The 144,179-nt window shown below is 36.9% G+C and overlaps 1 protein-coding gene across 1 annotated transcript; it reads right to left on the reverse strand.

Annotated features, from left to right (window-relative positions):
- Positions 1–7,111: 7,111 nt before the first annotated feature.
- LRPPRC (leucine rich pentatricopeptide repeat containing) lies at positions 7,112–100,409 on the reverse strand. The gene is made up of 38 exons (XM_050894409.1): positions 100,350–100,409; positions 88,389–88,591; positions 85,333–85,455; positions 84,496–84,617; positions 84,347–84,405; positions 83,522–83,608; positions 82,863–82,989; positions 81,648–81,792; positions 80,743–80,885; positions 80,352–80,457; positions 80,163–80,270; positions 74,678–74,796; positions 73,951–74,044; positions 70,678–70,747; positions 67,470–67,497; positions 65,088–65,145; positions 63,857–63,963; positions 63,567–63,644; positions 63,173–63,226; positions 62,348–62,461; positions 61,012–61,142; positions 59,483–59,568; positions 57,653–57,857; positions 49,369–49,493; positions 48,623–48,729; positions 35,926–35,994; positions 35,568–35,658; positions 32,331–32,473; positions 32,132–32,219; positions 27,363–27,486; positions 23,587–23,675; positions 20,000–20,204; positions 17,675–17,814; positions 17,397–17,512; positions 14,340–14,414; positions 12,737–12,821; positions 8,939–9,081; positions 7,112–7,623 (listed from the first exon to the last, which is right to left on the reverse strand). Exons 2-38 carry the CDS (start codon positions 88,582–88,584, stop codon positions 7,567–7,569), a joined length of 4,017 nt encoding a protein of 1,338 aa, XP_050750366.1. The 5' UTR covers positions 88,585–88,591; positions 100,350–100,409; the 3' UTR covers positions 7,112–7,566.
- Between the last annotated feature and the right edge of the window lie 43,770 nt (positions 100,410–144,179).

The following is a 144,179-nucleotide window of genomic DNA, read 5'->3' on the forward strand; positions in this document are numbered from 1 at the left end:
AAAGCATTTTGGCCAAGTGTTATTGTTAGCTAGAAAAGCACGCTGTCTGATTACAGCAGAGCTCAGCACTGCCAAATGCTTTGGACACACTTGCTTCAGGTTTGTCCCTTCTAAAAGCAAGACAAAAGAAAGGTGAATTAATATTTTTAGCTTTATATACTTCATAGGGAATTTCTCAGTGCTTTTGTATTAGAAAAATGCCTTGCAGTTTTGTAGTATGTTCAGTGCCAGGCACGTGACAAATTTCCACTGGAAAAAACTATTGAATATGACTGACAATAGTAAAGCCACAAATTACCGTAATTTTATGCCCCCTGCAGCTAGTGGTATAAAACATAGTTTTCAACCTTGTTTTTACTTGCTGAATTTAGACAAATTTATAATGTTATTGATGACAGTGAGAAAGACACTCAAATGCAGAAATTGTATTCCTGGGCATAAAAACAATTGGAGCACAACATTTTATATGTACTATAGATGATGAAAAATATGGCTGTCATTAAAACTATAAAAAAAGATGGAAAACTAAAGGGCTTTTTAAAAAAAAATAATTTAACATTATATACACACATTTATTCATTGTCAGGTATCGCACTTGATCAGGGTTTTTTCCTCCTCCTTAGAACGCTGAACAGTTAACCAGGTGCAACACATGGTATTACTAGCTCTCTCACTCTGAACATTGTTTGAAACACAGGCCGAGTCAACAAAATCATGAAGGAAAGCAAAAACCTTGTTTAAGCAAAGTCTATGGATATATGGCTCCTCAGGGATTTTCCAATAAGCATACACTTTCTATTATATTTCCAATTTTTAGAGCGTTATTTTATTTACAAAGGGTTTCAAGGGCACTAAAAAGGGAGAATTGCTAGAGACAATCTAGATTTACAGTTGAGCTAACCTCCACACATGAACTGCTCAAGCCACTAGCTAAACTAATCAGAGGGAAATCCCAGGGAGCTCTGCAAGGAACAAGAGCAATTGCTTGATTTATTTTTGGTTTAGGCAGAAAGTTTTTCAGAGTACGGCTAGGTAGTGGGCTCAGCAACCTAACACAGTTGCTTTGGTTACAGCCTCACCTCCAGCTGCAACTTCAGTATCAGAACACGCAAAGAAATCGTAACAGCCCTAATGCTAAACACTGTCCCATATTCAGACTCATCTTTAGAACCACCCTGAATTACACTAATAATGCGTATATTCCTCCAGCTGCTTTCGTATTTGAGAAGTGTGAGGTTTAAGAGGCTGCTACAGGAACAAACTTCCTTTGGGATTTTTGGCACATGATGCTGCTCCTGTTTCTTCAGTTACCCAGCTGTAGTTACAGGAGTAGTACCATCATGACTCCCCATGGTGGAAAGGCATGAGACAACCAGGCTTGGCTCAGCAGCTCTGGCAAGTCCTTCACAGCCTCTTCCCTCATTGACTTGGGCTTAGCAGCCAACTCATCCTTAGTAGCCCTTGCTGCTGCCACTGCTTTCTTCTCCAGTGAACCTCAAGAAGTGGTTGAGGAGGAGACAGTGGGAGCCATGAGAAAGGCAAAGATCCACGGTGGTGCATCATCAACCACAACTGCCAGCGAGTCAAGGGCTGCTCCTTCCCCTCCTGGTCATTCACTCCCAATCCAACCAGGTCTAAGGCATCACACTGAAGCTGCCAGCTTTGTCTTCTTATTGCCACCCACAATACCAACCCTCATCCTTCCCACCTGTTATGGTTTAAGCCCAGCCGGCAAAGCACCACACAGCTGCTTGCTCACTCCTCCCCCCTGATGGGATGGGGAGGAGAAAATACAGCAAAAAAACCTTGTGGGTCAAGACAAGGACAGGGAGGGATCACTTACCACTTGTGGTCACAGGCAAAACAGACTTGATTTTGGGGAAAAAATAAACCAACTTAATTTGTTAAAAACCAAATCAGAGTAGAATGATGAGAAATAGAACTGTATCTTAGAAACACACCTTCCCCCCCGCCCCTCCTTTCTTCCCAGGCTCAGCTTTACTCCCAATACCTCTACCTCCTCCCAACCAGCGGAGCAGGGGGATGGGGAATGGGGGTTGCGGTCAGTTCATCCCACATTGTCTCTGCCTCTCCTTCCTCCTCAGGGGGAGGGCTCCTCACACTCTTCCCCTGCTCCAGCGTGGGGTCCCTCTCATGGGGGTCAGCCCCCCATGATCTTCTCCAACTCAAGTCCTTTCCACGCACTGCAGTTCTCCACAGACTGCTCCAGCGTGGGCTTTACTACAGAGTCGCGGCCTTTTCTGGGCCCAGCCACCTGCTCCACCATGGGGTCCTCCACGGGCTGCAGGGGAATCTCTGCTCCAGACCACCTCCTCCCTCTCCTCCATCTTCACTGACCTCGATGTGTGCATGGTTGTTTCTCTCACATCCCACTCCTCTCCTCACTGGAGCTCCTCTTCTTCTGCCATCTTCTTATTCCTCCATCTTACTCTCACACCACCTCCGGAGTTTTTTCCCCTTCTTAAATACGCTATCACACAGGCGCAACCACCATCGCTGATTGGCTCGGCCTTGGCGAGAGGCGGGTCCAGGTTGGAGGCAGGGAAGCTTCTAGCAGCTTCTCACAGGAGCCACCCCTGTAGCCCCTCCCTCGCTACACAAACCCCACACACCACCTAGGTATTTTCCCACTACTTCCAATCCCTTCAGAGTTCCTCTGCAGTGATCCTGTATTTTAACAACGACTCTTCATAGCCCCACTCCCATAAATAAAAACACAGCACCCAGCAAAACAGCCTTTCAGAGCCTTCTTCGACAACATCAAAGGAGGCTGGCCAGGCCGACCTCGCCCTGTCCACACCCCCCTGCTTTCCCTCCGGCCCAAACTGTTTTCTATCTAAAAGTCCACCCTCCTCTCCGCTATCTACAACTCTTCCCATAACTCCACTTCTCAGATTTGCCCTGGTCTCACGGACTATGTGAAGAACAGCAGATGCAAACTACTTGCAAAACCAAGAATTAAATTTGCTGCTGGTTTTCAAGACTCATCACTTTCACTGTGAGACACTGAGGTTCGTTGCTTTGTGAACCTTGAGTTCATTGGCACTTACAGCAGAGTGAAATAACTATGAGAAACACAGAACTACAAAGAGGTTTGGAGCTATCGCTGCAGACAATAGCAATTCTATAGATACCACTGCTTTATCACGGTGTTATAAGGGTAATCACATGAGAAACTGTGAAGCATTAGCCAATTGTAATATAGAGGTTTAAGAGCATCAGAGAGAAACCTTGCATTAATAGTTTTATCTAAAAGTAGATCAATGTGGAACCCCCGTCTATAGCAGGCACTGCATAAGACAGTTTCTATTATCTCATTTTCTTAATTACAGGAAACAGTGGAGAAAACTCAAACCTCAAACTTCCACATCTGCTCTTATTTCCATATCTAATGGGAAACGCAGAACTTTGCTCCTGTAGCTGAGGATCTGCACACTCATACTCAGAAAGATGCCCTTACATTACAGTCTCAGCTGGAGCCACTAACTTAAAGGGATATTGGGTTTCCTCTGATTATTGATTCACAGAAGTACTGGCAAACCACCAGAGGCTGCAGCCATTCTGGAAAGGAAGTATCTTTTTGCAGTTGACTTTACACAGAAATTATGAGAATAATTTTAAGAAACGCACAGTAATCTTTGCTAAAAAAGGCTAAATTCAATGACAGTCTCAGCTTTTTTCTTACATGCTTACTTTTTTCACCTTTACAGCAACAATATACTGGTGCAGGAAACTGGGCATTCCTTCTAGATGCTGACAGATTTCTCACACTGAACAGCAAAACCTCCTGGTCACATCCATCACTTCTGTCACTTCCTCCTCTGCTGTGTTCCTGGAGAGCCTGGAAGCACCACACCTTTGAGAAAAGCAATAAATATGGTAGTACTCTGGTGACCATGTTTCCAGTCTATTTCTGTTTCAATATGGACACTCGTGATCCTACCTTCACTGGCAGGATCCTCCCTTGTTACTGTGAACTGCAGCTGGAATCCTGCTGACTCAGGTACTCAACCTATAAAAACCTTCTGAGCTGTCACTGCCAAAGACACAATCTATTCAAGCCACTCCGTTTTAAAAAACGTATTAAGAAAGTCTAAAGGCAGCTACTAACCTACCAAGCTACATTTCTTGCTATAGAAAAGGGCCTCAGGAGACAATGAGCTGAACGAACTGTTTTAGTAGATAAGGATAGCACTACAGCATGTAATTATCATGCTGCAAAATGACTATATTGGTAGTTAACAAGGAAACTTTTCCCATGTTGAGCTCAAAAACCAAAAAGCACCCTCCTCCTGCCCCTACCTCAAGGGGAGTGGGGTAAGGAGGTGAGTCCATAACGTGGCACAGGGCACAGAAGTGAGATTAAGTCATCTCAATTCAAGCAGCAAGCTTTTTCCAGTTCTCTCAACCCCAATCAAGACACACTATTATGCAAACACACACACGCTCCCATAATTTGCTTTTTATAGTAACATGTCAGGTCATTTCATGTCAGCACACTCTCTGCTTCCCACGGAAGCCTCTGGAAAAGCATGCTCCTATCTCACAGACACCGCACCTGGTCTGGATCTTGTGCAATCCCAGTTATCCACTAGCCGGTGGCAAATAATTCTTTTCTGCTTTAAAGGGGTGCGTGCTATGGTCAGTATGACAGAGTACGTTTGGTATCTGGACTAATAAATCACCGTGACAAGTTTGCAAGACTGCCATTCTGCATTTTGTCATCTTACAAGTTTCTTTCTTTGAATATGAAGAAAGAAATAATGAAACTGCCTACTTATTTGGTGAAGAAACACTAACCACCTAAACTGCATTTTTCTTCATGCTTGAAATGGCTGAGTCTCAGCACACCAATGCACAAGAAATATCATTTCAAGCGTATTCTAGAAGAGTCAGCACAAATGCCGATTCTGCAAAACCTTCCTGGTACAACCTTGTTTCAGACAGAGATGATTGTGTCCCAGAGTGGCACAAATCCCTCATTGTCCCACATCTTAAAGACAGGAGAGACTGCACTTCTCTGTGTAATCATTCCTTAACTGTACACAAAACATTTATTGGAACAGAAAATCAGAAATATTATCACACAATGGCAGTCTTTGCCTATCCTTTGAATAATCTCTGCCTTCCCACCTCTGCCACAAGGCTCCATGGGCCTGGGCTATTGCAACATGATCCCAAATAATAAGCATGCACCTTTACCCATTACCCTGTCATTGCTGCCACGAAACCCTGGTACTGTTTGGTCTCAAGCTCCTGCAGTGCCTTACTGATGTTTAATCGGCTCAGTAGCCGACTCATTCAGCCCATAACTTTCCATGAGGTCACTCAAAATGCAATTTCAGAGCTGAAAACACTTTAATTTCTATTCTTCAGTGACAGGCTATGAAATTTACTTTCCATTTCCACAATTGCAACTATTAAATTATAGGGCATTATTCTGTTACGAGTTCAAGTCAAACCAGTTAGAAGAAAAACGTGTAGATGCTAACTAGTACTAGTTCTGCATGGTGAGACGTCATGCATGGGCACTAGCAACATGCAGCCATGCATCTGGTTGTGGTGTTGTATGCTTCTTTTCTGCCTCGGAAGGCAGCAGCCAGTGAACACAACCCAGCAGTATCACAGCACAGACTGATGACAGATGCAGCACCTGCCAATCAATTGCACCAGGTCCACAACCACATGAGATTCCACCTCCTTGTCAAAGAGGTAGTTAAGATCTAGAGATCTGCTGTTAACTTCCTCTGTGATGACCTGGTGTTTGCTTCAAGTAATATTCTCTTCCTTATCCTATGTGCTAGCTTAGCTCAAAAAGCATACAGGCCCATTGCCTCCAGTTATGCTCAGACGTGACTCCACTTACAGGAATACGGCTACCGCTGTGAAACTGAGAGATTCACGAGATGACCTCTAAAAACAAGAGCTGTGGCACTAGAGAAAGGGTTGCCAACTAGTTGACACAGTCTTCAATTATGCTGCTATTACACTGAAACACATGTAATGTAGCTGGAGCTTTAGAAAAAAGAAACATCTCCATTTGTGAAAGGAAATAAACTGAGTACTGCCTAGGCTTGCTTTCAGATAGGGCACACAACCATTAGGCTATGAATGAAATTTCAAATGTTAATGCCTTATCTTGACAACCCAGGAACAAAGGGTGTCAGACGGTTAGAGCCACGTCGGTGCAGTACGTTGCCGAGTCTACGCTTCTGAAGTAATGAAGGTCATCGTAAAACCACACCACCAATGGAGCAGACACAGCTAGGATTCATCCAGTTTGTTTGGAAAACGAAACTTTACCACTCTCCTCAGCCTCTGACTGGTTACACCTCATTTTTTAAGTATAGCAGGAATTTTCTGTGTATTTGTAAATATACTAGTTAATGAATTGGAAATTTTACTCTAAAAATTAGGTCCCAATTTTTTTCTAACTTTGACACATTCAGATTACTGTACAAGTCTTTCAAAATTTCACCAAAACCTTGCGTGCACGCATGAATTTTTAATTACCACAGTGTTGCCTATGTGGGAGAAGCTAAGAAAGATACGGTTAACTGAAAATGTAAAGATTAATAAATGAAGTTATTAAACGCACAGAAATAAGCTATCATTTCATTAAAACCTGCTTGAAGTACTGCATAGGCACCGTATTCCATTTGTTATTCCAATGTGTACATTAGTCAGTTTCCATCATTATTCACAGAGATAACAGATGTATTTCCTATGTATTCTTTCATCTTCGTAATTTATAAGTGTCTTATTTTCATGATCCCACAACTCTGGACTGTAAAACGTCACATCAGAGTAGGTTTACGCCCACATTTATACAAATAAAGCACGCCCACCAGTCTCCCAGCAAGTAAAAACTGCTACCCCTGCAAATAATGGGCACTGCTTTGTTTAAAAGGAATGTTTTCATGGATATGCAGTTCTTGTATCCATAAAATTAACTGGACTAAGTTACGAGAATGAATTAAAGATGCTATAAAACTACAACACACAAGCTAGTGTAAAAGGTCGAAGTATTTTGTCTTTACCTATAATATCGAATGCCCTAACAAGATACTTAACACAAGTACATTTAGGAGAAATCTAAAAAAGATGTGTTTATTTTCTGCGTAGATACAGATGAATCCTGAAGATGATCTTCTTTACCCTTCTACTTTCACCCCGAAGTACATTGACCAGACAAAGAACAACAAAGGATAAGACAGTTTGCTTAAGTTACAGTTACATACACCTCTAGCAACTTTCTTGATATACATATATTTGGTGAATCAACAGCAGCCAAAACACAGTTCAGGTTACAGCAGATCATACATCAAAACAGAAAGAGTCTAGAAAGCTGCATCTTGATATTTCATTAGCAATTTTAACAGCATTTCTATTAATGAATGTTTCTATCAATTACAGCTATGGAAAGTGCTGTTTAAACACAGATTTATGGTAAAAATTACACAGAACAACATGCTTTTTAAAATTTTTATTGAATGTAATATTTAAACTATTTCATAAACAACTAAAGCATAAGAGACTGACTGCTCATGAGGCTTCCAATCTTCTTTTCCTCCATTTTTCCACATAAAACTTGAATGTCTCCTATAAATAGAGTGGAATAAACAAGTTCAACATTGTTTCAACTGAAAAGTTACTAATTCTGAACAAAGTCTTATGTCCTGACAAAAGTGAAATCTATTATTCTCTGTCATGCAAAACTAGATCTGTATTGAAGTCTGTATAATTAAGAGAAATACCAGAGAGAGAATAAAAGGAAAACCTTGCCAAAAATGCATAATGAAGCTTCTATTACAAAATGCAATAGTATAATCAATTTCATTTTAAAAATGAAAATACTTTTAAACTGCAATCTGCAATTGTGTCAAAAAAATTATGAGACACTTTTAAAGACCAAGCTGCATTAGAGAAAAATTGAACAGGGAAATCAGACAATGAATCATTTCAGTGACTTTGACAAAACACTCGTATTTTCACTAGCTACATGTAAGAAACAGGCATTCTAGGTTTTAAATTTACACAGTCCAAATAAAAATTCAGATTATAAATTATGTCAAGGTTGCAGAAAAAACTCCACAGCTGTTAAAAGGCTAAATCAAATATTTTATGCCAAATTTTTCTCTAATTCTTTGCAAAATGAGAAAAGAAAATCACATTTATCACGAAGCAATATGGAGAAACAGCATATAATCAGGTCTTTACAGAACTATAGAAAAACACTTATTTTAGAATATAAAAAGCGGCTAGAAAATGGCAATAAAAAGTTTGCTTAGACAGGGAAAATACAGTAAGTCTTTAAAGTCTGCTTTGCTAAAATGGTACTAGTAGACTATTAGTCAAAGGAATGATGCGAAAGAAGTATTTACAGTCTTGACAGATTTAGTGTCGTGCCACTTGTCACCCTCAAATAAGATGTATTTGCACAGTTGCATATATCTATTGGCAAGGCAGCTAGAAGCAAAGCTGCAATAGAAAAATAATTCCTACAGTTCTAAAATCCCATCCTACTAAAGCAGCAACTTGGACTAGATACAAAACGGGTAATTAATGAAAACTAAAACCCATTAATTGTTAATGAAATACACATTCTATAAGCCTTTTAAAGTTCAATTGCTTAGATAAATGCTCCAAGGACATTTGATAAAGGTACACCTGTAGATGAGTGCCTGATAAGGATCAGGTAGTTTAAATATCATAAGCCCCAAGAGGTTTTATTTCCTCAAGTCAAATCCAATGCAAGATTACTATAGCTCCTACAACAGTCAGTACTTCATACATTACCTCCTTTGAGGAGTCTCTGCAGAAATCTAATCCCTATGTAATTATTCATGCAATTTGTTTTATTAACACTGAACATACACAATTCTGCAGATCTATTTCTTAATTAGGAAATACTCACAGGGGGTTCAGTGAAAGGGACAGGCTCTCCTACTTTCTTCAGAAAAGCTGCTGAAGATTTCAGAGATAGCTCGTGCAGCTGTATATTCTTCGCTTTTGTTTTCTCATATATAGCCTTTACAGAAGCAACATCTCCATCCAATTCTGAAGAAAAAAAAATAAAAACCAAAAAACCCCCCAGTGGTTCAGTGTTCCCCTTTTCACCTGTTTCCATGATGTCACACATTCCTACTACTTGCCAAAACATATTCTAAATATTTTAATATACAATATTCCAAATATTCTGGATATTCTTCATATACTACTGACAATTCACATAAGAGAACAGAACATACAGCCATTCTAGCTTTCCTTTTTATTTGAGGCTGGATGATCAATTCCTTCAAGCATGTGCTGGAACCAGAAAGGAGTAGGAGCTGCACAGTGAGAACACACCACTCTAGGATGTCAGATACAGAGCCATATGCCTCTTTCTGAAGCAAATGATAAAAAACCAAAAACAAAAGCTAAAACAAAAGCCACTCAAGTTCAGCATGTGAGAACTCTAGAACAGAATTTTATTCCCTTAAGTAAGGGCAGCATATTGTTACAGTTACAGGTGCTGGCTACATCAAAACTATAACCTAAAGGTCCAAAGAAAACAAAGGTCACGTGCTCATTTTGGAACAGAAACCTATTTTATCCTATTGAGCAGAAGAAAATTTTTGCTGACCCACTAACACTATGACAAACCTTAACTGTTTAGGCAACCACTAACATTTTTCTGGATATTCCATAAAAGGCATCATCCCCTGCAACAGGTTCTAACTAATCCATTCTTCATTTATTTAAAGCACTATTCACTTCTAGCTGTAGAAGAGTGGAGTATATTTCTCCTTCCTCTGAAGTGGGAGAGGGGAGAAACTCCTCCTTCTACATTGACTCATGCTTAATCATAGACTTTTCTGCTGCTCAGACATTTGCTTGAGAAGCATCAGGATGAAATTGAAGTGACCTCTGACAGTTTCACTGTTATCCTCAGGGTCCTAGAAGCAGTACAACAGTTCCTAGTGCCTTGTGAACAACAAGGAAGCCATCACGTCCAGTTAAATGCATTCTCCCAAGCAACAAAATGAAAACATCTGCAGTATGGGAGCTGTCTCAGGTTCTTACTTGTTCACATTTGGAAACACCATCTTCACAACCATAGGGGCTACAAAAACAATGGTTCTTAAAGAACAAAAAGCTTTAATTACGCAGAAGTGGATAGCTTGTGTCCCTTTCTCATGAGGAAAAGCCTCCCACTCACATCTGGCAAGTGGCTGAGCTCCTTTTTGAATGTGGGAGGCTACTGCAGAAACTGCACAAAGTGACTGTTTAATGAAAGCCTAATACAAATCATTAACTTTCTATTTCTTTAAAATAGATGTATTTATTGTATGGAAAACAAAAAAGAAGAGCCAATCCTTAGACTGCGTTTAATGGATCATGCAAATGTGATTTTACATATTTCCTTTTCCTAGAAGGTATACAGCAAAGGATTATGCATCTCACCAGATGAAGAAAATCTAGTCTTGGCAGTGGACCATATCTCAGGACAAGGAAAGGAGTACATGTCCCCTTATTTGTTCAGTCGTGGATGTCTGATATATGATCAGACTTCTTTCAGCTGTGATCTATAGTCTACTATATCTTCGCTAAACACATAAACAATTACCATTTTATTTGTCCATTTATTTTGATAACTAGCAACAGTAACCAATTGTAGTAATGGTACTCTTATCTTTCATTCCCCTTTCTAATTAACAATGGACCTGACAAGAGAATCATTTGTTCTCTAGAAAATGATGATACTACAAGGTTGGACTTGGCCCAAAATGAGAAATCTTGTTTTAAAGCTTAGTAACTGCAAAATGAAAAAAACAAAAATAAAATCTTTTATTTAAAAGATCTTATTTCTAGCCGTCTTGGCTAGAACACAACCTAAGCACAGCCTTCTAAATTTCAGATGTGCTAAGTATTTTGCTGATGATCGTTTTAACAGCCAAATGAAACTAACACACTCACCACTGCAGAAAGTAGCAAAAATGGAAGAGAAGGGATGAGGGGAAGAGGTAGCTGAATTGCTGTTCATGTGTACAGGTCTGTACATATTATACACGGTGGGGACAGAATACAGTCAATGCCCCTGAATATCCTAAGAGTAGGACAACACCTTATTTCCTTAAAACAGAAAGACGCAATAGAAAATGCAAAGATACCCTAGTACAACTCACCCAGCCCAGCCCTGGTAAAGTGGATCAAGTAACTGATGTGCACTCTTCTACCCGATAGAGGAGTGGAATCAATGTCTCATACAGGTGAGATGCTTGTACAGAATAACCTGCGAACAGCTTTTAAAACTCTTCATGCTGGTACTGACTGTCTCCTCTAGAACTTGCTACGAGCCAGCTACGTCTCTGCCTAAAGAAACTACAGCAACCATCTGTTCACATACAGTGTAGCTTCACATGTTGAATACACTCTAACCACTGTTTTAGGTATAATAGAGCGATTGAGTCTCTGCAATCTCTTTATGAAATTGTTGTACTATGATGTAGTTGGAAAGGATATTAAAAAAACTAATTAGTTCACTTAAGGAATTTTTACTGAGGTAAAAGCAGTAAAGGGCTAATGATAGTGTAAGGAAGCAAGTACAGTGCTGGTGACAAAAGGGGTTTTTTTGTTTTATAAAAACATATTGGAAAACTTACCCTGCTGTGAATGAAACTATGGGGCTAAACAATTTTGGTAGTGATTGCCGTTTTGAACGTTACTAAGCAAGTGAATTTTCTAAGTTAGATACTACATCATGAGAACTTCTACAACTTGATTCAAATACAGTGAAGTTCGTATTCTTTTAACACCATACCGTGGATTTGGGTTTGAAGTGTTTTACTTAATTATTCCTATTTATCTCCTCTGTGATAGATAGGAGCACAAGGGCTTCTGTCATTATATCTTTTTGCTTGTAATACAGGTGTGAAGAGTATTTACTCCCTCTAATAAAACTGGAGGACCATATCAGAGTACACAAGACAAAGGACACGACAGCACAGAAATGCAAGCTTCCAACTCGGTATTGCCATAGGGGCTATATGTCCTGGTTTTTCAAGAGTGAGTGTTGCAAAATAAACATATTTAAATAAGCAACTTGATTTTTTAGAGCTGTTCCTCTCTGACTTCAACTATAAAAAGAACTGATTAGCACTTCAAATCAACTATTTAGGTAAATCCAAATGAAGGCATCTGGAATATTAACTTTGGCTAAATTAAAAAAGGTATAAAGAATCTACACTAATAACAATAAGGTCCTTGCACATTACTGATAGAACTAATCACTTATGATTTTGAAACACACACATAAAAGGAACCAATATACTTACTACATGTTTTGGGGGAAAAAAGCTAGATTCATTTTAAAAGCCATTCATTTCTACAGTATTTCTCTCCATGGGCTAGGATGGATTCTTTTTTATTCTGTGAAGCCCCTACTTAGCCTCTATTGTAGCAGTATCCTTTAATTTAATACAGCTCCTTTTGTAAAGGATTCAAGGCTTGGGTCAGTTGGTTGCTTTTCCAGCCTAATAGCTAGGATAGTATACAGACCCAACAGACTTAAACAACAAAAACCCCAGCCAAAGCCCCCACCTCTTTGTGGCTCAAACTGTAAAACAAGTTACACAATGTAGATCCTACTCCCCTTTCTAAGGGTTTCCATGACCTTTCTGAATGTCTCAAGAGTTCTTACTGAAAAACTATTCCAAGGAGAGTAAATTACCATAACATCTCATGAGGTAATGGTATGCAATTTCCGTATCTAGATGCTCAGGAATCAGTTCTAGAAGTGTCTCGATCTTCTTTGCCTATGAAATTTAATGCACAGACAAAAAGAGCATTAACTTCAAATCTTAAAGAACAAAATAAAATCGCCAAAGTTAGAATAATTATTTCAGATCTTTTAAGTGAAATGAACTGTACTGATAACAAGGAATGGACTGTGCAACTGAAAGGAGACATAGTAACTTCCTTCCCAAAATTTCATATGCAGATATGAAATAGTCAAAGAAATCAGGCACAAAATAAACCAAACAAAATATGGGACTAAAATCCATACTCAAGAAGTCTAAACATTAGTTTCTCAATTTTTTTTTTTGAAGGAAGCAAGTCATATATTAGTGAGATTATGTCAGGATTTCAACCAATTTAAAAAAAAATGCAAACCACTCAGCAGCCTTCACTGACCTAGAGGTCAATGGTAGCTATGGTCAGTGTTTAGAAGAAGTCAGATCACTAACTACTGTGCTTAAATTTGGAGCCTCCCTCCCTCAACCTCTGATTCCAGTTTCAAAAACTCTCAGGTCTTGAATTAAAGCAAGTTTATAGAAATTATTAACATCTTTATCGCATACTACTAACTTCTATGTGTTACTGAATTTTCAGCTTGAAAAGTGAGAAAATTTCAAGCTTTTTAATTTCTTCTACAGACACCAAAAGATGGTGTTTACCATCATATTCATCACTTCAACAGAAGAACTTTTAATCTGTGAGTATTTAATGGCAATTTCCACAAAACATAAATGTGCATTTTCCCTCATTTGAAAAGTATTTATTCTAGTCTGTGTATTAACTGTCTCCTGATGCTGCTCCTCTATGACAGAGATATCAAAGTGGTTTTGCATGCGTGTGTGTGTCTTGGGGTTTTTTTGCTGTTGTTCAGTGTTGGGGTTTGGGGGGGGGGGGGGGGGGGGGGTTGGTTGGGGTTTTTTTTGCTGTGTGGTTTTTTTGTTTTTTGTTTTTGTTTTTTTTACTTTGAGGGGGGTATATGAGGAGGGAGGGACAGGAGTAGAGCACGCACATAAACGAGGGCATTTCGAATTACACGGAATGAGCACAAAGTCAGGTATCTAAACAGATGCTCAAACTAGATACATGCCCAAACCACCATAACAAGTAATATGAAATGTGTCTTTTAATGTAAACATAGAGGCATTTTATCATTAGAGAGAGGCTGAGGTTTTAACTTGCATTTATATTCATACAATGTAGCCAACAAAATAAGTACTTTCAGCTTGCGATACGGAACTGGATAATGCAGTAATACATTTAAAGTACAATGTTCGTAGGATATAAAGCATAACATCAAAAATGCAGGAAATTACTGAAACGATAGAAAAATATTAACTACACCCTCCTTTCCATCATGCTCCATAAAGTAAACTGTTCCTTTAAATATAACCAGCTCTGCAAATTAACCTCCTCCCTCGCCGAGAAACCTGGTAAAGCTGTCAACTGCGGAGTTCAAGATCCAAAACACTTCAACAAAGGTTGATGAAACAGTATTTTGCTACATATACAATGATATACATGAAAAAATATTATACCTGTCCAGGTTTAGATGCTGATCGAGCCATAAAGCTCACTAAAGTTCTCTTCTCCTCAACTAATGCACCACACCTCTAAAGAAAAAGAAATAAATAATGTAGCAGTCATGAGTAGGTTAGTGAAAAACAAAATGATTAAGGTGAAAATTTCCAATTACGGATGTTTAAAATAATATAGTAATATATTACCTATTTACAAGGTAAATAATCAAACATGAGTTTGGAAAAAAACCCCCAACACCACTGAACACAGGAAACAAGTTCATTTCATGCACCATTTGGTAAACATTGTTTTTAAAATGGTAGGTATAAAGTTTGTTTAAAACAAAAGGGGAAAGAATTAAACTAATACTTCAACATACCACAAAAATGAGGTTTAGGACTGCAAAAGAATGAAAAAGAGAAACACTATTCCTCTCCAATTATACTGCCAAGCATTCACAAGTGAGCTAGGGATCATAAGGTTAATTATACATTTAATAAGGTGTCAGGGAGATAACTGCTCGTTTCTTTATAAAAATTAAAATGTACAAAGCAAGTTCTCTTTAAAGTATAATTACCTACACTTATGCATACAAAGGACTGATTTCAATCTCTCTATTTTATAAAAGGCTTTCACTGCAATAGACAGTGCTTGAGAGAGAGAAGTTGAACTTAAAAAAGTTTGAGACAGACCAGATAAATCAAAAAAATCTATCTTTAGAAACAAGGGCAAAATAAAATATACAAGACAATATTTTAGCGTATGTTCCTCAAAGGTGTTGGTCTTAAAATTCTTACAAAGCACAGTGCCTTTTACCAGCTCTAAGACATTTTATCAGTACCAAAATGCACAGGAAGAGGAGAATATTGTGCATATAAAAATAGACATACCATGAATTTACTACATTCAATTAGTATTTTAGACATATGCAAAGAAGAAATTTTCATTTATGCCATTATGAATGTACTGTATGTGTAATATGGTTTGACAAACTCTTTAAGGTCCAGGTGAAAAGGTGTGAAGCCTCATTTCATCAGGCAAACTAAGACAAAAATGTACCCATAGTGTTCTGACAAAAAATTGCTTTATGGTGATAAACAGAGGTGCAATATTCATGGGAGAAACTTGAAACATTTTATTACTGATTCTAGCCATTCTCACCTACTGTCAGTAGGTGCTCTGAGAGGAAAGAGACAGTCTAGTTGGAGAAATGTTTTCCACAGCCCCCTTTCATGCTGAAATATCAAACCACTTTTGACTTTTGTCAGTAAAAGCATTCTCCCTCCAGATAGTACAAAAGACACTGTTGCTGTTTCTTGAACTTTCTATATAGACGCTTACATAAATTTTTGAAAGCAAGGATTCTCTGTGTGTCTACTAGTATTTCAGATTATTACAAGCAAAATAATTCATTTAGATTGTAGTTTACTTTTGAAGAAAATAACAATGGACAGTGATTACTACTATCTTCTAGTTACCTATTAGTAGAATATTTGATCCACAATAGCTGTCAAGAACATTTAACACAACTGAAAGTTTTTCCTGCACCATATAAAAACCAAATTTTCTCATACACAGAAGTTTCAACTCAAGCTTATCTGTGAATGTCCACTTAACATGAAATATTTTAAAATTATCCCCCAAGATATAGCGTATACAATGTTATTTCAAGTATGCTATAGAGCTATGAATTTAATTCCAACAGTTTGATGCTGTTGTAATAAGAAGTTTTAGGAACATATGAATGGAAATTATTCCATGTCTTGAAAAATTTTAAGAACATGTAGATTTTACTTAAAAACGCAAACCCCCCTATCTTCACAAAAGCAAGAAATTGTAATCGATTTTTCATTCCCTCATTCAATTTTATTCATTTCAATCAAAGAGCAACCAAAAAATCAGGAAGAGTAAAATAACTTGAGATTTTTTTGCATTTTGATGTTTCATGCTATATAGCAAGAGGATTTTATATCAAAATTGTAGTCTCCTTTTAATTTAATACTCAGATGACCAGTTAGGCAAAGCAATAAAAGTAATATTCCAGAGCAGGGAACACACAAATAATACACCTTGCACTGTAGCAGAAGTAACTGAACACATTTGTTGGTATGCATTCTTCTCAAAAAATGGTCTTGGCATATCATAAAATATCTGATGGATGAAGCAGAGCTTTTTCTTTAACAGCTTAAAATACTTAGGAACTGGTAAATGAGTAGCATGCACTACCAGGAGATGGTAAGAGGCCTCAATTTGAGGCCAGAGCCTATGCACACAGAACAATCTGCAGAATCGGCGTGACTGCTGGACTGCCACCTGCTGGGATGAGCCTCCCTGACGGAGCCTGTTTGTGCACGCTGCCAGCGGCAGCTCCCATCACCCACAGTTCATCCCACCTCTGGCTCGGCTCTGTCTTTAGCTCTGTACAAATGGCATGAATGCAGCTGTCTCGTTCCTTGAAGATCGCTAACTCAGCTGAGACTGTGGCCCAGACACCACCATTTGTCTTTTAATGCATCTGTGACACTCAAGTTAATAGAAAGCAAATTCAGCTCTTAATAAACCTTCAATACAGCATACACAATATTATAGCAACCAAGTGAAATAAGGTTCATGGAAAGCAAACATTGCCTGCTTCTGGTTTGCAAACTGCACGGCTGTAAGATATTATTATGTTTACAGTACTTACGAAACTATGTGAGAAATTGCGAGGAAATGGTTTGCAAGAAGCAACTGCTGTCTAGCAGAAAACTTATAAAAGAATATCTGCTTTGGAATAAAGCAAATTGGAATGGAATTTCAGTCATGGAAAAGAAATGGAATTCCAAGCAATATACAAGTCTTCCTTTATTTCCTTCAGGTTGTTAGAAGACAAAAAACCTGACTCTGGCACCCACTACTACTTTTAGTACTAGCTCACAGTTTGGAGTAGTCTAAACTGTGCTACTGCTACTCACACTGTAATTCAAAAGCATACGAGTGCTAGCCTATGCTATACAACACCTCTTTTTGACAATTTCTCAGTTAACCTTTGAAGAGCTCTAAGCATTTCTGTACCTCTCTTGTTATGTCATTACCTGTATCAGCGATCTGGCATCATCCACTCTGTCTGCACTGACATATTGAAGGAAGAGATCTGTGACAGGTCTGTAAATTCCAAACTGACTGGCCAGTCGTTCTGCCATCACACCAACTGCAAAATGATAGGTACATAAGGAAAATCTTTGATTGAAAAGCCACTTTTGTAAACTTCACAGGCATGATTTATGCTGACTGAGCAGGTTTTACATGTAATAGCTCTTTCATACCACCTCTGTCTAGTCAGAATATTTAAATATCATTGCAATTAACTTACATTTTTCCAAAGCTGGTTCTAATCCTTCCTCAGAAACCTTTCTTAACAAATAGGAAATATTTTTGACAGCTTGATCAGGATTCTGTGCACCAGAGATAAGCAGAGGCTCAAGGTATTCCACGGCAGTATCAAGGTCATTGCTAGGAAAAGAGATTGAACTGGCTTAGTTTCTGAAATCAAGATTTCTAAACCTAAAGAAACAATTATATTAAAGTTTTTGTTTTCTACATTAAACTTATATTTCCCAGGAATGGTTGAGTACCTACAACTTCATTCAGATATTGTAAAAGTGAAACCATTTATGACTGAATGAATAAACCAACCCATAAATAAAATTTTAATGACCTTTGACCTGTACAAAGCCTAAGTAATTTTGACACACTTTTTTCCTCATTAAGAAAGAAGAGTTCAGCTAGCTGCTTTAGGAAAATCTGTTCTGCAAATCCAGAAGGCAAAATCAAAACATTAACGGAAGGTATCTGAATAATTAATGCATGCAACTCAAGTATTTTTTTAAATGCTACTCAATTAATTATTTACCCAATTTTTCCCATGCTTGCCTTTTTGGATGCAAAAGACAATGTCGTTTGGTCAGTACCTTTGTCTAAACACTTTTAATCTTATGGCTTAAGTATAGCAAATGCTAATAAAATAATGCAGGAAGTATTCATCAAAACGTAAACTCTACTTCTAGCATTCTAAAAAAGTTCAAATGACAACATCTCTTATCAGTCCACTCTAAAACCTAATTTAATTGAAAAAGAAATCGGAGCATGATGACTGCTTTTAGGTGAAGCAGAAATACAGCACATTTGAAAGCTATGAAAAATGCTTTGAAAACTGTATCAGAAACATGCATCTACCAATAAATGAACAGGTATTAAAAATATGTGTAAGGATCTGTTTTTCATAGTTCTCAAGGTACAGCTTGCAAGATATTTAAGAATATATAAGGTGCATATCATTTATGCTGCTGCTAAGTCTTTTCATACATCCAAGCTAGTTTTGGAATGGGAAAAGAAAAGTTGATGCTGCTTAAATAACCTGTGCCTGCATACAACAATTTATTTATTCTTGTCACCAATCTACATCTTAAGAACGTAGCATGACTTTGCAACACTTTTATGACATGGAAATACAGGAAAATACGCAGCTTATGAGACAAATCCTGAAGTACTTCTCCTATTTGAAGTGTTTATCTTAGGCAAAAGTCAATGCACTAGAACTGTGTGCCAAGGACCACTCGGATCTAAGTATTTACAGGATCAGTCCTTTAAAGACAGATTGTTTTCCAGTGGCAGAAAATATAGTGAGCTCACTACTGGAACTGGCCTGCATGGCTCTCCTTCAATTCAAGTCCTCTTGCTGTTCCAAACACTTCAGTGACTATTCTCTCTGGTCTGGCATGCCTGAGGTGATCAGGTATCTGTTACGTACTACACAGTTCTACAGCTTTCCTGCCGAGTTAGACACAGGAGCTCTACCTGATGAAACGGGTTTGAAATAAAACAACAGAATATGTAGGATTCCTGAAGACTGGTTCCTGCAAAGCATATTTGAGAAGTTCATATTATGCCCTTTCTCCCAGAAGTGCTTCCCCCATGCAGTTTTATACAAAGGATAAACTAGCACAGTACCAATGTACCAACTAAAACAAAAATGTTAGGCAGAACATGATACTGAATTGAACAGTTGAATCAAATGATACTCAAAGTGTGGGGATAATTATCATGATCAAAACTGTGGCCTAAAACAGCATAGCAGCCAATTCTTTATAATTCTGACAAAAAAAATATAAAACCACTCCACAGATATGCCGGCTTTCACATTTTGAGGGTAAACAATAATATTTTGTCATTTCAACTACTGGAGCAGGTAGCAGATTTTTGTTTCCAAACAAGTATTATATGCATAATCTGTGGGTGCTAAGTTCCAAGATTTTTTATATTGATGAAGTAATTCAATTTTACATTCAGATTTCATAGGGCTTTTGATCTAACACCAAGGAGAACACTTTACATGAAGTGTAATATGTTAGAACAAAGGTATCAAAGCTAAATTACACCACCAGAGAAGACCTTATGCTCTCCCAAATGCTTCATGTATGCATACATGCTATCCCTGTATTTCATTAAATGATTTTCAACCCCAAATGTGTTTGGGAAACGATACCAGAACAGAACTGCACAGCACACTGCTCAACTTGACCAGAATTTTAACATCTAGGACACTATAAGAATGGAAACAGAATGAAATGGATAATGCAAGGGATCTCCCACCACTCTCCATAAAAGAATTACATATACTAGTCCTAGAAATACTTACTTTTTAGTATGAGCTAACGCAATAGCATTAGCAATTAGTGAGGCAGATACACCAATTGATTTTGTGATGTCTTCCAGCATGTTTTTAAGTGCTTGCAGGTTCTTTAGATCTCCTTTTTCTGCCAGAGTCTGAGTGAGCGCAATAACTGCTGGTCTAGTAGGCAACAAGCCACTGTCAAGCATTCCTTTTAAAACAGCCATGGCATCTAACAACAGTAAAAAAATAAGGGAAAAGGAAATCAGATTTTAGTTCAGAAGGCAACTATGCTGCTGGCATCATTAACCCTACCGTTTTAAATACAGGTACAGAAAATAATTCTCTTGCTGAACTTAAGCCTCAAAATTGCTATAGTCAATTATAACTTGAATATACACACACAAAAAAACTTTCAACAGTAATTCAGGTTAAAATGCTGCAACATTTGCTCAATAAAAAGTATTAAGATACTTTTAACATTTAATTAATTTTAGTATCCAGCTCAAGGAAAGCAGCTGTGTCATAAATGTCCTCCCTTATGACCTTAAAGTCATGACCTTTCCAGCTTGCTTTTTCTCCAAACTATAATCAATTTTACTAAAACCCAAAAATGTTGCATACTTAAGAATAAATATAGTTTAAAAATGTAATTCATTATTGAAACGGCTAAAGTCTAGTATCCAGATTTGTCTTTTTAAGTGTGCACCAAAACTTTGTTTACCAACTTTTAATCTTTAAATAAAAGCATGGGACACAACTCTCCATATAAGAACAAAAATAAACTCAAAACTGGACAGTTACCTCAAGAACTCCTAACATTATAGCAATTACCTATGTTAAAAACACACAAAATCAATCTCCTGTCTGTCTGCCACAAATTCCCCAAACCCACCGCAGATGAAGTCACCCTCATTTCTCTAACCAGAATTCTTGTCAATTTACATTATACATGAGCAAACACACACAGACAGACTTGCCCCTCTGGTAAAATCTCTTACTCCTTACCAGCATAGGCAGGATTAATCACAGATAATAATTATAATACCAAGGGATAACACTTCTAACATAATGTACACCCACTTGAACTCCACAGCATTAACATTCCAATTCAATATGCAGGTACTGCAGAAACCAAATATTACTTTTTACAAGAGAGGAAGAAAAAACATCCTGTATGCCTAACCTTCCCTTCACAGCAAATGTTCTTTCTGCACATACCCCTCTTCCCCCCCCCTCCTTTCTTTTTAGGGGAAAAAAAGAAGCAATACATCAGGGGCAAGATTCCCGTAATTTAAAAAGCAAACTTAAAACACATGCTAAGTTCAAATTCTCTCCTGACTGTAAGTGTGGACCTCCCTTTAGCATGGAGCCGTGACCAGCCTTCTCAAGAACAAGGACGCAGAAAGATTTGAAAGTTGCACGTGTGCAGCACTACTGCAAGATATTAAGTACTAGTAGCACACTGGATAATTCTGCTGGTATCTCTTCTTTTTTTTCTTACGCAAAACCACTCATTACTACTACTCTGAACTCATAATTTAATCCTTTGATTTTTCAGTACTTAAAAGCAGGTAACTCCGTGCTTATGAAAACTGACCATTTATTTTTTAAAAGACTTTCCTATAAACATTGCAAATTCCCTACCGTGACACTCAAGTTCTGACTCTTAAAGTAACCTGTGTTTTACCAAGTTCTTGCTAGAAGATATTAGAGCTCTTATGAGTATATTTAGGGACCTACATAAAAACTTTTAACTATACCACATTACACAGCAAAGAATGATGGTGAACTATATGAGGAAGTGATAAAGCAAGCAAGTTTTACACAAGTGAAAGCCATCACAGGATGTAGGTCAAATGGAGCTCACCAACAAAAAGACTGTGCCCAAAAATTTTCGGTGTAATCTATGAGCCTCAGAAAATGACCAGTATGGTTGAAACATTTAGTAGCTTGCATTTTCAAGGCTTCACTTACAAAAAGAGAAGCAGTATCTTTCAAATTAAAATAGAAACAAGGATTAAGTCTGACTATTCAATTAAATTACCAAAGTAAAGCTTGTTCAATGCACAAGATAACAGAAAATATAATTTTGCCAAGCAATGTAATTCCACAGACTTCTTGAGAAACTTTGTATTGTGCAAAAAGAAACATTTTTAGAGTACAGCAAGGGACAGGGGTTGATGTGACAGAGAATTTAGTATGCTAGCTAAAAAGAAATCATGTAGTTAGCGCAAGAGATTGGCAGAATATACAAACATCAGTGATGTTCTGAAGAGGGGAAGATTCTTGGTGTGTAATACTTAGCAAGAACTGGCAAAGCTTCATGGCACAGAAAAAGCAGAAAATGTATTAGAATAAAATCAGACAGGAAAGTCAGGTGAAGGCCTTGAAAGCTGCAAAAACTTAAGACTTGCCAAGAGCAAGAGAAGCAATTGCATTCACCACAAATACTTCAGTAGATGACACCTGGCAATGACATCAGACTGGAGACTGAATGGGGAAGGAATTGGAAAGAAGACAAGTTTATCAGCTGCAGGAAAGGGTACAAGTGAGAAGATGCATCTAAATGCTCATCTTAGAGTATTTTAATGTAGCTGATGTTACATGGGTATGCGCTCCTACAGCTACACAAAATGGAATGAAATAAAATTAACTGATGGCAGAATCAAAAATGGATTTCCTGGTATGCCTTCTGGTATGAAAGTGAAACCCAATTCAGTGTAATACATTTTCTTCATATGTAGCTGCTTTAACTCTTAAAGGTACTGACAAAAATACGTATCAACACTGTACTTATGCTTGCCCAGGGATAAAAGACACAGCACTGCATGTAAAACTATGTGCTTGCAGAGTTTTCCTCTCTCACAAGAGTTCTACAGCACAACTAAATAAGTAGAATGTAACACTGGAGCTGAACTCCAGGCTGCAAAACAACCAATGCCAAGAACTAAAATAACACAACTGTAAACTTTATCCACCATCTTGTTGGGTAACCTTACATACTCTTCAGCCACCATTTTCTTTTCTATCATCATTGTTACATTAAAAAGAAAACCAAACTGAATATTTTGTTACTGTTGGTATCGAGAACTATTAAAAAGTATTTGATTAAGTTTTTAAATCAATATTATAATCATTTAGTGCACAATCATGCACATTTAACAGTCAATTTAACTCGTCTGGTATCTCACACAACCAACACAATATGCAAGAAACAACTGCTGGGAATTGTTTCAGATGCTCTAAAGTATGTTAATTTCCAAAGCAAAATGACTTGTGCTGTGAATTTTAACGCACTTGAAAGCCTGTACTTTCTCTCGTTCTGGAGCACAAATTTTGCATGTCTGAAGAGCTGTGATTCATCTTAAGAAAACCCATCTTGTGTTAAATGGAATGGAAACTGGACTAAGTGGTCAAATGACAAGTACATTCATATTCAAGCTGTATTATAAATGCATGTACAGTAATTTACGTCTCTCAGCTACCACAAAAGGCTCTTGATAAGCAGGTAATTTGCTAAATGGACTCCTTTATCCAAGTATTCGAAGGGCGTTACAAGAAAAATCTGCAGAGGCATTAATGTGACGTAAAGGTCAAGCATTGTGACATACCTTTCAAATAATCCCGCCTAACTTGCGATATGATGAGGAGGCTGCTGGCAGCACTGTTCAGTGTGAAGCCCTTGATGTGGGTCTCAGCACTAAAAGAAGCAGACATTTAGAAAGGAATTACTGACATGCTTCTGATACGATAATAAATGGTTGAGCACCAAGGTGAAATTATAAAAACTACTGTTCGTATGTTAAAAATATTGCTGCAAAATATCGACCTGGAGACAGCTTTTGTGTTATCCTGTCAATGGTTATAGAAGGATAATTTTTTTTTGCATTCTGACAGATGACAAAGTTGGAAGTGAGCAACAAAAGAAACAAAGTACAAGATTTTTTTTAAACAATCGGTTCAGATTCTTGAATGCTGACATATTAGATGACTAAAATAACTGCATGCCCTGCATTGTTCTGTTGTATCCTAAGCTGGATACTTTTTCTTCTTTTTTCAATAGTCACCATAATTATAAAATATAAAACTATTCTTTCAGCAATAAAAATGAAACATTTATTTTCAGCACTGTATATTTTAAACATAAACTAAAGCATATTATGAACTAACACCATATCATTTGGTTGATTAATTTTCAAATTTCTGTCATCTAGATGTATACAGGTTTTAAAGTGAACATACTACATTGGCTGCCTTAGCCATATTAAAATTGTATTTCGCTTATCAATTCTTTATCTCCTGTAATACCAAACTTCACGTATCTATAGCAAAGAGAATCTTTACTTTAATAACACTGCTAAAGCTTTTCTAACACTCTGGAAATTAGTCAAGAGAGACTAACCAGCAATCACATTGATCTCATACTAGAAACCGTTCCCATTCCTAAATGACATATAGCCACATTTTTAATATATAAGGATAACTTTACAAATGTTCATTTCTAGATTACAAAATCTCTACACAGAAAAGGGGGGCATTGCCATTTACCATATCAGCAATCAAGATAAACCTCACTGATCATCTTGTGGCAAACAACTGAGCAGCCTACCTACTTGAACTTAGAGGCTGAGCGGATTGGGAGGTAAGCAGGGTCATTGCTAAATTATTCTCCTCAATCCCAAGAAAATCCTTCACATCACACACAATATGACTATCCTCTCAGTCACTTTCAGCCTCCCAGGCTCACAAATGCAGTCACTGGACTCGGGATTTTCTTACTCTCCCAACCAATCCTCTTAATCCCTGCCTAAGCACCCACTGCTCAGTTCCGCCTTCCCCCCCCCCCCCCCTTTCTCCCATCTGTCAAAGCCCTTAAGTCAACAATTCATGCATGAGACTGTAAATTACATATAACAAAGGATTTACTTTCTCCAATCTTCCAATCTTTAGTGTGATTAAATAGATGTTAGCTACTATTACGGAACTAATCCATCATTCCAATACTCCTAAATTTCTATTTAAAACTTCTTGGACTAAATGCAGTAAATACTCCTCAAAACAGTGCCAGAATGCGAAAGCAACTAGACTTGGGTTGACCAACAGATCAGTAACTTTCAGGGTTGTTTTTTTTTTCCCCCCAAATGCAGAGTAGGAGTGCAATTTCCTTCTACCACATCACTTTCTCATGGAAGTTTCTCAGTTCTGATAATAGGAGGGAAGTTTTAAAATTATCTGACCTTTTCAAATAAAAAAATTACTTATTTTGTTGCCTATGCTAATGCTTACAGTAAGGCTCTCTAAATATTATTTAAATTTCAAATTTGGCTTCAAGCAGAGTAAAAAGAAAAAGATGTGACCTTATATAAATGAAGGTAGCTTTCCTGTATTTTATGAAAATATTAGGAGTTGCACAAGTTTCAGGCCACTGCACACATTTAGGCTTTGTAGGAGTAATCTCTTTGTAATATAAAGTTGGAAAAATTGTCAAGCATGCAGAAATGTGTGCGAAACACACAGATTTGCTATTCCTCAACCATAGGTACACACACAATCACTTTCTCTACTTCAGTGAATAATTTTAAACTTACAGACTTTTGAAAATGCTTAATATAAGCATCGTTTTGTTACTAGAAAAAAGATACACAGATAAACACCATGAACACTGCCAATATGAAGCATTTTCTGTCTTGATGCAACAGTGAGCTGTTACAGGCTTCTTAGAATGTCATTATTTGGCATTTCTGTGCTACAAGACGGAGTATGAGAGTTCTGAAAAGCACAGGGGTTATTATGCTTGTTCGCTTTGACCAGTGACCAAGAATAGAACCTGTTATTAAATCCTATTTTCTTTTTTCCTAAATAACTCAAGGTTCAGAGGCTTAGTCTTTTAAAACACTTCAACTTTTTTAATCGTTAAAATTTTTTGTTCATTTTTTTCCCTGCATTTTGAATTTACATACGAAAACACTTATCTAAAGTGGGAATTCTGAATCACTGAAATACCAGGAACAAGCTACCACCTTCTTTGTGCTCTTCCAATCTGCAAATTACTGCTGATAACATGCAATACTTTGTGCATCTTCCTTACAAGTGTGTTTGAGCTGCGGAGCATGTACAAACCTTCAGCAGAAAGTTTCAGACTTCTTCCCTGAAGAGTCTTTCAATACCTCTTTCAATACATTAATATTTTCTGTGAATGTTTAACAAACTACCTAAATTTTACCAACATTCTTTGTACTTCTAGAACATCTCCTTTCCATCTTCTGTTTACAAAGATTTATCAGTTACTTCCATTTCAGGGAGCTTAATTTGATAAACTGTTGTAGTTTTTCCTTGATATAAGCCATATATCCAACAAGCACAAACATTCCTTATCATAAAGCCCGGTTACTGAGACCTATTTGAAAAAACATTATTTGTTCTTCTGAATGCAGAACTCAAATACTTTTTCAATGAAAGACATTTCTTCAGTCTAAACACTTTTAAAGAAAACATGAAAATAATAAACATCATCTTACACTATACTGTTTCCGGACATCAAAAACTAAGTTGACTCTAAAAATTACTACATTTTTATAGTGCTCTATGCGTCACGTAAGTTACCTACAGGCACTTTCAAATTCACTGTATTCAGTCAGAGAACACACTTGATGACAACCACTGTTCTTGTTTTAGCTGAAGAAACTGAAAGACTTAAATTACTTAAATTTTTGTTCTTCTTGCCTCTACATTGATGAGTAGTAACACTTTTACTTTGAAGCCTATAATCTGACCAGAAGACACATTACAGGCAATAATTAAAGCAAGTGGTGTACCATACAACTCACTAATGGTTAATTCGATTCTGGTGATTCTAGTAACACATGACAGCAGGTTGGATTTATTTCAGAAGTGTAAGAGTTGGATCTAAGGTTTATGGTCATCTCCTAGCCACTGGCATCACAGTCAAATGTACCATTTTGCATTTGGCAGGCAGCCAGCTGCCAGGGAGTGTGGGTAGGGTAGGATAGCAGCAGGGATGGGCATTGAGGGGAAGGCTCACGGGCAGTTAAGTGAAGGAATCTTGTCTGTTTGGATATTGCTCTAAAGAGGAAAAGGCACACTGCCAGAAGGGTAGACTTTCAGTTCTGATGCCAAGTACATTTGTTGATACTGTTAGTTGAAATGAGTTATTAGCAATACATACTGTCACTCTAGTACCTTTTAAATATATAGCATATCGCCCTATTACGAAACACTGGTGTATTTCTTACCAGAACTCCTAATAACCAGTCATGACCTGTTTTCCCATTGAAAGATAAGGACTTACCTGAAAATGATCCAGAAATTATTTAAAAACACCCACCCCCCAAACAATTAAAATCCCCCAAACACAGAAAAACCTTACATGTGTTTCACTTCGATGGCTTCTTCAAGACAATTCTGTGTTAACAATGCTTTTATAAAGGTGTCATAAGAACGATAATGAAACTCATGCTTCCCTTGCATTTTCAGGAAAACACTGTAGGCCTCTAAAAAAGAAAATAAAAGACACAATGAAATCTCATATTGCCATGATGTTGATCATAGAAAGAAATTACCTATTCATTGAAAGGGTCCATCTTAAATCTATTTATCCTCTGGTTACATCTTTGAGCCCAAAGCTGTTGGTCACAGCTTGTTCAAAACTGCTTGTATACAACAACCAATTGACACATACCTCCACAGAACAAAAAGTTTGCTACTGCTCTTTTTCTATATGTGGCTGTTGCTTAAATACCAACACAGCTGGTTAGAAGGCGAAAACTCAGGATTTTTAAAGCAAGACCTAATTCTGGGGTATGTAGTTACAGTGTCTGGTGCACGATCACAACAGCATTTAACAAATAATACAGGAGGTGATTCCAATATGGGGAGATCAAATTATTTGGCTACGACAAGATTTATACAAAACATACAATTTACAAATATACAGATATTTAACAAGTAAACTACGCTGCATTTGTTTGACTGATTAACAGTTTTATTTCATGCATTCACAATAACTGTCAGTGTATGAAAAGATGTTACCAAAAAGGGGGAAAAAAATGATAAGCACACTTTTCAGTCATTTATTTTTCTGAAACAAGATTATGCAGCTATAAACATGCAGCTAAAACTGCCATCCAGGCTGTAGCATATGCTAGAAAGCTGTGTTAAGAACCACAAATGATCTTTCACATCTAAACTGTGATTGCATGTTTCATTTAATGAAACTAAAAAAATAATCCCTTTGCTAATTCAAATCATAGCCACAGTAATCTTTAAAACTTTTCAGAAATACTTGCAAATTTCACAGCTAAGCATTAAGTTTTTTTCTTATACTTTGAAAGTAAAGATGAAGAAAACTCATTTGAATCTTACTGTCACAAGAAGCATCACACTAATAGCACTTACTACAGTGTGCTGTGGAATTTTAAGCTGGCATTCCCCAAACCAAAACTGTTGGTGTGCCTTTTTGGTTGAAGAAGTTTAAGATTCAAACCAAAAGCATACATAAAAACCTCCTGAAATGTAGGCACAAAAATGACTATGCATAAAATTTACTATTTACAACACACAAACTCTTACACTGAGTTAATAATTAGAATTAACATTGCCCTCCATCATCTACTTTGGATGCTTGGAGCTACATTAAATATATATTTGAACAGAGATAAAGGATAAGAATACCACAGTAAAAATTAAATCCACTGCTGTGTATGCGACTTTCACGTACACATGAGAGACAGACATGAGAGAGATGGAGAGAGAATATGACTGATGTCTGACATTACAATAGTGATTGCATTGTCAACCAAAAGACCAATGAAACAACAACAGGACGACACAGGAAAGGTCTTGAAATCCACCACTACATTTACTTATAGGTCTGAGGTTAAAGCTTGGCCTGTTGTAATGTGCTGAACTCTTGCCTGCTCAGATGCTGAACATCAGCATTCATAGAGTGTTCGCACTTAAATTCAGTGGAAGAGACCTTTTTTTCTTCCACTTTTCTGAAATCTGAGGTACCAGTAGACTAGCAATCACATTCAACGATAACAAAGACCCTTTCACTGGTATAATCTATTACAAGTGTAAGTATTTACAAAAATGTAGCTGACTGGTGATAGGTTTGCTGTTTCTGCTTGTGAAAGCCTGTTTAAATTCTATTTTTTAAAGCCAAAAACTCCTTATGTTTGGAGACTCCTACAACAGCTCTGCTGTTTTCAGACTGAACTAGGATTTCACCCTGTGTTTGAATATTGCTTTCCATTGGTTGGGTACAAAAATGGACCTTGCCATCAGATGTCAAGCATATGTTACGATCAACTATCACGGTCCACAAAACATAAGATCTTTTCTACAAGGAAATATATTTAAATTTTTTTGTAATGGCTAGTTCAATGAAGAACTAAAAATCTTTGTATCAGTTTTGTTTTCCTGTTCTAGGATGTTTTGTGTATGTCAGTCCTGACCTCAGAATGACTATCTTATTCAGATGATTTTCTTAACTTTATTCTGCATCAGTGCAAGTAGCATGTTTGAAGTATACCTAGATGAGTCTCGAATTGAGACATATGCCTGATCAGGTATTATCAGCTTATTACTTCTTCAGATGGTATCTAAAATTACTAAAGTTTATTAGCATTCAAAAGAGAAAGTTCTTGGTTTCAAAATCATATTGTGTTATACTAGCTATTTCAAGAAGAAAGATTTGTTAGAAAAGTGACAACTTGCCAAGAAAGTCTCATTTCTCAAGACAGTCAAATTTGTTTCAGCAATTGCAACTGTTTCGGATGTGTGTAACATGATCGCCTAGAGTCAAGTTCTCACACTGAGGAAATCAAGATAAAAATGAAAATATGACTTTGCATAAATCAAGCACTTCAGAGAATAGATTTTCAAAACACCTCCATGTCAGAGTTGATAAGACCATGAAATTAGTTACATAACTAAAGTTAATCTTTTTCTTATCAAAAAGCTGATGTTGATAAAAAGTTATATTCTGCCCTACTACATTCACATCAAAATTACATTACACTGTTATATAAAAGAGACAACTTTGTCTTAAAAAAAACTAGAAAAACTAAGAGAACTGTTTCCCAACATTTGTCTTTTTCCCATAATTCCCCATAGCTCTAGACCACCTGCTCTCAAATACTGCACCTTTAAATAAAAAGAATATGAAGGAATAATTATGATAAATTCAATATCAAATGTCATCATAGAGTGTTAGCAGTTACATTTTATATTTTTGTTTTAAACTAGTCTCCCTGCAAGGTCCAAGGCATATTTAGTTTCCTCCTGCTCTCCACTTGATCATTTATGATATCAAAGGCACAAGACACTTTTCTAGGAATAATGTTATAAAACGCATTCCATTAATTTTGCCTGGTTTTCAGTGAAAATATTTCTGTGTTTCTCATTTTCTTCCAATTCCCAAAATTTACCAGCATGAAGAATTTCCTGCAAACATTAATTTGATGTCTGCCATAATACACAGGATTCTTAAATTCATATACATAATACAAGATTGCACTCCCTACTATACAGAATATCCAGACTCCACTTTAGACTTCTGATCAGTGCTCCTGCGACTGAATAACTCTATAGGGTCATTTCACTAACAACAGAAGTTAACTGTGTGAATGACAGATTCTTCTTTTAAAAACTCAAAGCTTAAAAATCTGTGTGTCCAACCTGTAAAATATACTGGTAACACTCAGAGAAGAAAATAACTAGGTATCTTGATCTTCCTCATTCAGCAAAATTAATTTTTTTAAACCTATTTAATTCTGCTTTCAAGTTACATACCTAGTTATTTGTCATAGTATAGGTGAAGAAAATAAGGATTTCCAGAATATTCAAATGCTCTGCACTTTGGCAAATGCTAGAAATGGACTGATTTCCTCCCCGCTTTGAAAGGTCCAGTAATGCTAGTTCTGGCTCTGTGACCCTGCTTTGGGACAAGATGGATAGGAATGGGTTTCCAATGATTTTAAACACAGACTAAGCCAAAGGAACTGCACTGAAGTACACTCTTCCTTTCTATACACAAAGGCAAATACCCATACATAAGTTAATTCTGTTTTTATCTGAGGCAGGGAAGTTTGCACAGAAAAGCTATTCATTTTTCATAGCAGAGTTGATCTGAAGTGATCTCTCAATAAGGCCATTCTATTTGTGGGGTGGCACCCACAAGCACAGGAGTCTGGAAACCATGAGCTGTGGGGACACAGATTTTGATCTTTTGTTTATAGTCTGTGTATTTCTTTGGGGGAGGAACAACAGGAGGAAAAGTTTGCAAATTCTACAGAGAAACACGGACAACTTTAATCTTAGTTGTAAAGAAGCTAAAGACACTATGCAACACATTGAATCCTCCCTTCAAATAGAAATAAATAGCCTTGCAACATCAACAAATAGAAAACAGACTAACAGATAAAAGCCAGATAGGAAGAGAGCAATGACTCTCTCCATAACATAGTCTCATCTCATTTAATCTCATCTATTTAATTTCTTTGCCAAATCTATAGCTTAAATAAGGCACCTGAAGTATACTTTGGAACCATATCTGATCTTATTATTAAGACTTCAACAGCAGGGGCAAATAAAAAATCTCTGAACAACCTCTTTTAATAGGTAATTGCCCTCCCATAAACATGTCCCAGCTATTTCACTTGATATTAGTCTCTCTTCTCACTACACTCCTCACGTCTTACATCATAAAACTTGTGACCGAACAGCTAGATTTTCTGGGAACCATAAAACCAGTATTTTTAGCACCAATCCTTTACGTAAATTTAGTTTCTGGTGTCTAATGCATACGTTTGAAAGTCTAGAACATGGCCAACAGTATAAAGTGAACTACAGACCAGCAATACTTTGGTTATTTTAAAATTGGCAACTTCACCATAGACTGGCTTTCAAACACCCATTTAGAAGTCGGCATTTCCAATGACATTTTAAATACTTTAGGATATCCTTCTCACATCAGCTTCTGAAGCATAATATTGGCAGGCAACATTATCATGTACCTTTCCTAACATACTAGCAAACCAACAAAAAGCAGCACCAAGCATCTGTGGCTCTGTAGTTAATTGAAATCTTAAAATTAATGCTGAACTGGGAAAAAACCAGTGGTTTTCAGTTTACCTTTTGCCTTGTTTTTCTTGCAAAGCATCCTTATTTTTCTTTCTTCCACATTAGAAGCACTTAAACTTCTGGTATCTTCACGTCTAACCTTTAAAACAAACTTATTTAAATATTACCGTAATGCTATCTGTTAACATTTTTCAATGGAAAGAAATACATTCAAAAGTGTTGTTAGCTAGGAAAGTCAAACTCCAATTACCTTAGGTACCTCAAATGGAACAACTTGACCATTTTTCTCAAGTATATCAGCCAGTAAGGCCAGTGTTTTCTCACGAGGAACAACATTTTCTTCTTGAATTTTAGTCCAAACAGCTTCAGCCTTTCTCCAGTCACCGTTGTTCTCTGAAACAAGACTCAAATCTTCAGATAAAAGCACATTTAGAGTATACATACGTATCTAAAGTGATTCAAAAAAGGTATCTTTGGAAAATAATTAATCAATTAATCATGTACTTCTGCTTCATATGATCATCAACTTGAAAAGTTCTAAACTACTTTTAATACACAGAGGACATCAGATGATGTAAACAGAAAAAAACCCCAAAACATTGTATGAATTTTCAAATGAATGAGAAATCGGCTCAAAAATATTGCAGAAGTGTTCCTCCTAGCTCATCAGTTCTAATATTCTTGATTGTTAGTTGTAAAAACAATTACAAAAATTTCTAACTTATTAAAAAACATTAGCACTCTAAGGTACCACTTCTAAGTTCTATTCTGAAATTCTTGAAATGAAATCCTCTGGTTATGTTGCTACTGAGTTAGAGCATCTACATCTCAGAAGTTTACCACTTTCAAGTCAAAGAAGTGTTCTAGGCCTTCAGGCTCTCATTTTGCTAAGAAAAAAATGCATATCTGAAGACTGTAAAAGGTAAGTTTTCTGGAAGAGAAAAACTTAATAAATTGCTACCAAATTCACAGAATAATTCAACTGTTTTCAACAAGAATAGCAATTTATATATGCACCATTGTACATAACTGCAAATAAATAGAAAGCTGGACTTTGTGACAGAAAACAGTTAATTACTATTTAACTACATACAGCAGGTGGTTTCCTGCATCTCCTATCTCAATGTTGCAAAGCATAGGCTGCTTTGCAAACATTATTGCAATGCAATACTGAAGCGTTACAGTGCAATGTTCTCTTCTTTCCAGGAGCAGCATGGGTTTAGGAAAACACATGGATATGTTACTGGGCTAGTTCAAGATCCAAGCCCACTTTCAACAAGGTTCCGGCATCACTTCAGCTTTTTAGAAGAGGCAGCAAACTTGGTGACTACCCTAAGTCAAATAAAATGATTGGTTTTAAGGACTAAATACTGCAGACAACATTTTAAAGCAGATTATTATAGCAGTTAGCAGAGTAGGACAAAGAATGTCTTAACACTTTTTCATGTGTTTGTCCCTAAGTTTGACACTCATGAGGCCACATCTAGAGGACTGTGTCCAGTTTGGGGCTCCATAACTATAAAAGAGATGCTAGCAACTGGAGCAAATTCAGCCATCAAAACACACATGGGGCTAGAGCAGATGAATTCAAAGAGGAAGTCGAAGAAGATGAGTTTTGGGCAGCCTGGAAAAAAGCAGGCTAACAGGGGATCTAATTACTGTCTTCAATTACCTAACTGACAGTTACAGAGAAGAGCGAGTCAGTCTCTCCTTGGAAGTGCACTGCAAAGGATGAAAGGTAATGGTTAAAGGTTGCAGCAATGGAGTCCGAGGACAATCAAATCCTGGAACATGTTGCCCAGGGAGGCTGTTTGATTTCCACCCTTGGAGGCACTCAAAACTTTACTAGACAAGGCCATGATGTGATCTAACTTTGAAGCTGTCCTAGCTCTGGGAAAGGGCTAGGCATAAAACTGAGGTTCTCTCCAGCATAAATTATTCTGTGATTCTAAAAAACCAAATGCATTGTTTTCAACATTTTTGATCACAGCTTGGACTAGATGGTAGGTTCTTATTTTATATGCTTAAAATAGATCTGAAGTTATGGCTTAGGTGTACAATGAAAAACCTCTACTGTACTTGTGCATGGGGCAGTTTTGATAGACAATCTAAAATGGCTGAAAGCAGGAATGTGCATGGTTTTTGTCTTCTATGGTGACAGAAACCCACAAATGTTTTCCACTTCTTTGAATAGATGGAATCGGTTTTGTCTTTTGAAAGAAGACTGAAGATTTTGCATGACAGAATTTGATAAATTGTAGCTTCTTAGATTCTCTTCCTAGCAGGCACACTGTCAGACTTAGTCACTGCCAGAGGTGAACAGGATGAGTGGAGAAATAGGAAGGCTCCCTCCCTGTTGAGACAAGATTGCTTTTCAGGCCTACTTGATTTTTGATGGTGAACCAGTTATGTGCAGAGCCAGAATTGGGTAACGCTACAGTCTGGTTTTGAAGCTTTCTAAGGCTGTTCAGGAAATGAAAAGCAACAAAGTTCTCAAGGGGTCTCCGGTGATTTTTTTGGTGGAAGCACTCATCTCTTCTGCTTGTGGTAAGTGCGAAGGGGAAGAAGCCTCTTTCGTTACCATATGAAAAGAAAAAGAGGGTTCGAATAGTATTTTATTTAGCATTAAAACATCGCTAGTTCTAGTCAACCAAAAATCTACATGGGGAACAGCCTAAAATTACTTCAAGCTCAAATGGAAGTCTTCCCATGACCAAATATATCAAATTGCTGTAATGGCTGATTAATATATATACACATTACCGAAGTACACAGCAATCCCTGTAATGCTTTTTTTATGTCCCAACTTACTGTTTAGTGCTCCATATCCAATCTTAACATAAAAAGTTTTTTCAAGACTTTAAAATAACTAGAACTAAAGTCTCCAAATTTTTATTATGTATAACACAGTATGATACACCGAATAACAAAACCAGCACAGATTGAAAAATACAGAAAAGAGGAAATTAAAAACACTATAGATACATCCTACGCTAAGTCTGTAGCATAGAAATGAATTTTCAATTTTAAAAACTGTTCCATTCCTATAAATGATGTAAAAATTAGGTTGTGGCTAGTGAAGAATTGGTAGATTTAAAAAAAAAAAAAAAACCCACCCCAAAAATGCACCTTTCAGAACTAGATCCAATTACAGGAGACTCCAGATCTTTATCAGTTACAAAGATAGAACAAATGAGAAGTTTTTCTTCTTTAAGCATATTAAAAACAGGAACAGAGTAAACTTTCAAGTTAGGACACAAGACAATAGCATGGATTGGAAGACTTGTACTATATAAGTTCTATATAAGCGTTCAGGTCTGCAGGTGAAAAAAACCCCTGTACTCTCCCCCCCGCAAGATGCCTCAGAAACAGTATCCAGGCTAATTGCCTATCAGGATAAAACTCCTCTCCAATTCAGAGTTATTACCTATCTCCAACCACAAAAGAAAACAGATTATAACATGAAAAAGATCACAAGCTCACTTACCACACAGTTGAAGCAGGCAGTAGTACATCTCATCTCTATCACATTCAAATAGATTTTGAGTTAATTCTATCAAGTATTCCAAAGTCTCCATCTTTAAAAAGAAAGAAGGAAGAACATGGTTATATCTCAGACAAACAATTATTCTTCTATATATGTGCACTTAAATGCTGTGTGCATTCAGCTAAAATAATATTTCTGTTTAAGTATACACCAGCATTTACACAGAGCATTAAGTTCACCTCATCAGCCTGTCACACGTCCTTTCACAAACATAAAAATCAAGCAATGAAATATTTCAAAACCATTTTTCTTGGAACATAATGACAGTTACATAGAAGACATCATACGAGCTACATACCTGATTACTTGATATACACTTTTTTGCAAACCACTGCAACCTTCCAGAGTGTGCTCTCAAGCCAGGAGTCTGTAAAATATTTCCACAAGAAGAAACACATTACTTCACATAGAACTTTCTAAGGAAAAGTAAACATAATACATATACTCATAATAAAAGTTCATAGTTTTTGTTTCTTTTTTGAAATCTGAATGAGATTATAAGCTCACAAATAATCAAGTTACATTGCATTTATAAGAGACTTAAAAACCGCAGTCATTTTATTCAAGACATTTTCCTTTTTGGTTGAATGCTGACAAAAAAGTTGATTTAAATTACACTTCAAATGAACTGAAATGTTAAATAATTTCTGTCACTACAGTAATAGAGTATTATTGCTATTACCCATAGTAATCCTTTCTATTACTCATGCTAAAGAATTATACCAAATGTTTCCAAACTGTCTTCACAATGAAACGTTCATATACAACACCACTGCAATGTCTTGGCAACTAGAAAACCATGCCTCTCAACTGCAACATCACCATTTGGTACCCCTTCTCTGCTAACATAAGCCATTTTCTTACAACTATTAACAATAGTGTTTTTAGATATTGACTTCTCTTGCTACTGCTCAGTAAGAAAAACAGAAATTTACAGAGCAGTAACTGTTACAACTGTAAGGTGCTGCCAGCGCAGATGCCAGGTATACTAACTGTAAGGCAATTCCTATCCCAGAACAGAGCAAAATCTTACTCTTCAGTGTGTGTACATGGAGAATCTGATATATAATAGTCAATATGCCATAGTTCTTTCTGTAATTAGCATTCCTCAGTTTGATGAACCTTTGCTTATTCATTCCTTTGTTGTTTCGAGCGGACTGCAGCTACAGAGTACACATTCTCAAGAAGGTTTCAATCCTTTGGATACTCCATCTGGTATAGACTACCACATTGTGCCTTCTCAGCACCACAGACCATAATCAAAATATTGGGTTCTTCCACTTATAAATTCTTAAATAAACATAGGAAAATTCAAAATTCTTAAAGAAACATGTTACAAGCATGCCAGTACCTCTATATCCGACGTATCTAAAAAAATGATCCAAAAAACCTGTGTGCAAGGTGTCCATCATTTTTACCTCTTACCCTTCCCTCCCACAGAGTACTTGGATTTACTTTATACTCTCTTGTTTTAGCACAAGGATCATTTACAGAGGGGACTCCGCTTTCATTTCAGGTGTCCAGATTCACATTAACATAGCTCAAAGTGATTCTGAGGAAATGTCTGTTCATCCCTACAGAGAAACATGTGTTTTGACTCTTGAAGGCTTTTAGCTGTTAATATTATAAGAAATCTCTACTGTTTAAACGTGAAGTGTAACTTCCAAAATTTGAACACCACTTCACATAAAAGAGGCAGTTTGAACAAAAAGCTGTGAGAAATATGAAGTCTCAGTTCCAAAACAGTGGAAACAATTACCATCAAAAAAGTCAATTTACCTTCCATGGCTTTAAAACAGATAATTTCCTTTTCCCATACTCTCCAATCACAGAATTATTACCATTACATCTTTCTGAAATAATTCAGCATACACCAGAAAACCAGCATGCAAAACTTCAGTCAAAACTCTTAAAATTTGCTAAATAGACAGGAAACAGTGTTCTGCAGAGTAAATGTTAGGCCATATAATCCTATCAATCATCCAAACCATTTTATGCAATCACTGTAAGGTTTCTAAAAAATAGGACATTAAACCCACAGTTCTTCAACATGGAGCATCTTCTCTATTTATTTAACTGTACTATAAAAATAGTCTCAACCGAAGAGGTTACAGAAAAATAGTAGCTTCTCAAGTATTCAAAAGTGGTATATATAAACACAGTTTTGCTTTCCAGGTACTTGCTTTTTTTCCAATTAGGTTTTTTTTTCCACAGTTATATGTGTTTTACAGGTACCTGTTCAGTGCTTTTTGAAGAGCTACCAAGCAGTTTCACATAAAATATGCTGAAAACTAAGTCAAGAATTAACATCTTACACAACAGGCTCTTGAAAATGAAAAAGAAAAAAGTACGTTGCCTGCATTTGTAGCTAATCCTCTTTAGGACATGGTAAAATTCAAATACTGAATTCACTTACAACTTCCAATATCATTGCTGATCCGAATGCCAATGAACTCAACAGCTCCAAAGCTACAAACTTTTTATAGCAAATCCTTTCCTGTTCAGAAATGATTGATGTGTCTGTCACTACAAGGACAGCTGAGTTATACAACAGATATCCTTGTGTTTCATTTTGAAATTGAGAAGTGTTTTCACATACTGCAGGTCTCAATCATCAAAAGAACATCTAGGTCAGATTAACTAAATCTCCAGGGCTTGCCTGATAGTCCATATTTGTAGCTTATCCCTTACCATCTTAGGGAATTTTAAACATTGCATTTAGCAGGAAGCAGACTTTCTACAATACAGCAGACTAAAATACAAAATAAAAAAATGCAAGGAATAAAAAAATTAAGTAAAAAACTGGTACTCTAATTACTCTTCCAAATTCCCATTTACAATTTTGATCTTGCTTGTTTCAATGCACTTAAAAAAAAAAATCTATTATTGAGCCTTAGTGTTTTGTTTTCTTGGTTGTTTTTAATTTAAGACATTCACTGCTTTAAAGAATGAAGGAACTATTGGAAGTCTCAAGCAATTCGTACAGCATACAAACTAAACACGGAGGTTTTCTGGCTTTTAAATTCTCTTGGAATATAAAACAGTCATACTGTACCGAACCAAAGGTTCATCTAGCTTATTATCCTCTCCCTAACAGTGCCTATATGAGAATATTAAAAGACAGAAAACCCAGCAATACTTCCCCCTTAGTGCTCTTTCACTCTCCAGCTACTTGAGGTTCAGTGGGTCACACTGATTCTAGTAAGTGATTTCTCTTCCGTGAGCTTTTCTGGTTGCCCCTGGAACCCCGTAAGATTTATCATTCACAAGATCTTTTGGCAAAGGGTTGCCTCAACTACCTTCTGCAGAAAACAACAAAAATACTACCACTTTTTGTCTGTTTTCAGCCTAGCTTTTACTAGCTTCATTTGAAGCCCCTAGATTTTGTATTGGAAGACAATGCACAATTGATTTTTGTTTATCCTCTCCATTTCATATTAATTTCATGAGCTGGTATATATAATTCCCTGTTTCACTGTTTCTTCTCCAGACTAAGAACTCACCTACTTAGTCATATCTCCTACAGAAACCATTCCATACTTTTGATCATATTTGTTACTATCTTTCTGAGGCTCAACATACAACCCTACGCTAATTTACTCACTGATTCTGTACCTTCACACACAGAAAGGAAAACTAACCAGAAGGGGAAAAAATATGCTGCATCTTTAGAAGAACTCTTGCCAAGCAGCACTCAAAAATCATGTGAATGCAACGGTCCTAACACACTGAAAGTATTTGATTTGTTCTCCTCCTTCCTAGAACCAGTCACTTCAGATAGGTGATTGAAGAGGTGCAATCACCAAAAAAATCTTTTCTGTACTAACATTTTTATTGGAGCTAATTTCTACCTATTACAGCTGAGAGAAAACAGATTGTCTGGGAAAACACTGACCTGTCAGAGAGGAATCTATTAAATGTTAGAAATATTCAAGTTTTGTTTACATGAGTGTTCTGTAACTGTTACAGCTAACAGACCAATACTTTTTACTTTTAAACAATTTTTTTTTTTTAAAGTAAGTAATTTACAGAAGACATATGGAAAATATTTATTTACTTCTCTCTACTTGCCTAAAGCAATCTTTTTCTCTTTAAACACAAAACTTACTTACAGAGAAAAACCACAAAAACCAACATACAGACCAGAAACCCTGTGGTATTGTTCAAAAAGAGGACTTTCAGAAAATTAAGAGTTGAGAATGTCCCAAAACAGTACCACTTTTGCTATAGCTGGCTTAGGATGCATAATTATTTAAAAGCCAGCAGAAGTATTTTTCATTTGGCATGTACATGACACAAGATGGATGACTCTCTTGTTTTAACCTTCCAACACTGCACTTCCACAAACTGCTACTGTGCACTGTTTGGCAAAATAATTGTTACATATCCTGGATAACTTATTCTAGCCTTTCACAGTATAACTTCACTGTGAATAACACACCAATTCTAACCATTCAAGTTTAACTCTGCCCTCCTTAAGTGTTTTATGTTTTCTTCTAAATCTTTACATTTTCTTCCCAAAGTTCAATCTTTTTTAGGGAAACAGTTCTACTATAATCACCAATCCAAACATATTGGAAAGAAACAGCCAAATTTTGTAAACACCATCCATGCTGCACTTTCTGATGGTATTTTTTGGAGAGGTAGATCCATTCATTCCTCTCTTTGCAGCTAAAAAAGCCAGTAATAATAAGAGACAGCTAATGCTGCTAAAGGAAGAAGGTTTCATGATGAGTTACATCAACAGCCATAACAGACTTATGTTACCAGTACCAGAACCAGTTACTGAGATTTAGATGCCAAAGCAATGTCTTGCAAGAAAATGCGTTACTTCTCCAAACAGACAGCCTTGAACAGACAGCTATAAGAACTGATGTATGTCGTTTCTAACAGCTCTCTCTAACATAAGCATCAGTGAAAACAGAACATTTGATGGGAAGTTCTTAATTTAAAGACAGATTTTTCCCTGATTCCACACAAATGTCTATGAAAATCTCACAAATTCCATGCAGCGTCAATGATGCCTGGGATATTTTTGCATGGCAGCTTACTTGAACAAAGTTTTTTACAACATAAACACTGTATGCTATGCTTGAATCTTACTCTATGTTAAAACTCTTGGCAGAAGTCCTTACTTCTACTAAGCAGTAGGTGTATTGCTTAATCAGAAAGTTAAAAGAATATGCAGATATAAAGTTTCTGTACCTTATGTAGCCATCTAAGTCTAGTTGATAGACAAGACTGTTAAAATAATCTTACACTTCTGTTATATTTTTGCCTCTTATTAAATACTCCACTTTCAAATAGCAATGCATTAACTTTAAAAAAATACTAAAACATTTACATTAAGATTTTTTAAAAAATAATCTTACATATATGTTCATATGTATGAAACAAGCATACTAGTTTGCTGTATTCCTTACATTATAATCTTTATAGCATAATGTAAGCGAAGTATCAGTGGGATACACAGAAAATACAGAAGACTATTTTGATTATTGGCTCTGAACGTACCAACTTTTACACAATAGTCTAGAAGTTTATAAAAGATGTAGCTTTAAAGACTGAGGAATCTAAAAATAATCAGTGCATCAAAAAGCATCTTTCCTGTTGCAATCATATCAGCTATCTAATAAAACACATTATTTCTCTCTTTTATTTAAGTCATTGTACTACCAGGATGACACTAGAGCTACATCGGTATATGGCAGGCAATGGAAGTAATACTTTTTCTACAAGTTCATTTTCCACCTTGAAAAAAGTTTAGCTCTCGTGGATTTCAAAAATGGTTTCTTTGGTGATGGCACGGAAAGATATCCTCAGTAACTTTGTTCTTTCTAAACAAAGAAAACTTTGTGAACTGCTCATAACCAAGATGGGATTTCTCTAAAAAATCAGGTATTGTTTTTGTTCTTTGTAAGCAATTTTGCCCAGAAGTAAATATGACTAAACACACCCCAACCCCCATAACACTGATTTCTTTAATGAGAAGCTCATCTGAAACATCTGGACACCTGCACAACTTTTTGGGCAAGGGGTAACTGTATGAAAGCTTGAATACAATTAAATCTGTACCTTCAATATGACTACTTTTCATGTTTGATAACAAGGGCAAGTACTCTAATGCAGCACCAGAGTTTTGAAAATTATGAGTTGCTCCACTGCAAGTTATGCCTTCAAAACCTACTCAATTACAGTATATTTGATATTTTATTTGCACTACCAGATATTTAAATGAAAGACATAACGGAACACACATCTACATATTTATCCTCCCTAACTCTCCTGTTGGGAGTGGTTAGAATTCAAGCTCATGCTCTCCTTACTGCCTATCCTACAATCACCCAAGGTAGTGACTAGCCTACTTGTACTAGGTTAATTTTTACACAAAAAGCAGCAGTAGTTCACAATAAGAAAATACAAAGCTTACAGTCTCCACTGGGAAAGTTTTTACTGTTGGTTTGGGTTTTTTTTCCTGAAGTATGTATTTGCCTCAAAGCTGTCAGTTACATAATTCACTGACTTTACCAACACAATTAGTATCTGTTGAGTAAATACACAATTTTATTTATTTCACTTGAAACAGGAATATATGCTACTTTGTTAGGCAAACATTGAGAAAAATATAAGGAAACTTGATTATTGTCCAAAAATACCAAAATAAAAATAGAAAAGAGCTTTACAACTTTAGCATTACTCATGACAACTGACACTGATGTATGTTTAGGCACTATTGGAATATTCTGCATTTACCAGCAAGATTTCCAAGATAAATTATGCAGTAAAGTATTATTATAAAAAAAATCATTAGACAATGAGAACTTCACAACAATAATCCCTCTGGAAGAAAAGGTGACATCAAAAATATGCAAGAACCCTGCTCAAAACAAAATCCTCAAGCATGTTCTAGACTCAAAACAGAGCAAAAATTTGCTCTTTGCATTGTAATGTGGTTTTATGTTGTATGATGAATGAAAAAAGCATTATAAAACTCAGTAGTATCTTCCCTCTAACACAAAGTCCCTGGAGCTAAGAAAGGATGCACAGCTCTTGCCATGATCCCACTTTCCAAACACATTACCCTCTCCCTTTCTGGAAGGAATTTGTTCAGTCATCATCTCCTTTACGAAATTTCCTTATTTGAAACATATTCCTTTGCTTTCTTTTAAGAAAGCAGTACTTAAGAACTTCTAAATAACATGCACTGAACTAGTAAGCACCCTTATTAACCCACATACACCCATGCACATATGCACGGACACAAAATCCACCTTCACTAATAGCGGTATCAGAGTTCAGTTTCATAAGAAGTACTGCTTTTATTAGACTAATAGGACTCAATAGTAAGGAAAAAAACATCTTTTCTTGTAATTACAGGGCTTGCGTGCCTAAAAGCTCTTCAGCCTTTCCCCTCCCTCTCAGCTGTATACAGTTACTCTAATAAAAGCTGTTACACCCTCTACAAACTACTCCTCAATCTCAGACCACTGTTATCTAATACAATTTGCATTCAACATTCACAAACATTTAAATTTTGTTCTAATCACCTCCACTCCTTTCTTAATGGGACCAAAAATAAGTCTTCGTAGGTAAATTCAGACACTAGATATAACCATCATTAAATTACACATAAAACACCCCTAAATCCTACTGTCACAAATCAAGAAAGCATCTTCTCCCCATAGTTTATCTTCAGCATAAAACCAGCAAGACTCAATTTTATGATGTAGACTCTTAAAAAAGCAATCTGGATGAAAGAAGGTTGTAATCTCTCAATATCAAGTAGAAATATTCTCATTGTTTTTATGGTAGATTAAATCCAATGGCAACTGGTATCTTAAGGTCTGCTGACAGTGGATGTCACAATTCTTTGCTTAAATCTATTTACCTCTTAAATTAACTTGACATCTGTTGATAGATATATTCCTGTACACTAAAATCACCCAAAACAGCTCTTTTGTCAGGTCTTGAATTTCAGCAGTAAATGCCTTTTCTTGCATTTATTCACATTGGAACACATTTCATTAAAATATTTCACAACTGTTTGTCCCTCAATTCTTCACATAAACGTCTTGAGATACGTGAGATATAGTATGATATATTTAACTATTAAATATAAACAATATATTTAGTATGAGAGCAGAAGATGAGGAAAGTATCACACTTAATTAAAATCTGGTTAAAAGAATTCTGAAGCCAATGCATTGCCATTTTCAAGGGAGGGTCCTCTAGTGGTAGCAAACTTGTTCAGGTTGGTCTTCTACTGAAAAATTTTGCCATACAGTTCTGAGATTTTTCCCTATATCCCAAATACAGTAATCCTCTCTTAGCCTTCATTTCCAGTAAAACTACAAACAGAGCAGAAACAAGAGCTTTTACTCTTTCACTGAAGGAACAACTTTAATTTAATAGATGATGAGATTTGATCTAGAAAGATTTCAAGAAGTATCTATCAAACAACAAAAGACAGTTGAATGTCTCCACCAACTCCTAGTTCCTATCAGAGGAGTCCATAAGCTCCTAACTAAAAATGCCAGTGATCTGATATCCTTTTTTAATGTGGTGCTTGTTTTGGTTTTTTTTGCAGAAGTATTTTGCTGTCCAATGAAATATAGTTTAAGGTGTAATGATTCTATCAATACAGTGCAGAAACGGATTTAACACCAGTTTAAAACCTTGTATACTTTAGCCATAGGTACAAAGTGTTCATTTCTACTTCATGAAAACATGGTTTAGACTTTTGCTAAGCAGATTTATAGAAGGGCTTGCTTGAACCTCTGCTGCAGGACTGTTACAGTACTTAACGATATACAAAGTCTTGTAACTCTACCAGAAAGAGCCGAGCGTGGACATGGGCTTAATTACACACAGATTCAGAGAGTATTTTGATAATTGCATGCAGTATGAATAAATGAAGGAAAAAGGGCAAGTCTAGAAATATTCAACCATCATGCAGGTAAAACAGCTGCAAGTATGAGATCTCAGTGCAAAATTCAGAGATGACCAAATAATTAAAATTGGACCAAAATGACAAACAACTATAGTCTAACTACTTTAGGTAGTGAAGTCTTTAAACCTCCATGCAGCATGCAAACAAAATAACAGAATAGCAGGTGAAGGGGGGAGAAAGTAGATTCCTCCACAGTGGTGTAACATTCCCTTTTTCATTCCCGCTCTCCTGGATGACCTTCACATCAGTCCAGCTCTCAACCATCAGCTCGATCAGGTTAATAAAGTGGCAGTCAACAGCTGAGTAAACATGAGGGAATTCCAATTGTCTAGCTCTGGCAACAGGTAAGCACCTGTGGATTGGAGAGATTTGGGGGACTAGGCTCTAGAAAATTCTCTTACCATTTCTATACCAGACTTAAAAGAATACTAGGCCAAGCAAGTCTTCCAGACTCTCTGATCTACTACACATACAAAGCAACACATACAAAGAATTACCTAAGACCTCTCTCCAGGAGAAAATTTGATTAGATATTTTCAAAATAAGACAACATTTTAGAAGACAGGTAAAGAAAATATTTTTCTAGAAGGTACTTTTTCCTTAATCCTACTTATGAAAAATTGATATCCCTTTCTTTTAGCCTACATTAGTTTTAGTTTAATTTAGTTAAAGTCAAAATTTATTGACTTAATTTTCTTTCTTTTTTTTTATGAAAAACAAAACTGAAGGAAAAAAGGCAATTAAACCGCTTTTCCAAGTAAGGGGGAAAATCCTAAGTAACTAGAGCTAGATTTGATGACATAGGAGTCATGCTGTGCCACTCCAAGGGAAAGCAAGGTAGTATGTGACCTTATGGTAACGGGCAAGAAGGGAGATATGCCAACTCTGTTTTGACATGACCACCTTTGAAGGACTCAAGACAAAAGCTAACTTATCAGCTGAGGTGCAATTAAGAACTGAAGACTAAATCATGCTTTGATGTACTACAGCACCCAATGGTAGAACTTGTTTCCAGTGGAAAGCAAAAGAGCATCTACCAGCACATCCATCTACCAGGTAACTTCAAGGGCTCAGCAATCTCCAGGCACAGCTAGAATAAAATACACTTTTACTTTACAGAGCAGCCAAGGCTGCCTCATTTGGAGGTATTGTCTCAGAGAGGCTTTCTTCTTTAGCTACCTGCCACAGAACAAATCAGAACAGACTTTCAAAAGCTTAACAAGGCAGTCTAGCAACATTGCAAACTGTTACCTTATCAACCAAACTCTGTGAAGCCTTAGAACTTAGCTGCATTTCCCCCCTCCCCCCGAGTCTTCTCAAACACAGCTTCTCTTCCACTTAGCATCGCTTCAAAAAGAGACTCACACCACGAAACTACTATATGCTTCAGTTTACTTATTCTAGTATCGGTCAGGTGCATTCTTTGCCTCATCTCCCTTCTATTCACCTTTCGTTGTCTTTTATACCATCATTCTCTGCTTAGTCTTGCTGTCCTTCCAGCAAGTAGATGAGCCCCGCAGCTTTCAGCTTTCTTGCTACGACTATATCCCACAACACATTTGTGACTGGATAATGTACATAAACAGCTCTGACCTAATTGTTATAATCTCACTCAAATCTTACCCCTCTTCCTTCCCCACCATCATCACCCAGTTGTATTATATCAAAGATTGAGATTTAAGAGTTATTTTCTTATTCCTGGGGCTTTGAGTTTCAAGTTTTTCAAAGCAGCAGCTGTCATTAAGTTTCACATAAGCATCTAGTGTACCTCTGATTTCTAAAAATAGCAAGAGCAAGAAGAGGCAGTGGTCTCCAATGAGTAACATCCTGTTTAAACGACCATATCCTCCATGGTCTTCACTTCCTTAGCTCCTAAGGAAATTTTTTTCCAGCTTCATTACTACCCTTTTAGATACTCTTTATTAACTCCGTAGATACTTTCAAAACAAATAGTATCACTAAAATCAATTGCCCACCATAATCAGCAATACATGGTAAAAGTACATGCTGAAAGGTAATCTGTGTCTAATATGCAACAGTGTCTAAAAAGAGAAAGCAGCACCAATTGATCACCTTCGCTGAATGTTTTTCACAAGAAAGGAAAATAGAAAAACAATCTGAGATGACCAACAAGAGAAGTAATTTAGTCGCAAAAACCACTGGACTACAGAAAAGGATACACATACACCTTGTATTCCATCTTCTACGTTATACTGATTAAGGCTTCAACTTCCCAACAAACAAAAAAAAGCAAATAGTAACTAGTTTACGGTTTAAAACAATAAAAGCTATTTTCTTCAGCAAAATACCAATTTTAAGATTCCTCCCCGCCGTTGTGGAAAAAATTTCTTTGGAAATACTTAACATTGTTACATAATAAAAACATACTTAAAATATAACACACCGTATAGTAATTGATTTTGTGCCACTTTATCCACTGGTAAAAATACATGCATACTATTCCTAGCTAAATTCCTATACTCCTCAAAATTCCAGAATTTAAAACCTCTTTTTCTCAACAGCATATACAAAGCTCTAATTCATACTTCATGGAAGTTAAGTAAAGAGCAAGAAAACGTACTTTACATAGCATAAAAAGGCAGGAAAACTTCCATTTAGTCTCCAGATATTAGGTGTTCAGATTTACGCCTAAGTGTCTGTTTGTGGTTACTAATAATTTATGATCAATCACCAAATACTGAACATTTGCAGAGATAATTTGGCACCTATTAAGAAAATGACAAAAGTTTCAAAACCCCAACAATTTGATAACTTGCTTACTATGCTACTCATGACTGCTGAACTGTAGCCACCAATACAAGTTTTGAGAAATTAAATGCCAGTATCAAAGAAACAGCTGCTAAATCACACCAAGTACCAGTTTTACTCATTTAGCTTTAATTTTACTTTCAAATCTCAGATTTCATCCTTTTACCTCCTATATGCTTTAATTACTATAAAAAGAACTCAACTCCTCAGTGTCATCTTCTGTCAGATACTGGTATTTCTATTCTTCTGTATTATAAGACTCTGAGCTCCAAAAAACCCCCTCAGAACAAAAATATCAACGCCTCAACTTTGTGCTTAGCAATTTCCACACATCCCGCAGCAGGACAGTATTGTTCCACCACAGACAAACAAGCAGATCTTCAGTTAAGATTTTTTAAATGCAAGAATTCTATTAGATAATTCAAGTATGGATAACTGGTATTTCAAATATTCCAGAGGAAATTAGGAAAAAAGCATAATTTGTCTTAGGAAGGAAAAAAACCCAAAAATTAGGTTACAGAGTTGTGTACATACATAACAAAAACGATGAGGACAAAGTATTACTTTTTCTGCAAGATGCCTCCTCCCACACATTAACTGGAAAACTTATGCAGCATTTTAAAAACATACAACTGTGTTAAGAAGAAAAATAATCACAATCTGGGCAGACTCTGCAGCTGCCCCTTTGACTTATCAATTTCAGTAAGCACAATTTCAATCAAGTCTAGATAAAATATACTAATCCTAAATAGACCAAGTTTGTCACCTACCACTTCCTATAAGCTGCTTACTATCCTGAAAAAGAGAGAGAGAGAAGAAATGCTAAATTAAATGCCAAACAGTAGCAGACAGCGCTTGTTTGGCTGATTAACTTGTAGACAAGCATTACAAATAAATCTGAGCATGGTCTGCAGCAAATTAAATTCCAGTGCTTTTAAGAACAAAGAATTCCTTTGGAAAGAGGATTAGCAACTTTACACCCAGGAATGCCAGTTTAATTTAATTGTTCCACAATCCGATATTTAATATGCAAATATCATTTTGATATATACCAGCGAATTTGAAAAAGTGAGGAAACAATTTCAATATACAACAAGACTGTCTCTTCTGAACTGTAATTATACAAAATAAATCTGGTCGAGGTTTTTTTTATTATTGGGATTGAATTCTATTAACATGAATCAGAACAAGCCTAATTAAAGGTTAAAAACCTTAAATGTTTCTAATTAAGAGTCTAAATAGCTGTACGATTAGAGTACTATAGTTAAAGTCCCACCTCAATGACCTTCCTGGCCTCTTTGTATTTTCCTGTTTGCAAGAAGGCGAAGAAGAGATCATAAAGAGCCATCATGTCACCATATTCTCTGCTTATAAAATCTGAAACTAAAGAGAGAATAAAACTCATTAATTTACTAAATACACTGAAGCATTTTAATATATATGTCAGATATTCTTAATACTAGTATTTTCCAAGCATCACAAAACTCCAAGAATAAGCTATAAGGAGATAAATTTTGAAACATACAGAATGATTACAACATATTACACAATTTCTTGTAGCTTTGCGGTTGAGCATATTTAAAATGTTTTTCTGTTTGTCTGTACTATTATTTTGAGTTGCATTCAACAAAATAGACTATATATTGGCATTCTCTGCTTGTAGAGAGTGAGGATATAGCATTTCTTAACAGCACAACTATTTGAAAAACAGATGTGGTGTTTTACTATTGCGTTGTATTACTATGAAGTTATTTGTTAATAGTAATATACATAGCTAGAAAAAGTATTAGCACTAATCTTTGAGAGCTCGATGCTGTATTATCCCAACATTAGGATTCTTCTACATTTAAAATTAATATCAATTTTCAATCTGAAGAACATAGGCATTATTAAGTGATTTAAAGTTACACATATAAACACAATTTTTTTTTTCTTTCAGTTGAAAGAAATGATATACAAATCCCAGAAGAAAAGCCTCCAGAAAACATAACACCAGACAGCATTTGACTACATGCAACTAACCCTTTTGCAGAAGATCAGCGTCTCCTTTTTCTATCAGTCTACAGTAGATGTTATGAAGCTGAAGAATTTTACCATACTTCTTATAACAGTTGATTAAAGCTTCCAGAGCTGCAGGCATGTCATCCCTTGTGGAATGAAACAAAACAAGAATAAAAACAATCAAACATTCCGAGCAGAGGCCGTGCATGCTGAACCCACTTTAGTCTTGAAAATTTCAAGGAAAATTCATTCAGCAGTCTATAATCCAAGAGTGTATTTTTTTTCCCCCAATATGCTACAGTTATTTTTAAATAACAGGTAAAGTTTTCCTACAAACAAATACCATGTAATGCTTGACAGCCACAGAAGTGAAAACAGAACTACAGATTCATGCTTAAACCTCAACTGTATAATTTTTAATTGTATGACCACAGTTCATTACAAATTAACCAAAGGTGTGAATGCTCTTCATCATTAGATGCACTTAATTTTTGAAGTAGAATTCTTAAGTTCTATGTACTATTGTGACAAAACCCCAATTCCACAGAAATTTTAGTTTGTATTTAAGAGTTCTATTTTTCTTGTTGATAAGTAATATTGTGCACATTATATCACCTCCAAATGTCTCTGTTTAGACATTTTCAATTTTTAAGCTCTTTAAAATTTTTCCACGGCATTTTTACTTCAGTATAGATCTCCAGAGTTAACTAAGATAACCACAGCTCTTTAGATTGCTTTATACTTGTTTTACACCTTAACAGACTAGCTATAAATCATCTGTTGATTTCCATTTCGTCACAGTTGAAGGGCTAGCATTTTTCCATTCTATATAAAGGTCAGAATCCAATCTATATTTTCTGCAATAAAAACGTAATTTTTGCAATTAATTCAACAATATATTAAGGTACCAAAATGTATTTTATGCTGGCCTATCCATGTGACATAGAGCCATGGCACTAGTAAATTAGTGCATAAGATACTGACTTCCTTAAATGCACTTATACAGGAGCCTTTGAGTAGTAAGTACCAGTAACAAGTACAATATTTCCATTTTTGTTATCTCAGTCCTTCGCTTAATTTTTCCCTACATATACAGTATTAACACCTTCAGAAGTATACACAGTTAAAATGCAAAACTGAAAAGCCATAAAAACAATCAGATCTGGAACTTAACAACAAATATAAATTAACATTCTATATTGTACAACTAACAAAACTAAATCATCTGCTGCAGACCCTTTTTCAAAGAATTACGACCCAATCTAAAAAAACCAGACCAAAACCAACAGAGGACAACCACTGAAACACTGGTAAAACAATATGTGAAGTTATTCTTTGAAGGGGAAGGTTTAAACTGAAATTGAAACAAACCAAGACGACACGCACAAAATGTAATAAGTAGCCAAATAGTAACACTGCATTTTAGATTTCAAAGGCTTGTCAAATAAAGAGTGGTGGAAGTAGGCAAGGGAAAAAAATAATAATTAAAAAAAAAAATCACTTAGCAGCAGCAGCTGAAGGCCATAATAAAACTGACTTGAAATAATGATTTTGCATTCCTGAAGCAACTTTATTATTGATCAACTGAACTTTAACAAATTAAGATATTACTCTTAGAACGAGCCAAATTCAGATGTCCTGTCCTCACATTGCATTTCTCGTGCAGCACAAATTTTGCTTTTTCAAAGAATGAACTATCTAGACTACTATATACTACTATCTTCATCTAGGCTAATATTTTAAAAAATTTACGAGTAAAACACAGAAGGAGAATTAATTTTGTTCAGCAATACAGGCATTCTGAAAATGAACCTAAGATGATGGATTTCTACCTTATCCCCCTTACCGAGCCCTGTTTACAGTGCATCTTCTGGCACCCCATGGAGTCATTTGAATTTTTGTCATTTGGGGTGAAGACTAAATTACAGGTTAATTTCAAAACTGCAAGTAGATGTTGCAGGCTAGATTACTGTCATAAAAGAGAAATACTATGGTAGTTACCATAGACAGATATAAAGCTTTATATAATCAGTATTTTTCTCCTGCTTTAGATGCAAGTTCAGTTAACATCTAAAAGAAAAAAAAAAAACAGTTTTACAGAAAACTACTCAATTTCTAAGGAGGCACAACAACATTTATACATTCAAATTAAAGTTTTCAGTGATAAATCTAGCTTTTCAGATTGATGCTTAAACAGCCATAGTATTGTCTTGGCTGTATTCCTAAAGGATTAAAGTGACTGTTTTTAGGTCAAAGCTATCAATAAATGAATGAATAATTGGAATGTCATTCAAACAGGAACATTAACAGTTTTCTAGTCTCTAAAGGCATACTTCTGAAGGCATTACTACTGTATACGCAGAGAAAAAAAGTCAGCGAAGAACTGAGATAACAAAAATGGAAATATTGTACTTGTTACTTACTGCTCAAAGGTGCCTGAATAAGTCTGCGTCTAAGGAGGCCAGTATCTTACACACTTATTTACTAGACATTTGTTTTGAATCCATCGAAATCCAATATATTTGTTCAGTTGCATTCGAGCAACCAACCAGTCATCCACAGTTTACTAGAGAACAGGGTTTATAAAACAGATAAAACTTGCAACAACCAACTATAAAACAATAAAAGGTATACAAGTTCATCCTCTACAAAGAAATTGTTTGTACTACTACTGCAAAGAAAAAACCATCAAGCTTATCTTTGTACTTAATATGATTTATTCAACAATCTGCAGTACTTCTTAATTGTCACAAACTGCAGTTAATTCCAAGTAAGTATCAGCAACTACTTTTGTAAGCAGTTTTTACAATCCTGTTAGAAAATGAATGAAAATGAAAATTAGGAACTTACTGTAGGCTTCAAATTTCAAGTATAGGTAACATTTTAATGTGTTTCTTGTTATGACTCACTAACTTAAAAAAAACTGCACAAAAAAGATTTTCCACATTTTAAGAAAATGCTATTTAGACACAAGGGTTTCAGGCTTGGATGTTTAACAAACAGCTGTACATTTGAAAATATTTGGCAGTCTTTCTGTACGAACTTATGAATGTCAAGCACCCTTTTATTTTCCCAAAGGATACTTACTACACTACTATATTAAAAGCCTGGTCCAAAATTACTATTTAATTAATATGGATCAAGTCAAAAAGGAAGTAAAGCCCATATACTCATAGCCATGTTGGAAAAATCTGATTTCCAGTGCCAGTCTGGACAAAATAGTATTTAAAATGTGAACACAGATGATCCATGCTTCATTTTGAATTGGCCAGATACTACAGCTTTAAGTCACTCACAAATATTATCTGTTCAGGGCTAATACCTGTTCCACTTAAAGATTAGGTGTATTTTTCCCTCTCATTGAAACTTGTTCTTTTAAAAAAGAAGATACACTACTATTTTTGAATGATGGAAGGAGCCTCAGTCATCACTGTATTATGCTTGGCCCTTATGTAATCCCGGAAGAGTCCTACTTTGGCATTATTTTTCAACTAAATTGATGCCAGGGTTAAGATATTGTAAGCTTTTGGATTCATTTGGTTTCTGTTTATGATGCCTATGAAGTCCAAGATACTATGGCCACAATCTTCCAAAATATTTGAGTGGGCAATTTTACTCACACAAAGCTATTCGAAGAGACAAAATTACTCAGATGTCTAAGTGTTTGCAGAACACATTCTGTAGAAGGACTGGCTATAACGTGCATGGATATAACATCCCCCTTCAATTTCAACAAGCCACTCCCCTCTTGCTTCAAGAATGTAGCACTAAATCTAACCCTTTTACTTGTAATAAACAACTTTCCCAACCAGAGAGTCTGCCTGATAAAAATAAGACTCCAAATATTGATTTTAATTGGAATGAAGTGCTGCAACATTATGCATAAAGCTTTAGTGAAGTGGCAATTTACCTAAGGGGTTTACTGATTGAAAAGCTCTCAAACCTGAAATCACTAGAGAGGTAGAAAGAAAAAAGGGACTCTCTGGGGTGGGGGTGGAGGGTAGACTGGTAAAACAAATCCCTCTCTACAAATCTGAAGCAGATGTTAGTGTAGAGGGAAGTCAATTCAGCAAGGTACAATCAGCTTTACAAAAATTATTCTGTTAAAAGAGAACGGGCTCTTGAAAGAGCTAAATGTTTTTCTGTTCATTTGCCATACTAAGGAATCTTCAAGGAGACTGGTGTTGCAATTACAACTAATCCTCCCCAAAAAATTAACTGTGTTGAAGGCTTTGTAATTTCCCTAGGTACAATTTAGCTGTCACTTACTTTAAAATTTACTCAAACATGCGTTCCGAACAGCACTAACTTCACATGTCAAGTGCTTTCCAGCCAATTGAGTCTAAACTGGAAGTCGGTGTTAAACAACTGAATGATTAGACAAGATAGCTCATTTCCCTGCTCTTTTGTTCAGAATAAAATGCCACATTTACATTATCAGACTCAACAGGATTTTCTGACAGAGGGAGAAAAAACCCTACTGAACACTGTCCGTACCAAGCACATGAAGCCTGTCATTTACCAATCATCCTTCAAAAAGCAATAGCCATGAATGTAACTTAATTACGACCCAATGATCCTTGACGAAAAATCATCTTATCACTGTCCTGTCCCCATAGGGCAAATGAGACACTTTTGTCCTTTGGCACTGATGATGCTAAATTCCTAATTGCAATAATGGAGTAAGAGAGCCAAACATCCCTAATTTCATTGCAACATGTAAAGAGTTTTAATACAAATATTTGAAATAAAGCCACTAAAAATAAGGAAAAAAACCTCTCCTCACTAGAGATAATTTCCCACCCCCCCTAAAAATATCACCTAATTTAAAAAGATGCCCATTTTTAAAAGTAAATTTAGAAGTCATTTAACTTGTATGTGCTACAGAATCATCTCAAACAAAATCATAGGTGAATTTAAGTCTGTGAAAACAGCAGAAGAAAAATTGTCAAGGCACTGGATTCACGCTGTATCTACTACATAAGAAACTAAACAAAATGGTTTTATACAAGCTTAATCACAAACCAGCACACAATGCTTTACTGGACAACGCTGTATTAAAATACACTGATCATTTTTAAAGAAACACAGTCTAGCTATAGCCTTCTGATCGTTTAAAATACAGATATTAACTGCTTGCATTCACTGACTTAAAACTACAAAACATTTTGTTCATACAGTCTACAACATAACATTCTCATAGTTTATCGGCAAATTTTCTTCCCTCTCTGTAAGAGCACTTCTGATATAGGGAATTAGTAAAGTTCAAACGCAAAGATGTTTTGTTTTGTTCCTTTTCTCAGAGGTGATATTACTCAAGGAGAGCAGAAAAATTTATGTTAATGAAGACAGGAACCATATCAAGTTTTTAAGATGTGTATTCCTATTTTTGATTGTACGAAAGTTGGCTTGTGCAGCTTTCTTGGAGGAAAAAAAAAAAAATCATCAGTAGTCACTGTATCCATTAATTTATCATCTTGTAAATAGGTATTATCAAACTATCGTACAGCATAGGAGCAGCTTAGCTTCACAAACCTCTTCAGTTTTATAAAATGGCTCATGTTCAAATAGGTTTTCCCTGACAGTTGGTAGAGCAGGTAAAAGCCAAAACAACAATCCTTAAAATTGTAAGAAATTTTATATGGTGTAGGTAAGACAACCTTTTCCAATTATTAGCAGTTGGAAGAACCAGTTCAAAATAAGACATGTTTTAACAAAAAGTACAAGCTCTTCACATCCTTGCAGATTTTAGAAACTAAGGTTTTTGTCATACTGTCCAAGGCAGGTTTATCACCTTGAATGACAGAGCAAGATTCCACATGTGGACTGTCTCAATTTTTAATGTGATTTCACCATCTTGAGAAACTGTTCATAGTAATAAATAAAGATCATACAATTAAAAGCAGGGGGGTGGTTCCCCTTAAATTTACTCAGGGTAAAAAAAACCTCAAGATAGTATGAGCTCTCTCTCTCTAGTTACTTCAGTTAAGTATTTCTCAAATTATTAAAGGCAAAATGTACATTCTACTAGAATATTAGATTTTGTTAGCTTTTGTCAAGTTATACTGTTCATCAACATTTTTTTTTCTTTTCCATGCTCTGCTGCAAATTGTCACTTCTAACATGCACTACGACTTAATAAGAATTTCAGAATATTCAGGACTGGGTACAGAGAAAAGGGGTAGATAAAAACATTTTACACCTACAATTGCTGAAATCTTCAAAAGCAAATCACAGATTCCTTTACAAACAATTAAAAAGTTTGAAATAAATTAAGAACACAAAACACTAGCGCAACCACTGCTGTGGAACATTAAAAAATATCCCAGATATTTTCAGAGGCGTGCTGACAACCTGCAGGTAGATGACAGCATTTAAGCACGATACTTGAGCTGTAGGATGGCAAATAGTAAGCACTACTGCTGAAAGAAATGACTAACACTTATTTCAGTCACTCATAACTTTCAAAAACTCTTAGCATCTCCAAGACCAAAAAAAAAAAAAAAAAAAAAAAAAAAGTCAGTGAAATTCAGTTATTCCTCCCAAGCAAATTATGTGGAAAAAGCTTCCCCTTTCTGTTCCATCTAACATTGGAGAGGAAGCAAATCTCTCCACCCATAAGGTGGAGAAACCACAGGAAGTGAGCTTACTTTGTATTATATTTATATATATATGAAATGTATTAAGGGTTATACAGGTGGGTATCAATGACTTGCAGCCATACAGTTCCACAGTATGGAATTACTTTCTCCTTTAAAAATCTAGTCTCATCAAAAGTCCCTTTATTAAAAAAACTTTTTATAAAGTTTTACCGAACATTTATAATCCAAAAGAATGTGGAATCAAACTAACATAACACTCTTAACTGTCCCCCTTTGCATCCACACATAAATACATCTTTATTTACATCATCATATACTACTTCTCAAGTGAAAAGAACCTAAGTAGCACCATGTACAACTTGCATGTCAACGTGCATAAAGCAACTACACAAAATGCAGCTGCTCTTACTGCACACTGCAAAGCATATCAGATATTTTTCCGACACATTAGTTACGTATGATTGCAGTTAAATTACTTTCATAAACATCTGCCTTATCTTGTGATGTAACCAAGGCAGTGTTGCTGACTGAAAAGATGTACACCATATTCTTAACTGTTGATCACTACACTAAAATACTATTTTTAGAAGAGAATGTACATGCCTCTACCAAGAGTTACATCTTCTTGACAAGAATTTTGAATACAGAAAACGTTAAAGACCTTGCATACCCCAAACACTTATAAGAACTAAAAAACTCTACATGTTAACAGAAACATTAATAAGCATCTGAGGCTGACTTACACGATACTATGAAAAATTCACTTACTTCATAGCTATTATATTTAAGCCAAGAACATTTCATATACATGAACCAAACTGCAAGAAACTGATCAATCACTCTAGCTGCAAGAGGTTAAAATCAAGCGATTACATAAATGATGTAAGAAAAAATAAAAGGATTGTGCATATAGCAAAGGAAGTGAAAAGGGACTCTTGGCACAATTTTAGTAAGAAATTGTCATATAGTTCATATGTACGTTAATTCAAATATCCTACACCTCATAATGAAAATTTATGCAAAGGAACACGACACATAGAATTACAGATACTTCCTACCAGAATGAACGTATGAACTTCCTTTTCTCTATTAAATGGTATTAAAAGTATATATGGTGTGGGAGGGGGGATCACAACAGACAAACCAGACAGTACTTTCTTTGAATTTTAAATTCAGCAACACAGCAGTCTATTGGCAATAACATCGAACTATTTGAACTATATGAATTAAAAATATTTCAGTGTTCAACAACCGCCCTTCAACTCACCTGAGATGTACTGGATGGCACAGCAAAATAACGCTGTTTTGATGGGAAAATACATACTACTTAACCACAAGAGCTGAGAATATATACCTATCATGCTCTAAATAGCTATCTTGTCAAACAGACTTTAGAACCAACTAATTCATAAGCATATTCCAATACATAGCCACTTGATCTCTGATGTGTCCATAAAACACAGCTGTTGTTCCCAGAGACCACGATGTGATGTATAACTGATGAAAACGACTTATCTAACTTGAGAAAACATATTCATTCATTACTATTCCTAGATCACTTAAGTATTATATGTGTGTGCATGTGTACGTGCATGAGCACTTTCAAACATGAATGTGCAGCTGCGTATAGCATACACAGGTCATATAACACAAATAAATATCATATCATAACTTGTTTCATCTGAAGCCCAAACATAGCTTACTTTTCAAGGTGAACTGTAATCAGAGGGGAATGAAGGACAGCAGTTTCTGCCAACCCCAGGTTCACAATGGTCTCATGTAATCGATTCACTGTTTCAACTTCACCTCGGATGGCAGCAGCATTAAGAATGCGGAAAAAAGATGCAACTGTTCTGTCTGAGATAGGAACATCTTTCTCTTTCATCTCCGTTAGAATGTTAATAGCATCTACAATGAAACAACACAAAAGACCCTTAGGTAATTTCATGTAGGGAAAACAAACTGCTATTAAAACAGCATTTCAAACCCAGCAGGAATGTAAATTCTGGCGTATAATGCCGATTTCAAGTTAATTACTACTTGCATTTCTAAACGAGACTACAATTATAAATCCACAATAGCATGGTTTTATCATTTTGCTGCAACTTTGACTACAAATTATAGATAGGAACTGTGTGCCCACTCTGCACCACATAACCCTGTATAGTCTGCCCTATAGCTGCAAGATTCTACTAAATGGATGCTTTTATCGTTCAATGCTAACATCTGCTAAATCACTCCATTGTTTCTTCAGCAGATGGCTTGTCACGAGGCCAGATAATAAAGATATGTTTACACTGTATATACAGCCAGACTAATGGTCTGATACCGATAGGGCCTGTTTGCTGTGTCGATACTAATTAACCAAGGAGAGCCAATGAAAGCTTTCTAACAGACTGCATGTTAAAACATTAGGTTCATTAAGCTTCATTAGTAAGGCAGAAACAAACATTTTGGTATATGGAATAAGTGCATTTTTATAATGTTCTTAATTATTGTATAGACAGAATGTTTTGACCGCTTTACATTTGGCTACATTTATGGATTGTTTTACTTTGAGGGACATTTATGCTCGTAAAAGCAAGCTAATCTTTTCAAACTGCTTTAATGTAGAGGTGGTCATGATCTGATTTATTATGATTTGGAAAACATCAGCTTTGTTTATTATTTTTTCTAACAGTAAGCTTAACAAGAGGCCAAGACAAATTTCAAAGAAAGATCTTACAAGAAAAAAAATTACATAAGCTTTTTTATTTTATAGTGTTTTACACAGAACCATAACATTTTGTTTCTAGGCTTGGACCACGCTTTTACGGTGTTAAGTCTTCTACAAAATCATAGAACTCGATATTCAGAATCACCTATTAAAGTTCATGGGAGTCAAGAGTTCTTTTAAAGATCAACCAAATCATGTAAATTACAGAATTGTATTAGACTAAATTACAGAAATTAAAGAGCTAAGAGCTTAATGCAAACATCTAGAAATATAAAATAGGCAGTTTGCAGAACACTCATTAAAAGCCAAAATTTCCAGGCAGTTAGACAGATACACTCTAAAATTCAATAACACACACATAAAAGAATACTAACAGAAAAATATATACTTTATAAAAAGTTAAATGATTTTTTGCAGTACTTGGCTCTTAAGAGAAGGTTATGTTTATAGGTTTTATGTTCAGCCTTCAGACCTTCTTAAGCAAAAACAAAGCCATTAGTCTAGGCACATACGCAATTTGTGCCATAAGTCATGATCTTCAAACTCAATCCAAACAGCAATGCTAATAAAAACTAGCTGCAGAAATGCAAAAAGCACTGAGCTGTGCAAATGTAAATGACAAGCTTGCCAATCCATTAAAACTAATGGCCTGCACTGTCCAAGCATCTCTGGTTGAATTCACATGCAAATTTGTATGCAAAATGTTCAAGCACTTTTCAGGACATGATATACCATTAATATCAACTCACATTTTTATTCTTGAGGCAAGATACCTTTATTATATAGCAGAAACACACAATGAAAGCAAATGGATTACCTTCTAGTCTACCATGCTTTCCTAAGACTTCTACCAGCGCTACGTACTTTCCAGTGTCAAGAGCAACAGGTGAATTCTTAGGGAAGCTAGAAATGAAAACATTAAGAATTGTATCAACAGCAGTTCACATTTTATGGATTCAGCTTAAAGAATGATTTTTAAAACTACTTAACAGCAGCATTAAGAGCTAAAAGTCATAATAAGTACTAAAGGAAAAATCCAATAGACTTTAAAAGATGCACCTTTAAAACGTGATTTAAAAATATTATCCACACACCTTCCCACCCCCAAAACCCAAAAGTTATATTTTAAAGAGCCAAATGGTTTAATTAATTATTTGGTAGTTATTGCATAAAATAGGGTATTTCCCAGAAGCCTCGGAAGAAAACTCAGTCTACATGGCTGGGGCAGGCCTATATTCTTTATCAAAAAGAATATGAAACTATTTGCCTATAGTAACAAGTTAAAAGCTACTATTTTAAAGTTTCTGCTATGTATTTGTTTTCTTTTTTCCGGAAGTTTTGAAATTAATTCCTTCTCTGTTATTTCTTTTTGTAACAATTCAAAGAATCACTTCTTAGCAATATTATGCTACACTTGAGGCAAATCAGTAAAAATGTGCTACTGCAGTGAAGCTCCACTATAAGACTCAATTTTACTTCATGCAAGCTCACCATGGGGATTGTGTGAGAGTGGCAATACAGCCCAAACCAATACACTACCGCTACTTGCAGAGTGGCAAATTTCTTGATATTCATAGCTCAATCATTTCACATAATTTCAAACACTAGCAAGGTGTAATGAGCACCTGCCTGCTAACCTACTGTAAAACCAAAGCAAATACTTTGTGAGTGCACACGAGAGAGAGAACCTGGAAGTAACACATAACTTGTTCTATATTCACTGTAGAATCAGACCGAAAGGAGGCTTTCAAGGGAAAAAGGAAAGGGGCAAATAGAAAGATGATCTGTAAGAATTTGCTCCAGGATAAGTCATGCATAGCATGTTTTAGCTGGGAGTTAATTTTCACAGCCAAGATACAAAGCTCCGAAAATAAAAAATTTAAAGTAGAATGCTTGTTGACAGTCTTAAAATAATGTCACTCAGAAACACTACTATTCTAAAGAGAATATAGGTGCAGCATATTCTAAACACATTCTAGGTGCTTTCTAACACACAATACAGGTACTTTTTTTTCCCTCGAATTAAGCCAAACTTCAATTTAGACACTATGTATGTTTAAAATAAAAACAAAAATGGACCCTACATAGCAATTTACCTTTTTAAAAAAAAAAAAAAAAAAAAAGATAATTAGTGACCATACAAAGTAGTTGCTTCTGATGTTCAATTATACAAAGCAAATTATTTGTTTCAAAAAACCACACCCGTGACTCTTTTAAATGCACATACATTGGTGGGAAAAACTAATTAAAAATGGATGAGGGGGTTAATACTCAACCTACTTAATTCAACAAGGTCTGTGTATCAGCATAAATCTCTGTGACATGTTTCAGTGCCGGTGTACTTACACTTTTTCTTTCAGGTTCATTGCCTCTTCTACATTATCATGTCGACAGCACAAATTTATTAAGGCTGCATAGCCACCGACAACCATGTCCGGTTCGTATTTGGCTTTCACTTCAAGGGCTTTTTGCATATTCTAAAAAAGGAACAAAGCAAAGATGTGAACTAGAGGAAAAGTCAATATGACATTATGATTCTTATATGTTCAGTGTGCAGTTACATGACTGCTTTAGTGCTTTTAGTAGTATAAGATCCCATTTGAAAACACAGTGCTGTAATGTTTTAGCAAACTTTAAGAGTGAAAGTTATTTTGCAGAAATTATCTTTCTAAAACACCTTTTAGATTAACTTGAGAGTAGATTTCTAAATAAATTTTCTTCCTTTATGTTTCTATTTCTAGCATGTTTTAACTTAAGACTTTTTTTTAATCCAGACAGACACTATAAACATGATTAACTCAAATTCTAAAATAGTTCTTATTTATTAGGAATTCGTAACAATTTTCACCTGGTACACTGCCAAACACATAACAAAACTACTTTCTAAAGAATAAGAAACTACTTAATGATCTCACAGAAAGCTTATTTTTTTTTATACATTCCTATTCATACATTTGACCACTTTGAACTTACAATGGTGTTTGCTTCTAGTCTTATTTCATATGCAAAACTGTAGAGACAGACAGCTGAGAATCACTTTCTAAATTGTATTCTTAGCAACAGAGAATATTGTGCTATCATCTGCACGACTGTTACTGTTCCTATATATACAGCTTTATAGGCAGGATCATACTGAACAAGAAACTGAATAAAAGTGTGGTGATACCCCACAAATTACAGACACACACTAAATGAATGTAAACTACAGCTGGACGCCTGCCGAATGAAGGCAAGAGACCCTTTATCTCAGAAGAGCGTTCCTCCTGCAGGAAAATGGAATTTCAATCCCTGCATTAACAACCTAGTAATATTTGAATTGCAAATGACTAGTGCATGTATCAGTTGCTTGACAATCTAGATATAAGAGACCGGAGCCATGGCTTGAAAGGACATTTGGCATGTATGATAAACCTATCACAGCTGTTACTATCATTCACTTTGCAGATTATTGTAAACAAACTTCAGCAACCCCAAAACATGCCATTCAAGGTGTTGCTGAAATTAGTTAACCTTTTGATTTAATTGCTTTTTGCACTTATGTTTGATTTATAAGCATCAAACCATGAAACGTCAAGCACTGCACTTGTCTTTGCTTAACTATGTCTTTCCATAATACAGTCATTTATGTCCCTTTAAAAATATAGCTATGTGTTTCCAATTATCTCTGCATTGCTTAAGATACCTCTTCTTCACAAAGAGCATGTATGAGTTGCTTCAAGACATCTGTAATAGGCTGGTTTTCAGCTTTTCGCTTTTCTAGTTTCTTCTCCAAAGCAGACACGTCAGATTTAGCACTCTAAATGGCGGTAACAGAAAGAATGTCAATTGCAAAAACACCCTTCCCTGAACAACTTGTCGGATCACTTTAATAAGAGACAGACAAAACAATCTTCTTCTTTCATAGTCTAAGAAATTTTTTAATCATTTGAGGTGCTTTTATCTGTTTAAATAGTACATACTAATTGAAGATTTCAGTCAGAATACAGTAAAAAAAGCATTAAGCAGCATATCTACAAAGGTCAACATTACTATTTCTCTCGTACTCAGTTCTTTGTGTTCAAGGAAGTAGGGAATAGAAGCCTGTTTCTTTTTCCATCTCCACTCTGCTCAGATCAGAGATGTAAAGACTTGACACTCCACCATTAGAAGCAGTATGGATTTATATGGTTCCTGCCACTCAAGTGGATCACTGTAATTTACAAGCAGGAATTAAGCCTCACACCACCACTGTTAACTAACTAGAAGTTTCAAAAAAATATTTACTAGACAGGGAAACTGAGGCATGAAACCTCAGCCAACTCCAAGGTCAAGTATCAGGTCTATGTGAAAATCTGGATAGCCTTTACTCCTGCTCTGGAAAGTAACCTCTGAACTTCAAATGGTAGATTTAAATAACATTAATATACTTCCATGATCTGAAAGCTAGTGATTACACTTCATCTAAAACCCATATCCAAACATTATTATTACAGTAAGAACAAGCATAGCTATCTGTGAATTTACTTACTTCTGGAATGTTGTCTGTAGACAGGGTCTTTTTATGAGACAGTAACCTTGCATCCTAAAATGTAGTAAGACAAAGATATCACTAATCCCCCTCCAAAAGTTCAATCTCTAAGTAAGCATATTATACTAAAAATGTTCAAGTTAATTATATAATTGCAATGCTAAAAAAAGTTGTATTCTGCAGCATTATTACATTGACTTGAAAAAGCACTTACTAAATGTATCCCTTTCACATATGAAATGAAAACAGCTTCAACAGTGAAAAGTCACGGAAAGGTTAAAAGGCTTACATATAATCACTGCATAAAGATATTTATTTTGCAAAGGAGAAGATATTCACAGACTACAGATACTCCATTTTTTAGCTTCAAAGTAATTGCTGTAGAACCACAGACCTTAATTAATTCAGGAACTTGAGAGGAGTCCAGCAGTCTGCAAATGCCGCTGTAGTGGGTTGTAGGGATAACGATATTCTGTACCAAGAGGTGGGGAAAAAATTATATGAGTTTTGAAACACAACCAAACTGAAATTTGTCTAACAGAAATTATCTCAGACGTAATTCAAGTCTCCAGCTCTTGCATGTCATTGAGAAGTGGTCTGGTTGTACTTAAAAGCAGCAATTTCAAATCTAATAGATACATGTCAGGCAGGACAGGCATTATGTAGCAAAAAATGAAATGGTACCATCTTCTTCAGCTGATGGAAGTATTGTCTCAAACGCTCCTCCTTGGCCTGTACCTCTGAGTCACTCATGCTGTCAATCAAGTGATAAAGAAAATAGCCAACAGCTTCTGTGGAAAAAAACAAGAGAAAGCATTCCACTAAAATTACCGAGACTGTCATGTTATCAAGATTAATTTATAAGAAATCATTTTGGTGTGAGATGTCACCCTGATGAGAGGCTCTGAAATGGCAACAATGATCACTGAGGCATAGAGATTATGTGGTTTGGGAGCACATATCTAACTGGTGAGTGAAAGGAATATTAATTATTTTCAGACCTAGTGACAGCTTTTCAGTACAGAATCTTACTTCAATCTATTTTTTCCACTACTGTGTGACAGAAGTGGTACTGCCCAAGGCCTTCCCCCCCTTTCCTGCCTGCTACCCCAAATAGTTGCCACAAATATTTTGTCATTGCTCAAGAGAAAAAACAGATTTCTAACACTTTGCATGTTTATTCTGTACATTTTACCCATTATATTCCATTACAAAGCTACATTAAATATCGTAATATTAATATAAAAACATAAAAATATTTTAACCATTAAATCAACTAATACTGAAGAAGTTGCCTATTAGCCAACGAAAATCAAGATTAATAGATTTTAGCAAATAGTGCTAAGCTTCTTATCTATGCAAATGTAAAAATATATGGGGTCCTGTAGCCAAGAATAGGAAGAGCATCAATTATTGTCTTCTCAAAGGTTAGCTTTCCCCATACCCCCTTGCCCCTCCAGCCCCGACAGGAGGAAAAACACCCCTGTTTTTTAAAAAACAGATTATACCAAAAAAGTATACTTATTTCAAAGTAGAAGACTTGGGATGTTAAGTGCCATTTTGCTTCACAAAATCGTAAGAGCTACTAAAGGTAAAACTAGGTTGAAAGACTGCTTTTCTTTTTGTAAGTATTTAAGCACTGATACTGTATTCATTCTAAATCTCTATTTTGGTCAATAAATTTAGAAAAATAAATCATTATCATCAAGATTTGTTTATAATTCTAAAAAAAAAAATCTCATAGATCTCACAAAATATGCTCTGATTATTCGAATCAGGATTTTACCCAACATGTTTTCAAATTTCACTTTCAAAAAGAAGCAATCAGTGTTTACTGTTGTAATCCCTCAAACCCATCATTACACAGAAGAACGGATTTGTGGATAAGTTACAATCATAGAAATTGAAACTCTACCAGTTGGTCCTGGAGGCGTCAGGCAATAACGTTCATCCTTGTACAACAGTTCTGTTATCTGGTAAGACAGAATAATCGCACATTGCAGCCAAAAGAAGCAAGCAAGGACAAATAGTATCTGAAATTGAATTCTCAAAATAATAAAGCATTTCTCTGTTAAAGTATTATTCTTTACCACATCATAGTAATTCCCTAAGAAATACAAAGAAGTTTTTTTCGTAAATAATAGGTTTTTCTTGAAAAAATATTGCAAACAGAAATGCTTTCTGAGGTATGGCTGTAAGACAGACACTCTAGTATTCTGTTTATGTATCATTCTACAGAAAGTTAGCTATCATAAGACATTGCTTAAAGCAAACATTAACCAGTGTCACTCCTGGAGATGCTACAATTATGTTCCAATTTACCGAAAGGCTGAAATTGGCCCATAAAGCTTTTTTTTCATTTTTATTTTGAAAGAAGCAAATACGTAAAGAAAATAAAGGAACATGATTTATCATGATCTGCTAGATTTAAGATAACTAGTACAGCTGTTGTAAAGAAGTGCAATTTTGAATGACAAAATACGTCTCCATAAAAATTAATTGCATTTGACTAAATTTAGCACATGTTCTCAGTCATACAAACTGAAGGAATATATAGATTTTACTTCATCAGAGGAAAAGAAGCATTTACCCAAGTCCCCACATCCTACCTACAAATACTTTAACCTAAACTAGATCGCTTTAAAAATCCATTTGACTGTTCTTAAGGCAATTACATCAACTTTAGTTAAAAACTGAGATTTTAAGTATTTCAATAATTTTGCTTTATCTGCCATGACTCTAGAATGCAATCTCAAAGAAGTTAGAGGGAGATGCATTCCCACTGTCAAAGTGCTGTGTTTTAAGTAATGACAAAAGAAAAGGAACCCCACCTTCAATTGTTAATGAAAATGGATAAACAAAGCCAGAAAATACCAAATGTGCAATGGAATACCGTATCTATCACTTCTCATTCTACCAACCCCACGGACACTGTGCACATTTAAACTACAGCTTTCTTCTGCCCTTTTGCCCTCGTCCTCCTATGACAAATCAACACACAGAAGAACCTACAACTACAATAAAATCCAAGAAAGTCATGATAACACAGTTCTCCTTCTGTATCAAATCTCAGAAAATACCAAAAAGGATGGATTACAGAAAAAAAATGAATGTGTAATTATTTCTAATGCTAAGTATCTATTTATTTCTCAAGTTAGCATTTCTTATTTTAGAAGGTTAACACATGCATTTACTCATAAATTTAGAGAAGACAACAAAATGTATCTTTCTTCCACTGTGGAGAACAGCAGAAGTAACTCTAGATACTACTTCATGTGCAGACCATCATTACTTCAGTCCTCTGACTGTCCTTTAAAATTAATTTCATAATAGGAGTAATAAGAGATCCCCTTTTTTTCTCTCCCTGTCCTCCCTTTTTATTTTTTAAATGCAAAAAAGGAAGGAGAGAGGCAGAGGACAAAAACATCCTCTCACCATAATCTTCACACAACAGAAAATGGTAGTAAAATACAAAAAAACCCTGCACCTCACAAGCTGTACCTGATTTATACAAATCATTCATCAATGACTTTCCAAATTAGAATTTCCATTTCATTCCAAGATTTCTTTGCAAAATCTAAAATATACTGCAAGCCATATACTAGTTTATTAGTCAGCAGGTACAGTATCGAAGAAAAAAAGACAAAAAGCACAGTGCATCCCTTCCCAAATTCTGTAACCACATCCCAGGCAGTATCTGACAACATCCCCTCTATGCTAGTGCTCCGCAAAATTTATTGACCAAGTTATACTGCAGTGGCTTTCTACTGTAGCCCACACCAGGGAGGGCAAGATGATCAGTCATTTCCCCTTGACTTCATCCAGGATATTTCTTTTATCTGGCTTTGCCTTCAGTGTTTTAAGTATAAGACAGAAACTTTAAAATTCTAATTGTGCCTTATTATTTTTTTATTAGTACTAGTGTGGGGATAGGAAGAAAGTTTAGGGAAGGCAAGAAAGGAAATTAAACAATGTCAGATCACACAACCATGGCAGACTTTGTTCCAGAAGCTACAACTATATACTACCTTCAGCTGTAACAACATCGATCTAGAAATTGCAGTAGCATAAGCTACACTACATGGTAACACCACACTTGATTTGTCACAATTACACTTAACTGTCCAATTTGAAAACTATTTCATACAGTTGTACAATCAGCCACTGACAAAAGTCTTGCTCAAATTAATCAAGTCTACAATTATCAGGCTCCGAATTCAGATTTACAATAACGCATCATAAACACACAGTGCCTAAAGAACTTGATTTTATTTACAGCATTATTATCTCCACTTACCTTGCTCCAAAGATGTACATCATTTGAGCTGAAGAGGGCAGCAAAGGATAACAAATTAAAAGCAACAAAATGATTTTATTCTTGTATCTTTTTTTAAAACAACACAGATCATTAACACTGAGGATCTTATTAAATTATTTAAATAAAATTAAAATATACTAATTGCTACATATTGTTTAAAGGAATTTTGTACAGAATAAGTATTGTACTTTTTACTATACTGCATATGGTCATAGTTTCTGCTACATAACTTAAAATAATGCAGCAATCCAAACAGATAACTAAGACTACGAAGAATATATTTTAGTTTTAAGTTCAATCTTTTAACATGTCCTAATTGCACTTTTTTATTTTATACTTCATTCTATTTAGCATTTCAAGACCAAAAGCTTCACTCAAACAAGTTGCACTTTATGTAGCAAATACTTGATATGTGTAATTTGCTAGAGCAAAAATCTAGACTCCTGTGCATTAAAAATTAATTTTTAGTATAGACAGATAACTACAGGCAGCTATAAACGCATTTATACCATGCAAAAAAGTAATCAAATCTCTTACTTAAGGTATAATGTTTATTGTAGTGAGATAAATAGATAATATTTAAAAAAATAGAAAACAAAACATTGAAGAACTCTAATTTCTCCCCTCATAGAACAGGAGAGAACTTGACGGAGAGCACTTCTCTGTACATCATCAGGTTACAACCAAAGACCAAATGTTAACCAGTTCACTAAAGTATAAAAACCCTGACATACTAAAATGTTAACCAGTTTACTGAAGTATAAAAAACCTGACATATTGCTACAATTTGTAGAACATCAAAATTCTTGCTAGAAGCTGTAACTTTTCAACAACTATAAAGCAGCATTAACCTACACAAGGTTAAGAGAAAAAAAAAAACTTAACACCTTATTTCATCTTCCTATAATTCTCATAAGGGGAAAATAAGATGTCAGTCTGAACAGCTGCATAGAAACTTGAAAGCATTCACAGAAGTTTAGGATTGTATTTAGGAGGTTCAAGCTTATGAAATACTTATTCTTTTTGTGCAACTGCCACTTGTATTTGAAAACGAGTCAAATGCAGGTCCACACGGGGGGTGGGGGGGAATGCTATCTGTGAGGTTAGTTAAGCTTAGCTGGGTGAACTCGCTCCACCACTGACAGCATGACAATGAACTGCAGATATCAAATGCATCAATTTCCTAAAGTACTTGACTCTGAAATAGTAATGGTACATCAGGCAGATAGAATGGGAATACTTCGAAGCAGTTACTAGAGAAGAGCAGCTCCAACAGAAATCTATAAACTAGTCTGCCACAGACATTGTTCATGTGTCCCTGGTGTCCATACCCTGTACTTTTGTACGCCAGTCCTAAACTCCGCTCATTTGAACACCTGAGACCTGCATTTAGTTAGAAAATTTTGCTGCGGTCCTTACAAAAGGTACAAATATTCTTTTCTTCTATCCTATCATATCCTCAAGCTTCATTTTCAGGCTGTTCTAGCCATTAAGTTTAAAGCAGAAAAGGAAATATGAATTGGTACACTTTCAGAAACAATATAAGGGTAAAATTTGGGCACAGGCAACCTTGCACATGGCTTCTGAAGCCAGGTAGCAATGAAGGGAAACAAGAGATATTAATATTAAGGAAATAAAAAAAACTTATGCCACACAAGTGGCAAGGAAAGGGGGGAAAACAGTAAGCTGAAGTTAAAAAAAAAACAATTAAAAAAACAAACAAAAAACCCCCCAACCTTAGCTTCCCTCAGAATTCTGAGATTTTTAGCCCAAATGTCAGATAACTATTGAAATCGTAACAGTAGTAACTGTTCCACTGCTGAGGAGAGTAACTGTTTCACTTGAGGAGAGTATGATTCTTCAGCTGCTAGTTTTCACAATACAAGTTGGTAACATTTTAAAGATAGTTTAAATCACATTCTGAACACCTGCACAACTCCAGTGGTAGGGGTGCTTCATGCTAGCATTGGTTGTGTGTGGTAAACATTGGTATGGCTTCCTTTCTAGTGCAAGTCCTACTTCAATTGAATATTTATCTATACTTAGAGAGAAAATGTGTTTCAAAAATCTGTTACTTTAATTAATACATCTGAAATGGATGATCCTGGGGCTGACTACTAGAAGGAATAGCTAAATACCCCTATTGGATCTAAAACATTATTTCACTTATCCCTTGCATGTCAGGGTCAACTAGGGCCTAGTTAACAAACCCAATTTGAACACTGGTTTGCTTTTTCTCCTCCTTTTCCCATGGTAGAACAGGATCAGCTAGATAGAACTTGCAGTTTACTAGGAAATTATTTTCGTCATATTCACCTGGTATGTTTTACTAATATCCAACTATACGTAGTTATATCTCATAGCCATTACAAAATTTTAGGAAATAACTTAGTCAACAAAATCAGCCTTCAAACTCTGGTCCTGAGTAATATTAAGTGAGCTTTCTGGTTCCCAGTGGTGCAGGTATGCTGCAAAAAAAAAAAAAAAAACCTCATTCACAGTCCTAAATGTTTGACTGGGGCAAACAGTGAATGATAGAAATGCTTGTTAATTCACATATACCTGCATAAGCTTAAAACAACCCTGCAAGTTACCAAGGAATCCTCCTTGCAAAACGGGACCATACGGCTGTGAATACAAAGTCATGGCAATGTAGCACAATACTAGGTGTGAGCATTCGGGAGTCGTATTAACCCAGAAAGCACAGAAAGCTATGAGATGTAGTAGAATATGCCTGGCTCCTACTGGTATTTCACCTTCATTAAACACCCATTTACTTTTATGGTTAACAGTACTAATCTTTAGGGAAATCTTACACTAGCATAGCAATTTATAAACAAAAAAGTGAATAAAGATAAAACCCCAAATATTTACTACCCTGAGAAGTTTATATACTGTCAAATACCACAGAATAAACAAGAACAGTGAAGTTCTTAATCTACTATATATAATACTTCAAAGGTATGCTCATATATAGCAGAGGCAAGGAAACCAGGGAGAGCAGAAAGGAACAAAGATATCCCTCAGATCTGCTACACCTGGAACCCTAGTTTTAAATTTTCAAACACGGAGTGGGGGGGAAAAGACTGCACAGACTTGCGCTCAACAAGGCAAAAAAGAGAGGGAACTTGTCTACAGAGGGGAAAAAAAAAAAAAAAAAAAAGAGGTATTCATATAGCAACCTTACCTTTTAAAACCCAAAATGAGGCTGTTTCTAAACTGACGAATATCAATACGAGGTGTGCTTGGTGAAGACACTGTAAATGAAAGAAATGTTTCTAAATAGTCACCGTAAAAAAATCCCTGAACTGCAACAAGTCAGTAGGTCATGTAAACAGGGTGTCATTAGAAGAACTATTCTGTTAGTTTAGTAAATGCTAACAAACATTTGTAAATCAAAATTTCAAATACCAGGCTATTTGAAACAGTCCTGGTTTTATCAGTTCTAAACCTGCTCCATTTCAAAAGGGATCAAATATTCTAAAAGAGAGATTTTTCCTTCTTCATTGCCTTTAATGTCAATAGTTAATACATGAGTCTTTTATATATTCTAGTAATAGGAGTAAGCATCTTATCTGTAAAAAAGTACAAGACCGAAGAAAATATTATGGTCCAAAAAGCAAAAACAAACCCCAAACAATCCTAAAAAAGAAAACCTGAGATATTAGCACTGGAACAAAAAAAGATCCACCAGAGGTAAATGGTTTGCTAACTGTTTCAGACTGAATACCTGCCTTAAAATAGGCTTTACAATTTTGCCTTCTATTTTTTTTAATTAAAAAAAAACCCAACAAAATCCAATGACACTTTCTTAGGTGTTTGCTTCTGCTGGTGTAAATTGCCTGACAAGAAAGAAAAAGTAGTTCCATATAAAGTGCTATCCACTGAATTAAGTTAAACATAAGGGGAAAAAACAGAAAGATACATAGTTCTAAATGTTGATATTTACAATATTGGTTGAACACAAAGGAAACTGTAAAATTACTTAAAATTAGGTGTCCCTGAGAGGTCATTTACAGTTACGCCCTATGTCCTCATCTTTACATCATTTCTTGGCTAAACATTCCAAATCATTTTACCTTCTTCCTCTAGAATTGCTGTCTCTCATCCCAGCACCATAGTCCAGCAAATAAAAAAATACAGCAGTAGATGCATTTAAGTCCTGTATGAAGTTATTATCATCTGACTTCACTATCACAATAGAATTAACCCTTGTAAAAACCTGAATGCACTGGGCCCTTTCAGCAAGGGCTGCAATATGGTATATGGTAGAAGAGAACTGAAATAAAAACACCAGCTCTATAGGAACCTGGGAAATAAAAGGCAGGAACAACATGCTAAAACCACTCCTTGGTATAACTCCAGGCATTTAGAAAATTAAAAGTTTTAAATGTTGGAATGTTTATTTTAGTTTGAAAATCTCAGGTAAAGTTGGTTTCAAGAAACCCTAAATACAAATCCTCCTCCAGTGGTATATTAAACTTTTTGCTCATAAAAAGACGAGCAGAAAAGCATCTTAGTATGCTCAACTGCTGGTGACAATCGGCAACCTGGTTTCCTTAGCAACAAACAAGTCTGAGAAAATCAAGGGGCTGACAATAAAGTGGAATGGAACTGCATGATAAAGGGAAAAAGCGGCTCTCATGTACGCCGCCTTATGCGCCCAGATTCCTCAGCTGATGCTTCGTAGTTTTCATCTTGTCAGTAGCAGAAATCTCTACATTATAAGGCATAAGAAGCTGAATCAATACACCTAGATAGCAACCAGCATTAATAACCAACCTTTGCCTCCCCCAACTACACGGATGAGACAATCTTGAACTATTTTCCATACTGCATCTATTTTTCCCTCTTTGTAATACAGCAAAAGGAGCCAAGTAAAGAAAAAAAAAAATCAGCTGTTTAATATCTGTGCCTTATCATTACATAGGTGCTAATTAGATTTACTAGCATTCATTTCAGCTTGGTAAACTATTTACGGGGAGTACCTTCCTTTAAAGCTCAAGTTCAAAAGAAATTTTGTATGTCTACATGAATTATTAACCCTAGTCTTTGTAAACAGAAATACCACTACAAGATTTAAATTCAACACACAGACAACAGCTAAATAATACACTATGTGAGGCTAATTTCATGACAGTAAGACAGAAGGCAGCCTACTGTATGTGCCTGTATCATACACATTTACCATATATCAGGCACACACATATTTGTGCCTTATAACTCATTAAAACCTGACTTTTTCAGTTAACCAAAATGAGTGTTGCAGGGGTGGGTCTACTTTTTCATGTAGGTAAAAGAAAAAAAAAAAAAAAACCAAACAAAACACTATTCCACTTTCCAGAAGCAATTTCATTCCTCCCAATAGTTATCTTTTCAAAAAAATTTCAAAGTTATTTTAGGTACTTCATTTTTCATGGTTAATGGTGTTGGGCTTTTTTTGTTTTGTTATAAGAACAAACAAAATAATGGCAGAATGTAAGGTGAATCTTAAAGATTCACTAACTGATAGATCTCCAACACAAAAATTAAATCACTGATTAGTAACTACTCATTTAATTTTCTCATTTTCAACACAACAGCTTCCCAGGGTCATGGTGTATAGACTACATATTTCTATATTTGTTAAATAAAACAGTTAATGACAATTGCAGCAAAAGACTGCTTAAGCTTTTTCCCTGAACCGTGGACACATAAAACTGCTGTTTAAAAAAAAAAAGAGATCTTTCTGTATCAGATTTAGTCCAAATGTAGGTGTTTTATTATTGTCTCAGTATACTAGGCAAATAAAAACTGTATTTGTTTTAAATTTTGAAGAGAAACATATATTCCTACTTAACCAAGCAAATCATCCCATCCCATACATTCAGTTCATGTCGTATATACGTCAATGACATAATACCTTTGCAAGCACTGAGCATCAGAACAGTCTTTGGAGAAAACTCTTAAAAAGGGATTAATTCATGCTGTTACAACTTCATCACCTAATTAACCCATCAAATTCATACACATAACTTCCATGACCAACAGATCAGCAGAGCACCCTCAGGTTAACATCAGTGCCTATCAGTTCTTTAAAGCTGGTTCTCAAAAACAATTCCCACACAAACAACTTAACAGTCATTCTGCAAGGCAAATTGTTTCCTTAAGCCCTCTAAGTACAAGAGGATCATAATCCTACCACAATCACAGCAAAGCTGTGATTTGTAAATATCTTATATGTAAATCTTATGGCCAGGTTCAATACTAAAAAAGAATTTAACCATGATTATGTTGTCCAGAACTGGTAGTTTCAAACAGTCTGACATCTCATCATAGAGGACCTCATATAATAAAAGCTTTGCTCAAGTTTCCCACATATCTTTAAACCTTGTATATTAATACATGTAAATCTCTTAGCCTACAACCAATCAACACTACCGCGAAGTACGTAGTGACATGCAACATGAAAAATACTTACATAGAGAAAGAACACTGTTCAGTCTTCCATGTGCTGCTTCATATCTTATTTCTGCTACACAAAGTCCAACAGTTTCAAACAGGCAGTCATTTTCCTAGAGATAAAGCAATCAATCATTGGAAGTACACACAGAGAAGACCTTCTGATACTTCCTATTTTTGAACGCTTCCTTCCCAAAGGACATTGGCATTCTTGTATTGATAGCTATTGAGAACATAGAAGGTGCTCTAAAGAAGTCTACATGGCTAGCCAGATAAATTGCTGCTGATCAAAAATTATCCAGCTTTTGTATTGAAATCAATTGCAAGAGACAAAGTTACCAAAGGCAGAAAGAGTGGGACAGTTAAACTTAGTGTGTAATTCTGAATTCTTTAGCAAGTTTAAAAAAAAAAATTCACCAGAAACAATTGTAATACTTCTAATCCCCACTAAAAAAAGGACATCATTCATTCATTTAGTTTTCCACTTCAGGAAACAGAAAGCTAGTAAGTCTTGAGCAAAATATTTTGGTTAGCTCTGAAAAAGAGAAAGAAAAGCAGCAGGAGAAAGACACAGTGAACAAACCGTCAGTGCAACAACTGTTTCAAAAGTAATCTAAATAGTCTGAGCAGGCTTCCTCATACCAAGTTCATGTTTAGAGCACTACTGGGATCTAAAGTCTTCACAGAGAATATAGAAAAACAAGCCATGCAATAGTCATTTTTATGAATTCTAAACATAAACTCACCTTCAGCTGGGCACGGGCAGTTTCACTATCAGCAAAATTTTTAAAAACATAGTCTGTGTATGTTTCTGTATCAAGTTCCACCCCCAACTCGTGCATCACTTTGAGGACCTCAAAGATACCTATCAAAGCAAAATTGGTAAGGCTAAGCATTTCAGAAAAATGAAAACTCGAGACTCAACATTTTAAAATAAATGTTGTTTTTCAAAAATAGGACTTGTGTCCTCAATTTCCCTCCTTGAAATTGCCATGCAAAATCCTGCATTTTTATTTTAGGTGTTAAAGTTCTTAATTGTGAAACTAAAAATAGATTTAATAAACTTCCTGTTCTGTGCTGTACTATCAACAACATGAAACTCTTGGCTAGTTTGGAACTGCTACTATACAAAGTTATTTCCTGACACAGTGAATATATGACAGTGACTCTTAGTCACGTTTGCAAAACATCTTTTAGAGCTATATATCAAAATATCCATATTATTGTGCATAAAAAAATAAATCTGAAATTTGGTGTAAAGTATATAATCAAATTCAAGATACAAATGCATTCTTCAATACATAATACATTCTTAGCTTTGTTCCCAGTATCCAACCCTGATCAGCAAGGCAAGCTTTCAAGATTTGTCTCTAGATTTGTTTAAAACAAACAATATTTTTGTAAGCAAACAGGTCAATTACTATATCAATGTATCAGCTTCAAACTGGAAATTCAGAGAAAGGCTGGAGTCTCCCAAGCCCCAGTGAAGCTACATTATAACTTTTACAGGGTTCAGATCAATTCACACAACTAGACTGTATATTACTCCTGTAGATATGCATTTGAAGACAACAGATACCAAATCTTAATAGTTCAGCAATTAGAATGTAGAGTTTTAGAGTATATGTCATGCTTTTTAATAGCTCACACTCCTCTGATTTGCAGAAACTTCTTACAGTAACCCTAGCTAGCAAACTCTGAACCCCTGTCAAAACCAATACAGGTATTACCATTTTTTGCTGGTCTAAAAATGATTTGTCAGTTGCTGCAGGACACCAGTACCAAACAGCATATGTTTTTTTCAACTTGCATTTCATACTTATTACTTTAAAAATGTAAAGTTTCCCAAGTCCCTGTCTTTGCCCTGGAGTGTCACCTATGGAAAAGTGACACTTCCATGAATATTTTATGCAGTGCACTATGGTGCAAATAATCAAATGTGAATTCCCTTTGAGCACTTGAAAATACATGCAGGCAAGTCACACTAGATTAAAGTCGCATCATCTGTTCGAGTTTGCCTTAAACAAAACTCTGATTTTGGCCCAGAATCTGCAAAAATATGAATAAAGAATTAATTACAGTAAGTCTTTCTTGATACCTTTCAAATTTTGACAGCTAGTTTCTATTTCATGTTTTCAACTTCCCAGAAAATACATTAAGTCCTCTTATGCTGAAACCTTTTCAAAAATAAGTGTATCTGTATCACTAGAAAGTAGTTTGAAGACCAAGAACTAGAGACCATAGTGAATAAGGTGTGGTAAACTCAGGGGATTTGAGTTCAAATTTGTATCTAGAACAGAGCAGAATACAGGCTTGTTAAGCATCCCCATTCCCTAGTAGACATTTGTCACAAACGTCTACTAGGGCACAGTTCCTGAGTAGGAAAGGGCATCTATGACGATTAGAACACCAGCACAACAGTGAGATGCAGATTAAGGAGGAATACCAGTAACAGTGCTGCACGTAGCCAAGTTAATTGCAAACTTAAAAAAAATGCTGCCACACATTTCTTCATTTCTAAGATGGCTGATGTACCATTTTGGGGGAATAGAAGATTAATGAAAACCAACACAGAATCCTACAATTTTGCATACATTTTCTACCTCAGCAACAGCGGAACTACTTTATTATCACATAAATATCTTCCACAATACAAAGCAATGAAACATTTCCACTTCAATCAAAATACTATAAAATTGTCAAATATATGCATGAAACAGGATTTGAGCATTATGTGTGTGGACTTTTAGAAATTCTTTGCTCCTCATATTGGAAAATACACTAACCTCTTCTCTCTCCCCAAATCAAAGAACAGACTAAAAAAAAAAAAAAAAAGACAAAAGTGCAGCCGCATTTATCTAGAACAGTGGTATCCCAAACTTTTTTGAGAACACACCCCCATGTATATTTATTTAGAAATTATATACATGTACTACTGTACTGATATGTTATGCACATTATAAAACATACACAAAAATAGAAAGCAAAAAAGGATGAAATAATTATTTATTAACAGCCCGCTCACACCCCAATAGATTGCCTTGCACACCCCACTTTGGAAACCACTGACCCAGAAGACTGGGTATGACTAAAACCCACGGTAAAGTCTTCTGGCCATCTCCCTGCTTGATCAAGAACAGGTTTTTGAGATCTTGGGCTGAGAGATGTAAGGACTGCAGGAGCTGAGTATGTAAAATCAAACCATAGAGTGAGTGGAAAGAGGACAGAAATAGGGAACAAAACATAGCCAAACTTCTGTTCTCCTTTTTGTCAATACTGGAAACAGCACTCGAACACCCCAAGAGAACAGATTCCAGCCTCAAATCAGTATATCCAAGAACAAATACAGAAGAGATGAATTACAAGATGGTCATAATATTTCTGTGGTAGAGCAGAGCAACTTGCTGCTTTTCAAGAAGTGAAAAGAGAGACTTGCATTTCAGTCCACCTGAAATGCAGGGTTTTAGTCAGGGTTTTAGTGTATAATCTGATACAAGATGAATCTCGGTGCCAATAACAGTTTCAGATCCACCACACATTGATCTTTTAAACCCTGCAAGCACTTTCCATTCCTAAAAGCCTAACAGCACTTACCAACTTATATAACAGATACACATAAAAGCAAGAATGCCCCATCTGAAATTATTTGCCTGTGTAAAATGACTGACAAGAGCTCTTTGCTATTTCATAGTGGTTAAGTTCTCTACGGTGTATTTAAAAATGGCCTTGCTTAGTTTCATTCCTCTTAGCCACCACTTCACTGCTACTTTTCTTTCAAACTCAATTCCATAGTACAGAAGTTAGGGAATTTCCTTTGATATCCAGTGTCAGCTTTTGTCATAATAAACATTAGATAAACATATAATTAAACGTTGCTAATAGTTATATAATTGTTTGGGTCACATTATACATACTGATTCAGACATTTGTACCCTGCAGTTCTAGACAGGTTGTTGCTTATATTCTGTGTTCTTTAATGATTTAGTCCACTGTCTACATCCTATCAGATTTTTAATAGTTTTTCCTCACAGTTCTTTTCCATTTTCAGCCTTACCTATACCGAGATGCAAAATTACACACATTAGGCTGGGCATTACTACTTTGTAGAGAAAGGAATTATTACCTCATTTCTGGTATGAGATGTGATACAGTGTCTATCTATACTTTTGTTCACACAGATCTATTATTTTTTGCTGCTAGAAAGCACCATTCTGTTCATTTACTATCTGCTGTCATCTTTAGGTTCTCACTGCAGCATTATTTTTTGCTCTATTATTTCTATGAAACAATTTCAGGGTAGGTGGGGGTTTTTCCCCCTATTTACTTTCTTTCAAGCATATTGCTTGTATTTTTAGATAGTGGATCTCATTTATTCATTTTTTTTATTATTAAATTTCAAAAAATGAATGTGTGCTCACACATGGGAAAGAACAAGACAACTTGTTTCACTGCAGCAAGAATAATTCCACTGAGTCTTCACTGCAGAAGAAATTGCTTAGATATCTTCTTATGTATTTTAAGAATTGCAAAATGACTGACTTTTGTAGGTATGCACACAGTAGTAATGTTCCCACTTGACAATTCAAACTCAGAGACTAAGTACCAGTTTACAAAAATGTGTTTGCAAATCCACAGTATTATCATACAGCCATACAGAAGTTTACGTATCCAATGCCTTTGCAGATAGAAGAAGAAAGGCTCTCTAGAAAATGGCAAAGAAAGCCAGAATTGAGGGTTCCTTCATCAGTTTTCTTCTCAATTTGCTTACATGACTCCAGCAGGAACTACTAGCCAAAGCAGTCGATTTCTACAGTACTAGTCCAAATTAAGGCAACCTCTGATCTTGCCAGAGACCAAAAGAGATATGAATACTTAAGTTTCTCTTGACAGTCAGATATTGTTTCAGTTTGGGGAGCTAAGTCTAAATCTAAAAATACTTCCAACGTCTCTTATACTTGTGCTAGTGAGGTGAAATTTTCCATGGAATAACAGAAAGCGTGTTTTTTCAGTAGGCAGCATCCACATAGAGAAGTATGACACTGATTTCAATTTACTTATTTTTGGCAACATTGTACTTCAAGTCACAAAGGACCCAACTAAAACAACATTGCCAGACTTTTAAAATATCATAGAACTTTCAAGCATTTGAAAACCTGGGAGAAGATAAACTTGGGAAGTAGTCTAGCAGGAACAGAGACTAAGGAGTTAATAAAACCTGAATATTGTTTTCACAAAGGCTTTTTGAAAAAGACTCGAGACATTTTTATAGCCAGAAACAATTAGGGAATACTTGTTTCAGCATTTCTTCCAAACTGGAATGTGACTGTATATTTAAGATAAAATTGCGATATGAAGAGTCTGCTAAAAGCACTTTTTTTTTGTTTGTGCATTTTGTTTGTCACCCAGTGTCACACTAACAACTCTGCATCTCATTCTAAAGCACATTATACTGTGAGATAAGATGAAAAAGACAGTTTTTTGTTTCCCCAAGGGGGAAGTACTTCTGTTAAAAGCATCTTTTTACAATACTATGCTTTCTGAATTACCAATAACGCAAACCAAGGAATTAGATACTGTACTCTAAAATTTAATATTTGTTCAATTCTTATTCATATCCTGTAGACATCCCCATGTGTAACAGGGGAAAGTATGCTAAATGCTTAAGCCTACTTAAGAATCCCAAAGATTGAGCATTTCTGTCCTTCAATCAGTATGCTGTCAGGTCAGGCTCACACATTCAGCAATGTAAGTTCTCCTGCAGTTTTTATTATTGTAAGAAAACTCATGTTTGGCATATCAGGTAGATAATAAGAAGTTGGCTTGAAAAAAGAATTGGGTTTGCAGTCCAAGAGAGCTATTACAACATAACCTTACTTTTCAATTCTTCTCTCAGATTTCAGTTTCTTCAAGAGTAAACTCTGTAAAAGGTAATAAGCAGCAAAAAGAACCAGTGGAAGGCAGAAAGAATGTGAAAAGTTAAAAAGATATTTAAACACTCTCTCACATCTTTCTATGCAAAGGTAGACTTTAAATTTGTAGAACTGTACCATGATTAAGTAAGAAAGGAGGCTTTAAAAAAAGTCTTTCTGAAGGAAAAATTGTTTGCAACAAAGACATGCAGCAAGGTCTTTGTTTACTTTCAAGTCTGCTGAATCTCATAGCAATGTTTTAATAAAGCTTTGTGCACTAGGTTTGCAATGAAGCTAGAGGAGCATTTATCAGATAACTAACCTTTAAGGTTCTTCTCTTTCTGGAACCCAACTAGCAGCGGCCAGGAATAGTGAGGTCTGAGTGGCAAGCCCTCCTCTTTCATCATCTTCATCACATCAATGGCCAAGGCTGAAAACATCCACAAGATAATTAAACAGTGACCAAGTACTTTAAATAAGCATATGTAAAATAACTAAATAAGCAGAGTACCTGATTTGTTGGCCTCCAAAGCGCAACGCAAAATAAATGGTAACGGTGCCGAGTGCATTTTTGCTTCTTTTAACTCACTACAAAATTGCTTCAGCTTGTTCACAGGCTGCAAAGAATTTCAAAAATTAATTTAATATATCTTTCAATTTCTCAAGTTGTTAAGAATGTCAGATTCTTCTAACGTTTAGGAAATGAATATTACACATGCCATACATGATTCCTTTGTGAATTTCAATTTACTATGCAAACTGATATGAAATATTAAAATCCTTCTTTTATTCTTTAAGAACCATGCAAAAAATCTACCATTTTCCATCTTCACAGTTGCATTAAACTAAATAAATATACTGTTATTAGTATATTAAGAAAAAAGTATTACTATTCTGCATACCATATCTCTATTTACACAATGTTGCAAGAAGAAGCTACCCTGGTCCATATTATCACGTGATAAATGATTAAGAGACTTCAAAATACGGAAACTTATATCTTCGAAGCCATGAGTTACCAGAGTCAAACACAGGTTCATTGTATCTAGCAATTGAAAAACAGAGAACAACAAAATTTAAAAAGTGCATGTAACTTTTCGCATTGAACTACTACAATTAGTGAAAGCTAGGAAAGTGAATGTTTTACAAGTATCATTAGCATACTTTTAACCATGATTAACCAATCAAACTTGAGACTACCTTATTCACAATTATTTATATTTATCAATGAAATTCACTTTTCCCATTAAAAGACTATGCCAAAAATTACAGAACCATCACCACTGCAGCATGACAGAAGGACACTAAATAAGAGAAACACATTTATAGACACATCAACAAAGAAAAAATGGATGAAGTATAATTAACAGTTATCAATCAGATTATGCATACTGGGATCCAAAAGTGACTTTAACTGTACATAAAGAAAACTATATTCAGTATTTAGTTTCCCTTTTTATGATATTCACAAAGAGCTATCACAACAAGAATTACAACAGTGTTGTTTGAAGAAAGGACTCCACACTTACTGCTTTCCTATAAAAATCTTAATGAATTTTAGAAGTCAAAAAAATTGGTAATTAATTTTTGTATGTAAATGATTAAAATTGGTTTATATTTAAATTTTATAAAATGTGATCTAAAGCAGCAACAAATGAATCCACAAGCTAATGGCAAAAATATTATTTTCCCTATGTATCCAAGAGAAAAAGTACAAAATTACCTATTTTTGGTAACATTGGGGGGGGGGGGGCTTTCCTTCTCCACCCTGAGTAACAAAACATTACTGTAGTAACCAAGGACATACCTGGAATTAATTCCCTTTCAAATCTTATGCGTTCTTTAATCTCTTCGATGTACTGAGGATATCCAGCCTTGGCAAGGCTAAAAATCACCTGCATCAAAATCCTATCCATAAGGTACCCTTCAGTCTTCTCAACCTCTTCTAGAGTCTGTAAACCAGAATAAATTTAACTTCAATAAACTCCAAAGTGACTCAAAACAGGGTACATTAAAATTAAAAAAAAAAAAAAAAAAAAAACAAAAACAAAACAACAAAAAACCAAACCAACACAAAAAGCTGGGTTTTTTTCCTTTTCGACAACCATGGGTTTAGATACATGCAATATGGTAGAAAGAATACCCAAGATCTATAGAGAGGGCCTTAAACACCTTTAGACTGTAAAAAGGGACAGATAAAAGGAATATAACAGATAATTTCTCTCTAATACCTAATAATATATGAAAACACCAGAGGTATTGCCATTGTGAGATGACTTTCAAAAGAAATTACTTAGAAAAGGGGAGAATGATTAATCAAACTTTTTGTTAGTGTTTGGAAGAAGGCTGGTCGATGAAGATTTGTTTAATTTGTAAGTCACAGAACAATATTGTTTTTCACTTCCTCTTCCTTGATTTGGTCCTCTCCATCTGATACTACTTATTAACTCAAACCAGTTTTCTTTTCTCATTCCTTTCCAAATACTTCGATTTAAAAAAAAAGAGAGAATACTTGAAAAAAATCAGCTACACAAAGCGCTGTAAGGCAGCATTATCTTATTCGCACTTTATGAATACCTAAGTTGTTGGTATGAACTCTCAAAAAAATTCAGTTTTACTGGAAAGATTCTGTGGCTTCAATGGGAGCCAAAGAATGGCTCAATGGGAGCAGGATAATCAAGGTTTACTTTTTATTTATTTTTTATAAATAAATATATAAAAATCTCACGTGCACTATTTGTCTCTTTAAAAAAACCCTGAATTATTAAATCACTCACTGGCAAACATATCTTCTCAGAGTGAAAGGCAACTATCAAAAGACAAGTATTTTTCATGAAGTATGAGACTGCTTTCAGTTAACCAGCTATTCAGATAAAAAAAAAAAAAGTGTTTAATTGCTGCGGACTAGGAGGAAACAAGTTATAAAATTCAGTATTATTCCTCCTGCATGGATAAAAAGCATTCTAAAGTTAAATTGAATAAAAGATCAAACACGCTGTATTTAAACTCAAACTTGCAATACCTTTTTGATGCTATCAGCATCACCCTTTTCAGCATACACATTCAGCAGGGATAAATAGGTGTCTGGACCTGGTTCAACACCGGCCATCCTCATCACTGAAAGAATATTTTCTGCACTCTTCATATCTCTAAAAGAATTCAAAAGAAAGACTCTCAGTAGATTTAATCATAATAATGTTTATTGTGACTTCCACATTTCCTCATTAAAATAATTAGAATTGGAAACAAAGACCGCAACAAGCATAAACTTATTTTAACTAAGCAAATCCTGAAAGGCGAAAGTGCAAATCTTTTAATTATTCTATTACTTAAAATACTCTTATTCTATTACTTAAAATACTCTTATTCTATTACTTAAAATACTCTTTCAACTTTAACAGTTGAAAAAGTTCAAAACTAAGTGCAGCAAATTTCTTTTTCAAACAATACAAAAGTACAGTAATTTATCTTGAAATTCAAGATTTTCAGACACAAGAAAAATCTACTTCCTTTGTTAAATAGCCCTGTTTTGATTCGAAAATGTATAAAAAGACAGTCTTCTATACATTATTATTCAAAACCATCACACTATTCTGCAGCATGTAATTTTTCTGCACCGTACCACTTTATATTGTAGTAAAACTAAAAAGAAAAGAAAAGAAAAAAGGTATTAAACATTACCCTGATCTTGCATGACCTTTCACAAGACTACTGAATACTGCCTCAGTGATTGGGAGATCTTTGTTCTTCATAAATCCAAGAATCTTACTGCAAAATACAAGACAATGAATTATTAAATATTTTTTCCCTTTGAAAAGATAAACTACTGAGCTATTGCTGCTCTGCTGGACTAGTACTGTATCACCAAACAAAACCAAATCCTGATGTCACCGAGTAATTACGTTTGGGGATGCTGCATAATATGCTCATAACTTGGTAATTTTCATTTTTTCAGATGAATTGTATTTGTCACTTTGAAATACGCAGACACAAGGGTGGGGCTGCATTTTTTTTTTTTATCTTCCTTTTACTTATTTCTCATGCCCAATCACACTGTTGCAACTTAACCTTGCTAAAACTAAAATGTTAGACAGATATCCAGCAAGCCCTGCGTAACAATGACAAAAACGAGAATTACTACTATTTGCTTCTTAGCCCATTTTGTTCTCAAATGCTTTCCCCGTAGCCATTTTCTTACATAGGCAGTAAGAACCTCACACTTTTTCACGCTGCCTCTAAAAATGAAAAAACAAGTTATTTTCTCAGCAACTTGAATACAATTTGATTTGAACACACTGGTCTATCACTTATTTTTATTGTGCTTGTGTAGGTTCCAGCTGTCTCTAAGAAACTGCTCTTCAGTGCTTGGTTAAAATACACTTAAACTCCCTCTTCGCTTTGCTCAATTTATAAGAATTACACTGAAATGAGTTTTAACATTAATGGCAGGGAATATGAGAAACAGATTTTGTGGAAACCCCCTTAAACATAAATGCAAAAGAATACCTTGCTCCTTCAATGTCACCCTCATTGCAATAAGCAGCAATCAACCTTTGGTATGTGACCTACAGAAAACAAAAAGGGGAAGTTAATGATTTCCATCCAATAAATGGATACTACTATTAAGAATGAAGATATCATAAAAGGGTACCTACTCGATTGGGCTGCACATTAGCTTCCTCCATTCTGGCCAAGAATTCCATTGGAGAGAATTTGTGCTCATTCTGAAGGTAGACTTTAAGTAAAGCATTATAATGGCTTGTATCATACACAGCACCTAAGAAAATATTTCAATCACAGTCAGGGAACGTAGCTTCTCTAAATTCAACATGATTTTATAGCTTTCTCAGGTAGTTAATTTCATATCATTTTTATTGTGTATGAACTGTATATATAATCAGACTGCTTCCTTTTATCCACCTTTGAAACATCAGACATCTATTTAACAGCACACATGTTTATAAAAGGCTAAAACATAACAAGAGCACAGTAACATCAATGCTCGTGTGCATGCTATTCCACAGTCTCTACAGCTGTACTTATTTTGCAGATTCAGCAATATTACTATCAAGAAGCAGTTCACCTATGCAACACCTATAGATAAATGACTAACTTAAAATAAAAAAATCATCTGATAAAATAGCTGGCAGCACTAGAAATACTCAGCCCACCAGCTATCAAGGTAACATCTAACAGAAAAGTAAAATACATTCTTACAATAATCAAAAGCAAGCAAAAGTCCAGTTTAAGCATCTTACCAAAAAAAAAATCTTTAGATTTATTATTAGCACCCCTAGATGTCAGTATAACTCCCAGAATAGGAAATAGGTCTCTCACCTGAATAATAAAACCTGCTGTTTATTCAGTAATGAGTATTTGCTGTTATAACCTGACATTTAAACGCTATTAAAATACATTCAGTCTTCTATTACAAAGAAAGTAACTAAAGCACATAGCTGTTCTTGCAAGAGGGACTAACAAAACCAACCTACCCAGTTCTTTCATCTTGTCCCACATCATATGGGCTAGTTCTGTTCTTTCAGGTAACGATACCTCTGGTAAAAGAGCACCACAACTTCGCAACAAAAGCAAGGCCTGGTTACTCCCTGGACACCCTGCAAGTGGAACACAACCACAAATTTCTTCATCAATAATTATGCATTTAATATTAGAAAAAAGATTCGCGACTGACCCACTGAAATATTTAAGCATTTTGTATAGAATAGAATCTTCTCCAAGACTGAAGCTTTTTACTGAACAGGATACCCAAATGATTAAACAATGACACTATTAGGCGCTATCATTAAAAAGATTCACGATAAAACATGCCATTTAGTACAATAATGAGCTCAGCTGAGCAGAACTTTTAAAGAGTACAACACAAAATACTAAACTGGAATGATCCAGTACTTTAAATTTCCCAATCCAAGATCCATAGATCATTTCATCCTAACAGGGACATAATTTTCCGGTAAGTTTCTGAAATGGCAAAATACTTCATACCAATTCCATACTATTCCAAAACTGGTATTCAGAGACATTCACATTTAAATTTCCATTTCCACTTCTGCCCATGCTCAACATAAAATGAGATAATTTACATGTAGGGAATAGTGAAGGAAACTGTAAGAATGTCTACCTTCTCTGACTTCTGCACTAACCCCAGAATGTCAAAAAAGTAACTCATCTGTCTTTCTTGGACTTCACTACTACTCCTGAGGCAAAGTAAGGCAGAGCTGCAGAATCTATCACAGATTATCCAATAAGCTGGAGACATAAAATTGTTTTCAATCACATCTTTATATGCAAACCCAACAATTTCTAATAAAAAGGAAAGTTTCATTAGAAAGCAGCATACTGTAAAGAAAAAAGGCAAAAAAATGTTGTCTATTCCTTTCTTATCACAGAGAAAGGTGTACTTCAGAAGTAATGTCATTTAACAAAGAGCAAGATAAATGTTCACATACAACATAAATGATGAAAAAAATCTGTAAGGTTTTCTATCTCAGAGACACACATGCAGACTTGAAATATTAAGACTTTCAAAATGACTTGAAGTCCAAAGCATTAGTGATGCTTTGAAAGTTACTTTCAAATCATCATGCCAACACTCCAAAGTTGTGTACAGCCCAGCATAGAGGCAGGAGCTGTTGCCAGTAAAGATTATCTCCAGCTGCTGCTGATCACTGTAAGTGTGATTGTTAATTATACAGAGCTGTAGAAACAGCTATACAGCTATAAAATAACAGCAAAATAAAGTAAAAAGACCTCAACAGCAGAAACCTATATACCATCTAGAATTAGATCTTTAGGTACCGAAAAGGACCAGCAAATCTAGGATACCACAAAGCTATTGTAAACTATGTTTCAAGAGTGCAATCTAAAGCGGAAAAGTTACTTATACAGAGTAAACTCATCTGGGAAGAAACACAGGCACTAGTGGGGAAAAAATAAGCAATAATGAGAAAAGAGGAGAAAAGTTAAAACACTGAGAGGGGGCAGGTACAAATTGCAAATGGGGATTTGAACTTCTGAAGACATAATGGAGTGGTGAGAGAAGTCATACTTGACTAACTTTTAAATCTCTGCATACAATTAGTTCATGCAATAAAAACACCAACACATCTCCAGTTTCACAATGCCAGTGTTATACTAGCGACTTGAGTACTTGAAAGGCAAAAGAAACAGGAAAAGGTTTGGCAGTATGAGTATGGAAAGATGCAGGACAAGAGATCTACAGCAAGCACCTTCTTTGGGCATTTTTCATGTTGTAATTAGAAATGGAAGAACAATACAAACACAGGCAAATCTCTTTAAGAAATCAACAGTAACTAACCTACCACACTTTTGCTAAATTAGTTTTCAACGTTAATAAAAAAAGGACTGAATCTTTCATATGGAAATATGTCATTTATTTTAAGAGCATCCTAGTTAAATCTCTTGTGAAGTTCTACGCTTTTTAAAAAAATATATTTATATAGCCAAAGGAAACCACTACAAGCAATCTTTTTGTTAATATGCCTTCCTAAAAACTATGTAACTAATCAAAGATCACAAAGAACTGTGATTTGCAGATAAGCTTAGAGACATAAAATCCTTGCCAACTCACACTCACAAATTATAAGTTTATACCTAAAAAACACAAAGCAGTCAGAATCAGAAAGGATATCACAAGCAAAAAGAAAAAACTAAGAAGTTCAACAGAAAGAGAGCATGAATTGAAGACTCAGCTTTTAAACAGTGAACCGCAAAACTTTTAAAAGCGCAATCCCAGGTACACAAGCCATTAACAGTCCAGAGCAATACAGAGCAAAGTTTAAAACTAAAACAAAACAATACATGCTGTCATTGATAAATACTGGCAGTAGTACTTAGTGAGTATATTGAGCAAATATCTCCATTGACTGATCCTAACTGGTACCAAACCTCATCAATTGTGGTACCTGGTTTGCTATTTTTAGCCAAAGGGGTATTGAATCTGTCAGAGTGAACAATGCCTCAGCTGTTTATTTTTGTTTTATTCCAAAAAATAAAGCTTTCTTGTCCCGAATAACCATAGCTATGTGGGAATGCGGAAACTTGGGGATGACCTCCACATTTCCCTGTATAGTTCCATTTTAAAACAAATAACCTCTTAAGGACAGCATGGTTTATTACAGACATTTTAAAAATACACTGTGTAACACAGACAGATATGATCCCTGTTCAGAGTGCACAATACAGTTATATGAGAAAGGTGTAACATTACCAGATTAAAAATCCACACTAAGCAAGGCACTATAAGACTTCTTAAAAGTACACTAAATTTTTACAAGACTTATAAATTCCCAAAGACAAAAAACCCTGGAAAAGTAAACGTATACATTCAAAGCAAAATAACATCTCTAAAGCATTTAAAGTCTGTTCATCAACATATGCACCAGATTAAACAACACTCAAAGACAAAATATAAGTCAGAACTCTTTCAATTAATTTCCTTGGTTTGATGAATCTTTATATTGCAGCTTTAAATTTAGCTTTTATTTCATTTTAATTGGAAGCAACTTACCTGTTTTGCATATTTCATGGAAGATTTTTAGTAGAAGGGCTTTAGGGATGCGGCCAGTTTTTCTGACAGAGTTATCCAGTTTATTTAACGCCCAGTCAAACTGCCAGCTCCGTCTGGTTTGAATTTCTGAAACTGGTTCTTCTTTAACACTTCCCTCCTGTTGAGGTGCAACTGTAAGGAACCTTATTTGGTACATAATGTTTCTGCTTAAAAACAAACAAACAAAAAAATAGAGATTACACTTCTGTGAGTCATTTTCCAACTACACTAGTCACACAATGTCAAAAAGATAATGCACTTCTTGCTGATGAACAGTTTCTCAAAAACATTCCATATTGATATAAACAAACAAATACAGGTGATTCATTTCAGTGTCTTTCTACTTAAGAAGATATAGTCATGTATATTTTCTCAGTGACAACTGTTTCTCTGAAATTTTCAGTTGGATTCACCTCATAAGTTAAATGGTTCAAATACTATTCCCACAAAAATAAAAATTTTTGAAGTCATCCAAGTGCTATAAAAGTCTGTTGTCCCATTACAGCTTCTCACAAAAGCTCTCACAAGCTTTTGAAAAATCACTCCAAGAACAGTCACAGACATCTCTTCCAGAACACAGCAAATCAAGGCAGCAAATCATACCTTTCTTTTCAATTAAAATACACAAGAACTAACGCAGAGGCCAGTGTTTTAGACAACAGTGGCTTAAAAAACAATGGGATCATTCCCCATTCTGCAGAATTTACATTAACAAGCACGAAGCCGCCATCCCACGATGTAAACCAAACATCAACACTGGATTTCTTTAAATATTTATTTTCTCAAAATAAAGTATGACAACAACAAGAAACATAATGAGAAAGCATTCTTATTTCTAGCAAACCACTAAAAGATTGCCTTTTTTTTAAAAAAAAGAACAAGTTGATGTAGATAAGAATAAGAAAACAGTGTTTGTGCCATAGTGGAATTGTGAACAGCCTGTGCAGGTAAAATTCTCATTACACACAAGCATTTTTGGAAGTCTGTTCTCAATTGTCCTTACAACTGCATAAAATAAACCAGACTATCCTTCTCCAGAATCCTATACAAAGGAAGTAATACATGCTGGATGGCAAAAAGAAGATTCAGCAACCTCTGAAACTGCCCTCTCTCATCTCTGGCTCTCTAGACAGCTCTTCAGCTACATTTCTGTAAGGTCTCTAGACTAGCTTAAAAAAAACCCTAGTTGTACTCCCTGCTGTTACAGATGCTCCAGGAGTCCTATGCAGTAATGGCTGCACATTTTGTTGAAATGGCAGCGTAAAAGTGAAGAGTGCTGGCATTCCCTACAAAATGATTTCCCACACCTGGAGCTTTTTCACAGGTGTATCTGCTGGTTGGTTTCTCACCAACCGGTGCTAGTGTAAGGCCCTAGGAGAGGAAGTCCAGTGGAGGAGAAGCAGCTTGCTGGCAATTCAGTGTTTCAGCAGCATTGGCAGCAAGCTGCTAAATGGCAAGAAAATCATCAGTGGCATGCATATCAGTGTGGTGGAAAAAACAGGCTGGTGGTTTACCATCTGGTTGTCTCTTGTGAGTAGGAAGTAGCCCGAAGACCACCGTTTTCCTTGCTGTTTGAAATCCTGATTTGGTAACTGAGCATGCTGTAAGTTCTAGGAGTAAAATTCTTTAAATAAAACCAGCCTGAAGCAGAATCTCTTTTCTAATGGAGCCATGAAAACAGTTTAGTAGATGATTTTTGAAGGCATTGAAAAAAAAAAATCCTTCAGTAATGAGGAACATCACTACCATTTGGCATTGTCTTTTCAACCAGGCAAATTTTACACTGCCCAATCTCCTCGAGTTTCCTCCTGAAGAATTCTCCAGAGGCCAGCAAATTATCTGCATTTTATTTGATTAGGGAAAGGACAAGGAAGAAAGAATTGGAGAAGGCAAAAAAGACTGCCAAAAAAGGAGAGATCCCGTCCTTCAGTCTCAGTTCTACCTCCTTCTAGATGCAAGTTCCCACTGATTCCTTTGGGCTAGCTCTCATTTTATTTAGATCCCTCTGTGAGCTTAACTCACTAACCTGGCACAATACCATTTCAGCCACTTCTACAAAAAAACAATTACTGTTCCATCAGGTTAGAGTGGAAACAGCTCGTGATGTCCAAAAAACACCAGAATGAACCAGAAAAAAGAAATGGAGTAGGAATAGGTGGCCAGAATCAGAGGAACCAGGAAGAAAAAGAAGAAACTGAAACACCACTTGGTGGTAAGCAGCTTATCAGATTAATGCTATCAAACTTTTTTTTGTTACTAGTAATGCCATCTCTCACGAGAAGTATTTCCAAGGGTGTCATTTTCCCTGATTCTTTCCTTCCTTCCTATTCCTCTTCTTCTACCTCATCTTATAACCAGAGACAGGATACTTTCCCTAAAACAGAAATCATTAGACTAATTAGAGTAAAATCCAGTAGTACAAGGTAAGAATAACAGTAAGATACTAAAACTTAAGTCCTCTTGGGTGTAACAACCAAATGAGATGTCTACAACTTAGATAAACTCTTTAATAACACAAACAGCAATACTCAACTATGAGCTAGCCACTGGATAACTATAAGAATGAAACTGTAATGATTGCAAGTTCTTTATCTATTTTTTCTTAAAGATATAGATAAAAAAAGAAAATGGTATCATCCGCTCTTATATACCCATTAAAAAAGCTACTTGAAAGCTTTTCAGAATACCTCAAGTCAGGTTGGAAAAAATGCTTTGGAAGCAAGCAGCAACTCAGGACTTACTGTCCTTTTAAAACAGAAATTTACACTTTGATTTCCATTAACAATCAAAGCACAAGTGGATGAAACTCCTGTGCTTCAGATTAAAATTGAAATGTCTTTTTCTATAAAAATCTGCTATTGTTTTATAGTACTTCGCAAATTATTGAATTATACCTTATGCCACATAGCTCACTTGTAACCATAAACTAATTGGTATCTACAATTCTTAAGTCCTGCACTGTTTTAAGAAAGCCATCTTTACAAGATTCTCCACATGTCAAAAGCCACAAACATTTTAAAGCACTTGAATAGCTCCATCAGATTAAGTATGAAGATAAAAACAGTATGTGCATGCTCAAAATAAGCTGGTTAACAGCATAAGAAGACTCTAAAGTTTCATTTGTCACTAAACTCTCCCTGCTTAGCATTTAGCATGATGCTGTTTATAATGTAGGTTTAGAATATTATACTATATCAATTGCTACGATTGCACACCGTAAAATATCATACTCTTACATGAAGTGTTATTTTTATACGCTAACTTAACCTTCTGAAAGATCAGCAGAATTGGGCATTTCTATTTACACACACACTCCTCCCAGATATTATCAAATACAGTACTGGTGTTTCTGTTAATTTATACTGATTAAAGACATTTTAAGGAATGGCAACATGGGAGTCTGAGTTTCAGTTTTAGACAGACAGAGGAAAACAGTATGAGCGTATAAAACAACTTGAGGAACTCTTAAACTTCCACTGGCATCCACCTAAATTACGATTATCAATCTGAAATATAATGACTAGTGTAAGACTCGGGTGTACCTCATCTGTAGGCTTTCAGCATTCGAATAAATTACACTTTTAGCATGATTTAAGGAACTGTACAATGCTAAACCAATCCCACAGTAAGAATTTGTTAAAAATAAGTGGCTTCAAAAGCCGGATGAAGCTGCAGGCATCTACTGTCTTGAATTTGGTTCTTAGCACTACAAATCAACTAAGAACACAAAACTTAGGAGAAAATGGAAAAAAAAAAAAATGCTAAGAGCTCACTATTCTAAAAGATTGAGCAGACCAGAAAGACAGCTTCCATAAAAAATGCAAACTTCAGGATCAGGTTTTATTTCAGGCAATCACGTGAAGGACAGAAGAATGCAGTAGACGACATACTTACGGAAAATTGATATAATGGCACTACCTCCCCATGAAACAGAAAAAGAAGCTAAAACAATGAAGCAGTTATCCATGCATCAGGAATCTTGAACAACCTTGTGCAATTCTTCTTTAATTTTTAGAAGTTGAGAAAGAACACACAATTAAGGGGAATAAAAAAAAAAAGCAAGGATAAAAATCAAGGCCATGTTAACCATTTCAGTCAGGAAGTCACATAAAAAGGCAGCAAGAAAGGCTTATAAGAAAGATGATTTTAGAAAATACACATATCTCTTAAAATGGAAAAAAATTACAGATCATACACTGTTTAGCTTTCAAAAAACGTTAATCATAACCATACTATGTAAATTTTAACCATTTTACCATGACTAAACTTTAACAAGGAGATGGGGGTGTAGGTTAGAAGAGGGAAGAATGAGCTAAGTAATTTCTGGAAACATTAAGACGTGTTATATTTAAGACACATTAATGGACCTTACTCAATCTCCAGTTCTTTGAATTACCTTCAAAACTTTATGAAAGTTTTGGGAAAAACAGAAGCATAATCAATAAAAAATATGGATTGATGTACAAGCTTTTGGCACCATATTACCTTACAATCTCATAAGCAAAACAAGGAGAAACAATGTACTTTTAGTTACAAAAATATAGGTGCAGTAGTTGTTTTAAAAAAAAATATACATGTAAAATTAAAGCGTGCTGATCAGGGTTTGTTGCAAAATTGGGAATATATTTTGTGGGATTCTAAATTAAGCTATCTCCTAACCCAACAGGTACGACCCATGTCCATTCAATAATTCCATTAACAATTTAGATGACAGAAGAGTTAATAAACTTATAAAATTTGTAGATGACACCATAACGGTGGCAAACTCTTAGAAGGAGAGCCTCAGAATTCAGAGTCATCTTGATTACTTTGTGTAATGGTCTGAAATCAACAAAAAGGAAATTCAGTACAGACCAAAGAAAGTTGTACGTTTTGGACAAAAAACCAAATGCAGAAACGTAAGATGGTGTACAATTGGCCAGACAACAGTACAACCAAAAAAATACTGAAAATGAGCCACCGCTAAACCTGAACCATCATGCAGCAAAAAAGAAAACTTCAGTTCTTCAACTTCTAACAAAAGCAACAGAGATAAAATAGAGAGAATTATTCTGCTTGTCATGGTGTGTTTACTCACAAAAAAACAGGTTTAAAAGACTCATCCATCCCATCCCACTCTCCAAACAGAGAAGCAACTGTACCCAATCCATCAGGCATCACACTGGTAATTATTAATTGTAATTAAATATTAGAACAGAATACTTCGACAGTCAAATTTTCTCATTTGGAAGCTTATAAAATAAGATTAGGAGGGGGGGAAAAAAAAATCTATCACGCGTGACCTTGGCATTGCTGATCCTGTCTCAGTGCTAGATGTTAGATTATATAATCTTATGACGTAACCATATTTTTTCACTTATTTTAACTAACTTTGTTCAGAATTAAATGCTATGCTACACTGCAAAATGCATGATACTGCTCCAAGGACTGCAATGGGTGCCAAGTATTTACTTTCATCAATTACCATTAAATGGTATTTTAAGAATTTCTCCACATGAAACATTATACTTGCAAGCACATGAAGCTGCACAATAACCTTCAGATCTGTTTGGATTAGCAACCTGATTCTTCCCCAACATGTGCAACTTCTATTTACTATGCTTCAGAACTGTGTTTCTTCGTACCTACCCAGAGAAGCTCAAAAGGATATGTTAAGCCCTATAAAGTGATCTCTCTCCTATTCCCACAATCACAAGATTAGAAGTAGCTTTCACATAACTGTACCTTTACACCATGTTCAGCTTTGTCTCTACAATTATGAGGATTCAAAATGTAGACCTTGCCTACACAGGAGAAATTAACCAATTACATGTTTGTAATCCCAACATAGAACCACCTGCCATTTAGTCATAACTTTTCATCTCCAATTTAGCTTACAACATCTGGAAAGCAGATGAGGCGAAACTCATAAAAAACTCATACTGAGACGAAGTGTGCATGAGGAAAATTATACTAAGTTAACTAGTAAAATATTTCTATGTTTGCAAGAGTTTATGAGAATCCCAGTACCATACTTACACGTTTTCCATATTTCTAGAGCAGACTAAAGGCAGTGCCTTTGATTTCCTAAAGGAACACATCTTGCACACCAGCCTGAGTAAAAAGTGTCCCATCTTTCCCAAAACTCAAAAAGTAGGTGGTTCCAGTGATCTCCCTGGCAGCAGCAGAAAGTTTACTTTCTGCAAAGCTTGACCAATTCCAAACATTCAAAAAAGGATTACAGAGCTAACGTATGGATATTTGCCTCCCTTTATCAGAGCCACACTAAGGTAGTTGCTATGCTTTTTCTAAGAAAAGTACTGAATATTTTGTTAAGTTCTTTCTAAACTAAACAGGTGAAAAGTGTAGGAAACAGTTTCCAAAATACAAGCTATGCTCGAATTAGAATAACAGTAAACTTAAGAGTTAAAATTCATTACTGTACATAAAAGCACTACAGACTTAACATTAGTTAAATTTACTAAATATAAGATTAAATATACCACCTGAGATCCCAGCATGATTCACAGGACTGCTAAACAGTATTTCCCCCAACTTAGCTATGGTCACGTACAAAAAAAAGGCCACAATGGTCAGGCCACTGTACCCTTGTTTCAATGAGATACAGTAGGATCCTACAAAAAGAGAGAAAATTTTACGTTTTTTCATGTAGACTGAGAATATCTATTTAGATGTTCTTGGAGAATACCTAAAAATTTTGCCTAAGTGATCTGCAAGAAGCAAAGCAGAAAAACCTTGCTTTATACTATTTCTTAGAAATTCTCTAGACATTTTATGTCCGTCGTTAAAACACATACAACTACAAGAATAGCGCAGCTTGTGAAACTTTACTATGACAGAACGTTGCTTCAGTATTACCAAAAGCAAGTCTACTGACTGCCTCGTCTGCATTTAAAGCCCATTAATTCTATCATTTTACTAATATAAAGCAATTAAGCACTTAATTCTACATTTTTGTCCACTGGTGAGGGATTGCTGAGTACAACAGTGAATAGCCAAAAGCAACTTGTTTGCAGCTAACTTAAAAAATAAAAGTACCATGCATTAAACCATGAATCATTTGGGTTTTTAACTTATGGCTTACCCAAAGCTCAAATCAAACCCCTCAGATGTGAAACAGGATTCTTAAAAGGGCATTCGCATTCCCATCTCATCATGATGCTTCAATCTTGTACAAACACACCACAACATACCAAAAGTCAACAGTCTTCACAAAGACAACTTGAAAAGCATTGCACATGGTACCCTCTCATCCACTTCCTCAGCAATCACTCCTCTGAACACAACACAGATCTTGCAAAAAGCAGGTTTCGCTACAGCACAGTTTGCTGTTTGGGGAGATGCTCTTTTCCCTGCAGTCACGAAAACTGGTATTTAAACTCACTGGAGAGAATCTCAAACCAAAGAAGTGACAGCAAGGCCAAAGATGCCTCGCGAGACTTGCATATAGAGATTTCACTCGATTTTCCTGCTCATCTGTACTTTTATGATCTATGCCTTAAAAGCCTAACTGTTCTCCTTTTCTCCAAGGACAGATAGGGTGTTGACATTAGGATCCTAGCACTCATACATCTAAAAGTGCAGTTCAGCAATACAGCTGAATTGATCTAATATCACACAGCCATCACGCAGGGTTCCCTCTTCTCCTTTTGCCCATGGTCCCACCCTTCTAGAGTTCATCAGACCCTTACCTGATCCAATAAAACCTGTCCGTCTGTCAGAAAACCTTTTCCTTGCAGTCTAGCAAATGAAATCAGCCCAGTAATAGGTCAAAGGAGCACCCACATTTAGAGCAGGACAAGCTGGCCAGCAATGGGAAGGTGGTCAGTGTGGGAAAAATGGAGCCGATATCCTTCCTCCCAACACTAGCTTTCCCACAGCAGCAAGCTGTGACATCAAACCATAACATAATCACCTAGAGTATGTAGAATAAAGTCCCAAAAAGATATTCTGATGTTAATTCAAAATCTACTCTGAACGCTCATCAATTGAGAGGTTTGTTACAGCATTCTTGACAGTCAGCTACTAGCAGCATATTTAAGCATCTCTTCCCTTAGTGAAGCTTCTATGAACAAAGTTCCACTAAATAACTTGTACCACATAAATCAGCACAGTGCTACAACGTGCTGTTGTAGATCTGAAGTTTGTTGTATTGGTCTGTCATAGCTTATTTATCTTGTTATAATTGCATAGCATGAAAGTGATGACATATAGCTCACTGTATTTCACACTTCATACTAGAGGCAGACAAGTGAAATAGTAAATTTGCCTTAGATTTGATTTGCTATGAAATGCTTCTCAACCACACAATGCAATCGGATATCCATCTACTGTCCTAACCCATTTTCAGAAGAAGTTTAAATTAAACCGACACAAAATCAAATGGGAAACACTCCCACAGTACATTCCATTGGCTCAACCATGGTGCAGCAACACGCAGCAGAGTGACAGGAACTGCTGGTCATTGCAGGGAGACCACCTTAACCTACCCAGCGTATCCGCTCTGTCCAACTGTGGTCAAAGTCATCACTCCACCATAGATGCAGATGCACTTCAAAGTACTGACACATAGTTTGAAGCCTTATTTGCATGAAGAGCTGCTTCTCTGTCCAGTGCATATCATACTGGCTCTGAGCAGAAAAGCAACACATTCTGAGAGTCTCTAAAATTACACAGGCATAACAAATAGCCCAACCATCATTTGTGTACTCTACAGTTCAGCAGTGGTGGTTAAGACTTTCCTGGAAAAATTGGAGCAAGACAATGCTTTGATAAAATCTCTGCTTGAACGTAAACGGTTGCTGTTTCAGATCTCTAAAGAAATGAACAGATTTGCAACTTTTCTGCAACCGTTACTGTAATGAAAGTCTCAAATCTGCCTCTGAACTGACTTTATTCTAAAGCAACTGTATCAAGCACATATAAACATATAGTTATTTACCCAGTTCTGCAAAATGCTGGATTATTCCTTGTTACTTATTCACTCTTAAAACTGTGGGGTTTTCGCCCCACTATTACAATTACAACTTCATCAATAGTCTCTGGAATTTACTGCAGTGGACTGCATTTCACTCTCGAAGTACCATCTCAAGACCTGAACAGCGAGTACTGCAAGTCTAAATGATGTCCATATGTCAATTCTAGTTCTTCAAAAGAGGTCACTTTCCAGAAGTTAAAGCTTATGCAGAAAACAACAACAATGAATAGTAACTTAAGGTAAAAAATGAAATGAGATTATATGCTTATATGTGCAATTTCAGTTCATAAATGTTACCTCTGCTTTACACTTTGGTCCTAAAGCATCACTTGTGCACCAGGATGCCTAAACCCATATAGTAAAGTGACAGTAAGACTAAGATTTTAGGTGAAAAATTATCTTAGGAATGAAATTACTGGACAGAAAGAATGTACATATTTAGGTGTGCTGCTCAGTCTTACTCCAATATAATTCACAGTTTAGACTGAAACCTAAAAGCTATGAAATAAATACCACTGCTGTTTCCCGTGAATGTGTTCTCTACCAAGCACCTTTCTCACAGTTAACTAAACCTAGCCTGAGAATTAAAGAGTTTTTAGCATGATCACTAAACTATTCTATATATGACCCCATTTATACTTGAAAATATAGAAGAGTATAATTTGGTGCAAGAAAAAACTATCATTTGGGGGGGGCGTGGGGGGAGGGACGGGGACGGACCCAACCAAAAATCCAAAACCCAGCTGTTGGAGCCAAATTATCATCGCATAAAGCACTTTTCAAGTTCTGTCCAGAAACACAGTTCAAGAAAAAAAAAGCACTGTTAGTCCTTCATCAAGTCATACGTGAAGTTCTGTGAACATTACGTCTTGCAATAAACTACTTTAGGAAATTAAGCTTCCAGTTGAGGAAAACAAAAATCAGCTGAATTACCACAAAGTAGAAAAGTTTATTCATGATTTGCCACTAACTGTGTGGTTCTGTTGCCAACCATACAGCAGATGTCTTCCCAGTTCCTGGTCTTTCCTGCACAGGTCTACTCCATCCTTCACATCAGCTTTAGCATTTAATGATCCGTTACACTTCAACCACTAAAACCAGCAGAAAACTATACACTTTTTTAGATAAGATTTCTGTCAGGCTCACAGTAGGTTTGATAAGCACTAATGCTGGTGTAGGTAGCAATAATCTCCTTGTTTTGATGGTGAGACTTCCCTCTAGGAGTCCTCTATTGCTGACCCTCATCTGTTCCCATCCTTTCTCCTGAACCCGCTCTGGAACCCACCAAGTCCTCTGCTGAACGTATTTATCTACCTAGAATGGCAGAAGACTGTTCCGGTTTTCTACCAGCCATTAAGTCACATTGACTTAAGAGGGACCACCAGAGCTATAACGAGACACAAGCCCCTTCTCACCTACCCACACTGGATCCTCACTAGGTTTTGCAAACACTGGAAAAAATACAGCAAACATTCATATCCTTGGAGGAAACAGATCTAAATATCTATTTAGCTAAGCATTTATATTTACAAAGTATTTATAATTAATTGTTTAATTTTATACAAATTGTTAGTTAACAACTGTAATTATAATCACAGCAAGTCATTTAACATAAATGAAAGCTAAGCATCTCAGCCCATTCCCAACTCCCTGTTTTAAGGCTTAGAAACTGGACATAGTGGAAACCAAAAATCTAACCCCATCAAGGCTCAGAAATCATAAACAAACCTTTCTCTCATTCACACGCAGTTTGAGAACTTGTTGACAATGAAGTAACCCCTAAAGTTACAAAAGTTTGCACAAATCTTTATGTAGTTGTAACAGCATACTTACTACATGGAATACAAAAAATAAACACCAAACTCTTTGACACAGCGATCATCTGCACAAGGTGCTTCCTTCTTAGGACAAGTAATCAAGAAATCATTATGGAAGCAACTAGCTTGCCTATATAACAGAATGCTAACATCACCCTCGTGATATATTAAAAAACCGGTGCAGGTAAAAAAACCTGAAATATCATGTTTCCTACAAACATAGATCCTGACATGTTTGTTCGTGTATTCAGGGCTGAGCCTTTTGCACTTCTACATCCAAGAGGTATGTGCTTAAAGACAAAAAAACATCCCAAATGTGGAGCTGCAGTGCACCACCACTGGAGAGAAAGCTCAGCTCTCCCAAAACTAACGTTTTTTTAAAAGAAAAAAAAAAAAAGTACTTGTGTTAAGGAAAGGTTGTGTTTCCATACTTCCCGCAGGGCACCAACCATGTATTAGTGTGGTCAAAACAGCGACAGGGATGCACACAGGTGGGGTGAGTTTTCCACCCTACCTGTGTGATGGAAGAGAGTGAACCACAGCAAAGGAATTAAGATATTCCTCCTGATAACAGACCCAGCCGAGTCTGACGGGCACGGGGAAGAAGCCCAGACTCCAACTGTGGGGTTACCCCCAGACAATCACCGCTTATCTCCGCCTGGTCTCTCCCCCCTCCCCGACTCCCCCCTCTGCACAGTTTGTCCCGCTATAGCAGTATCCTCCGCAGCACGGTGCCCTTTGCTCTTCACAGAGGAGAGCACTCCGCTTTCGTTCGAGCCCCACGCTGCGAAGTGGCGCTGCGGAAGGAGCGGTCCGCCCTCGCCGACCCAGCCGGATGGAAGCGGGGCTCTCCCGCGGCCTTTGACCCTGAGCTAACCCTGCCGCGCACACGCGGCGAGAGGCCGCCGGGCCGGGCCGGGCCGCAGGGCTCCCGCCGGCAGGGGCCAACGGCCGCGGGGCAACGGCCGCGGGCGCGCGAGGCGGCCCAGCCGGCAGTGCCCTTGGGCACGAGGACCGCTGCCTCAGCCGGCCGCGCCCCGCCACCCCACCCCCCCGCCGCCGCCGCCGCCTCAGCGGCCTGCCGGCCCGCCGGCGAGCGCCGGGCAGCCCCGGGGCGCAAGGTCTCACCTGGAGGGGGCCGGCGGGCGGGCGGCGGCGGCCGCGGGCGGGCGGAGGAGGGGCAGGAGGCGCGGGCAGAGAGCCCGCAGGCGCCCGGCGGAGCTCAGCAGGGCAGCCATGACCGCCGGACGCGGAGAAGCACGTGAATTGGGCGCCGCGCTACTGCGCACGCGCACCAGGGGGCGAGGGGGCGGTAGGCGCCGGCGCTCCGCCTCCGCCGACCCACGTGGCGGGAGGAAGCATTTGCTATAGGGGGGGCGGCCGCCGGCCCTGCTCTCGGAATGGGCCCGCTCAGGCACCGCCGTGCTTCCAGTTCCCACCCCGTGCCACTGATGGGACATTCCACGCAAGGTCGGCGGCGCAGGCCCAACCCCGGGTTGGGTCGATCGGCGGCCAACCCGGAGTTGCTCCAGCGGAAGGCGGTCGGGAGCTGTTAGCTGTTGAGGGGGGAAATGCGTGGGCTCGGCGCGCCTCGCCGCGCTCCTGGAGGCGGGAGGGAGCAGGGGGAAGCACCGGCTTTCCCAGCAGGCTCTCCCGGGAGTTGGGCGCCGCTTACGCGCGCCCGCCGTGCAATTCCCGCGATAGGTGTCGGTTGGCCCGGGAGGGTCTCGCGGGTGGGTAAGCACCCGCCCGTCCTTGGCCGCGGGAGGAAGTCACGTGGGCGACGGGGCGCGAGCGGCGCTGTCCTCTGCGGCCGCCGTTGCAGGCCGTCGGTGGGCGCGGGCCGCGGGGCCCCGCTGCGCCGCTCGTTTCCCTGCGCTGAGGGGCGAGGGGAGCGGCGGGGCGGCCCGTGCCTCTGCGGGCGCCCGGGGCTGTGGAGGCCGGCGGTGGCTGTCCGCAGGGAGAGAGGCGGTTCCCGCCGGCTCCCGCTCGCTCGGGGTTTGAGGCGGGACGGAGCTGCCGCGCGCTGTCTGTGGGTTATTTCAGACACCGCTGAAAACGCGGTAGGTGGCCTGCAAATGCGGAAAAAAAAAAAAAAAAGAAAAAAAAATCCCTCAGCCTGTTCCTGTCGATAATAAGAAAAACTCCGGCTCAAGCGTGCCACTGGTTGGTCTGTACGTGTTGCTCCAAGAAAGCGACACTTGCGTGGTTGGGCTGGGAAAGCCACTGGTGGCGGTCAGCCTTTACAGGGCTACAGGGGCCTCTGAAGTCTTGTCATCCCCTGCTTCCTTCTGGGGACAAAATGGGAGTGAGGGGCAGAGGGAAGAACCGTAATTAAAAAACTTTTTAACAGTAAATCTCTGCCTGGGCTTGGTTATATTTACTAAGATACCATCTGCATTCATGTTTCATTTTAGCACGCAAGTTAAGCTGGCTCCTATGACATAAAACATTAACTTAGATAGGTACTTATAAGTTAAGAGCATGTTTTCATACAAAAAACATGTAATTATTTTTGCCATAGATTGCAAATAATTACTTCAGGGGGCAGATTGATTTTTATCAAATCGACTACAATCGGCCATTTCCAATTACACGTTACTTGGAAAGACTAGTAAAGTCTCGTCATCAAAATGCGAAGGGCCCAGTATTTGAAAGTGATTAACACCCATTATTCCTATTTATAAGAAAGTCTTGGATGTTCAATACTTCTCATCATCAAGCTGTAAGGCATGAGTTACAGCTAGTAAGACAATATTTGTAATGCTACTGCTTATCACGGCTTCTGCTGTATCACAGTGTTACGATATTTCATGGAATACAGAGTTCGGTCTTAATGAGGAAGACCAAGAGGAATTTTTTAACCCAAGTACAAACCTAGTAGCATACATGCTAATTATTAGGCTGTGCTTACCAGACTTGATTATGGAGTAGAGCCCCTGGGAGCTCACTCTAATGACACAATACAAAAATGTCTACAATGCTTACAATAAGGACGAGTAAGAGAAAACAATGAGATGACGTTGGTCAGCATAATAAATAGTAGGTTCTTGTGGCTGAGACTTCACTGCTACTGAATCGGTAAAGAACAGTTTAAGAAGTGTTTAGGAGGAGAACAGTGGGACAGATGCTGACCAGGAATTCCTCCAAAGGACCAAGAAAATGCAAAGGTGTTTGTTTGACAGTCCAGTCAGTGGATAACGGGACCTGAAACGATGGGCTGCTCAGAGAGGAGCTGTCTTTTCACTGCCGAGTGAGAGGTCATAGATGTGATTCTGCTTTAGAGGTAAAGACAGCTATTTGCTTGATGTGAAAAGGAAGGGAGGTCCTGAGGAATTAATTCCGAATGTGAGATAGCTGAAGCAGTAGACTTGGGAAATTAATTTGCTGAAGTTCTCTGCATGGATGAGGAGGTCATTTATCAAGATCTGAAAAAGAAAAAAATTTTGATTAGCAAACTGAGACATAATGTTTCGAGTCTAGGTGAGAGTTTTAGTTCTCTGGATGAAGACAATGAGTTGTGTATTAGATACGTTATTCATGGAAAAAACTTATTAGCACTTGCATGCGAGAATCTAGAGAAAGCACTGTATGGTAGTGTCACCAGTAGTCGTTGAGAAACAGAAGTTATTATGTGAAGAGTAAGCGTTTTATTTTAGCCGTGCCACGCTTGAGTTGAGTTGTACAGAAGATGTGAATGAGGCACCAGGATTTCAGTATGAACAAAAAGCTTGAGGTAGATCTGTGGGTCCTCAGCACAGTAGCTATGCTATATTTGTAGAAAATACAAATCCAGAGGTAAAAGATACAGATCCAGAGATACGGAAAAGAAAAGGCAAAAGGCACGAACATACCCAAAGAGGAGAATGAAGATACTCATCCAAGGAGGGAGATTGCAAAAGATGCACTAGGGAAAGGAAGGAGTCGTAGAAGGAAAAGCTGTGCATAAGGGGCAAGTGAAAAGTCAGATGTGAATGAGTCCAGGCTAAGAGAGATGGGAAGGAAACACACATGTGGCAGACAAGGGACCGGAAAAAGGAGCAATTTAGGGAAACCTGGTTTGTTGGTCTTGCCACCAAAAGAAAGAATTGGTAGCTCCAGACAAGCAAAAGAAATCCTCTGCTGACTTCTTGGTTTTTCCTCTCTCTAAACAGACCACATCCTCCAAGATTCTTGGCCTGATTCACTCTGCCCAGGGAATTTATTCCCATTGTTAATAATTCCCAGGAGACTATCCCTTGGGATAATAATTAAGCAGTGCCAGGTTATGTTCCTGGGCTCTGGAGCTGTCTCTCTAGTATTGAATTCCTGTTCTCTACAGCAGCTTCAGCCTATGCCAGACAGTTGCCTGGCATAGTTTGGGGAATTGGCATCAGTCAGCTTGGGGCTTTTGCCAGTAGGCAGTTTGGCGATGGCCATGCTGTGCTGGAGGGTGGGAGGTTTTAAAAGGAAGGCCTCTGGCCAAACTCTTCCAGTCGGCTTGAAGGCCACAGAATGGTTCTGGTTATTTAAGGTAATAGATGGGCATTGCCTACATGCATACTACCTCTACTGGAACTCCTAAGTTCTGATAAGGTTTCTGCTAATTTCATTGAGAGTTTGTCATAAACACTTCTTAATAATTTTTAAAACTTATTTGAAATGTAACATGGAAATTTCCAAAGCAAGACTTTTAGAGCTTTCTTTGCTCGCTTTCCTGTCTTTCCAATAAAACCCCATATGTACAAAACAGCTAAAAAAAGTAGCTTATGCCACAGTTGGCTTTGGAAGATCTGGAAATCCAAAGTTAAAATTACGCTATAAATGCATCCCCAGACTCTGAGCAGTAAAAACTTTTGGCGTGAATGATCCAAGTTGTGTCAAAATGCCTTTGCAACAGTTGAGGAAACGTAGGAGGGCATGCGGAGGAGAATCAACATTGGCCTAGGATTGCTGCCTTTAGGCAGTTTGGATGCAGCTGCTGTGTGTCAGAGGGTAAGATGATAACGGGGATCGTGGCTAATTGCCTCTGTCTCATAGAAGAGGTTTATGGGATGTTAACCTTTGAAAAAGTCCAACGTGGCCTGTGCTTGCAGGCTGCGCAGCGGGGTCTAGGTGAATTCCATGGTTCCCTCGGGGGTCTCAGAGGTGCCCTCTACTGGCTTGAGCTGTCTGACGGAGCCATCAAAACCCTGTTGGAAAGGTGGGGCTCGTTTCTAGAGTTTTCGAGGCAGGAGGTTTCACGGTGGGCACAAAACATCTCGTGGTGTGTAGGGGGGGACCTCTTGCTCCTAGCCTACTGATACTTTTGCCTGTTCTCTCTCCCGTTCCCTAAATTAATGTGGCCTCATCTAGAGGCAGCTCTGTGCGGATGACACCGGTGCAGTAAGACATCCATCCTCCCACCAAGGTCATAATTCAGTGTGGTGCATGGTCTGTGTTATGCAATGGGGAGAAGGAACATAGTTCCCAGCATTCATTTAGTGGCTGCATTCATCTTGGGAAACAGACTATCAGGAAGGTTTGCCATGGAGAGAATGATCTGCGGCGTTTACCTGAGACTTTGGGGGAAGGTAGGCCATGGAATTGAGAAGATGGCGAGATACATACATATTTCTATTGTTAGTATCAATATTGGTTTTATTTCTGATGGCTGAGTAAGGATAACCTTACATTTCAGACAGTGTGGTACTTAGCTTCTGGTATGAAGAATATGTATTCTTAATATATCTTGAGGCAACATGACAAAGAAACCAAAAAGTGACCTTTTCCTATGGCTTGTTCTCTAAACCTGACTGAAAGTGTTGGCCTAAGCCTCTTGCCTAATCTCGGGCAAACAATTCAGGCTGAAGCAATAGCACATCTGAAAGAGATGACTCTCAAGGCAGTAAAAGATAGAAGGATAATGATGAATGTGATTCTTGTGGTTCTCTGTATGTTTATAGATATAAATGTAGATCTAGACAGATCTATATACAGACACTCTTCTGTGACAGCGAAGAAAATCTAACTCTAAATTCACGCATGCTGATGTTTTTGTACGCTTAATATTTCCATTTTGTTCTCAGAGGAGAAAGTGGGATCAGCTTAAAGTACTCGCATGATTCTTATTGCAAACCCTGATGTTTTTCTGTTGAAGCTCTTAATATTTCTCAGATCTTGTGAAAATGCATATTTCAGCTTCAATTGCAAAAAAACTTAAAGGATAACCTGAGAACATCTGATGAATTTAGAGAAAAAGTATGTTAAAAGAGTGTTTCTTAAAACAAATGTGTGATTTTTACAGCTTGAGTTGCTTAGTGCTAGCAATAATGTGATTTCCTTGTTTGGAACATTTTCCAGGATCCCAAATTGCCTCCAGCTTTTATTACTTCAGTGGCTTTCAGGTCTTGTAATTTGGCCAGTGTTACCTAACATAGCAAAGCAGGTGCTCCACGAAAAATCTCTAGTTGCAAATAAGATTGAAGTCAACAAGTTTTCTGAACTAGTTAGCTTTTATTTTGAGAGGATGAAAATGAAGTAAGAAGTTCAAGAGCTATACAAGTGAGGTGGAGATGGTACAAACATATACGTTGTTCAGAAGGAAAGTGGAGAAAAGTGACAACAGAATAGTTTGACAGGAAGGAGAAGTCTGTGAGATGGGAGTAACTGCGTAACTGGTAAGGCTGCTGACTGTGGATGGAAATGTGTGCTGGTTTTGGCTGGGGTAGTTAATTTTCTTCAGAGTAGCTAGTATGGGGCTATGTTTTGGATTTGTGCTGGAAACAGGGTTGATAATACAGGGATGTTTTAGTTATTGCTGAGCAGTGCTTACACAGAGTCAAGGCCTTTGCTGCTTCTCACCCACCCCACCAGCGAGGAGGCTGGGGCTGCACAAGAAGTTGGGAGGGGACACAGTGGGACAGCTGACCCCAGCTGACCAAAGGGATATCCATACCATAGGACATCATGCTCAGCAATAAAACTAGGGGGAAGGTCGGCTGGGGGGCTGCTGCTTGGGGACTGGCTGGGCATAGGTTGGTTGGTGGTGAGCAATTGTTTTCATTTGCATCACTTATCTTTCTTGGGTTTTATTTCTCTCTCTTTGTTCTTTTCCTTTTTGTTATATTATTATTGTTATTGTTATTGTTGTTATTATTATTATTTCAATTATTAAACTGTTCCTATCTGAAACCATGAGTTTTCTCAGTTTCACCCTTCCAATTCTCTTACCCCCATCCCCCTGGGGAGGGAGAGTGAGCGAGCGGCTGTGTGGAGCTTAGTTGCCAGCTGGATTTAAACCACAACAAAAAGGGGTTGCTGTTCACCTCCCAGAAACAAGATGAAAGTGAGCACAGCTCACTTTCAGGAAGACAGTGGGAAGATCCATGGTTTTTTTTCATGGACTTGTAAGATGAAATTTTGTTCCTCAGATGCCTTTGGGGGCTGTTCGTCTCTCAAGTGTCAACTGTTTCCACTCTTCCCCCCAACAAAAAAAGCTCCCCTTATCCAAGCTGTAAGTTTGCTTACGTTTAAGCCAATCTCAGAATTTATGGAAGCCTGACTGCATAGCTTTGATGGTATGGCATATTGTTCTGCTGTGTTCTGGATTTGGCAGGGTGATAAAATCAAACTGAGGTACTGGAACAGGAACAAGCAGTAGTAAGGAAAAAATCATCAAGCCAAGTCTTAGGATTTGTAGGATAGTATCTAAGTGCCTTGTTAAAATGACAAATAAGAAGGCAAACCCAAGAACTGGAGAAGGATGGATAATATACAATTTGAATGGAAAATTGCTGCTTGAGAGTCCTGTTCATTTCCATATATCATGCTTGGTTTTCATGTAAAACAATTCCTTTCCAAAGGCCAATGGTGACTTAATCTCTAACAAAATGCTAAATTAATTCCTTATTGTATGTATCTGTTAAAATGTTTCTGCAGGCAAAAGTATGCCTTTGCTGTTGTTTGATCCCACTCAAAATCTTTGATGAGCTCTTTTAGAGTTGTATTGCAGTGTAAAATATTTATTTCCACTGAAGATGCAAAAGAATTTAGCTCCCTGTTCCCCTCAGCTATGTTAGTTTTGCAAGGTTAGTAGAAATTTTAATAAGTAGTAGAGCCTTTATTTTTGTAACCAAGTCAGCAGATCTTATCCTGGCTATCTATGGGGAGCAGATCTGATGAGTAAGAAGGTGCTTTTTTTATATAGTTACTTTTCAGAGGATCACAATTTGAAAATGGTTGTGACATAACTGGGTCACATCTGAAATTTTTCTATAAGCTGCATAAAATGAGAAGTTGAGGTAGCTGCTTTTGTCAGAAGGTATATTCTTAGAGCTGTAGTGAATCATAGAGTTGAGAGAATTGCATATTGTACTGTTACTGAAATCTGCAAAACAGTCATAAATCTGTAACTGATTAGTAGTCCTTCAGTATCTTAAATCTGTTGCTTTTAAATAATAAAGTAATAGTTAAGATATATATGCATGTGCATCACATATTGTGTTTCTTCTGTCATTGCCTTTGTTTTACATGTTTAATTGTGGGCATACTGTACTGCAAAGAATATCATGTCCCAGGGTTTGGCTATTGTGAGTGTTGGAGGGGACAAAGTAGTAAGACAAGTTTCAGGTATGGTAAAACTGTATTTCAGCTGCCTGTAGCTCCAGTATTTAATAAACCATTTTCAGATTTTGATGCATGCTTTAACTTTTGGTTGGAAACAAGAATGGAATGATTCAGAGATCATGGAGATTGCTAGCTGGACTGGGAAATTATAATAAAACATGATTCATAAGCTTACAGGGTTTACTTTAGATAAGAATCCTTATGCTGTTTTTATATCAGTTGGCATGCTGGCTGATTCTTTCTGCCAAATCTCCTCCTATCCCAAACAATGAAAAAATTTTATAATTCTGGATATAAGACAGATTGAGTGAGAGCATCTAAAGTCTAGGCTTCTGCTTCAGTTCAAAATATTTGAGGTTTTCTTACAGATGTTCTGATTTATCTTAATGGTTACTGAATCTTTTTTAGGAGTTGGGCAGTTAGTCATATGTGATCTAGAAGGGTTAATCCAAAGGCCACTTAGAGTCTGCAAAACCTAATGCACTAACATTAAAACAGGTGTTAAATCCCTTGGTGTACGCATACAGTATATGTATACCTCACACGTCTGCCTCGCTGGTATACACGCCAGGGACAGATACAGCACGCTACGATACATTTGTACAGCTCATTTGTCTGAACAACACTTAATTTAGTTTCATTCAGGTTATTCAAATATAGTAGGGGTGTCTAAAATGATAGCTAGATTGTTATTTTTATGAACAATAATCAAATTAGCTTTTATTGTGTTAAGAACTCCCATTTTTCTCTTTATTTCTCTTCCCTCAGAGTAAGGCCACAAACGGGACTGACCAAGAAGACACAAATGTTCGGAGAGGTGTGAACAAGCATTTGGAAGGGCAGAGAGCAAGAATCTCTTAAAGCAGATCAGCCACTGATGGAAAAAGTTTTTAATTCTTTTGGCAGCTGATCTGCTTTGAGAGATTTTTCTCCTCTTGCTTATTTTTCCATCATCCCTGCTAGACATTTCTGCCCCACTGGTTAAGTCAAATGCCAAATCAAATGGTGGTATGGCTGTGCTCTAACTGAGGGGTAATATTTCCAGTTGTGAAGGCAGGGCAGAAACAATTGGTTTTTTACTTTTTTTTTGAGCACAAGTACTGGTTGTGTTACAAGACAGAGTTTATAACTCAAGTGTCAATTAGTCATGTAGAAAATTTCCACAAATTGAACAACTTGCTAGACATTCTCTTCAAAGAGGAGGAATTTGGGCAGAATAAACTACGGGAAAATTTGTATTATTTCTCTGGCTTTAATTGTTTTCTGAAAGCATTTCCTCCTGAACTCGAGAGCTGCTGAGTTTAAAAAACAAATAGATATACTTTCCATAAGCAGGGTTCAGTGGTGGCCTTGTCCATGTTGCTTTAGGCCCTTGAATGGGGTTTGTATATATTTTTGTGTCATGAAAAAAATCTGGTTTTTCTCAAGAAGTGCACATTTATAGTAAAACATCTTTCCAGCTAGACCTGTGCGCACACACAGTGAGTCAGGGACAAAATGTCATCTCAACTGAAATAAAATTTTCAGTTAATGAAAGTCAAATCCAAGTGCGAATTCCAAATTTGCTTAACAAACAGCTTGAATTCTCGTTGTGGTTTCTGAACACTTTATATTTTCCTAACTATTTAGCTCTTATACTACTCAAAGTAAATGTTTATCATTAAATACTGCAGACTCTATCAAGCAGATTTTTTTTCATAAACTTCAATTAGGATGACTGGAATGGGTATCATTTAACTGGAGAGAGTAACCTGTTTCAGCAACATGGGTTGTATTGCTGATATTTTCCCATTGCTGCAATGTGTGAAGGCTGGAAAGTTCAAGTATTTCCCATAGGGCAGATACTGTCTGGATAAATCAAGATAAAATAGCAGTCGAATATAGTGGGCTATCCAAGGTGCAGCACAAGTGATCCCTGCAAAGGAAGAAAAAATTATTAACATTTTAAATGTATCTCCTATGAAGAAATCCCTTTTACTGTTCCCTAACTTGTCTAATAAATTACTTTAAATGCATGACTTTGTGGCATGAAAGTATTTGTGTATTTCTGTAAACTCGTGTTTTAAAGGCATTAATCAAAAACGTGCAAAAGAGATGGTGTTTTTAGCAGTGCGGAAAGAAACATTACAAACATGGATTCACTCTGCAAAATGCTCTGCTGATGATTGGCAAAGATCTGTTCTGATGAAGCCATGAAACATTTTTTGATTATTTTACTAAATCAGTGACTCGGACAAGAATTTCATGCTCCACTAAATCTGATTTTGTACACTGAATATTCACCTTAATATAAAATTTTTAAAAAGAGCTTTGTCCTCATCTGTTTTGTTTCTTGATTGTTGCTGTTCTTTGGAAAGTACCAGTAAAAGTTGCTTATTTTCAGAGGGAAGAGCATATTGCATCTTTCACAGTGAGAATTTCTTCCCACATGTTTGTAATATTTGAGCTCAATAAATGTTAGCAAGGAAAAAAAACCCAAAATAGACAGTTCTTAAGTGGTATGGCTAGGCTTATAAACTTGCAGGACAAAATGAGACTGAAGGATTCTTCCCACTCTTCTGCTTTATGCAAAGGAGCTTCTGGCTACATCTCATCCCTGGAAAATTTCTTTTCCATCCAAGGGACCAGATGTCTCTCCAACATGCACTGTGCTAGGTTTGCGGCTTTGGTGAAAATCGTGCTATGTTGCCTCGAATCCTATTTGAAGGTTAGGCACTGTATAATCTTCAGTTACTCAGGATTTGTCAGTGGCCCAATACCTGATGTAATGCCTTATTGTTATGCAGGTACTCTGTAGTAACCATTTGCAAATGAAAAGCAAGGAAGAAAAGTATGGTTACTGGTATCTAATGTTAGCAACATAAAGATTTTGAAAAATATTCAACTACCTACACTTCAGAATGAAGACGTTTCTCTGGTTTATCTAGCCAAAAGATTTCAGGTTGCTTATACAACCTAATGGCTGGGATCCAGCTGTTATATTAAAACTTTCATCCCAGAGACTGTTCTCATTAAGCACAAAAGTAGGGAAAAGGAATTTTTTCATGACATGAAAAAAGAAGAATTCTGTTAGTAAAAGGTCAGTTTCTCAGCATAAAAGGCAGAATTTTCTACAATGCAGAAAATGTGGAAGTACTTGATAATGTCATGGTTGTAATGTACTGTCGTGGTTTAACCCCAGCCAGCAACTAAGCCCCACACAGCCGCTCGCTCACTCTCCCTCCCCAGGGGGATGGGGGAGGGAATCGGAAGAGTAAAAGTGAGAAAACTCATGGGTTGAGATAAAGACAGTTTAATAGGCAAAGCAAAAGCCACACGTGCAAGCAAAGCAAAACAAGGAATTCATTCACCACTTCCCATCAGCAGGCAGGTGTTCAGCCATCTCCAGGAAAGCAGGGCTCCATCACACGTAACAGTTGCTTGGGAAGACAAAACACCATCACTCCGAACGTCCCCCCCTTCCTTCTTCCTCCCCCAGCTTTATATGCTGAGCATGACGTTGTATGGTATGGAATATCCCTTTGGTCAGTTGGGTCAGCTGTCCAGCTGTGTCCCCTCCCAACTTCTTGTGCAGCCCCAGGCTCCTCGCTGGTGGGGTGGTGTGAGAAGCAGCACAGGCCTTGACTCTGTGTAAGCACTGCTCAGCAATAACAAAAACATCCCTGTATTATCAACCCTGTTTCCAGCACAAATCCAAAACATAGCCCTATACTAGCTACTATGAAGACAATTAACTCTATCCCAGCCAAAACCAGCACATGTACAACAAACCTGGATGCCTCCATATATATATGAACAATAAAACTTTTTTTGCCCCACAGTGAAGAGGATAAAAGGACTACTTGTTAGCATTAATTATTTTTATGTAAGCAGGTTGAAACAAGTCATCCCAAGAGGTTCTTAACAAACCTGTCTGGTCTAATGATGCTGATTTTAAAGGAAAATCTGAGAAGTTCCAGAGAATCAGGAGAATGATCTGCCACTGTTGTAAGTGATAAGACGGTTGACTCGGGAAATGAAATATAAGACAGCTATTTAGCATGGAGCCTCAAGAAGGTAACAGGTCAACTGATGATGGACTTCATCAGTAGAGAATTAAATACTGAGAATACAGTTAATGTTAACTAGCATGGTTTCACAGAAATTAGGTTTTGTCGAATGAATTTGATATTGTTCGACAGGACTACGAATCTGGTTGATAAAGGTGACATCTGTGTTGGCACACTTTTGCAAGGCATGTGACTTAGTGACACCAATTCAAAAATGGTTGCTATTCAACAACAGTAAATTCAGAATGGGTTAACTAGTAATACTCAAAATGTATTTGGTAGGAATAGCTAGCAAAGTAAATTACAATCTAGATCATTCTCAGCTTAGTACTCAAAAAAAAAAAAAAAGGAAAAATCACTGTCTAAATTAGTGAGAAAAATCATGGAGCAGTAAGTGATGGAGATGGCTCACTTACTTATAAAAAATTATTTGGATCATTGTCAGCTTGTGCAGATGAACAATAACCAAGTTATTTCAGCACATATGAATTCAAGTGTGTTGGAATGAGTGGTCACTGCCCAAGAGGACTTTCTTGGAAGGGGACCCTCCCCGGAGATGCAGAGTTACCTCCATGAGACCTGCCTGTGAATGTCCTCCATGTGGGTCAGGGCAGCACTAGGTGATGGGGAGGGAGGTGTTGCTGGCGCTGAGAACACCATCGTGTTGTGATCAGCTTGATGTGTGCATGTATTAGATACTCCTGTATCTTTGCTTAGAGAATGTGTTAGGACAATGCTATGCCCCATCTGTCCACAGTTCTCTGTTTAAATCCTTCTTCCACACACTTATTTAATAAACAAAAATTCATGGAGGAAAGGCAAGGACAGAGCAGGAGTCAGGGTAATACATACAAGTTTGAAAGAATTTTGATTAATCAAATAAATAAGTTTAGCCTGATCTTTATACATCGAAAAGTGGTTGTTCTGTTTGAGGCAATGGAGTATGTATCAAAGTGTGAGGCTGTCATGTGAGTGCAATCTCATATCTGTGGGGGAATCAGTCTGTCACTAAGAGCTGAGAAACCCTCTGAGACGGGTAGCAAGAAGGATATATTAAAAATATTTCCCTCAACCTGTATTTTGCCTCTGAGTCCTCACCTGCACTATCCTTTTGTGCTGGCAGAAGTGTTTACGTAGCTGCTTGATGAACCAGATGGGTGTATCAGTCTGGGTTAGTTTTAAGCCAGATCATGTCCCCAGCCCTTTACACTCCACAGCCATACAAATATTTGTGCCAGCGCAAGGTGATGACAAGGAGTGGGCCTATGCAGAAATGGGAAGCTGAGAGACTGATGGTGGCTAGATGTCTTGTTTTAGCGATGATGCTATTTTATCCTGTCTTGAAGTGCTCATGAAACTAAAGTTAGATATTAAATTCAGTATTTAAAATGTGATCTAACGAGATACTATTCCTTATTTAAGAGCAAATTTTAGTAGAACAATACTAAAATCGATGCTAATACTGCTGACAGGTTCCAATGCTTTATAACATTCAGGCCAAGTAGAATATTTTCCTGACTCTTAGCTAGGGAGCGGAAGGGGAACTGAAGAGAAGGATCTCACCGCTGACTGTTAGCTATCCATACTCTAGGTTCCTGTGTTAGATATTTCCTGGCCGCACAGCATGATCTTTATTAATAGTTCTTACTTTGCTTCTTTCAGCATTGAATGCAATTCTGGAGAGAAGCTTGATATCATTTATCAACATTTTTAAACTTTTATTTTGGAGTAAGTATTCCTTGAAGTATATAAAGCTTAAACTGAGAGTAAAAACATACTTCATACAGAATAAGGGGGACTCCACAAAGATTTAGTTGGTGATACATACAGTGCTTTAAATTTACATTCTCTGTTCTGAAAAGAAGTTAAAACATACAGAAAAATCTGTATGGTCATAGTCCAAAGTTGTGTTTCTGGTCCTTGTAGAACTTCAATGTAAGGACTTCATCAATAGCATTTTAGGGTGTGCAAGGACTTACGGAACAGCTCAATAACATTTATATTTGTTTAAATTACTTCGCTTGCTTCAGTTTGGTGCTAGTATACATTTTTCTGGCCAAGTTGTGTTCAAATCTTGGATAATTTGTTCATTCCTAGTTTAAAGACCAACTAGAATTACAGCCATGTTAAGCATGCCCACTTTCCTGCCTGCAGGTTCATTTACAGTTAACTCTTATTATTTTGTCAAGACTCTCCATCTTCTCTGATTTTTTAGTAATGTTTATCTGTACATAACAAAATTCAAGCTCAAGCATCTAGAAAAGATTTTTACAAGAACAAATGGAATCTTAACTCTTTACCTGGAAGACCACTTCCAATTCTTTTAAATCTAAATCTGAATTTAGAAGATGCACAGTGAATTAGTTGGAATGCATTAGGACTCCAATAGGAAGGGGTTTGCCTGTTGGCAAGATAGGTCAAAAGAGGAATGGAGCTGGTCCCTTATATCAAGGATCTTGGCAAGTTCATCTCTTACTTTTTTCCCCCAATATTAGCCCTCAGAATTTAACTGTTTTCTTCTGGTTTTTACTCTTGTGTATGTGTTACTTTTTTTATCCCTGAACTACACTTTATTTTCTCATTTTTGGGATAAAGTTAATTGTTTTGTCTGGGGTTTTTTTGTTTTCATTTCTGCCTATAAACTTTGCGATTTCACCTTTTACTTTCACCTTTTTTACTACTCACTCAACAACTTCAGCCACTGGCTTAAATGTACCTATCTTTACTAAGATGTATGTGAGGATAAAGACATGCTTAAACATTTGTGGGGCGCAGACCCAGAAGTTCATTGAGCAAATGTTTTTCCTTACCAGCACCGAATTCCATTATGAATATTTGATACAGGGATGACCATACAAAGTTTTTCTTCTATATCATGTTGCATTTTCACCTCTTTTACAATACTTTCTCACTTGACTTTGACAAAACATTCTTTTTGCAGACTCGTTCTATTATGAAAATTACTGTTACTTTAAATGTAATTTGAAAATGAAAGAATGCCCTTTTGCTTTAGTTCTTTTGCTTTATCATAAAATTTATAGAAGGGATGTTTTGTTTAATTTTTTGAGGTAGGAGTAGACCCCTAAGAAAACTCTGAAACATTAGTTAGTCAGTATTTTTTGTCCTTAAGAAGAAGAAAATGTATTTTCAATTAGGCAAGGTATAAATTACTTTCTCAGTTACGCAATCTGTATAGCACACAAATCTTACCCTGCTTGTTGTTTAGCCATCCATGGAATCTGTGAAGAAAAAAAGTACATGTGGCTCACATTTCTAATGTAAGCAAATAAAATTTGGCATTTCTTTCTTTTACATATTAAAAAGAATCAAAAAAGAAAGAACTATACATTTTTCCAGTCCACTTAAAGTTTCTTGGGCTTGGTTCATCATTAGATTTATACTGAGGATGAATTTGGCCTCTGTATTTTTCCTATCCTACACTTTTTCCCCACTCAAACCAGTCCCTTTTTTTACTTTTTATTCCAAACATTTGCTTCTAAGCCTTTTCCTAGCCTTTTCTTTATTGTCAGCATCTGTTTTCCTTCCTTTCCTGTTACCTTTCTGTTTCTTCAAGTAGAGCTCTTTCAAACATTTACAGTTTCAGAAAGTTTCCAATCTGCCATTACTACTAAGCTCTTAAAAGAATTCCTCATCTAGAAACGTCTAAGTAGGACGTTGTTACTTCATCAAAAGATTAAAATATTTTTCTAATTATGTGTCAATTTAAATTGTAAAGCTCTTGTAGAAATCCTTGTGTTTGCTAGTTGTTGCCTTAAATACATTTCAGTGAGAAGGACAAGGGTTGCGAGTGTCAGCAAGATATGCCTTCAGACTGTTTAGGTTTGATTGCATTGCATTATAGAATGCTTCATTACTAGTTTAACCTCTCAAAGGTTTTCAGCTGCTGTTTTATTTAGCTATACCGACTACACTGCCTACAGCAACTCCAGGCAATGATTCCCCCAGTGGCATGCATGAGCTGCCCTACTCTACTGCAAAAATACATTATGGCTGAATTTGCCCTCAGAGTTTGGAAAGATCTAAAGTCTTTAGAGACTAAAAATGTGGTTTTTTCTTTGTTTTAGCTGGCAGTATGAGCCTCTGGCATTTTAAAGTGCAAGTCATTAGCGTCCACAAGGGTGATGTTAATATGTCTGTGTTTCAATCTCAGGACATTTTCCAGTTGCTTCTGCCACAACAATCTCTGCCATCTCAGTGCTTTTTAAGCCCTTGTGAATTCAAGTAAGCTTTGCAATGCCAGTAAGAATCACTGTAGACTTCGGCTGAAACCAGTTGCTACCTGATTTATTCTTTTTGCAGTAGTTGGCCGTGAGGTTGAAAGTCACTCAGAGCTGCTTGATGCGGGGGAGCAGGGAGAATGAAGAGAATGAGGGATGTAACGTTCAGAAACATTAAACACAATCAAAAGAAAAGCTAGAGGATTTTGGACAACCTTCTTTTTTTAATTATTTGTATTTATTTTTTAAAATTGAGGAGCTATGATTTAGACTTATAATAATACTCAGTTGCACCTACAAGATCCTGGCAACAGTGGTAACATGGCATCCAGAAATAAAAGCAAACTAAAGGATCAATTGAAGCAGTCGAGAGCATAGCCTGAGGGACCAGATGACAGTCCTCATTGACGAGAAGTACGGAATCTGTCAACAAAGGTAATGCCTTGCGGGAAATGCAATAAGGCAACACAGAGAGATCAAGGGCTGACCCTTTCACCCAGTGTGTAAGCGCCGAGTGTGGATGTACAGCGTGTTTCGTCAATTGCTGCTTCCTTTCACTGGGAGGAATGTCAGAAATATTCCCCCTTCCCTTTTAGACTGCTTTACTGTATTCCCTCCAGTTCCCAGCTCGGGCGTAATCCCAGCTCCCACAACTAAGAGGCATGTAATCTAATCAGAGGGATAGGGCAGAAGAAGAAAAGAGGTCTGAATGTGAAGACAACCGAACAAAGCTAAAAACATAAACATTTTGGCAAGTGTTGCTATTTTTAGGCATTTCGTTTGGTCTTAGGGAAAACTAAGTAGTATGGTGCCAAGTCAATAGTGCTTGGGGTTAGATAGCAAGGTTTCACAGCCGTCACTGCCTGTCCCCACTGTGTAAATATATAAAAGGACTGGGGACTAAGAAATACGGTTTCTCTCTTAGTTTTCTTCTGATTCATTATTGGTTTCCCCCTAAACATCTTTAAATTAAGAACTGTGCAGGGGATTATCCTCTCCAGCTCCAAGCAGAGACGGTCTCTCTGGCACAGGTTCCTGCCCACTCCTGCCACCAGCGTCAGACACGGGTCTTTCAGAAAAGAGCGGGAAGAGTCATCTGCGCACATGTGCCCACAAGCACGTGTCTGCCATCTTGTACCCAGTCTGGTGGTGGCTTAGTGTGAGAGCTTGAACAGAAGGGATAATCCTGGATCACATTATAATTACTGCTGCCCGGCTGACTTGGTGCTTTATAGAACCGAATCCCTTGCTCATGAAGCGTAAGAAGAGTCCCAGAAGAGTTGTGGTTTGGACAAAGCTGATCCAAATCTTCAGACCTGCAGGTAGTGAGATCATGGTATATCGGTTAAAAAAATCAGTCTTGTTCACCCTTTTATTTTCACATTAATTATTACATTTATGGATAAATATAAGGCTATTCAGATGTTTCTAAACTCAGACTTCTCAAAAATGTCACAACTCCTTATTCTGGTCTTGAGTAACACATTTTCCTTTGGATCACTTTTATTCGTGATATTGGGAGTGCGTATATTCATTCTTGCCATTTCCTTTTGTTCATGTGTGCTGTAGTAGCAAGGAGCTCTGATCCAGGTAAGACCTTACAGAAACTCACGTGTTACTCTGATTGTCAGTAATAGTTTATATTGTATATTGGTCTGACCTGTTTACACATTGGCCTACAAGGAACTAAAAACTTCAATATAAATTTCAATTTTGATCAAACTGCAGTCATTCTGGGCCTGTGCAGAACTGGGAGTGGTAAGGATGGACGGTGCAAGTGATTAAAAAGCAGGACCCAGGTGTTGGCTAATTCACAGTACCCTAAATGTCAACATCTGAGGAGAGGGATGGACTCTTATTTTGTATGGGAGGAGGTCGAGTTGTCTTATGGGAACTGTAGCAGTAAATTTATGGTTGTTGGAATGAAAATGCAGAGTTTTGTGACTGAAGTTGCAAAGTGAATGGATGGCAGCGCTAAGCACAGACTTGGTTTGACTTCCAGTGCCATATACCAGAGCACATCTTGGCTCTTTTTATTTGGTTTGAACGTGACTGGAATGAGCAAGTGAGGGTCTCCTTATGCTCTGAAAAACTATGTTAAGATGCTCCTTTTAAAGTGTGAATTTGACAGGATTCACAGACAAGTACCAGAAATAATAATGCAATAAACAATAACAATAAACACTGGGCAGTGTCTTGTATTTCTCCTTAGCTGAAAGTTGCACATCAGAAGCAAACACACACTTAGAAAGATTTGTACATGTTTTTCTCACGAGAAGAGTCAAGGATGACTGTGGGCCTGTGTTCGTGTAACACATGTCAGTATGACGTAGATGTTCAGTGCATCTGCTCTTAACAGAGGCTGAGTGTATCATCTGATGTATTTTCAATTTAATTTATTATTGTTTATTTGCAAAAAAATCTGAGGCATTATACTATTTTAATGATTAATGGCCAAGTTTTCTTTATATTGTTAAAAAAATAGTATTCCATTTTATATAAATTCAACACAAATTGTTTGAGAATAATTGTCTGAGAATAATCAGTATTCCGTTTATATAAATTCAACAGAAATTGTCTGAGAATAATAGCTACAAGAGGTTCTGTTTTGCATATCTATCATTCTTCCAGTTGGATGCTCTAAAAGCATTTTACAAACAATAATAAATTTAGCTTTACAACACCCTGCTGGTGTGAATGAATATTATGAACGTTTTTTAAAATAGGAAAACTGAGGCATAAAGATATTAAAGCAAAATGTCTCAAGGGTAGCCACTGGCATTACTTTGGGATGCTTCCTACATTATCAAACACTACATTATCAAACTGGTGAAAGTGTCAGGAAAAAGTTTTATGATGCTGTCATCACTTCTGCACTGTTTTTCCTTGGAAGATGAGTGGTAGTCTAGGAGATTGTTCAGGATTTCAAAGAAAATCACTTCAGTTTAGCTGAAAAGGGCTGTTGTGAACATCATCAGACTTTTTGCATAATGTAGTGCATTAAATATTATGACCTTTATAATTTGTAATAATGTACAATTGTATGTGAACATAACTTTTAGATGACTTTCTAAAATAAATGATGAATGTTTTATGTTTTGGTGATAAATCCATTCCAAATTTTCTAGACATGCATTTAAAAACATATATCTTAAATGGGCAGAGAAATATTTTAAAATGTCAGTATCCTTACACCTCCAACACAATATTACAAACAGAAAGGTATTGAAAAGTTCTCCCCATTGCTGCAGATATTCAGTTTTGCTAGTGCAAGAGGAAAAGTCTTATTTCATAAGTAAAAAGCCAAAGGAGAGACATTGCATGAGATGTTAAAAGATTTTGCAGTCTTGATGAAAATAAGCAATAAGAACCACACACTAGACTCCATTATAACTGTAGCCCATCAGTGCACCCAAAGTTTGATCTAAACTCTGCTCCATGGATATGAGAAAGCTAATCAAAGTTGATGGATCTTTACAATAATGTGAAGTTCCTTTGGCTTTAAACAGGGTCAGTATATTTATACTTGATTATACTAGCTGTCTTGATCTTTTGCTTCTGCTTCAGCCAGCTGTGGAAGAAAGCCTTGATGGAGTTTATTGACAGTACTACAAAGCTGCTACAATTCTTTGTACCAAAAGTTCTGAGATGAGCTATAGAAGGTGTAAGAATGGATATTAAAATCAGTCAGGGCTGAAGGCAGCCCTTAGTGAAAGTATCTGTGGCATAGTTACATAGCAGTGTAAAATTTACACCTTATTTGTAGAAGGTACACTGCCTTATGTCCTTATTGTAGAAAACTTCGATTCAGGTTTCCCGTATATAGCATCACTTAGCGTTTATAGACTTGGAGCTTTAGGATTCTGCCTGTGCTCCATGGAACATCCTGCTCTGCAGCAAAACAACGAAGGAAAATTTCATGTATAAGTTATTCATAAATTACTTCAAACATGAGAAATTGTTCTTTACAAATATATTATTATTGTGCATCATATGCTTATTTTATCATCTAGTAACTAGTGTTGTTTCATGATTTATAATATGCTCCTTATTTCACAATTTATTTCTAAGTAAGTTAAATAAATTAGTTGGCATAGAATGATCACACATCAAATTCCAAAATGGGACCCTAGCTAATACCAGTTGCCAAGTAGGTACTTCCAAATGTAATTACCTTGGAAATCCTGACACTAGGTAACAGGGTAACTTACAGTTCATTTTGCAGCACTCTGGAGCACCTTGCTGCAGATGTAAGTCAGAATGCTCTACCTGAAACTGAGCATTTACTTTTGAGTTGAGCATTAGCACTGATATGCTGTGTCTCAAGGAATGAACAGAGTTAAGTAAGTAAATGAATTAAAGAAAATAGAAAGCAGGGGTCTGTGTACACAATTCTGATTTATTTGAATCTCATGTCTACTAGTGGTGTTAAAAATAGCTCTGTGTCAATGTAATTAGTTGGTCTGTCAGCTTTTCAGGGTACAAAATCTTACTAACTTAAATATTAGGCCTCTACTATTATTCTTTTAATATTGAGACTGTGCTGCAAATGCTAGTGGGGCTTGCAGGGCAGATGTTACCCATGAAACAGTGAAACCAGTTCCAGTGAATCCTGCTTCAGAACCTCAAGATGTGGAATACAAGCTAGTTCATATTGCTTCACAGAGAGACCACCTCAGTCGCTGAAAAATCAGAATTTTTTTTTCCCCCCTTGTTGTTCCTCTGATTGGAGAGGCAATTTTCTCATCTTTTCCTACTTAATTAGAAAGCTGCTTGTGGGTTTTTTTCCTTAGCTTCCTAAAAGTAAGCTATTGCTGAGTATCCTCTGTTCTGGCTGGACAGGACTCAGTTCCATTGGGTTGATGATCTAAGAAGAGGAAGGCATTAACTTAAAAGCTGAGCAGCAGTGTTTGAGCCCTATAGTAATTTAATCAAATTGTTTTCTAGATGTTTGCAGGAATGCTTGATAGAAGAGTTTTGGTGGGTTTTTTTAAAGGCTATTGGATTTCAATATTTGTCCCTTAAGACTCAGTGATGGGAAGGCTTTGAGTGCAATGAAAACTTGATCAATTTTAATATAAAAGCTTATTCTGAAAAGAATGATTTAAAGTTTTTGTAGGGCAACTCCCTTCAAAAGATTAGTCAGGCTAATCTGATCATACTACCTGGTGAATCTATGAAAATCTTGAAAGTGCTGTACAGTTGAACTGTTTTCACAAAATAAAATGTGTAATGAGTGTATATGTATTCCATTAATTTATGAAATATATATTAGTAACTATTCTGCAATACAATGCAGAAACAAAGATTTCCCTATCTCATGTGGCTCGCTATCTATTTTAATTAAATTGCAGTCCAGTTTACCATTTATGAGCATCACTACTCGTAGGTGCTTTGAGTTAGACCTTTAATAATTAGACTCAACTAGCAGATCATCCCTCCCTCAGCCTCTCTCCCCACCTCTCAGTGTATCTGTACACACATCACTCTACAGTAAGGTAATATCTGCTATAAATGGAAAGGCTAGATTTAGCCTGTCTTAGATCTGTCTTGTTCCTAAAAGGTGGTATGATTTACTTGACTCTTCCCTGGATTAAAAGTGGTCAGGATCACCAGAGTGTTGAAAACCAGACATTTTTGCACACCAGAGATGTAGAATTCCAAGATTTAAAGCTTGAATACGAGTTTGTTACAAAAGTTGTCAGTGTCACCTGCACTGGAAGTAGGCTTGGATCTTTACTCTGTCTCTGTGGAACAAGGTGGCGGAGGATCCTTCTTTCAAATTTTTTTATTTAATGCCATTAATATCACTGGTTGTAAAGTTCTACAGGTGCTGAATGCCTTTGAAAATTCTCCCCATGGTCCATTAATACAAGATGATTAATGTATTTACTTGTATAGTACTTTGAGCTGAGGACACTTCTCAGATACTGACCTAAATTGTACCTTTGAGCATACTACTGGTAAAAATGGTGTTATAGAGCTCCATACAGCCCAAGATAATATAAGCAAAGGACCTCCTAGGTCTTCACATCAAACATGACCACATGTACCACATCACGTAACTCTTTCCTCACCTTGTCAAAATTCATCATGCTGGGGAGCAGCCCTTTTGCTTCTACTGTTTGGATGAGAAGCTGTGTTCCAGAACTGGACTGCCATGGGAGTTTTTTCCAGCAGCCCCTCGGCTCGCGTACAGCCAGTCAGTCATTTGCGTGTCGTGGTGGTTAAATGGAAATTCTTTTCCTTCTGCACCCAACTGATACATTTCTTAAAAGAAAATGATATCTGTAATCAGCCTCAACAGGTCACTCTCTTCTCATACTATCTTATCAGATAGCCTCTTCTTGCAGGACTGTTCCAGTTGGAGGAGTTCTTTCCTGAACCAGGTGACCTGAAAGCTCCATAGTAAGGTGTCACCTAAAGCTTCCAGGTAGGGTCTCACCAGCTGTGTTGCGCAATGATATTAGTAGTTCTTCAACAGAAAAATCTCATCTGATACCAGCTTGGTATCATCTGCCTTTCTCACACTGGCATCAGCTTGTCATCTGCAACTCCTCTTGTGATCACTCATTACACCAGAATCTTTCTCCTTATCCAGCTGATGGATTCCCAGCTTACAAAAAAGATTTTGTTATTAGTCTCCAAATGCACAATCTTGCATTTTGTGATATACCATTTCTTCACAGTTTTATTATTCCAGACATCAGGTCTTTCTCTGAGACGTGCTGACTCTCTTTGTACTGCTGTACCTTTTAGCTGAGCATTGTCAACCCACCTCGTCAGCACACTGTCATTTCTCTGTTAAGGTCACAGAACTTTTGACAAAATTTGTTTTTAAAATTATCCTGGAAGATACCCACTAATAACCTCTCTCCAACTTGAAATGCTTATTTTCAACATTGTTTGCTATTATATCCTCTTTGATCAGTTCCTTATGTACCATGTTTTCCTTTACTAATTTCATCTTCAATTTTCCCAGGTAGCAATTTGTCAAATTTTTCACTGGAAACCTGGCAGAGATTTTCCTCATTTCTTATAGCCAGAAACCATTATTTACTTGAAGAAAAAAACAAGGTTAGGGAAACGTGAATGGCCAGTCAAAAATTCATTTTTTCTGCCATTTTCCATTCTATTTATTGAGGAATTTCAATTCATTTCCAGTCTTCCTGCTGATTTGCTGAAAGTTAGTCATTGCATGCTATCGTATTATCTATGTCTGATTAACAGGTTTTATCTCCTCCTCAACCTGTACAATTTTCTTCCTGACTTCAAAGACTGTTATTCTTCAGTCCCCATTTAGACAAGATGTTCAAGGACTTCAGTATTGGAAGTTTGAATTGAATGACTTAACTAAAAGAATCACTATATAATCCCAAAGTGAGAAATAAACAGCTGAACAATGGATTTTCTTGCTTGCTTGCCTCAGCTGTCAATTGGAATTTTTTACCTCAGGAAAAACAGAAGTTTAGCTGATAGCAACTAATACAAATGTTATATTTATTGCATTTCCCTATTTTTATGCCTTTTACATGAGTTCTAATGAAGGATTCACAAGGAAACCCAACTGGCAGTCACTTCCCTATACATTTTATCACATATCCCAATAGAGTGACATTTTTAGCATGCTTTTCCAAGTTGTTACATTAACAAATTTGCACTGATTTCTTTATCCTGTCATCTAAAGACCACCTTGTAGTAAGACAGTGAACTTTTACAGCATTCCATAGTTGATGCACTGTCTAATGTCACAAATGTCTGCTCAAATTACTTCACTAAGACTTGAGAAGAGTCTACATTGTGCCTTCCATTTGAGCTTGATTTGACAGAATCAGTCCCTGTGCTAGCTCATGGCACTTATCAGTTAGTCAGCCTTCCTCAGGGAAGAGAATTTAGAGTGCACCATATTCAGTTTTCAGATCAAGCCCTGTCCCCTTAGGAAGCTATGTACTGCATTATTAAACAAGGTGCCATCAGCCATAGCACCATGCTTAAACATTCAGTCAAATAAAAGACGACATCATTATGTTAACTCTTTTTTCACCAGCTTCATTTATCTTTCAGTGGTCTGAAACAGAACACTAAGACAAAGAATCTTTGCTACGTCTTTCTTTTAATTTCTCTTGAAAGCACATAATCATGGGCAGGAAAACCTGTCTGATGTTATAAAATAATGATTAAACTTAATGCTATATGGGGTGGTTTTTTGCAAATTAGAATTTTTTAAGTTATTTGAGACCGATGTATTATTTTGTCAGTTTTATATGTAGTTCTCATATAGACTACTCATTTTGTATGTTTTGATTTAACTGTCATAGCTATACACAGCCAAATTCTGATGATTACTGTAACTTTAAATATATCAAAGACAGAAAAGTTATTCTAAGCTAATATATCTAAATGAGAGAAGAAATTGGCCATAAATGTAGAAGTCCCTTTATAAAATGTATTACCTGTTGTACCATCAGTGCACTATGCAATAAGGTATAAGTAGATTGTGATCAAGTTATGCACACAGCGTCAAGAATTATGGATCCTTTAAAGTATTTTATGTCATTTCAATTAAACTGAAAATCACACAGAAGGGAGACGTGCTCTCTCTTGAAAGTGAGTAGATTCAGGATATATACTTTAAGATTTGCATTTTAAATCTCCTTGGGTCTTCTCCCTATATTCAAAGTGAGTTTTGTACATCTTTATTAATCTTATCAGACCAGAAATTGTCAAGATTCTCTGAGAAAAGGAAAGATATCCGTTTTAAAGCTTCATGTTGATATAAATATGAAAATGGATTAAACTCTGCTTCCAATTTTCAAACATATGTACTTCAATGAATATTAAATGGTAGACCCATATCATCATCATGACTTATTTACTTTGTAGAGTTTTTATCAAAAAAGGACTGGAGTTTGCTGTGGAGCGTGAAACTCCACTGTAATTGAGTTTAGAGTGGTAAAACCACTAAAGAGGCCATGGCCCCAGAGAGTTCCCTGAAACCCACCTGTCAGCTGGTGTTACATCACTGATCCAACAAGCCGTGCCTTCCTCTTCCCGCTAAAGACTTCTGTGGCAAAAAAAAAATAAGATGAAAAAACACCCGAAGTTGCTCCTAGAAAAAAACCCCTCTGCAACAGCTGCACAGTGTCAGCAGAAATAATGATCTGAAACTCAGCCTCCGAGGGATGCTAGTCTGGGTCCTAATTCTGTAAGGTGTCATTTCTTTCATTGCAATGCCATTAAGCATGAAAGTAATGGAGAGGACATGAAGTATTCTTTCACCAAAGTATAACAAGAGAGAAAGGGTACTTCAGGATATTGACAGAAAAAGGTGTCTTGTTTTGCTAGAAGGATCATCTTAAAGGATTCATACATAAAAATGGCAATTTAATTCTCACTATTTTGCCATTGAAATTGCACTTTTTAACATTGTAGCTTTTAAACATGTATGTTCACATGAAAATTGAAATTGTAAGCAGGTTTAGTTCCATAGTTTCTTTGGGTTAAAAGCATTTTTTTGGAGGTGGATTGAATGACTCAGAAGACTGATACTAGACTACTTTAAAATCATTGATTAAATCAGCCCTCAGGTCAAGTGTTCTGCTTGCAGAACTCCATTTACTTCAGTGGAGTTACATCTCTGCAGGATCTAGTTATAAGCCAATAGTGACTGTTGATATTTAACAAATAGTTCACTAGCCTGTTTTCTGTCCAGCAGACAGTTAGATCGGAAGCAACCCCCGTGCTATCATTTAAGCATCTGCACTAGCCTTTTTAGCAGAGATGAGGAGCTGAACGACACGGGAAATAGCTTCTTTGTGAAACTCAAGGTGATGCCTGCACCAAAATGTCAAGGCAAGCTGGCAGGGCCATGCGAGCAGTTTTCCAAAATGGCGCATTTATTCTATTTTTGGCATGAAAGGAGGCTTTCGTCTTCAAACTGTCAAGTAAGTCCCTTCACAAAAGCGAACACCTAGCTTCAAAAACAGTTAAATGCCTGAGCCTTATTTAAGAGCTTACCTCCACTGAAATCACTGCCATTCTGACGCTGGATCAAAGTCTATAAAAGAAAAGAGTCCAAATGTTTTCTTTTGAGAAGATGTAGCTGATCATATTGAGTCCCTTTTTCAAGAAAGGGAAAGAAGCTGCTCTGTTAGACTTGGATTTGTTTCAAAGATTGTGCCTGGCAGATGCATTGTTCTGAAAACTACTCCTGCCAGTTTTTTTATCTATTACACCTACATTAATATTCAGTGCAAATGAGTCCTTGATTTGGTCTTTGAATTACTACTGTGATCATCAGTGATGAAATTGAGAAAGGATATGATATTTCTCCTATATCTTTGCTGCACATCAAAGTCTGAAATAGTGCTTCCTACAGGAGATGTGCTGCTCTCAGAGTTGTCCTGCTGTAACATGCTTCAAAAATAGTTGCTGGGAGGAACATTACAAATTGCTGTTCATTGCCTACTTGACCTTGGCATGCAGGCTTACTAGAAGTAGTAACTCTGAACTGGATCACTGCTGGGAAGAGGATACGCAGAAACTTCCAACCTACTCAGGGAGTGATTTGGGCTCCCAGCCTATTCCTGAAGGAGAATAAGGCTGTTGTTAGTGTGGGTGCTCTCCTAGCTGTATGGAGGTAAGTTTTCTTTAAATCAGAGAAGATCACTGCAAATGCAGTGTCTCCCAATGTTTCCGCTTGCTTTCAGCTTCAGACTCAGTCGTGAGTGATTATTTATGAACAACATTGAACTGAAGATAACAAATCTGATGTCCCTCGCTGACGAAATCTTCTAATTGTCCATCTTTTCAATATTCTATGCATTTTTACAACCAAGGAAACCTTTAGGCACATAATGAAATTAAAAAATGTGTGTGTTGAGAAGAAACACACTTTTTGTCTTTTGATCTTAATGTAAAGTAGCATGCTTTTTTCTTCAAAGAATGCAGCTTAAACATTTAAAAATGTCGCTTTCTCTGTACTATAAATAATTCTAATTTTAGTATTGATATATCAAAATAAACTTTACTCCCCTGCCTTGATATTTTACGCTTCTTGAGGGGCTATACCTCACACCCATCGGTGAATCCTTTGGTCTGTAGTAGTGCAGTCTTGGGTGTGGTTTCATTTGTTCTTAAACCAGTTGAACTGTGGGTTGCTGCTAAAAGGAGTGATTTTCCTTCAGTGATCAGGCTGTTGTTCCTGCCCCAGTATCTGCTGCAGGGTGTCATTTTTGGTGGCTGATAGAAAACTTTTTTCTCCCCCAGTTAGTTTTCAGTTAGATCAACTCACTGACCTGGCAAAATCTGATGCTGCAGGATCACTGGACCTGACATGAGGAAAGTGGTGGGAGCACAGCACCTCAGGAGGGCAATCTGAGCGACGTTTTTTGGCAACAGTCTAAGTTACACAGGATAAGATGAATATGAAGTCACTTTGCAGTTGGTAACAGTGCTGTTTTATTACACTAAACAAACAGGGGAAATGTGACTCACTATCTCTGAATTACCCTCCTCTTTCTCCTCTTACTCTGCCCACCAGTGTAGTGCCTGTATTCACAACAGCCTTAATTTTAGCAATACATCAAGAAGATGAGAGATGCTTAAAATAACTGTTTCCATAGATTTTCACAGGCAGTCTTTTTTACATCTCTCTGACTGCAATACAGCTTCTTGCCTCCAACCCTGTTCACCCACAGTGTTTTCTGGCATCTCTATTTGAGGTGCCCAAAATGGAACAACTGCAGAAACAATGACACCTTACCCCAAAGAATTTACATTTTTATATTTGTGGGGATGCACCAAATTTCAGGTCTTCATACTTGTCCTTACTGTGCCGTGAGAGGTTCTAGCAATTGTTTAGGAGAACTTTATGGTAACGTATGTTAGAAGTTTATGCTCCTCAGTGATAACAGAGTATTTGTGCTAAGAGAACTGTCAGAATGAAAGTGGTGCTGTGGGTTTGGCTGTCGATATCAGTGTTGCTGCTGATATCTCATCACTGAATATGGAGTAGCTGACAAGAACCAAAAGAACAAAAAATGGCAGCCTGCATGTCTTAAACTTTCGTTACCCTTTTTGCTATTGTATGAGGGTGGTAATTGGATTATATTGTCCTCCTCACTGGAGTTTCAGGAACAGTATGTTGTTACAGTCTGTTGCACAGCAAGCCGAGCTATCAGTTCCGGCAGTTTACTGAAATAAGTGATCATCACAATGTCCGCAGTATATTCAAGGTATTTTATTTTAATGATGGGCAGCTCTATTCATTGAAACATACCGCTTCACTCTGTCTGCAGAAGACTCATTACTCTTTGGCTGTGCTTGTTATCGGATGTTGATCAGCAGCTTTCAAACACAGGGCGTTCACACACTGTTCACACATACTGCCCAAACATCATGGAGATGAAAAATCATTATTATTGTTGAGCCTTACATTGAATACCCAGGCGTGGTATCAGTAGCCTGTCCAGTAAGTGATGAAGGATATATTACGAATATTGTAAACATTGCGGAGATTAATTAACGCTTTCCCTTTGACAAACAATATCCAACACTAGATGGCACGCTTGGCCTCAGGATCACAGCCACTTCTGCATGTCCTTGGGTTGCCTAAGTGCCTTACCGTTTTGGTCTTTCTTTTGCGCAGTTTTAAAATAAGAAAGGTAGGTGAAGTTAGAGAGCACAGCTGGGCGACCTTGGTAGAGTAATTTTGAAACCTCTGTCCTGTGATCCTCCCCAAGCTGCTTCTTTCTACAGAGTGTGAAAAATTTCAACAAATGCCTGAATATGGAAATAAAGTATCACTGAAATACTAAAATTAGAGGAGAAACAGGAATGCAAATAGTAGAGTACTAAAAATAGTAACATTTTTAAGCAACCAGTAATTCATCAAAAAAAAAAAAAAGAGAAAGGGGATGCAAAACTATTTTCAACAGACATTTTCCTCCTCCTCTATTCCATCTCCATCATCTATTATTCTTATACTGGCGGATTAGAAATGGTTACATAAGCTAAAAATAAATTGCTTCATGTCAGTTTGATCCAAATAAAAATTCTACTCTATTTTATGACAATTCTTGATTTGATCATTGAACTAAAAATCCACAATTTCAATGTCCCTAAGGCAAAGTGATACACTTAGCCTCTGCCTATGTCAGGAACTAGTGAGACATAATGGGATTGGGATTAAAAAGCAAAATGGATGGAGCTAAGGATCCAATGTCCACACAAAATGAGTTTCAGGGAGGTTACTTCGACTAGCTCTCATCTGGTCCTGTGGGCTGAATGCCCATATATCAGGAGAGGTCTTGGAGCTCAACCTCTGGTTTAATCGCGTTGGCCTTGATCTCTTGAGATGCTTTCCAGACCACAGCATTACAAAATCTTGTTCAAAGCCTGTTTTGGTTATGCCTGAAAAATACATACTACCTTTTCCATCTATAGTACTTAGAAGTTCTTAGAAATGAAAATATTGCTTTTGATGCCGTCAACACAGTGTGCAGACAGCTGGGTTTCTCTGTACTTCTCTCCATCACTCAGCTGTGGAAAAATGCATCTCGCTTTGCTACAAGGAATAAAAGCTTTCATGAAGTCCTTGTCTCACTAAAGTATTTTTAGCTGTTCTTTACTTCACTTTTATGTGAAAATGCATATATCTTTGTGGTATTTGTGCCTCATCCTTTTCCATTGTGGGAGGCCTGGCCACACAATCCTCATGCTGCATTGATGCTATCCGAGTACAGACCTCTGCTGTTCTGATATAAACCTTCTCTACTCAACTGGGATTATTATCAGAATATGATCTCCCCAGTGAGAGCCTTGGCTCAGATGTTTCTTCTTTCTGAAGGAGTGGAAGCAGGACACAAAGCATGGCTTTCTCTCGGAAACTGGGAGTCCTGTTCTGGCAAATGCAGGCATTGAACAGAGTGCAGAGCTATTTTTTGCGCTCTGGTACCACTCGGTACCAACATTCACTCTCAATGCTTTAAAATAATGAGGCATCAATTCTTTCTAAATTTCTGCCTTTCCACCACTGTAATTTAAATAATTTTACTTGCATTGTTAATGATTTACATTGACCAAAGTGAGAAGGAAATCAAACCACTGAAATCTTAGGAAGTGAAAAGGGACCTTATTGTACTGTCCACACTAATAACCAATGTATTGATTTTAGTAGTTCAGCATCCTGATTTTTAGAAGCACTGAAATATCTCCCAGCGGGATAAAAAAATGCAGGAAAGGCAGCCCTGTCTAGCTGACACAAAGTCAGAAACCTAATAAAGGGAATGCAGCATTGGAAAGTACAAAAGTCAACATGTCAACATAAATCAACTTTGTCAGAATGAAACAGATGAGTCCATTTGTTGGTAGATCAGATTAACGTAAATCAAGGCAGTATAAAGGTTACACATTATAGGGATTTGTGACTGGTAAACTTTCATAGTGTGATCAGAGATAGTAATCATCTGGCAGTGGGAATAAAAAGTCAAAGTGAAGCTTAAACGCTGAATCAAAAATCAGTCCTGTTAATGTCTAACAAGCTGGGGTCAAAAATTCATAAGAGTCCAGCTGTGAAAATAAGATGGGAGCTGTATTAGTTTTCTCCATTCTGTATCTCACATTTAAGTGTTGTCAGTTGATGAGGGTTTGTCCCTTGGGAATTGTCATGGGGTAGTTTAGTCCATGTAAAGTGAAAATTTTGCATCACATAGAGGATCTTGTGAAATTCTGTAAGGCATGAGGACTACATGCTGAGATTCATAATGGCGAGGAAGGAACAGTAGAAACAGTAATCTGCCACATGCCCTTATCTAAAAGTGGTTCTTGACAAAAGAAGGCAGCGTGTTTGCAGTGTGGAAGCTATCAGAATCTGTGACACATTTTAACAGTCAGTGGTTATTAATGGATAAAAACTGGTAACTTTAGACTGATGCTGACATATAGAACTGTTTAGAATAAATATAAATCCCAATGGACCCATTCTTTTCACGCTTTTCAGTACTATTCCTGTTTGTGGCATTGTGTAAAGTTCCATTAATGGGTCAAAAGTTTGATGTAAACAAGCAATAAGCTCTCTAGCAGGATTTATATACTGAGAAAACTTGAATTAAGAAAAGAAATCACATGCAGCTTCTTTAAGGCACAGGTTGCATAATGTCTATGCAAATATTTTACAAAGCTTTTTGTACTTTGTCCATTTCCCCCCTTTGTTTTCAAATGATGGACTCACAATTCACTGTTTATAACTCCAGAAATTTCGAAATTTATGTAATCTTGTAATATCATGGTTTTACTGCGTACTCAAGAGAAAGAATCTAAATCAAGCAAAGAATGAACTTTAAAAGAAATTAATGCAGTCCTGCTCCTTTCCTAAAAATTATATGCAATCCTTGGCAAATAGTTTAACCTCTGTTATCCAAATTCAGACCTATTTAAGAAGCACTGTCCTCTGTATTTGGCCCCACTCTTTTATTTTTAATCAGTGATGCTTTCTAAAGAGTAGGATGCTAATAAGCACATGAACACGTCACATCTATCTATAAGGGAGGTATTATGTACTTGCAAACTACATTACACAGAATTGTTGATTTAAGGTATTCAAAGGATTTTCAAAAGTGTATTTATTTACTATATTTAGCCTCATTTTATAGATGGGGTATTGAGTGACATAAAAACTGAGGGCAGATGATGTTACTGTGTAACTTCTTTTCTTGTGATGGTCTAAATGTGATCGAAGAAAGGCTGTGAGGATGTTGGCTGAGGCTGATGTGCCTAAGAGCACGGCCTATGAGCCCATTTGTTTCCCCAACTCTATGATTACCTACTTGTGAGTAATTGAAGCTCTGAAAGCTGGAAGTCACAGTCTGAAACAGTGATTTGTCCAAGATAACAGTGACAGCTGTGGCAAAGTCAAGATGAAAATACCCAAATATCCCAGTTTTCAGTTTCCTGTTCCGGTTATGAGGTCATGTTGGCTCCTGCCTTATAACTATAGTGAAAGCAACATTTCAACAATAAAAATAAACTTCTCATGCATCTATTTATCCTTTGAAAATACAAACTGAGAATAATGTATATAACTAGCAACAGGTCATGGTATCAGAAGCACAGGTTCTATTACTCTTACTTGGTTAAGTATATTTTACTGAATATTCCCATGACTCCGATGTAGAAGACAGTACTACCTTTTGTGAATAAAGGTGGTATGTGCTTTCCAAATAATCAATAATGACTTTAATTTTTAAATAAATCACTAAATGGCCAACGGACTTATCCACTACATTAAGGGAAACACACAGAGTTGCACAAGTTTCCTCAGCAAATCATGAGGAGCTTGACTTATTGTTCCTGACTTACAGTTCTCATTTTGGGGGGGGGGGGGGAATCTTACGTGATAATAAGATAAACATTAGTGCTGATGAGGTGGAAAGGTCATAGCCAGGATCATGAAATGTAGAGCTTAATGTTCAGAATGGCAATGAAAGACAATGAGTGACACAAAAACTGAGGGCAGATGATGTCACTTCATACCTTCTTATCTTGTGGTGGTTTTACTGACCATAGATTGTCATGGGATGGTGCCCTAACCTAATAAAACATGAAGTTGGTTAAAAAGCTACTAACAATAAAAAGATCTACAATTAAACTAATAACTTAAGTAATTTACTTCCATTCAGAAGGGTCTCAATTTAGTTTAACAATTACTTCTGTGGAAATTATTTTATTTGCCACATAAATCTAGCCAACTCAGAAATGGGACAGAAAGCTTTTAGCAGTTCAGAGTAACATAACACCAGTTAATGACATAAAATGAGAACCAAAATATGCTACTGTAATAAGAGTATGTATAATAAATGTAGTGAAATGCCAGTGTCCTGAGAGGGAGGCAGTCGTTGCTAGGGTAATTGGAAGACGAACCTGATCCAGTGGCATTAGGAGTTGCGGTAGACATACAGAAGAAGGAGGGACGATACTAGGTCAGAGCTAGGAGCTCTCAGTAAGCATTATCAATGAAGGGAAAAATACAGTATTGGCAGAAAGATCTGCAGACAGGTAATGAAGGCAACCGCAGACTTGTAGGGTAAGTAAAAAATAAACTATCCCACTGAAATAATAGTTGTTATTTTAGACTGAGTGTAGTCAAGCTGGATTTCACTCCAGACATGAAGTCTGTCAGCATTGAAATTGTCTTGAGATCTTTCATCGTAACTTTCTAACTTCATTCACTGGTGCTGATTCAGTACTGCAGGCTACTGAGACTGAAAAATACAGCATGGGTGGAAAAGTACTCCTTCCTGCAAACATTCGAGTTTTCTTCGAAGTTTCCCGTCTGAATACTGACCTGGTCTGACCCTATTTAACTTGTGAGATCTGATGAGATCAGAGCCTGAGGTTATGGCACTAAACTAAGAAAAGTGATAACAAAACAAAAATGGCATGATTGACAGGGTAGTAGGCTGAACACAATAAACCTATGGAGAACTATGTGTATGTATTCCACTCCTTAATATCCTCTTTGTAGATAAGAAAAATAAGCCTTACCCTGGAGCTAAAATAGTAATGGGATGAGGGCTGCCTGCCTTACTTGATGGCCATAAACAATAAGTATACATACAAAGATGGATTACTGAAATGGAAAGTGGGTACTCATGAGATGCTACCTTGAGGCAGGACTGAAGCAGGAGCCATCCTGGACCCTTGTGCTGTCAACAGTTATCTCCTTTTGGTGGCCCCATGTTTCTCAGTAAGCTGTGATACGACCCTGTGTAGTCCAACTTTAGTGCTTTTCACTGTCGAGTGCATCGAGGCTATAGAAGATTATTTTGCTTGGAGAAAAAAAAAAGATACGTGAACAAGTCACTGAAAGCATTTACAGATAAAAGAAGTAGTCAGCAGAAAGCTGTCTAAAGAGGTTTCTTTTGTAGTGCACCAACGAAAAGCAGCTACTTATGACAATAGAAAAAATGGCAATAGAAGAGTTATGTAAGGAAGCTCAGGGGTTTTTTTTGTGTCCATGTTTTTCACTAATCTTGAAAATTATTGAGACACATGCTATTAAGGTTGTGATGTAATTATATTGAACTCATTTAAGAGAGCTGTAATGACAGATTTTTCCCTCTGCAATGAGTACTGGAAATAACTTCAGAAATTAGGCCAAGTTCTGATGTTACTTTGTAGTGTGATAAATAGGGAGTAACTCCATTAATTTCAAAGGAATTGTTCTAGACCGTTACCAAATACCTATAGTTATTCAGTGCTCAGAACCTCTTATTTTTCAGTTTTTTCAGAAAACTAGCATATTTTCTAAACATCTTACATTTCTATAGACTATTTTATATGCAAGCTGAAGGCTCGTATAGATCTTCTCCTTGCTTGGAACAAGCTGGGACAGATCAGATGTCCCCAAGGCTTTTTTCTCCGGTATTCCAGTTCAAGACAGAAATGCAAATACATTTAATTAGAAATTACACAAAAAGCCAATATTTTAGAGATTCAGAGTTGGTTTGCAATTTCTGGATGTGAACTAGAGCTGGTGGGAATTTTTCTGCTGAAACAACTAATGGAGAATTGGATTTCTGAGGGAGCACAAAATTCCATAAAAGGAAGAATACATAGTTATAAAATTATAAATTAATAAAAGCTGCTGATTTAATGTATTTTAGACTAGCTCTGGTGAGGATCTCACAGATCTTCTGGCCCTGTTAAACTGAATATAAAGGCAACAAATGTTTGGCTTATAATTTTTAGTGCAACCTGGAATACAGGTATTTTCCTCTTTACTAAAAAATCTAAAGTGGTTATCTTCTGTGCTTTCAGAGGACATGAATTAATTTGGAAAGCAATAGATCATTTTCCTGGTGACTTTTCCAAATACAGTTTTATTTCCTTGTGAGGCATACTTGTGAGTGTTATTGTTTTATGTTCTATATAAAGCTCAAACGTAATGAAATATAGAATTCTTTTAGTACTGTTATCTCAGTTGTTGCAAAGTACTGGCTGGTGTCAAATTTGTAGGCATAATTTTGCAAATACTGAGAAGTCACTTGCTCCCTGAGAATAAAATCACTATGGCAGGGACACCTAAAATCTGGAATATAAATCATTTTATAAAGGGAAAGTGGTCCAACCTCAAGTCTTTGTTACTAAATTCATGCATATGCTTTTCAGGCATCTGAGGCTACTTCTTGGGAAAGATGATATTGGACAAATCCATGATTAGAGCCTTTGTAATGTTAACCATCCCTACTGTGCTGGAATTGATTACACACATTTGGTGAAAGGCAATTTGAATGGTAAGTCACTTAGTCATATTCTCGTTTTCACACACCATTCAGCTTCCTACTGTCCTTCTGCTCATTCTTTTCTCTTTTCTCGCAGCAGTATGCACAGCATGTCCCCACCATTGTTCAGCATAGTTTAAGATGGCATTAAGATAGAAAGATTGGTGTAAACATGCAGAAAAAGTTCCCAGTGAAATGTCCAGGCTTCGCCAATGCACACACAGCAACAGCTTCCTAACGTCCCTGAAGAAAACGGAGAAATTGGCAGCATTTTACTGAAGAGGTGAACTAATTGTTGCAAACAGGTTAAAGCCCAGTCCTACAAGTGACTGGGCATTCTTATTGTACCAGTGAAGTTTGAGGGAACTGAGCATACTCAGCAGCTATATCTCTTAAATTTGACCACTTAACCAAAGAAACTCTGTTTCCTGCTATGTAGAATATTTGGGGTTGAAAAGTAACCTGAAGATTATAACTGGGCCAAAACAGAACTCAGACCTCAACTCTAAAGCTACGTCAAATTTATCTTCTTAACCATTAAATTTCCATGTATGAACATGGTGAAGTATGAACTTTTCCAGATTGTAAAATGTTTTGATTCTCTTTTTACAAAGAGCAGCATCATAGGAAGACTCAAATCTAAACAGATCTTCATCCACTATTTCAAGCTCCATGGTTTTCTCTTTCTTTTAGGGCTCTTACTACTTGCATAGCATCACAACTGGCCTCTCATACTGCAGTTTGTCACTCAGATATCAAACACTAGGATTGCTTGGTTTTGTTTAAAACAAGATTGGCTGAACTGCACGGCAGCACTTACACATAGCTACCCAGAGCCATGGTTGTAACAGCTTTGAGGTCTTTTTGTGATGGCAAGGCCGTATGCTGAGAGCTGGGGAAAAACATCTGTAGCTGACAGCACAGTCTTGATTAGAGGTATTTAGCCAGAGTCTGAAGCTGCAACGTGGTGTATTCCTCAATACATGTGAGGTGTATCAGCATGGCACAACGCAGTTCTGAGGCAAGAAATGTGAGCTGCTAAAATGACTTAAGGACCAGCACAGAGCTTTGCTCAGGCTTAAAAAGCCCATGTTTCTTGTAGAATCGATGTTTGGCCATCTGAGCTACCTGCCCCAGTTTAAAATGCACCTGAAGAAGTGCCTGTGCAGGTACAAAAATACAAGGTGGTAGGATGCAGCAAGACAGAGGGGAAGGCAGAAGTATTGTCTCAGAACACCTTGGGCTAATTCACATGAAACTATGCTCTCTGGCCAACACCTGCTCCTTGGAGCTGGAGACCTCATTTAGAACTGCATGGTGCAGTCCTGGTAGTCCCTTAGGTCTACTCATGCTCTCACTCCAGCCAGCGATAAAATTTCAGTTGAATTAAGGCTGGACAGTACTGTCCCAACGTCTAGGAGCAAAGGCATTACGAGAATCTCCAAAACACCTCAGAGAAGTGATATCTTCAGAAACTATATCCCTGCAGGAGCTAAAAGTGCTGAGATCTCACAGGCTGCATGTCAGAGATCTATAGAGATAAGCTGAAGGGACCCCCTGGTTTGTCTTCTTGTACAACACAGGGCAGAATTTCTCCAGTTATCCTGGTTTTATTGCATATATTAACTGGTCAACACACAAAATGAGAGGGAGAATTGTAAAGAATGTACTTCCTATGTGATGCCCAGCAAAGGCCAGATTTTCACAGTAAGTGGGGCTCTATATTTGCTATCTTTTACAAGCATATTAAAAAAGGTCTGAACAATCATTTTGCATCCAATGAACCTACCTTTTAGAAATGCATTCCAGTCTTGGAAAGGTTTGATACATCTGCTGTGTGGACTGGAGGGTGCACATTGTAATTTCTTCCCTGCCTCTGTGTCAGGCAGCGTTCCCTAGCATTTCTTCTTTCCAGTAAATAAATCTGTGCATAAATAAGACCCTAAAAATCATTTCTCTTTGATAAATATTTTAGTGAATATTCCTGCTTGCACAAGGCTCTTTTTGGTTCCCCTGAAGCCAGATCTGGCCCACATACAGTAAAAATGAGGCTGTCTGCTCAACATGCAAAACTCCTTATGTTCTAGCTAAACAGTAAGCATCAAGTAAAAGGAAAAGGACTTTTTCTTCCTTTGTCTTCCAGCAATGTTAGCTTAGACAGCCACCAGCACATGATCATTTACATAAGGAGGGAACTGCAGAGCTGCTGCCAACTGCCCATAGTGCCTGCCAAAACAGATGTTAGATGTTACTGTTAGAATAATGTCTTCTTCAGCTTGACATGTGAGTGCTGCAATCTTTATTTAAAAGGAAGAGGAAAAAATATGGTTGAATTAATGAAATGAAGCACACAACATACGGTCTGAAAAAATTATAATGTAAGGGAAAGTGCTAGTTGTCCAATTGCCTAAGACTACTAAAACTCAGCTGGATGGATTTGTCACAGAGAACTGTCCTGGTCTGTCATGTAGATGGATCTGGTGACCTAATAGGTCTCTTGTATTTTTACATTTTTACTTCCATGCCTTCACATCGATTTTTAAATAGTTTCCAAAAGGCAGTTGGTAGAACTGTAAAGCTCTATATTGACCAGGATGGTGCTAAATCCAGCATTCTTTGTTATCAAAAATATACACATTAAGTACCAGGCAGCCTTATCACAAAAACTGTGATTTATGCTTGGGCTTTGCTATCATTTTGCATGAATCCTGGGGGCTCTATAAAAACACAATTGAGATAAAGCTTTTGTATTTCATCTGTGAGGTATTTTATTCATATATCTTGTAGGAAAAGAAGGAATCTGTCTGCAAAGGTGAACAATATTATAATTTATTACTTTGTTTGCCTGTCTTCCAGTAAGCAGGGAACTAAACCTCTTGCTCTATAGAGCTGAAAAGCTGACTTATATTGCAGTCAGCCTTATATAGTCAGCCGCTGTGAAGACTTATATTGATGCTGGTTCTGTGGGGTCAGTAGAACCAATGAACCCTCGTTTTTGCATTTGTATTTTGAGGTTGAGCTTTCACATGGCCTTAGCCATGTCTAACAATAGTTAGTTCACTCTTCAGCCCTTCCTTTGGTTAATAGCCACACAGTCTTTTTTTGCTAGCCAGAGGTTGTGGGAACTTAACATCCCTGAGACCTCTGTCCCTTGCCTAAATGTTGTTGGAAGTGGTTAAAAAAAAAAAAAAAAGAAATACAGATAGACGTGGAGGCACACATACTGCATGATGTCACCAGCATTTTTTCTTCAGGAGAACTGGCTAAAATAGGTTCGGATCCTCAGCTTTCACGTGCTGTGATTTCGTTGCAGGTCCTGTAGTAAAAGCAATTTGCACCTACGAGGTGTCTGTCCCCAGATGACTAGGAGATAAGGCAGAGTATCTCTCTCTCCCGCTGCAAGGGTAGCCGATACAAACTGCCTCGCAGGGGATGCCGCCGCAGTTTTTAGGACTTCAACTTGAAGCTGCTCTGCGGAAAAAGCAGCCACCTAATTGCACAGCTGCCTGCTCTACGAGGGCATGCAAACAAAGTGCTGCCATCTGCTTCTGAAGATAGATAGGACAAGAAAGCATGTGAGCGTTTTGTGTCCTCTCTATCACCCTTTTCTTCTCCTGGGCTGGGAAAGGTGGTTGTCAGGGTGTTCCCCGAGTATTAGGCTCTGGTGGGCAGGTTTGGAGGAGGTGGGCTCTGCGGCCAGGTCATGGCTGGCAGGAGGGGAAGCCCTCGTCCCCTCCTCCTCGCACTCGCCATGTCTTTGGCAAACTCTGGTGCTCCTCTGCTCCTTCAGTGGGCTGTTTTAACTGATTAACGTGACATTTTAGGTGTGTTTTGTTACTTTTTATGGCTCTGGTGAATGAAGTCAGCTCAGTGAAGAGTCCGATACATACCAGAGCTTCCTCCAGAGAAGAGGACGAAGGAATGGGATTGCACATTTTGATGGCACTGGTGTATAGGGTTGGCTCAGCAATCTTGCTTAAAAACACCAACAGACTGTGTTGAGATGTTATCACCGCAGGAGGGTTACACAGACATTACATGTTGTGATATGGTTTCAAAACTGCAATAATCTTGGCTTTTGGTCATTCTGATTCTTTAAGCATTTTTAATCCCTTTCCTTTTTCAAATTACAGACTGTTTCTCCAGCCATTTGCAAGGGGACTGGGGGAGGACACAATAGGGAAATGTGTGCTGATGCAGCTCTGCAACAGCACACTGATGTGGAGCTTTAGCTGGATGCAAAATATACTGTGTTCGGCAGTTAAGCCCTTTTTCTTTGCATCCTCCTATCCAAAGAAGTATTTACATGAAATGTCAGTCACCCTGTGGAATTATATGAGAATTAATTATCTGTGGAGAATGATTTGGCCCTATTAATTATGGGTCTCACATAAGAAAAAGAATAGGCCTAATGTGTCATATGATTTTTTTTAGCCAGTGAACTAGGAACTCATCGGCATCAAATATCAATAATGGTTTTGTTGAATACAGATTGATGACCTCTGACAAAAATTATAGGAGAAACTTGTATCATTTTGTCTTATTATAGCCTACTAAGACCTTAGTCAAGATCGGGGTCTTATTTTCTTAGGCTGTCATGCAAGGGGTTAAAGCTGATATTTATCAGATTATTGTTTGCAACCAGTCATGAATGAATAAGGCTTTAATGTATGTAGAGTCAGAAATAACTGATGTTAAAATGCAATTGCAAATCAAATACAGTATTTCATGGAGACAGTTAAAACATTATGTCTAATTAAGTCTTCAATTAAACATGTGTGTAATTTTGTTGTTCAGATTTATGTACAGCCTTGTAGACTCCTCCCTGCAGTGAATCACAGTGCCTGTTTGTATCTTGCCATTTGGTAAAGGAAATCTTGAATTTTATGTTTTGCAGATATAGTCAGATATAAACAAAGTCCTAAGAAGTTTTCTGGTTTATTCAAAATCTGTATATTTCACTGAGAAAAATGGAGTATTTATCATATTGTACTTCTAAAATATGCTCTAAGTATTTTCTTGTCCCTGTGCTTTCTCTCTCTCTTCTCACATTGTTCAGCACCTTTTCTGAATGGCTGCAAAGCACAGTACTGGCACAGCAAATTTTCTGGAATAGGATCCTTTCTAGGGGAAATAGCTTTTTGGCTGCAAGGGAAAGTCATACTTAAATACCAACAAAATAGGCATCACCACCACATATATGAATTTCTGACTGTAGCATAAATATATGAATAAGATGAAATGGCAACCTGATTTTTTTTCTTTTGGGGGGAAAGTAAGTCCTGAAAGTTAAATTAGAAATCAAAAGAAGGTTTGTATTTTTTTTCCTTTTTCCAAATTATGAGTAACATCTAGCCGTTATCTTTCTGTGTTGCCAAAAGTGTTTTAGGAGGTTGGTTGAAGTAAACCTGAAGACACCTCATGGTATCTAGCTGTTATAGAACTGCACATGCACTGCTGAATGCACAGTATAAGAACATCATGTCAACAACAGAGATGATCCTCCTGGAGTAGGACCGTTGGAGATAAAGGATGATCTAGCAAGAGGATAAGCTGGTCTGTAGCTCCTTTTTGAAAAAAAGCAGTATGCATACATGCTACTTTGTCCAGCATATGTACTCTGCTGTCTTGCCTGCATTAGGAGTCTAAAAAGTATCTATGGCAGGCTGAGGAGAGGTGATGCGAAGGAATCTCACGGGCAGTGTCCTAAGTTTCACAGGAATTCTGTAGAAGGGGAGTGCAAACCACTCTTTCAGTAGGACAAATCCATTGAAAAATGTTTTTGCTAAATCAATGCACTAGTGCAGAATGATTTTCTCGGGGATAAAATTGGTGCAAGCTTAATTTTTGTTCAGATATTTTACTGATGCAATAACACACCTACTGCTGCTTGAAACAGTAAACCTGTGACAGAACTCGCTTTTGGGAAACAGTGCTACGGTAGGAGCAATTAACGTTGTAAAGCAGATGATTCTCAGTTTCCAGGCAGTGATGTTGGACCGTAGGTCAAGGAAACACATTGGCACATTCATCCTTCACCCAAGTCCTTTGAGGGTGGACATTTAAAATTAAAAATAAATGGCAAGAGAAGCATAAAGAGAACTCCCTACAACCAGGACCGTGTGGTTTATAGTTTAGAAAAATCATTTCACCTACTAGCTTGGCTGGCGAGGTTAAGAACTGCAGTTAAATGAAACTGACAAATCACAAACCAGTTATTTGGAAATAAAAGAGAAAGAAAATTCTAAAGGAAACTCAGATGATATAAATACTTCTTTGATATCAATTTCATAGCATTCTATTCGGATAGCATATAATGGGGAATACAGCGAGGGATACCCATAAAGACACTTAACTGAAGAAAAGGTCCTTCTTTGTTCTGTGTATTTTTCTTAAAAGTATTTCTGTTGCATTTAGTGTCATCTCCACAGTCCAAGCTTTGCTTTCTTTTGGTAATTTCTATGAAAAGGATAAATTGAAAATGTAAATTTTCACATATTTTCAAGACACAAGCCATTTTTTCATGCAGATTGGGTTCAGTCATGACCATTTATTCAGATGCAGACACATCTACATAGAAGTGCAAAACCACAAACAGGAAAAGGAAAACAACAAACAGGAAAATGATAAACAGGAAAAGCCTTTGAGACATTTCACTGCAAGTATTTTCCACAGCTCTGCTGGAGATGAGTGGCCCCTGCTCTGTGATATTTTCTTGGCCACCACAGAGCTAGCATCAGGCTTTGGTAGGATCTGGGCTGTAGAACTGGACCTGATTAAGAAGAAGAGAGCAAGTTAAAAAAAGAAATGGAATAAATACGTACAGCTACTATTCACATCGGGATTTTAGGTCTTTTTGCTTTGGTCATACAAGAAAAAGGAGACAAGTATAAACAACAACAGAGGCAGTTTATTCATTAATGGCAAATCATTGCCTCTGTTTCCAGAGGTAAACAAGAGCCTTACCCCGATGGGCACAGAAGGACAGAAAGCCAGCTCCAGCGTACACTGCACCTCCCTATTCATCCCTCTAGAAAGCCTTTTGTGGATGGGCTGGGTATGTCAGGAGGGCTAGAAATCCTGCTGTAATCCATGAACTCGTTTCCCAAATATGCATTATAAAACATATTAATTTGCCATACCCTCCCCCTCAATAAATTTCTTTCTTCCAAGGGATGGGCCAGCAGTCCAGTGCAGCACAAAAGATCTTCTGAACAGTATTTTCAGTCTTCTGAAATGGGGAGGCTACAAACAAGTACAGAAATACAGAGCCTTTGCATACATTGTCTCATTCCACAAGTGTGTGTGTGTGTGTGTATAGGGAAGCTAGAAACAAGTATAGAAATACAGAGCCTTCCCATAGATTTCCTCCTTTCATGTGTGTTTGGGGTATATGCACTCAAACCTTCTTCCCAGAGCAGGATTAGGTAGAGTTTTTAATTATAGTGAGGACTGTGTGAAAGAGCAACACTACATAGTAATTTTGATAATTGTTTATCCGCATGCTGTATTGATGGAGAAGTATATGATGGAAATAATTTTTAGTTCCACAGAGAAAAAAGTAAAGCATTATCTCAATCCTAGCAAAAATGTTATTAGCTTTTTAGTTCATAATGATTTGATACATATATGCAATCATCACATACCAAGGACTCAGAAACATAGTTCTAGATATTTTTCACAGTCACAGTCCTTTCATCTTTTCTGACAGTTTCCCAGCAAAACAATGAATAAAGAAAATTAGATTTATTAGTAAATTCAGAAAATGGGCAAAACGTCTCTCAATGCAAAATGTATCCACTTCTAATAAGCACTAGCATTTTTATTTCTTTCACTTAAGTTTCAGTTTCACACTGTTATGGTAATATTGATTTGAAAATTTAACTTCAAACACTAGAATGATTAACAATAAGGTATAAAAGACAATGAAGACAGAAGGCAGGCCCTCACCTTCATAAGTTGCTATAGTTCAGAGGCTACCAATGACATTTTATTCCCAAGAATCTGACTCTGGGTGAAGAGCGAAAATGGTGCAAGACAGGAGGAAGAAGCGAAACAAAGGAAGGCAAGTACTGATACCCTGGGCACAGTCAATATATAGTCCCCATTTAATCAAAAATATGCTTTTTCTGCATATCTTTCAAGCAAATTATACTTCAAAAGGATACATGCAAAAGTATTGTTCTTCAGCACTTTTTTCAGGAATTGATTCAAGGAGACTTATGAACAGCTGTTTTCTATGTCTTTGTCATTTTTTCAGCTGATTAATCATTTACTTAACATCAGAACATGGGTAAAACATAATCGCATACAATATCATACAGGGACTGACTACTCTGCCAGCTCTGAGGAATGACAAGATACAAAAAAGTCACAGTAAGGTATCTATCTTATCACTACAGTACGATGGCATTTACCTTGCCGCAACTTTTATTCTTTATTCAAAGAGCCATTTTTGTGGAATGAGTATCATGCTAGTATATCAGGATCTCAGTCTGCACTTGCTCTGAGGCTATCTGCACTTACATTCAGGGGGGTGTTCACTTCTCCCTTTAATTTTTCCTAGGAAGGAAAGGTGTCTTCCTTCCTTCTCTGTTCCTGCTTCTTCCAAAGACAGTCTTACAGCTTGTTGGAGCTTCCTTGAAGGCACAAAATACCCTTGATCCTGGTAAACTCAGCAAGAAGTGAAGGTGCTTGGACCTTGTGAAGAGGTGACTTGAATTTGTATGTTTAGTTCCATCTGCAGGGCCCAGAGGAATTGTGTGTGGCTGTAAGATCACACACTGCATGCATTCACACTAG

This window comes from Gymnogyps californianus, chromosome 3, assembly GCF_018139145.2.
Source record: "Gymnogyps californianus isolate 813 chromosome 3, ASM1813914v2, whole genome shotgun sequence".
Lineage (NCBI taxonomy): Eukaryota > Metazoa > Chordata > Aves > Accipitriformes > Cathartidae > Gymnogyps > Gymnogyps californianus.

Coding starts and splice junctions, on each gene's coding strand:
- LRPPRC (XM_050894409.1), bottom strand. CDS start 88,584: ATGTACCAAATAAGGTTCCTTACAGTTGCACCTCAACAGGAGGGAAGT. Junction 82,990..83,521: donor AAAGGTCATGCAAGATCAGG/GTAATGTTTAAT, acceptor GAATTCTTTTAG/AGATATGAAGAGTGCAGAAA. Junction 59,569..61,011: donor ATGAACCTGAAAGAAAAAGT/GTAAGTACACCG, acceptor TTTCATTTCTAG/CTTCCCTAAGAATTCACCTG.